The sequence below is a fragment of the Microtus oregoni genome, unplaced genomic scaffold (assembly GCF_018167655.1).
Source record: "Microtus oregoni isolate MIOR12 unplaced genomic scaffold, Mior012 000051F_ref0000332, whole genome shotgun sequence".
Classification (NCBI taxonomy): Eukaryota; Metazoa; Chordata; class Mammalia; order Rodentia; family Cricetidae; genus Microtus; species Microtus oregoni.
The window spans coordinates 2,345,020-2,477,496 of record NW_024543811.1 but is presented as its reverse complement, the minus strand read 5'-3'; positions in this window follow the sequence as shown (position 1 = coordinate 2,477,496).

Sequence of the window (132,477 nt, the reverse complement as noted above, 5' to 3'; positions counted from 1 at the left end):
GTACTCAGGGTGCTGGGTGCTCAGTACTCAGGGTGCTGGGTGCTCAGTGCTCGGGGTGCTGGGTGCTCAGTACTCAGGGTGCTGGGGGCTCAGTACTCAGGGTGCTGGGTGCTCAGTACTCAGGTTGCTCGGTTCTCAGTACTCAGTGTGCTGGGTGCTCATTCTCGGCGTGCTGGCTGCTCATTGCTCGGGGTGCTGGGTGCTCAGTGCTACGGGTGCTGGGTGCTCAGTGCTCGGTGTGCTGGGTGCTCAGTGCTCTGGGCGCTGGGTGCTCAGTGCTCGGGGTGCTCGGTGCTCAGTACTCAGGGTGCTGGGTGCTCAGTGCTCAGGGTGCTCGGTGCTCAGTACTCATGGTGCTGGGTGCTCAGTGCTCGGTGTGCTCGGTGCTCAGTACGTTGGGTGCTCAGTACTCAGGGTGCTGGGTGCTCAGTGCTCAGGGTGATCGGTGCTCAGTACTCAGGGTGCTCAGTACTCAGGGTGCTGCATGCTCAGGGATCGGGGTGCTGGGAGTTCAGTACTCAGGGTGCTGGGTGCTCAGTGCTCGGGGTGCTGGGTGCTGAGTGCTCAGGGTGCTGGGTGCTCTGTACTCGGGGTACTCGGTGCTCAGTACTCAGGGTGCTGGGTGCTCAGTACTCAGGGTGCTGGGTGCTCAGTACTCAGGGTGCTCGCTGCTCAGTACGCAGGGTGCTGTGTGCTCAGTGCTCAGGGTGCTGGGTGCTCAGTACTCAGGGTGCTGGGTACTCAGTGCTCAGGGTGATCGGTGCTCAGTCCTCAGGGTGCTCAGTACTCAGGGTGCTGGGTGCTCAGTGCTCAGGTTGCTCAGTACTAAGGGTGCTGAGTGCTCAGTACTCAGGGTGCTGGGTGCTCAGTGCTCGGGTGCTGGGTGCTCAGTACTCAGGGTGCTGGGTGCTCAGTGCTCAGGGTGCTGGGTACTCAGTACTCAGGGTGCTGGGTGCTCAGTACTCAGGGTGCTCAGTGCTCGGGGTGCTATGTGCTCAGTGCTCGCGGTGCTGGGTGCTCAGTGCTCTGGGTGCTCGGTGCTCAGTACTCAGGGTGCTGGGTGCTCAGTACTCAGGGTGCTCATTGCTCAGGATGCTGGGTGCTCAGTACTCAGGGTGCTGGGTGCTCAGTACTCAGGGTGCTGGGTGCTCAGTGCTCGGGGTGCTGGGTGCTCAGTACTCAGGGTGCTGGGGGCTCAGTACTCAGGGTGCTGGGTGCTCAGTACTCAGGTTGCTCGGTTCTCAGTACTCAGTGTGCTGGGTGCTCATTCTCGGCGTGCTGGCTGCTCATTGCTCGGGGTGCTGGGTGCTCAGTGCTACGGGTGCTGGGTGCTCAGTGCTCGGTGTGCTGGGTGCTCAGTGCTCTGGGCGCTGGGTGCTCAGTGCTCGGGGTGCTCGGTGCTCAGTACTCAGGGTGCTGGGTGCTCAGTGCTCAGGGTGCTCGGTGCTCAGTACTCATGGTGCTGGGTGCTCAGTGCTCGGTGTGCTCGGTGCTCAGTACGTTGGGTGCTCAGTACTCAGGGTGCTGGGTGCTCAGTGCTCAGGGTGATCGGTGCTCAGTACTCAGGGTGCTCAGTACTCAGGGTGCTGCATGCTCAGGGATCGGGGTGCTGGGAGTTCAGTACTCAGGGTGCTGGGTGCTCAGTGCTCGGGGTGCTGGGTGCTGAGTGCTCAGGGTGCTGGGTGCTCTGTACTCGGGGTACTCGGTGCTCAGTACTCAGGGTGCTGGGTGCTCAGTACTCAGGGTGCTGGGTGCTCAGTACTCAGGGTGCTCGCTGCTCAGTACGCAGGGTGCTGTGTGCTCAGTGCTCAGGGTGCTGGGTGCTCAGTACTCAGGGTGCTGGGTACTCAGTGCTCAGGGTGATCGGTGCTCAGTCCTCAGGGTGCTCAGTACTCAGGGTGCTGGGTGCTCAGTGCTCAGGTTGCTCAGTACTAAGGGTGCTGAGTGCTCAGTACTCAGGGTGCTGGGTGCTCAGTGCTCGGGTGCTGGGTGCTCAGTACTCAGGGTGCTGGGTGCTCAGTGCTCAGGGTGCTGGGTACTCAGTACTCAGGGTGCTGGGTGCTCAGTACTCAGGGTGCTCAGTGCTCGGGGAGCTCGGTGCTCAGTACTCAGGGTGCTGGGTGCTCAGTAGTCAGTGCTCGGGGTCCTGGGTGCTCAGCGCTCTGGGTGCTTAGTGCACAGTACTCAGGGTGCTGGCTGCTCAGTATTCAGGGTTCTCAGTGCTCGGGGTGCTGGGTGCTCAGTACTCAGGGTGCTGGGTGCTCATTCTCGGGGTGCTGGGTGCTCAGTGCTCAGGATGCTCGGTGCTCAGTACTTTTGGTGCTGGGTGCTCAGTACTCGGGGTGCTGGGTGCTCATTACTCAATGTGCTGGGTGCTCAGTGCTCGGGGTGCTCGCTGCTCAGTACTCTTGGTGCTGGGTGCTCAGTACTCAGGGTGCTGGGTGCTCAGTGCTCGGGGTTCTCGGTGCTCAGTGCTCAGGATGCTCGGTGCTCAGTACTTTTGGTGCTGGGTGCTCAGTACTCAGGGTGGTGGGAGCTCAGTGCCTGGGGTGCTCGGTGCTCAGTACTCAGGGTGCTGGGTGCTCAGGGCTCAGGATGCTGGGTGCTCAGTACTCAGGGTGCTCAGTACTCAGGACTCAGGGTGCTGGGTGCTCAGTGCTCAGGGTGCTGGGTGCTCAGTGCTCTGGGTGCTGGGTGCTCAGTACTCGGGGTGCTCGGTGCTCAGTACTCAGGGTGCTTGGTGCTCAGTACTCAGGGTGCTGGGTGCTCAGTACTCAGGGTGCTGGGTGCTCAGTACTCAGGGTGCTGGGTGCTCAGTACTCAGGCTGCTGGGTGCTCAGTGCTCAGGGTGCTGTGTGCTCAGTACTCAGGGTGCTATATGCTCAGTACTCAGGGTGCTGGGTGCTCAGTGCTCAGGGTGCTGGGTGCTCAGTGCTCGGGGTGCTCGGTGCTCAGTAGTCAGGGTGCTGGGTGCTCAGTGCTCGGGGTGCTGGGTGCTCAGTTCTCAGGGTGCTGGGTGCTCAGTACTCGGGGTGCTCGGTGCTCAGTACTCAGGGTGCTGGGTGCTCAGTACTCAGGGTGCTCGGTGCTCAGTACTCAGGGTGCTGGGTGCTCAGTGCTCATTTGCTGGGTGCTAAGTTCTCAGGGTGCTGGGTGCTCAGGGCTAGGGGTGCTGGGTGCTCAGTACTCAGGGTGCTCAGTACTCAGGGTGCTGTGTGCTCAGTGCTCAGTGCTCAGGATGCTGGATGCTCATTGCTCAGGGTGCTGGGTGCTCAGTCCTCAGGGTGCTCAGTGCTCAGTCAGGGTGCTCGGTGCTCTGTACTAAGGGTGCTCAGTGCTCAGTACTCAGGTTGCTCAGTGCTCAGTGCTCGGGGTGCTGGGTGCTCAGTACTCAGGGTGCTGGGTGCTCAGTACTCAGGGTGCTGGGTGCTCAGTGCTCAGTACTCAGCGTGCTGGGTGCTCAGTGCTCGGGGTGCTGGGTCCTCAGTGCTCAGGGTGCTGGGTGCTCAGTACTCAGGGTGCTGGGTGCTCAGTGCTCGGGGTGCTGGGTCCTCAGTGCTCAGGGTGCTCAATGCTCAGTGCTCGGGGTGCTGGGTGCTCAGTGCTCGGGGTGCTGGGTGCTCAGTGCTCAGGGTGCTGGTTGCTCAGTACTCAGTGTGCTCAGTACTCAGGGTGCTGGGTGCTCAGAACTCAGGGTGCTGGGTGCTCAGTACTCAGGGTGCTGGGTGCTCAGTACTCAGGGTGCTTGGTGCTCAGTACTCAGGGTGCTGGGTGCTCAGTGCTCAGGGTGCTCGGTGCTCAGTACTCATGGTGCTGGGTGCTCATTCTCGGGGTGCTGGGTGCTCAGTACTCAGGTTGCTCAGTACTCTGGGTGCACGGGGCTCAGTACTCATGGTGCTGAGTGCTCAGTACTCAGGGTGCTCGGTGCTCAGTTCTCAGGGTGCTCGGTGCTCAGTGTTTGGGGTGCTGGGTGCTCAGTACTCAGGGTGCTGGGTGCTCAGTGCTCAGGGTGCTGGGTGCTCAGTACTCAGTGCTCAGGATGCTGGATGCTCATTGCTCAGGGTGCTGGGTGCTCAGTGCTCAGGGTGCTCAGTTCTCAGTGCTCAGTACTCAGGGTGCTGGGTTCTCAGTACTCAGGGTGCTGGGTGCTCAATGCTCGGGGTACCCGGTGCTCAGTGCTCGGGGTGCTCGGTGCTCAGTACTCAGGGTGCTGAGTGCTCAGTGCTCAGGGTGCTGGGTGCTCAGTGCTCAGGGTGCTGGGTGCTCAGTGCTCGGGGAGCTCGGTGCTCAGTACTCAGGGTGCTGGGTGCTCAGTACTCAGGGTGCTCAGTACTCAGTACTCAGGGTGCTGGGTGCTTAGTGCTTGGGGTGCTGGGTGCTCAGTGCTCAGTACTCAGGGTGTTGGGTGCTCAGTGCTCAGGGTGCTGGGTGCTCAGTACTCAGCGTGCTGGGTGCTCAGTACTCAGGGTGCTGGGTGCTCAGTACTCAGTGTGCTGGGTGCTCAGTGCTCGGGGTACCCGGTGCTCAGTGCTCGGGGTGCTCGGTGCTCAGTACTCAGGGTGCTGAGTGCTCATTGCTCAGGGTGCTGGGTGCTCAGTGCTCAGGGTGCTAGGTGCTCAGTGCTCAGCGTGCTTGATGCTCAGTACTCAGGGTGCTGGGTGCTCAGTGCTCAGGGTGCTGGGTGCTCAGTGCCCAAAGTGCTGGGTGCTCAGTACTCAGGGTGCTGGATGCTCAGTACTCAGGGTGCTGGGTGCTCAGTACTCGGGGTGCTGGGTGCTCAGTGCTCAGGGTGCTGGGTGCTCAGTGCTCAGCGTGCTTGATGCTCAGTACTCAGGGTGCTGGGTGCTCAGTGCTTGGGGTGCTAGGTGCTCAGTACTCAGGGTGCTGGGTGCTCAGTGCTCAGGGTTCTGGGTGCTCAGTGCTCAGGGTGCTGGGAGCTCAGTACTCAGTGCTCAGTTTGCTGGGTGCTCAGTGCTCGGGCTGCAGGGTGCTCAGGGCTCAAAGTGCTGGGTGCTCAGTACTCAGGGTGCTGGGTGCACAGTGCTAGGGGTGCTGGGTGCTCAGTGCTCGGGGTCTGGGTGCTCAGTACTCAGGGTGCTGGGTGCTCAGTACTCAGGGTGCTGGGTGCTCAGTGCTCAGTGTGCTGGGTGCTCAGTTCTCTGGGTGCTGGGTGCTCAGTTCTCAGGGTGCTGGGTGCTCAGTGCTCTGGGTGCTGGGTGCTCAGTGATCGGGGTGATGGGTGCTGAGTGCTCAGGGTGCTGGGTGCTCAGTGCTCGGGGTGCTCGGTGCTCAGTGCTCAGGGTCCTGGGTGCTCAGGGCTCGGGGTGCTGGGTGCTCAGTGCTCAGTACTCAGGGTGTTGGGTGCTCAGTGCTCAGGGTGCTGGGTGCTCAGTACTCAGCGTGGTGGGTGCTCAGTACTCAGGGTGCTGGGTGCTCAGTGCTCAGGGTGCTGGGTGCTCAGTGCTCAGGGTGCTGGGTGCTCAGTGCTCGGGGAGCTCGGTGCTCAGTACTCAGGGTGCTGGGTGCTCAGTACTCAGTGCTCGGGGTCCTGGGTGCTCGGTGCTCAGGGTGCTGGGTGCTCAGTACTCAGGGTGCTGGGTGCTCATTCTCGGGGTGCTGGGTGCTCAGTGCTCGGGGTGCTTTGTGCTCAGTGCTCGGGGTGCTGGGGGCTCAGTACTCAGGGTGCTCGGTTCTCAGTACTCAGGGTGCTGGGTGCTCAGTGCTCAGGGTGCTGGGTGCTCAGTGCTCAGGGTGCTGGGTGCTCAGTGCTCGGGGAGCTCGGTGCTCAGTACCCAGGGTGCTGGGTGCTCAGTACTCAGTGCTCGGGGTGCTGGGTGCTCAGTGCTCGGGGTGCTGGGTGGTCAGTGCTCAGTGCTCAGGGTGCTGGGTGCTCAGTGCTCAGTGCTCAGGGTGCTGGGTGTTCAGTACTCAGGGTGCTGGGTGCTCAGTACTCAGGGTGATCTCTTCTCAGTACTCAGGGTGCTGGGTGCTCAGTGCTCGGGGTGCTGGGTGCTCAGTACTCGGGGTGCTCAGTACTCAGGGTGCTGGGTGCTCAGTACTCAGTGTGCTGGGTCCTCAGTGGTCGGGGTGGTCGGTGCTCAGTACTCGGGGTGCTGGGTGCTCATTACTCGGGGTACTGGGTGCTCAGTGCTCAGGGAGATCTGTTCTCAGTACTCAGGGTGCTGGGTGCTCAGTGCTCGGGGTGCTGGGTGCTCAGTACTCGGGGTGCTCAGTACTCAGGGTGCTGGGTGCTCAGTACTCAGGGTGCTGGGTGCTCAGTGCTCAGGGTGCTCGGTGCTCTGTACGTTGGGTGCTCAGTACTCAGGGTGCTGGGTGCTCAGTGCTCAGGGTGCTGGGTGCTCAGTACTCAGGGTGCTCAGTACTCAGTACTCAGTACTCAGGTTGCTCAGTGCTCAGTGCTCGGGGTGCTGGGTGCTCAGTACTCAGGGTGCTGGGTGCTCAGTACTCAGGGTGCTGGGTGCTCAGTGCTCAGTACTCAGCGTGCTGGGTGCTCAGTGCTCGGGGTGCTGGGTCCTCAGTGCTCAGGGTGCTGGGTGCTCAGTACTCAGGGTGCTGGGTGCTCAGTGCTCGGGGTGCTGGGTCCTCAGTGCTCAGGGTGCTCAATGCTCAGTGCTCGGGGTGCTGGGTGCTCAGTGCTCGGGGTGCTGGGTGCTCAGTGCTCAGGGTGCTGGTTGCTCAGTACTCAGTGTGCTCAGTGCTCAGGGTGCTGGGTGCTCAGAACTCAGGGTGCTGGGTGCTCAGTACTCAGGGTGCTGGGTGCTCAGTACTCAGGGTGCTTGGTGCTCAGTACTCAGGGTGCTGGGTGCTCAGTGCTCAGGGTGCTCGGTGCTCAGTACTCATGGGGCTGGGTGCTCATTCTCGGGGTGCTGGGTGCTCAGTACTCAGGTTGCTCAGTACTCTGGGTGCACGGGGCTCAGTACTCATGGTGCTGAGTGCTCAGTACTCAGGGTGCTCGGTGCCCAGTTCTCAGGGTGCTCGGTGCTCAGTGTTTGGGGTGCTGGGTTCTCAGTACTCAGGGTGCTGGGTGCTCAGTGCTCAGGGTGCTGGGTGCTCAGTACTCAGTGCTCAGGATGCTGGATGCTCATTGCTCAGGGTGCTGGGTGCTCAGTGCTCAGGGTGCTCAGTGCTCAGTGCTCAGTACTCAGGGTGCTGGGTGCTCAGTACTCAGGGTGATGGGTGCTCAATGCTCGGGGTACCCGGTGCTCAGTGCTCGGGGTGCTCGGTGCTCAGTACTCAGGGTGCTGAGTGCTCAGTGCTCAGGGTGCTGGGTGCTCAGTGCTCAGGGTGCTGGGTGCTCAGTTCTCGGGGAGCTCGGTGCTCAGTACTCAGGGTGCTGGGTGCTCAGTACTCAGGGTGCTCAGTACTCAGTACTCAGGGTGCTGGGTGCTCAGTGCTTGGGGTGCTGGGTGCTCAGTGCTCAGTACTCAGGGTGTTGGGTGCTCAGTGCTCAGGGTGCTGGGTGCTCAGTACTCAGCGTGCTGGGTGCTCAGTACTCAGGGTGCTGGGTGCTCAGTACTCAGTATGCTGGGTGCTCAGTGCTCGGGGTACCCGGTGCTCAGTGCTCGGGGTGCTCGGTGCTCAGTACTCAGGGTGATGAGTGCTCATTGCTCAGGGTGCTGGGTGCTCAGTGCTCAGGGTGCTAGGTGCTCAGTGCTCAGCGTGCTTGATGCTCAGTACTCAGGGTGCTGGGTGCTCAGTGCTCAGGGTGCTGGGTGCTCAGTGCTCAAAGTGCTGGGTGCTCAGTACTCAGGGTGCTGGGTGCTCAGTACTCAGGGTGCTGGGTGCTCAGTACTCGGGGTGCTGGGTGCTCAGTGCTCAGGGTGCTGGGTGCTCAGTGCTCAGCGTGCTTGATGCTCAGTACTCAGGGTGCTGGGTGCTCAGTGCTTGGGGTGCTGGGTGCTCAGTACTCAGGGTGCTGGGTGCTCAGTGCTCAGGGTTCTGGGTGCTCAGTGCTCAGGGTGCTGGGAGCTCAGTACTCAGTGCTCAGTTTGCTGGGTGCTCAGTGCTCGGGCTGCAGGGTGCTCAGTGCTCAGGGTGCTGGGTGCTCAGTACTCAGGGTGCTGGGTGCACAGTGCTAGGGGTGCTGGGTGCTCAGTGCTCGGGGTATGGGTGCTCAGTATTCAGGGTGCTGGGTGCTCAGTACTCAGGGTGCTGGGTGCTCAGTGCTCAGTGTGCTGGGTGCTCAGTTCTCTGGGTGCTGGGTGCTCAGTTCTCAGGGTGCTGGGTGCTCAGTGCTCTGGGTGCTGGGTGCTCAGTGATCGGGGTGGTGGGTGCTGAGTGCTCAGGGTGCTGGGTGCTCAGTGCTCGGGGTGCTCGGTGCTCAGTGCTCAGGGTCCTGGGTGCTCAGGGCTCGGGGTGCTGGGTGCTCAGTGCTCAGTACTCAGGGTGTTGGGTGCTCAGTGCTCAGGGTGCTGGGTGCTCAGTACTCAGCGTGGTGGGTGCTCAGTACTCAGGGTGCTGGGTGCTCAGTGCTCAGGGTGCTGGGTGCTCAGTGCTCATGGTGCTGGGTGCTCAGTGCTCGGGGAGCTCGGTTCTCAGTACTCAGGGTGCTGGGTGCTCAGTACTCAGTGCTCGGGGTCCTGGGTGCTCGGTGCTCAGGGTGCTGGGTGCTCAGTACTCAGGGTGCTGGGTGCTCATTCTCGGGGTGCTGGGTGCTCATTGCTCGGGGTGCTTTGTGCTCAGTGCTCGGGGTGCTGGGGGCTCAGTACTCAGGGTGCTCGGTTCTCAGTACTCAGGGTGCTGGGTGCTCAGTGCTCAGGGTGCTGGGTGCTCAGTGCTCAGGGTGCTGGGTGCTCAGTGCTCGGGGAGCTCGGTGCTCAGTACTCAGGGTGCTGGGTGCTCAGTACTCAGTGCTCGGGGTGCTGGGTGCTCAGTGCTCGGGGTGCTGGGTGGTCAGTGCTCAGTGCTCAGGGTGCTGGGTGCTCAGTGCTCAGTGCTCAGGGTGCTGGTTGTTCAGTACTCAGGGTGCTGGGTGCTCAGTACTCAGGGTGATCTGTTCTCAGTACTCAGGGTGCTGGGTGCTCAGTGCTCGGGGTGCTGGGTGCTCAGTACTCGGGGTGCTCAGTACTCAGGGTGCTGGGTGCTCAGTACTCAGGGTGCTGGGTGCTCAGTGGTCGGGGTGGTCGGTGCTCAGTACTCGGGGTGCTGGGTGCTCAGTACTCGGGGTGCTGGGTGCTCAGTGCTCAGGGTGATCTGTTCTCAGTACTCAGGGTGCTGGGTGCTCAGTGCTCGGGGTGCTGGGTGCTCAGTACTCGGGGTGCTCAGTACTCAGGGTGCTGGGTGCTCAGTACTCAGGGTGCTGGGTGCTCAGTGGTCGGGGTGGTCGCTGCTCAGTACTCGGGGTGCTGGGTGCTCAGTACTCGGGGTGCTGGGTGCTCAGTGCTCAGGGTGCTGGGTGCTCAGTGCTCGGGGTGCTGGGTGCTCAGTGCTCAGGGTGCTGGCTGCTCAGTGCTCAGGGTGCTGGGTGCTCAATACTCAGGGTGCTAGGTGCTCAGTACTCAGGGTGCTCAGTGCTCAGTACTCAGCGTGCTGGGTGCTCAGTGCTCAGGGTCCTCGGTGCTCAGTACTCAGGGTGCTCAGTGCTCAGTACTCAGCGTGCTTTGTGCTCAGTGCTCAATGTGCTGGGTGCTCAGTACTCAGGGTTGCTGGGTGCTCATTACTCAGGGTGCTGGGTGCTCAGTACTCAGGGTGCTGGGTGCTCAGTGCTCGGGGTGCTCGGTGATCAGTACTCAGGGTGCTGGGTGCTCAGTGCTCAGGGTGCTGGTTACTCAGTACTCAGGGTGCTGGGTGCTCAGTGCTCAGGGTGCTGGGTGCTCAGTGCTCACGGTGCTGGGTGCTCAGTGCTCAGGGTGCTGGGTGCTCAGTCCTCAGGGTGCTGGGTGCTCAGTACTCAGGGTGTTTGGTGCTCAGTACTCAGGGTGCTCAGTGCTCAGTACTCAGGGTGCTGGTTGCTCAGTGCTCGGGGTGCTCGGTGCTCAGTACTCAGGGTGCTTGGTGCTCAGTACTCAGGGTGCTGGGTGCTCAGTACTCAGGGTGCTGGGTTTTCATTATTGGGGTGCTGGGTGCTCAGTACTCAGGGTGCTGGGTGCTCAGTGCTCAGGGTGCTGGGTGCTCAGTACTCAGGGTGCTGGGTGCTCAGTACTCAGGGTGCTCGGTGCTCAGTACTCAGGGTGCTGGGTGCTCAGTGTCCAGGGTGCTGGGTACTCAGTACTCAGGGTGCTGGGTGCTCAGTACTCAGGGTGCTGGGTGCTCAGTGCTCAGGGTGCTGGGTGCTCAGTGCTCAGGGTGCTGGGTGCTCAGTACTCAGGGTGCTGGGTGCTCAGTGCTCAGGGTGATCGGTGCTCAGTACTCAGGGTGCTGGGTGCTCAGTGCTCAGGGTGCTGGGTGCTCAGTGCTCAGGGTGCTGGGTGCTCAGTACTCAGGGTGCTGGTTGCTCAGTGCTCGGGGTGCTGGGTGCTCAGTGCTCAGGGTGATCGGTGCTCAGTACTCAGGGTGCTGGGTGCTCAGTGCTCAGGGTGCTGGGTGCTCAGTCCTCAGGGTGCTCAGTGCTCAGGGTGCTGGGTGCTCAGTGCTCGGGGTGCTGGGTGCTCAGTTCTCGGGGAGCTCGGTGCTCAGTACTCAGGGTGCTGGGTGCTCAGTACTCAGGGTGCTCAGTACTCAGTACTCAGGGTGCTGGGTGCTCAGTGCTTGGGGTGCTGGGTGCTCAGTGCTCAGGGTGCTGGGTGCTCAGTACTCAGCGTGCTGGGTGCTCAGTACTCAGGGTGCTGGGTGCTCAGTACTCAGTATGCTGGGTGCTCAGTGCTCGGGGTACCCGGTGCTCAGTGCTCGGGGTGCTCGGTGCTCAGTACTCAGGGTGCTGAGTGCTCATTGCTCAGGGTGCTGGGTGCTCAGTGCTCAGGGTGCTAGGTGCTCAGTGCTCAGCGTGCTTGATGCTCAGTACTCAGGGTGCTGGGTGCTCAGTGCTCAGGGTGCTGGGTGCTCAGTGCTCAAAGTGCTGGGTGCTCAGTACTCAGGGTGCTGGGTGCTCAGTACTCGGGGTGCTGGGTGCTCAGTGCTCAGGGTGCTGGGTGCTCAGTGCTCAGCGTGCTTGACGCTCAGTACTCAGGGTGCTGGGTGCTCAGTGCTCAGCGTGCTTGACGCTCAGTACTCAGGGTGCTGGGTGCTCAGTGCTTGGGGTGTTGGGTGCTCAGTGCTCAGGGTTCTGGGTGCTCAGTGCTCAGGGTGCTGGGAGCTCAGTACTCAGTGCTCAGTTTGCTGGGTGCTCAGTGCTCGGGCTGCAGGGTGCTCAGTGCTCAGGGTGCTGGGTGCTCAGTACTCAGGGTGCTGGGTGCTCAGTACTCGGGGTGCTGGGTGCTCAGTGCTCAGGGTGCTGGGTGCTCAGTGCTCAGCGTGCTTGATGCTCAGTACTCAGGGTGCTGGGTGCTCAGTGCTTGGGGTGCTAGGTGCTCAGTACTCAGGGTGCTGGGTGCTCAGTGCTCAGGGTTCTGGGTGCTCAGTGCTCAGGGTGCTGGGAGCTCAGTACTCAGTGCTCAGTTTGCTGGGTGCTCAGTGCTCGGGCTGCAGGGTGCTCAGTGCTCAAAGTGCTGGGTGCTCAGTACTCAGGGTGCTGGGTGCACAGTGCTAGGGGTGCTGGGTGCTCAGTGCTCGGGGTCTGGGTGCTCAGTACTCAGGGTGCTGGGTGCTCAGTACTCAGGGTGCTGGGTGCTCAGTGCTCAGTGTGCTGGGTGCTCAGTTCTCTGGGTGCTGGGTGCTCAGTGCTCGGGGAGCTCGGTTCTCAGTACTCAGGGTGCTGGGTGCTCAGTACTCAGTGCTCGGGGTCCTGGGTGCTCGGTGCTCAGGGTGCTGGGTGCTCAGTACTCAGGGTGCTGGGTGCTCATTCTCGGGGTGCTGGGTGCTCAGTGCTCGGGGTGCTTTGTGCTCAGTGCTCGGGGTGCTGGGGGCTCAGTACTCAGGGTGCTCGGTTCTCAGTACTCAGGGTGCTGGGTGCTCAGTGCTCAGGGTGCTGGGTGCTCAGTGCTCAGGGTGCTGGGTGCTCAGTGCTCGGGGAGCTCGGTGCTCAGTACTCAGGGTGCTGGGTGCTCAGTACTCAGTGCTCGGGGTGCTGGGTGCTCAGTGCTCGGGGTGCTGGGTGGTCAGTGCTCAGTGCTCAGGGTGCTGGGTGCTCAGTGCTCAGTGCTCAGGGTGCTGGTTGTTCAGTACTCAGGGTGCTGGGTGCTCAGTACTCAGGGTGATCTGTTCTCAGTACTCAGGGTGCTGGGTGCTCAGTGCTCGGGGTGCTGGGTGCTCAGTACTCGGGGTGCTCAGTACTCAGGGTGCTGGGTGCTCAGTACTCAGGGTGCTGGGTGCTCAGTGGTCGGGGTGGTCGGTGCTCAGTACTCGGGGTGCTGGGTGCTCAGTACTCGGGGTGCTGGGTGCTCAGTGCTCAGGGTGATCTGTTCTCAGTACTCAGGGTGCTGGGTGCTCAGTGCTCGGGGTGCTGGGTGCTCAGTACTCGGGGTGCTCAGTACTCAGGGTGCTGGGTGCTCAGTACTCAGGGTGCTGGGTGCTCAGTGGTCGGGGTGGTCGCTGCTCAGTACTCGGGGTGCTGGGTGCTCAGTACTCGGGGTGCTGGGTGCTCAGTGCTCAGGGTGCTGGGTGCTCAGTGCTCGGGGTGCTGGGTGCTCAGTGCTCAGGGTGCTGGCTGCTCAGTGCTCAGGGTGCTGGGTGCTCAATACTCAGGGTGCTAGGTGCTCAGTACTCAGGGTGCTCAGTGCTCAGTACTCAGCGTGCTGGGTGCTCAGTGCTCAGGGTCCTCGGTGCTCAGTACTCAGGGTGCTCAGTGCTCAGTACTCAGCGTGCTTTGTGCTCAGTGCTCAATGTGCTGGGTGCTCAGTACTCAGGGTTGCTGGGTGCTCATTACTCAGGGTGCTGGGTGCTCAGTACTCAGGGTGCTGGGTGCTCAGTGCTCGGGGTGCTCGGTGATCAGTACTCAGGGTGCTGGGTGCTCAGTGCTCAGGGTGCTGGTTACTCAGTACTCAGGGTGCTGGGTGCTCAGTGCTCAGGGTGCTGGGTGCTCAGTGCTCACGGTGCTGGGTGCTCAGTGCTCAGGGTGCTGGGTGCTCAGTCCTCAGGGTGCTGGGTGCTCAGTACTCAGGGTGTTTGGTGCTCAGTACTCAGGGTGCTCAGTGCTCAGTACTCAGGGTGCTGGTTGCTCAGTGCTCGGGGTGCTTGGTGCTCAGTACTCAGGGTGCTTGGTGCTCAGTACTCAGGGTGCTGGGTGCTCAGTACTCAGGGTGCTGGGTTTTCATTATTGGGGTGCTGGGTGCTCAGTACTCAGGGTGCTGGGTGCTCAGTGCTCAGGGTGCTGGGTGCTCAGTACTCAGGGTGCTGGGTGCTCAGTACTCAGGGTGCTCGGTGCTCAGTACTCAGGGTGCTGGGTGCTCAGTGTCCAGGGTGCTGGGTACTCAGTACTCAGGGTGCTGGGTGCTCAGTACTCAGGGTGCTGGGTGCTCAGTGCTCAGGGTGCTGGGTGCTCAGTGCTCAGGGTGCTGGGTGCTCAGTACTCAGGGTGCTGGGTGCTCAGTGCTCAGGGTGATCGGTGCTCAGTACTCAGGGTGCTGGGTGCTCAGTGCTCAGGGTGCTGGGTGCTCAGTGCTCAGGGTGCTGGGTGCTCAGTACTCAGGGTGCTGGTTGCTCAGTGCTCGGGGTGCTGGGTGCTCAGTGCTCAGGGTGATCGGTGCTCAGTACTCAGGGTGCTGGGTGCTCAGTGCTCAGGGTGCTGGGTGCTCAGTCCTCAGGGTGCTCAGTGCTCAGGGTGCTGGGTGCTCAGTGCTCGGGGTGCTGGGTGCTCAGTTCTCGGGGAGCTCGGTGCTCAGTACTCAGGGTGCTGGGTGCTCAGTACTCAGGGTGCTCAGTACTCAGTACTCAGGGTGCTGGGTGCTCAGTGCTTGGGGTGCTGGGTGCTCAGTGCTCAGGGTGCTGGGTGCTCAGTACTCAGCGTGCTGGGTGCTCAGTACTCAGGGTGCTGGGTGCTCAGTACTCAGTATGCTGGGTGCTCAGTGCTCGGGGTACCCGGTGCTCAGTGCTCGGGGTGCTCGGTGCTCAGTACTCAGGGTGCTGAGTGCTCATTGCTCAGGGTGCTGGGTGCTCAGTGCTCAGGGTGCTAGGTGCTCAGTGCTCAGCGTGCTTGATGCTCAGTACTCAGGGTGCTGGGTGCTCAGTGCTCAGGGTGCTGGGTGCTCAGTGCTCAAAGTGCTGGGTGCTCAGTACTCAGGGTGCTGGGTGCTCAGTACTCGGGGTGCTGGGTGCTCAGTGCTCAGGGTGCTGGGTGCTCAGTGCTCAGCGTGCTTGACGCTCAGTACTCAGGGTGCTGGGTGCTCAGTGCTCAGCGTGCTTGACGCTCAGTACTCAGGGTGCTGGGTGCTCAGTGCTTGGGGTGTTGGGTGCTCAGTGCTCAGGGTTCTGGGTGCTCAGTGCTCAGGGTGCTGGGAGCTCAGTACTCAGTGCTCAGTTTGCTGGGTGCTCAGTGCTCGGGCTGCAGGGTGCTCAGTGCTCAGGGTGCTGGGTGCTCAGTACTCAGGGTGCTGGGTGCTCAGTACTCGGGGTGCTGGGTGCTCAGTGCTCAGGGTGCTGGGTGCTCAGTGCTCAGCGTGCTTGATGCTCAGTACTCAGGGTGCTGGGTGCTCAGTGCTTGGGGTGCTAGGTGCTCAGTACTCAGGGTGCTGGGTGCTCAGTGCTCAGGGTTCTGGGTGCTCAGTGCTCAGGGTGCTGGGAGCTCAGTACTCAGTGCTCAGTTTGCTGGGTGCTCAGTGCTCGGGCTGCAGGGTGCTCAGTGCTCAAAGTGCTGGGTTCTCAGTACTCAGGGTGCTGGGTGCACAGTGCTAGGGGTGCTGGGTGCTCAGTGCTCGGGGTCTGGGTGCTCAGTACTCAGGGTGCTGGGTGCTCAGTACTCAGGGTGCTGGGTGCTCAGTGCTCAGTGTGCTGGGTGCTCAGTTCTCTGGGTGCTGGGTGCTCAGTTCTCAGGGTGCTGGGTGCTCAGTGCTCTGGGTGCTGGGTGCTCAGTGATCGGGGTGATGGGTGCAGAGTGCTCAGGGTGCTGGGTGCTCAGTGCTCGGGGTGCTCGGTGCTCAGTGCTCAGGGTCCTGGGTGCTCAGGGCTCGGGGTGCTGGGTGCTCAGTGCTCAGTACTCAGGGTGTTGGGTGCTCAGTGCTCAGGGTGCTGGGTGCTCAGTACTCAGCGTGGTGGGTGCTCAGTACTCAGGGTGCTGGGTGCTCAGTGCTCAGGGTGCTGGGTGCTCAGTGCTCAGGGTGCTGGGTGCTCAGTGCTCGGGGAGCTCGGTGCTCAGTACTCAGGGTGCTGGGTGCTCAGTACTCAGTGCTCGGGGTCCTGGGTGCTCGGTGCTCAGGGTGCTGGGTGCTCAGTACTCAGGGTGCTGGGTGCTCATTCTCGGGGTGCTGGGTGCTCAGTGCTCGGGCTGCTTTGTGCTCAGTGCTCGGGGTGCTGGGGGCTCAGTACTCAGGGTGCTCGGTTCTCAGTACTCAGGGTGCTGGGTGCTCAGTGCTCAGGGTGCTGGGTGCTCAGTGCTCAGGGTGCTGGGTGCTCAGTGCTCGGGGAGCTCGGTGCTCAGTACCCAGGGTGCTGGGTGCTCAGTACTCAGTGCTCGGGGTGCTGGGTGCTCAGTGCTCGGGGTGCTGGGTGGTCAGTGCTCAGTGCTCAGGGTGCTGGGTGCTCAGTGCTCAGTGCTCAGGGTGCTGGGTGTTCAGTACTCAGGGTGCTGGGTGCTCAGTACTCAGGGTGATCTCTTCTCAGTACTCAGGGTGGTGGGTGCTCAGTGCTCGGGGTGCTGGGTGCTCAGTACTCGGGGTGCTCAGTACTCAGGGTGCTGGGTGCTCAGTACTCAGTGTGCTGGGTGCTCAGTGGTCGGGGTGGTCGGTGCTCAGTACTCGGGGTGCTGGGTGCTCATTACTCGGGGTGCTGGGTGCTCAGTGCTCAGGGTGATCTGTTCTCAGTACTCAGGGTGCTGGGTGCTCAGTGCTCGGGGTGCTGGGTGCTCAGTACTCGGGGTGCTCAGTACTCAGGGTGCTGGGTGCTCAGTACTCAGGGTGCTGGGTGCTCAGTGCTCAGGGTGCTCGGTGCTCTGTACGTTGGGTGCTCAGTACTCAGGGTGCTGGGTGCTCAGTGCTCAGGGTGCTGGGTGCTCAGTACTCAGGGTGCTGGGTGCTCAGTGCTCAGTACTCAGGTTGCTCAGTGCTCAGTGCTCGGGGTGCTGGGTGCTCAGTACTCAGGGTGCTGGGTGCTCAGTACTCAGGGTGCTGGGTGCTCAGTGCTCAGTACTCAGCGTGCTGGGTGCTCAGTGCTCGGGGTGCTGGGTCCTCAGTGCTCAGGGTGCTGGGTGCTCAGTACTCAGGGTGCTGGGTGCTCAGTGCTCGGGGTGCTGGGTCCTCAGTGCTCAGGGTGCTCAATGCTCAGTGCTCGGGGTGCTGGGTGCTCAGTGCTCGGGGTGCTCTGTGCTCAGTGCTCAGGGTGCTGGTTGCTCAGTACTCAGTGTGCTCAGTGCTCAGGGTGCTGGGTGCTCAGAACTTAGGGTGCTGGGTGCTCAGTACTCAGGGTGCTGGGTGCTCAGTACTCAGGGTGCTTGGTGCTCAGTACTCAGGGTGCTGGGTGCTCAGTGCTCAGGGTGCTCGGTGCTCAGTACTCATGGTGCTGGGTGCTCATTCTCGGGGTGCTGGGTGCTCAGTACTCAGGTTGCTCAGTACTCTGGGTGCACGGGGCTCAGTACTCATGGTGCTGAGTGCTCAGTACTCAGGGTGCTCGGTGCCCAGTTCTCAGGGTGCTCGGTGCTCAGTGTTTGGGGTGCTGGGTTCTCAGTACTCAGGGTGCTGGGTGCTCAGTGCTCAGGGTGCTGGGTGCTCAGTACTCAGTGCTCAGGATGCTGGATGCTCATTGCTCAGGGTGCTGGGTGCTCAGTGCTCAGGGTGCTCAGTGCTCAGTGCTCAGTACTCAGGGTGCTGGGTGCTCAGTACTCAGGGTGCTGGGTGCTCAATGCTCGGGGTACCCGGTGCTCAGTGCTCGGGGTGCTCGGTGCTCAGTACTCAGGGTGCTGAGTGCTCAGTGCTCAGGGTGCTGGGTGCTCAGTGCTCAGGGTGCTGGGTGCTCAGTTCTCGGGGAGCTCGGTGCTCAGTACTCAGGGTGCTGGGTGCTCAGTACTCAGGGTGCTCAGTACTCAGTACTCAGGGTGCTGGGTGCTCAGTGCTTGGGGTGCTGGGTGCTCAGTGCTCAGTACTCAGGGTGTTGGGTGCTCAGTGCTCAGGGTGCTGGGTGCTCAGTACTCAGCGTGCTGGGTGCTCAGTACTCAGGGTGCTGGGTGCTCAGTACTCAGTATGCTGGGTGCTCAGTGCTCGGGGTACCCGGTGCTCAGTGCTCGGGGTGCTCGGTGCTCAGTACTCAGGGTGCTGAGTGCTCATTGCTCAGGGTGCTGGGTGCTCAGTGCTCAGGGTGCTAGGTGCTCAGTGCTCAGCGTGCTTGATGCTCAGTACTCAGGGTGCTGGGTGCTCAGTGCTCAGGGTGCTGGGTGCTCAGTGCTCAAAGTGCTGGTTGCTCAGTACTCAGGGTGCTGGGTGCTCAGTACTCAGGGTGCTGGGTGCTCAGTACTCGGGGTGCTGGGTGCTCAGTGCTCAGGGTGCTGGGTGCTCAGTGCTCAGCGTGCTTGATGCTCAGTACTCAGGGTGCTGGGTGCTCAGTGCTTGGGGTGCTGGGTGCTCAGTACTCAGGGTGCTGGGTGCTCAGTGCTCAGGGTTCTGGGTGCTCAGTGCTCAGGGTGCTGGGAGCTCAGTACTCAGTGCTCAGTTTGCTGGGTGCTCAGTGCTCGGGCTGCAGGGTGCTCAGTGCTCAGGGTGCTGGGTGCTCAGTACTCAGGGTGCTGGGTGCACAGTGCTAGGGGTGCTGGGTGCTCAGTGCTCGGGGTCTGGGTGCTCAGTATTCAGGGTGCTGGGTGCTCAGTACTCAGGGTGCTGGGTGCTCAGTGCTCAGTGTGCTGGGTGCTCAGTTCTCTGGGTGCTGGGTGCTCAGTTCTCAGGGTGCTGGGTGCTCAGTGCTCTGGGTGCTGGGTGCTCAGTGATCGGGGTGGTGGGTGCTGAGTGCTCAGGGTGCTGGGTGCTCAGTGCTCGGGGTGCTCGGTGCTCAGTGCTCAGGGTCCTGGGTGCTCAGGGCTCGGGGTGCTGGGTGCTCAGTGCTCAGTACTCAGGGTGTTGTGTGCTCAGTGCTCAGGGTGCTGGGTGCTCAGTACTCAGCGTGGTGGGTGCTCAGTACTCAGGGTGCTGGGTGCTCAGTGCTCAGGGTGCTGGGTGCTCAGTGCTCAGGGTGCTGGGTGCTCAGTGCTCGGGGAGCTCGGTTCTCAGTACTCAGGGTGCTGGGTGCTCAGTACTCAGTGCTCGGGGTCCTGGGTGCTCGGTGCTCAGGGTGCTGGGTGCTCAGTACTCAGGGTGCTGGGTGCTCATTCTCGGGGTGCTGGGTGCTCAGTGCTCGGGGTGCTTTGTGCTCAGTGCTCGGGGTGCTGGGGGCTCAGTACTCAGGGTGCTCGGTTCTCAGTACTCAGGGTGCTGGGTGCTCAGTGCTCAGGGTGCTGGGTGCTCAGTGCTCAGGGTGCTGGGTGCTCAGTGCTCGGGGAGCTCGGTGCTCAGTACTCAGGGTGCTGGGTGCTCAGTACTCAGTGCTCGGGGTGCTGGGTGCTCAGTGCTCGGGGTGCTGGGTGGTCAGTGCTCAGTGCTCAGGGTGCTGGGTGCTCAGTGCTCAGTGCTCAGGGTGCTGGGTGTTCAGTACTCAGGGTGCTGGGTGCTCAGTACTCAGGGTGATCTGTTCTCAGTACTCAGGGTGCTGGGTGCTCAGTGCTCGGGGTGCTGGGTGCTCAGTACTCGGGGTGCTCAGTACTCAGGGTGCTGGGTGCTCAGTACTCAGGGTGCTGGGTGCTCAGTGGTCGGGGTGGTCGGTGCTCAGTACTCGGGGTGCTGGGTGCTCAGTACTCGGGGTGCTGGGTGCTCAGTGCTCAGGGTGATCTGTTCTCAGTACTCAGGGTGCTGGGTGCTCAGTGCTCGGGGTGCTGGGTGCTCAGTACTCGGGGTGCTCAGTACTCAGGGTGCTGGGTGCTCAGTACTCAGGGTGCTGGGTGCTCAGTGGTCGGGGTGGTCGCTGCTCAGTACTCGGGGTGCTGGGTGCTCAGTACTCGGGGTGCTGGGAGCTCAGTGCTCAGGGTGCTGGGTGCTCAGTGCTCGGGGTGCTGGGTGCTCAGTGCTCAGGGTGCTGGCTGCTCAGTGCTCAGGGTGCTGGGTGCTCAATACTCAGGGTGCTAGGTGCTCAGTACTCAGGGTGCTCAGTGCTCAGTACTCAGCGTGCTGGGTGCTCAGTGCTCAGGGTCCTCGGTGCTCAGTACTCAGGGTGCTCAGTGCTCAGTACTCAGCGTGCTTTGTGCTCAGTGCTCAATGTGCTGGGTGCTCAGTACTCAGGGTTGCTGGGTGCTCAGTACTCAGGGTGCTGGGTGCTCAGTACTCAGGGTGCTGGGTGCTCAGTGCTCGGGGTGCTCGGTGATCAGTACTCAGGGTGCTGGGTGCTCAGTGCTCAGGGTGCTGGTTACTCAGTACTCAGGGTGCTGGGTGCTCAGTGCTCAGGGTGCTGGGTGCTCAGTGCTCACGGTGCTGGGTGCTCAGTGCTCAGGGTGCTGGGTGCTCAGTCCTCAGGGTGCTGGGTGCTCAGTACTCAGGGTGTTTGGTGCTCAGTACTCAGGGTGCTCAGTGCTCAGTACTCAGGGTGCTGGTTGCTCAGTGCTCGGGGTGCTCGGTGCTCAGTACTCAGGGTGCTTGGTGCTCAGTACTCAGGGTGCTGGGTGCTCAGTACTCAGGGTGCTGGGTTTTCATTATTGGGGTGCTGAGTGCTCAGTACTCAGGGTGCTGGGTGCTCAGTGCTCAGGGTGCTGGGTGCTCAGTACTCAGGGTGCTGGGTGCTCAGTACTCAGGGTGCTCGGTGCTCAGTACTCAGGGTGCTGGGTGCTCAGTGTCCAGGGTGCTGGGTACTCAGTACTCAGGGTGCTTGGTGCTCAGTACTCAGGGTGCTGGGTGCTCAGTGCTCTGGGTGCTGGGTGCTCAGTGCTCAGGGTGCTGGGTGCTCAGTACTCAGGGTGCTGGGTGCTCAGTGCTCAGGGTGATCGGTGCTCAGTACTCAGGGTGCTGGGTGCTCAGTGCTCAGGGTGCTGGGTGCTCAGTGCTCAGGGTGCTGGGTGCTCAGTACTCAGGGTGCTGGTTGCTCAGTGCTCGGGGTGCTGGGTGCTCAGTGCTCAGGGTGATCGGTGCTCAGTACTCAGGGTGCTGGGTGCTCAGTGCTCAGGGTGCTGGGTGCTCAGTCCTCAGGGTGCTCAGTGCTCAGGGTGCTGGGTGCTCAGTGCTCGGGGTGCACGGTGCTCAGTACTCAGTGTGCTGAGTGCTCAGTACTCAGGGTGCTGGGTGCTCAGTACTCATGGTGCTGGGTGCTCAGTACTCAGGGGGCTGGGTGCTCAGTGCTCAGGGTGCTGGGTGCTCAGTGCTCAGGGTGCTGGGTGCTCAGTGCTCGGGGTGCTGGGTGCTCAGTGCTCGGGGTGCTGGGTGGTCAGTGCTCAGTGCTCAGGGTGCTGGGTGCTCAGTACTCAGGGTGCTGGGTGCTCAGTACTCAGGGTGCCTGGTGCTCAGTTCTCAGGGTGCTGGGTGCTCAGTACTCTGGGTGTTGGGTGCTCAGTACTCAGGGTGCTGGGTGCTCAGTGCTTGGGGTGCTGGGTGCTCAGTGCTCAGGGTGCTGGGTGCTCAGTGCTTAGGGTGCTGGGTGCTCAGTACTCAGGGTGCTGGGTGCTCAGTCCTCAGGGTGCTGGGTGCTCAGTTCTCAGGGTGCTGGGTGCTCAGTACTCTGGGTGTTGGGTGCTCAGTTCTCAGGGTGCTGGGTGCTCAGTGCTCGGGGTGCTGAGTGCTCAGTGCTCAGGGTGCTGTGTGCTCAGTGCTCAGGGTGCTGGGTGCTCAGTACTCAGGGTGCTGGGTGCTCAGTCCTCGGGGTGCTCCGTGCTCAGTGCTCAGGGTGCTGGGTGCTCAGTACTCAGGGTGCTCGGTGCTCAGTACTCAAGGTGCTGGATGCTCAGTGCTCAGGGTGCTGGGTGCTCAGTCCTCGGTGTGCTCCGTGCTCAGTGCTCAGGGTGCTGGGTGCTCAGTACTCAGGGTGCTGGGTGCTCAGTACTCAGGGTTCTGGGTGCCCAGTCCTCGGGGTGCTCCGTGCTCAGTGCTCAGGGTGCTGGGTGCTCAGTACTCAGGGTGCTCGGTGCTCAGTACTCACGGTTTTCAGTGCTCAGGGTGCTGGGTGCTCAGTACTCAGGGTGCTCAGTGCTCAGTATTCGGGGTGCTGGGTGCTCAGTACTCAGGGTGCTCAGTGCTCAGTACTCGGGGTGCTGGGTGCTCAGTGCTCAGTGTTCTCAGTGCTCAGTGCTCGGGGTGCTGGGTGCGCAGTGCTCGGGGCGCTGGGTGCTCAGTGCTCGGGGTGCTGGGTGCTCAGTACTCAGGGTGCTGTGTGCTCAGTGCTCAGTACTCAGCGTGCTGGGTGCTCAGTGCTCAGAGTGTTTGTGCTCAGTACTCAGGGTGCTGGGTGCTCAGTGCTCAGTGCTCAGGGTGCTCAGTGCTCAGGGTGCTCAGTGCTCAGGGTGCTGGGTGCTCAGGGTGCTGGGTGCTCAGTGCTCGGGGTGCTGGGTGCTCAGTGCTCAGTGCTCAGGGTGCTGGGTGCTCAGTGCTCAGTGCTCAGGGTGCTGGGTGTTCAGTACTCAGGGTGCTCTGTGCTCAGTGCTCAGGGTGCTGGGTGCTCAGTACTCAGGGTGCTGGGTGCTCAGTACTCAGGTTGCTCAGTGCTCAGTGCTCAGGGTGCTGGGTGCTCAGTGCTCAGTGCTCAGGGTGCTGGGTGTTCAGTACTCAGGGTGCTCGGTGCTCAGTGCTCAGGGTGCTGGGTGCTCAGTACTCAGGGTGCTGGGTGCTCAGTACTCAGGGTGCTGGGTGCTCAGTACTCTAGTGCTGGGTGCTCAGTACTCAGGGTGCTGGGTGCTCAGTGCTCAGGGTGCTGGGTGCTCAGTCCTCAGGGTGCTGGGTGCTCAGTACTCAGGGTGTTTGGTGCTCAGTACTCAGGGTGCTGGGTGCTCAGTGCTCAGGGTGCTGGGTGCTCAGTACTCAGGGTGCTGGGTGCTCAGTACTCTAGTGCTGGGTGCTCAGTACTCAGGGTGCTTGGTGCTCAGTACTCAGGGTGCTGGGTGCTCAGTACTCAGGGTGCTGGGTTCTCATTATTGGGGTGCTGGGTGCTCAGTACTCAGGGTGCTGGGTGCTCAGTGCTCAGGGTGCTGGGTGCTCAGTACTCAGGGTGCTGGGTGCTCAGTACTCAGGGTGCTCGGTGCTCAGTACTCAGGGTGCTGGGTGCTCAGTGCTCAGGGTGCTGGGTACTCAGTACTCAGGGTGCTGGGTGCTCAGTGCTCAGGGTGCTGGGTGCTCAGTACTCAGGGTGCTGGGTGCTCAGTACTCAGGGTGCTGGGTGCTCAGTGCTCAGGGTGATCGGTGCTCAGTACTCAGGGTGCTCAGTGCTCAGTGCTCAGGGTGCTGGGTGCTCAGTGCTCAGGGTGCTGGGTGCTCAGTACTCAGGGTGCTAGGTGCTCAGTGCTCGGGGTGCTGGGTGCTCAGTGCTCAGGGTGATCGGTGCTCAGTACTCGGGGTGCTGGGTGCTCAGTACTCATTGTGCTGGGTGCTCAGTGGTCGGGGTGGTCGGTGCTCAGTACTCGGGGTGCTGGGTGCTCATTACTCGGGGTGCTGGGTGCTCAGTGCTCAGGGTGATCTGTTCTCAGTACTCAGGGTGCTGGGTGCTCAGTGCTCGGGGTGCTGGGTGCTCAGTACTCGGGGTGCTCAGTACTCAGGGTGCTGGGTGCTCAGTACTCAGGGTGCTGGGTGCTCAGTGCTCAGGGTGCTCGGTGCTCTGTACGTTGGGTGCTCAGTACTCAGGGTGCTGGGTGCTCAGTGCTCAGGGTGCTGGGTGCTCAGTACTCAGGGTGCTGGGTGCTCAGTGCTCAGTACTCAGGTTGCTCAGTGCTCAGTGCTCGGGGTGCTGGGTGCTCAGTACTCAGGGTGCTGGGTGCTCAGTACTCAGGGTGCTGGGTGCTCAGTGCTCAGTACTCAGCGTGCTGGGTGCTCAGTGCTCGGGGTGCTGGGTCCTCAGTGCTCAGGGTGCTGGGTGCTCAGTACTCAGGGTGCTGGGTGCTCAGTGCTCGGGGTGCTGGGTCCTCAGTGCTCAGGGTGCTCAATGCTCAGTGCTCGGGGTGCTGGGTGCTCAGTGCTCGGGGTGCTGGGTGCTCAGTGCTCAGGGTGCTGGTTGCTCAGTACTCAGTGTGCTCAGTGCTCAGGGTGCTGGGTGCTCAGAACTCAGGGTGCTGGGTGCTCAGTACTCAGGGTGCTGGGTTCTCAGTACTCAGGGTGCTTGGTGCTCAGTACTCAGGGTGCTGGGTGCTCAGTGCTCAGGGTGCTCGGTGCTCAGTACTCATGGTGCTGGGTGCTTATTCTCGGGGTGCTGGGTGCTCAGTACTCAGGTTGCTCAGTACTCTGGGTGCACGGGGCTCAGTACTCATGGTGCTGAGTGCTCAGTACTCAGGGTGCTCGGTGCCCAGTTCTCAGGGTGCTCGGTGCTCAGTGTTTGGGGTGCTGGGTTCTCAGTACTCAGGGTGCTGGGTGCTCAGTGCTCAGGGTGCTGGGTGCTCAGTACTCAGTGCTCAGGATGCTGGATGCTCATTGCTCAGGGTGCTGGGTGCTCAGTGCTCAGGGTGCTCAGTGCTCAGTGCTCAGTACTCAGGGTGCTGGGTGCTCAGTACTCAGGGTGCTGGGTGCTCAATGCTCGGGGTACCCGGTGCTCAGTGCTCGGGGTGCTCGGTGCTCAGTACTCAGGGTGCTGAGTGCTCAGTGCTCAGGGTGCTGGGTGCTCAGTGCTCAGGGTGCTGGGTGCTCAGTTCTCGGGGAGCTCGGTGCTCAGTACTCAGGGTGCTGGGTGCTCAGTACTCAGGGTGCTCAGTACTCAGTACTCAGGGTGCTGGGTGCTCAGTGCTTGGGGTGCTGGGTGCTCAGTGCTCAGTACTCAGGGTGTTGGGTGCTCAGTGCTCAGGGTGCTGGGTGCTCAGTACTCAGGGTGCTGGGTGCTCAGTACTCAGTATGCTGGGTGCTCAGTGCTCGGGGTACCCGGTGCTCAGTGCTCGGGGTGCTCGGTGCTCAGTACTCAGGGTGCTGAGTGCTCATTGCTCAGGGTGCTGGGTGCTCAGTGCTCAGGGTGCTAGGTGCTCAGTGCTCAGCGTGCTTGATGCTCAGTACTCAGGGTGCTGGGTGCTCAGTGCTCAGGGTGCTGGGTGCTCAGTGCTCAAAGTGCTGGGTGCTCAGTACTCAGGGTGCTGGGTGCTCAGTACTCAGGGTGCTGGGTGCTCAGTACTCGGGGTGCTGGGTGCTCAGTGCTCAGGGTGCTGGGTGCTCAGTGCTCAGCGTGCTTGACGCTCAGTACTCAGGGTGCTGGGTGCTCAGTGCTTGGGGTGTTGGGTGCTCAGTACTCAGGGTGCTGGGTGCTCAGTGCTCAGGGTTCTGGGTGCTCAGTGCTCAGGGTGCTGGGAGCTCAGTACTCAGTGCTCAGTTTGCTGGGTGCTCAGTGCTCGGGCTGCAGGGTGCTCAGTGCTCAGGGTGCTGGGTGCTCAGTACTCAGGGTGCTGGGTGCACAGTGCTAGGGGTGCTGGGTGCTCAGTGCTCGGGGTCTGGGTGCTCAGTATTCAGGGTGCTGGGTGCTCAGTACTCAGGGTGCTGGGTGCTCAGTGCTCAGTGTGCTGGGTGCTCAGTTCTCTGGGTGCTGGGTGCTCAGTTCTCAGGGTGCTGGGTGCTCAGTGCTCTGGGTGCTGGGTGCTCAGTGATCGGGGTGGTGGGTGCTGAGTGCTCAGGGTGCTGGGTGCTCAGTGCTCGGGGTGCTCGGTGCTCAGTGCTCAGGGTCCTGGGTGCTCAGGGCTCGGGGTGCTGGGTGCTCAGTGCTCAGTACTCAGGGTGTTGGGTGCTCAGTGCTCAGGGTGCTGGGTGCTCAGTACTCAGCGTGGTGGGTGCTCAGTACTCAGGGTGCTGGGTGCTCAGTGCTCAGGGTGCTGGGTGCTCAGTGCTCAGGGTGCTGGGTGCTCAGTGCTCGGGGAGCTCGGTTCTCAGTACTCAGGGTGCTGGGTGCTCAGTACTCAGTGCTCGGGGTCCTGGGTGCTCGGTGCTCAGGGTGCTGGGTGCTCAGTACTCAGGGTGCTGGGTGCTCATTCTCGGGGTGCTGGGTGTTCAGTGCTCGGGGTGCTTTGTGCTCAGTGCTCGGGGTGCTGGGGGCTCAGTACTCAGGGTGCTCGGTTCTCAGTACTCAGGGTGCTGGGTGCTCAGTGCTCAGGGTGCTGGGTGCTCAGTACTCAGGGTGCTGGGTGCTCAGTACTCAGTGCTCAGGGTGCTGGGTGCTCAGTGCTCGGGGTGCTGGGTGGTCAGTGCTCAGTGCTCAGGGTGCTGGGTGCTCAGTGCTCAGTGCTCAGGGTGCTGGGTGTTCAGTACTCAGGGTGCTGGGTGCTCAGTACTCAGGGTGATCTCTTCTCAGTACTCAGGGTGCTGGGTGCTCAGTGCTCGGGGTGCTGGGTGCTCAGTACTCGGGGTGCTCAGTACTCAGGGTGCTGGGTGCTCAGTACTCAGGGTGCTGGGTGCTCAGTGGTCGGGGTGGTCGGTGCTCAGTACTCGGGGTGCTGGGTGCTCAGTACTCGGGGTGCTGGGTGCTCAGTGCTCAGGGTGATCTGTTCTCAGTACTCAGGGTGCTGGGTGCTCAGTGCTCGGGGTGCTGGGTGCTCAGTACTCGGGGTGCTCAGTACTCAGGGTGCTGGATGCTCAGTACTCAGGGTGCTGGGTGCTCAGTGGTCGGGGTGGTCGCTGCTCAGTACTCGGGGTGCTGGGTGCTCAGTACTCGGGGTGCTGGGTGCTCAGTGCTCAGGGTGCTGGGTGCTCAGTGCTCGGGGTGCTGGGTGCTCAGTGCTGAGGGTGCTGGCTGCTCAGTGCTCAGGGTGCTGGGTGCTCAGTACTCAGGGTGCTGGGTGCTCAGTACTCAGGGTGCTGGGTGCTCAGTTCTCAGGGTGCTGGGTGCTCAGTACTCTGGGTGTTGGGTGCTCAGTACTCAGGTTGCTGGGTGCTCAGTGCTTGGGGTGCTGGGTGCTCAGTGCTCAGGGTGCTGGGTGCTCAGTGCTCAGTGCTCAGGGTGCTGGGTGCTCAGTACTCAGGGTGCTGGGTGCTCAGTACTCAGGGTGCTGGCTGCTCAGTTCTCAGGGTGCTGGGTGCTCAGTACTCTGGGTGTTGGGTGCTCAGTACTCAGGGTGCTGGGTGCTCAGTGCTCGGGGTGCTGAGTGCTCAGTGCTCAGGGTGCTGTGTGCTCAGTGCTCAGGGTGCTGGGTGCTCAGTACTCAGGGTGCTGGGTGCTCAGTCCTCGGGGTGCTCCGTGCTCAGTGCTCAGGGTGCTGGGTGCTCAGTACTCAGTGTGCTCGGTGCTCAGTACTCAAGGTGCTGGATGCTCAGTGCTCAGGGTGCTGGGTGCTCAGTCCTCAGGGTGCTCCGTGCTCAGTGCTCAGGGTGCTGGGTGCTCAGTACTCAGGGTGCTCGGTGCTCAGTACTCACGGTTCTCAGTGCTCAGGGTGCTGGGTGCTCAGTACTCAGGGTGCTCAGTGCTCAGTACTCGGGGTGCTGGGTGCTCAGTACTCAGGGTGCTCAGTGCTCAGTACTCGGGGTGCTGGGTGCTCAGTGCTCAGTGTGCTCAGTGCTCAGTGCTCGGGGTGCTGGGTGCTCAGTGCTCGGGGCGCTGGGTGCTCAGTGCTCGGGGTGCTGGGTGCTCAGTACTCAGGGTGCTGTGTGCTCAGTGCTCAGTACTCAGCGTGCTGGGTGCTCAGTGCTCAGTGCTCAGGGTGCTCAGTGCTCAGGGTGCTCAGTGCTCAGGGTGCTGGGTGCTCAGTGCTCGGGGTGTTGGGTGCTCAGTGTTCAGTGCTCAGGGTGCTGGGTGCTCAGTGCTCAGTGCTCAGGGTGCTGGGTGTTCAGTACTCAGGGTGCTCGGTGCTCAGTGCTCAGGGTGCCGGGTGCTCAGTACTCAGGGTGCTGGGTGCTCAGTGCTCGGTGTGCTGGGTGCTCAGTGCTCAGGGTGATCAGTGCTCAGTACTCAGGGTGCTGGGTGCTCAGTACTCAGGGTGCTGGGTGCTCAGTCCTCAGGGTGCTCAGTTCTCAGGGTTCTCGGTGCTCAGTGCTCAGTACGCAGGGTGCTCAGTACTCAGGGTGCTGGGTGCTCAGTGCTCGGTGTGCTGGGTGCTCAGTACTCAGGGTGCTGGGTGCTCAGTACTCTAGTGCTGGGTGCTCAGTACTCAGGGTGCTGGGTGCTCAGTGCTCAGGGTGCTGGGTGCTCAGTCCTCAGGGTGCTGGGTGCTCAGTACTCAGGGTGTTTGGTGCTCAGTACTCAGGGTGCTCAGTGCTCAGTACTCAGGGTGCAGGTTGCTCAGTGCTCGGGGTGCTTGGTGCTCAGTACTCAGGGTGCTTGGTGCTCAGTACTCAGGGTGCTGGGTGCTCAGTACTCAGGGTGCTGGGTTCTCATTATTGGGGTGCTGGGTGCCCAGTACTCAGGGTGCTGGGTGCTCAGTGCTCAGGGTGCTGGGTGCTCAGTACTCAGGGTGCTGGGTGCTCAGTACTCAGGGTGCTCGGTGCTCAGTACTCAGGGTGCTGGGTGCTCAGTGCTCAGGGTGCTGGGTACTCAGTACTCAGGGTGCTGGGTGCTCAGTACTCAGGGTGCTGGGTGCTCAGTGCTCAGGGTGCTGGGTGCTCAGTGCTCAGGGTGCTGGGTGCTCAGTACTCAGGGTGCTGGGTGCTCAGTGCTCAGGGTGATCGGTGCTCAGTACTCAGGGTGCTGGGTGCTCAGTACTCAGGGTGCTGGGTGCTCAGTGCTCGGGGTGCTGGGTGCTCAGTGCTCAGGGTGATCGGTGCTCAGTACTCAGGGTGCTGGGTGCTCAGTGCTCAGGGTGCTGGGTGCTCAGTCCTCAGGGTGCTCAGTGCTCAGGGTGCTGGGTGCTCAGTGCTCGGGGTGCACGGTGCTCAGTACTCAGTGTGCTGAGTGCTCAGTACTCAGGGTGCTGGGTGCTCAGTACTCATGTTGCTGGGTGCTCAGTACTCAGGGGGCTGGGTGCTCAGTGCTCAGGGTGCTGGGAGCTCAGTGCTCACGGTGCTGGGTGCTCAGTACCCTGGGTGCTGGGTGCTCAGTACTCAGGGTGCTGGGTGCTCAGTTCTCAGGGTCCTGGGTGCTCAGTACTCTGGGTGTTGGGTGCTCAGTACTCAGGGTGCTGGGTGCTCAGTGCTTGGGGTGCTGGGTGCTCAGTGCTCAGGGTGCTGGGTGCTCAGTGCTCAGTGCTCAGGGTGCTGGGTGCTCAGTACTCAGGGTGCTGGGTGCTCAGTACTCAGGGTGCTGGGTGCTCAGTTCTCAGGGTGCTGGGTGATCAGTACTCTGGGTGTTGGGTGCTCAGTACTCAGGGTGCTGGGTGCTCAGTGCTCGGGGTGCTGAGTGCTCAGTGCTCAGGGTGCTGTGTGCTCAGTGCTCAGGGTGCTGGGTGCTCAGTCCCCGGGGTGCTCCGTGCTCAGTGCTCAGGGTGCTGGGTGCTCAGTACTCAGGGTGCTGGGTGCTCAGTAGTCACGGTTCTCAGTGCTCAGGGTGCTGGGTGCTCAGTACTCAGGGTGCTCAGTGCTCAGTACTCGGGGTGCTGGGTGCTCAGTACTCAGGGTGCTCAGTGCTCAGTACTCGGGGTGCTGGGTGCTCAGTGCTCAGTGTGCTCAGTGCTCAGTGCTCGGGGTGCTGGGTGCTCAGTACTCAGGGTGCTGTGTGCTCAGTGCTCAGTACTCAGCGTGCTGGGTGCTCAGTGCTCAGTGCTCAGGGTGCTCAGTGCTCAGGGTGCTCAGTGCTCAGGGTGCTGGGTGCTCAGGGTGCTGGGTGCTCAGTGCTCGGGGTGCTGGGTGCTCAGTGCTCAGTGCTCAGGGTGCTGGGTGCTCAGTGCTCAGTGCTCAGGGTGCTGGGTGTTCAGTACTCAGGGTGCTCGGTGCTCAGTGCTCAGGGTGCTGGGTGCTCAGTACTCAGGGTGCTGGGTGCTCAGTGCTCGGTGTGCTGGGTGCTCAGTGCTCAGGGTGATCAGTGCTCAGTACTCAGGGTGCTGGGTGCTCAGTACTCAGGGTGCTGGGTGCTCAGTCCTCAGGGTGCTCAGTTCTCAGGGTGCTCAGTGCTCAGTACTCAGGGTGCTCAGTACTCAGGGTGCTGGGTGCTCAGTGCTCGGGGTGCTGGGTGCTCAGTACTCAGGGTGCTGGGTGCTCAGTACTCGGGGTGCTGGGTGCTCAGTACTCAGGGTGCTGGGTGCTCAGTGCTCGGGGTGCTGGGTGCTCAGTGCTCAGGGTGATCGGTGCTCAGTGCTCAGGGTGCTGGGTGCTCAGTCCTCCGGGTGCTCAGTGCTCAGGGTGCTGGGTGCTCAGTGCTCGCGGTGCTCGGTGCTCAGTACTCAGGGTGCTGAGTGCTCAGTACTCAGGGTGCTGGGTGCTCAGTACTCAGGGTGCTTGGTGCTCAGTACTCAGGGTGCTGGGTGCTCAGTGTTCAGGGTGCTGGGTGCTCAGTGCTCAGCGTGCTGGGTGCTCAGTGCTCGGGGTGCTGGGTGCTCAGGGCTTTGGTGCTGGGTGCTCAGTGCTCAGTGCTCAGGGTGCTGGGTGCTCAGTGCTCAGTGCTCAGGGTGCTGGTTGCTCAGTACTCAGGGTGCTGGGTGCTCAGTACTCAGGGTGCTGGGTTCTCAGTGCTCAGGGTGCTCTGTGCTCAGTACTCAGGGTGCTGGGTGCTCAGTGCTCTGGGTGCTGCGTGCTCAGTGCTCAGGGTGCTGGGTGCTCAGTGCTCAGGGTGCTGGGTGCTCAGTACTCAGGGTGCTGGGTGCTCAGTGCTCGGGGCGCTCGGTGCTCAGTACTCAAGGTGCTGGGTGCTCAGTGCTCAGGGTGCTGGGTACTCAGTCCTCGGGGTGCTCCGTGCTCAGTGATCAGGGTGCTGGGTGCTCAGTACTCAGGGTGCTCGGTGCTCAGTACTCAGGGTTCTCAGTGCTCAGTACTAACGGTGCTGGGTGCTCAGTACTCAGGGTGCTGGGTGCTCAGTGCTCAGGGTGCTGGGTGCTCAGTCCTCAGGGTGCTGGGTGCTCAGTACTCAGGGTGTTTGGTGCTCAGTACTCAGGGTGCTCAGTGCTCAGTACTCAGGGTGCTGGTTGCTCAGTGCTCGGGGTGCTCGGTTCTCAGTACTCAGGGTGCTTGGTGCTCAGTACTCAGGGTGCTGGGTGCTCAGTACTCAGGGTGCTGGGTTCTCATTATTGGCGTGCTGGGTGCTCAGTACTCAGGGTGCTGGGTGCTCAGTGCTCAGGGTGCTGGGTGCTCAGTGCTCAGGGTGCTGGGTGCTCAGTACTCAGGGTGCTGGGTGCTCAGTGCTCAGGGTGCTGGGTGCTCAGTGCTCAGGGTGCTGGGTGCTCAGTACTCACGGTGCTTGGTGCTCAGTGCTCAGGGTGATCGGTGCTCAGTACTCAGGGTGCTGGGTGCTCAGTGCTCAGGGTGCTGGGTGCTCAGTGCTCAGGGTGCTGGGTGCTCAGTACTCAGGGTGCTAGGTGCTCAGTGCTCGGGGTGCTGGGTGCTCAGTGCTCAGGGTGATCGGTGCTCAGTACTCAGGGTGCTGGGTGCTCAGTGCTCAGGGTGCTGGGTGCTCAGTCCTCAGGGTGCTCAGTGCTCAGGGTGCTGGGTGCTCAGTGCTCGGGTTGCACGGTGCTCAGTACTCAGTGTGCTGAGTGCTCAGTAGTCAGGGTGCTGGGTGCTCAGTACTCATGGTGCTGGGTGCTCAGTACTCAGGGGGCTGGGTGCTCAGTGCTCGGGGTGCTGGGTGCTCAGTGCTCAGGGTGCTGGGTGCTCATTGCTCGGGGTGCTGGGTGCTCAGTGCTCGGGGTGCTGGGTGGTCAGTGCTCAGTGCTCAGTGTGCTGGGTGCTCAGTACTCAGGGTGCTGGGTGCTCAGTGCTCGGTGTGCTCGGTGCTCAGTACTCAGTGCTCAGGGTGCTCAGTGCTCAGTGCTCAGGGTGCTGGGTGTTCAGTACTCAGGGTGCTTGGTGCTCAGTACTCGGGGTGCTGGGTGCTCAGTACTCAGGGTGCTGGGTGCTCAGTATTCAGGGTGCTGGGTGCTCAGTACTCGGGTGCTGGGTGCTCAGTACTCAGGGTGCTGGGTGCTCAGTGCTCGGGGTGCTGGGTGCTCAGTACTCAGGGTGCTGCGTGCTCATTACTCAGGGTGCTGGGTGCTCTGTGCTCGGGGTGCTGGGTGCTCAGTGCTCGCAGTGCTGGGTGCTCAGTGCTCGAGGTGCTCGGTGCTCAGTACTCAGGGTGCTGGGTGCTCAGTCCTCTAGGTGCTCAGTACTCAGGGTGCTGTGTGTTCAGTGCTCAGGGTGCTGGGTGCTCAGTACTCAGGGTGCTCGGTGCTTAGTACTCAGGGTGCTGGGTGCTCAGAACTCAGGGTGCTGGGTGCTCAGTGCTCAGGGTGCTAGGTGCTCAGTGCTCAGGGTGCTGGGTGCTCAGTGCTCAGTGTGCTGGGTGCTCAGTGCTCAGGGTGCTGGGTGCTCGGTGCTCTGGGTGCTGGGTGCTTAGTGCTCGGGGTGCCCGGTGCTCAGTACTCAGGGTGCTGGGTGCTCAGTGCTCAGGGTGCTGGGTGCTCAGTACTCAGGGTGCTGGGTGCTCGGTGCTCAGTACGCTGGGTGCTCAGTACTCAGGGTGCTGGGTGCTCAGTACTCAGGGTGCTCGGTGCTCAGTGCTCAGGGTGCTGGGTGCTCAGTGCTCGGGGTGCTGAGTTCTTAGTGCTCTGGTTGCTATGTGCTCAGTACTCAGGGTGCTGGGTGCTCAGTGCTCAGTACTCAGGGTGCTGGGTGCTCAGTGCTCAGGGTGCAGGGTGCTTGGTGCTCGGGGTGCTGGGTGCTTAGTGCTCGGGTTGCTGGGTGCTCAGTACTCAGGGTGCTGGGTGCTCAGTGCTCGGGGTGCTGGGTGCTTAGTGCTCAGTACTCAGGGTGCTCTGTGCTCAGTGCTCAGGGTGCTGTGTTCTCAGTGCTCAGGGTGCTGGGTCCTCAGTGCTCAGGGTGCTGGGTGCTCAGTACTCAGGGTGCTGGGTGCTCAGTACTCAGGGTGCTGGGTGCTCTGTGCTCGGGGTGCTGGGTGCTCAGTGCTCGCGGTGCTGGGTGCTCAGTGCTCAGTTTCCTCGGTGCTCAGTACTCAGGGTGCTGGGTGCTCAGTGCTCGAGGTGCTCAGTACTCAGGGTGCTGTGTGTTCAGTGCTCAGTGTGCTGGGTGCTCAGTACTCAGGGTGCTCGGTGCTTAGTACTCAGACTGCTGGGTGCTCAGTACTCCGGGTGCTGGGTGCTCAGTGCTCGGGGTGCTCGGTGCTCAGTGCACAAGGTGCTGGGTGCTCAGTACTCAGGGTGCTCATTGCTCAGGGTGCTGGGTGCTCAGTACTCAGGGTGCTGGGTGCTCAGTGCTCAGGGGGCTTGGTGCTCAGTACGTTGGGTGCTCAGTACTCAGGGTGCTCGGTGCTCAGTACTCGGGTTGCTGGGTGCTCATTAATCAGGGTGATGGGTGCTCAGTACTCAGGGTGCTCAGTGCTTGGGGTGCAGGGTGCTCAGTACTCAGGGTGCTCTGTGCTTGTGGTGCTGGGTGCTCAGTACTCAGGGTGCTGGGTGCTCAGTGCTCAGGGTGTTGGGTGCTAAGTACTCAGGGTGCTGGGTGCTCAGTACTCAGGGTGCTGGGTGCTCAGTGCTCGGGGTGCTGGGTGCTCAGTGCTCGGGGTGCTGGGTGCTCAGTGCTCGGGGTGCTTGGTGCTCAGTGCTCGGGGTGCTGGGTGCTCAGTGCTCGGGGTGCTTGGTGCTCAGTGCTCGGGGTGCTGGGTGCTCAGTGCTCAAGGTGCTGGATGCTCGGTGCTCGGGGTGCTGGGTGCTTAGTGCTCGGGGTGCCCGGTGCTCAGTACTCGGGGTTCTGGGTGCTCAGTGCTCAGGGTACTCGGTGCTCAGTACGTTGGGTGCTCAGTACTCAGGGAGCTGGGTGCTCAGTGCTCAGGGTGCTGGGTGCTCAGTGCTCAGGGTGCTGGGTGCTCAGTGCTCAGGGTGCTGGGTGCTCAGTGCTCAGGGTGCTGGGTGCTCAGTGCTCAGGGTGCTGGGTGCTCGGTGCTCTGGGTGCTGGGTGCTTAGTGCTCGGGGTGCCCGGTGCTCAGTACTCGGCGTGCTCAGTGCTCAGTACTCAGGGTGGTGGGTGCTCAGTGCTCAGGGTGCTGGGTGCTCAGTACTCAGGGTGCTGGGTGCTCGGTGCTCAGTACGCTGGGTGCTCAGTACTCAGGGTGCTGGGTGCTCAGTACTCAGGATGCTCGGTGCTCAGTACTCAGGGTGCTGGGTGCTCAGTGCTCGGGGTGCTGGGTGCTCAGTACTCAGGGTGCTGGGTGCTCAGTGCTCGGGGTGCTCGGTGCTCAGTACGCTGGGTGCTCAGTACTCAGGGTGCTGGGTGCTCAGTACTCAGGGTGCTGGGTGCTTAGTACTCAGGGTGCTGGGTGCTCAGTGCTCGGGGTGCTGGGTGCTCAGTGCTCAGTACTCAGGGTGCTGGGTGCTCAGTGCTCAGGTTGCTGGGTGCTCGGTGCTCAGTACGCTGGGTGCCCAGTACTCAGGGTGCTGGGTGCTCAGTACTCAGGGTGCTCGGTGCTCAGTACTCAGGGTGCTGGGTGCTCAGTGCTCGGGGTGCTGGGTGCTCAGTACTCAGGGTGCTGGGTGCTCAGTGCTCGGGGTGCTCGGTGCTCAGTACGCTGGGTGCTCAGTATTCAGGGTGCTGGGTGCTCAGTACTCAGGGTGCTGGGTGCTCAGTGCTCAGGGTGCTGGGTGCTCAGTGCTCGGGGTGCTCAGTGCTAAGTACTCAGGGTGCTGGGTGCTCAGTACTCAGGGTGCTGGGTGCTCAATACTCAGAGTGCTGGGTGCTCAGTGCTCGTAGTGCTGGGTGCTCTGTGCTCAGGGTGCTCAGTGCTCAGTACTCAGGGTGCTGCGTGCTCATTACTCAGGGTGCTGGGTGCTCAGTGCTCGGGGTGCTGGGTGCTCAGTACGCAGGGTGCTGGGTGCTCAGTGCTCAGGGTGCTCGGTGCTCAGTACTCATGGTGCTGGGTGCTCATTCTCAGGGTGCTGGGTGCTCAGTACTCAGGTTGCTCAGTACTCTGGGTGCTCGGTGCTCAGTACTCATGGTGCTGGCTGCTCAGTACTCAGGGTGCTTGGTGCTCAGTTCTCAGGGTGCTCGGTGCTCAGTGTTTGGTGTGCTGGGTGCTCAGTACTCAGGGTGCTGGGTGCTCAGTGCTCATGGTGCTCGGTGCTCAGTGCTCTGGGTGCTGGGTGCTCAGTACTCAGTGCTCAGGATGCTGGGTGCTCAGTGCTCAGGGTGCTGGGTGCTCAGTGCTCAGGGAGCTCAGTGCTCAGTGCTCAGTACTTAGGGTGCTGGGTGCTCAGTACTCAGGGTGCTGGGTGCTCAGTGCTCGGGGTGCCCGGTGCTCAGTGCTCGGGGTGCTCGGTGCTCAGTACTCAGGGTGCTGGGTGCTCAGTACTCACGGTGCTGGGTGCTCAGTGCTCGGGGTGCTGGGTGCTCAGTGCTCGGGTTGCTGGGTGCTCAGTGCTCGGGGTGCTGGGTGCTCAGTACTCAGGGTGCTCAGCGCTCAGTACTCAGGGTGCTGGGTGCTCAGTGCTCGGGGTGCTCGTTGCTCAGTACGTTGGGTGCTCAGTGCTCAGGGTGCTGGCTGCTCAGTGCTCAGGGTGCTGGGTGCTCAGTGCTCAGGGTGCTTGATGCTCAGTACTCATGGTGCTGGGTGCTCAGTGCTCAGGGTGCTGGGTGCTCAGTGCTCAGGGTGCTGGGTGCTCAGTACTCAGGGTGCTGGGTGCTCAGTACTCGGGGTGCTGGGTGCTCAGTGCTCAGCGTGCTGGGTGCTCAGTACTCAGGGTGCTCGGTGCTCAGTGCTTGGGGTGCTGGGTGCTCAGTACTCAGGGTGCTGGGTGCTCAGTTCTCAGGGTGCTGCGTGCTCAGTGCTCAGGGTGATGGGTGCTCAGTACTCAGTGCTCAGGATGCTCCGTGCTCAGTGCTCGGGCCGCTGGGTGCTCAGTGCTCAGGGTGCTGGGTGCTCAGTACTCAGGGTGCTGGGTTCTCAGTACTCAGGGTGCTGGGTGCACAGTGCTAGGGGTGCTGGGTGCTCAGTGCTCGGGGTCTGGGTGCTCAGTACTCAGGGTGCTGGGTGCTCAGTACTCAGGGTGCTGGGTGCTCAGTGCTCAGGGTGCTGGGTGCTCAGTGCTCTGGGTGCTGGGTGCTCAGTGCTCAGGGTGCTGGGTGCTGAGTGCTCAGGGTGCTGGGTGCTCAGTGCTCGGGGTGCTGGGTGCTGAGTGCTCAGGGTGCTGGGTGCTCAGTGCTCGGGGTGCTCGGTGCTCAGTACACAGGGTGCTAGGTGCTCAGTGCTCGGGGTGCTGGGTGCTCAGTGCTCAGTACTCAGGGTGCTGGGTGCTCAGTGCTCTGGGTGCTGGGTGCTCAGTACTCAGGGTGCTGGGTGCTCAGTGCTCAGGGTGCTGGGTGCTCAGTGCTCAGGGTGCTGGGTGCTCAGTGATCGGGGTGCTGGGTGCTCAGTACTCAGGGTGCTCAGTGCTCGGGGAGCTCGGTGCTCAGTACTCAGGGTGCTGGGTGCTCAGTACACAGTGCTCGGGGTCCTGGGTGCTCCGTGCTCGGGGTGCTGGGTGCTCAGTGCTCTGGGTGCTTAGTGCTCAGTACTCAGGGTGCTGGGTGCTCAGTACTCAGGGTGCTCAGTGCTCGGGGTGCTGGGTGCTCAGTGCTCAGGGTGATCGGTGCTCAGTACTCAGGATGCTGGGTGCTCAGTACTCAGGGTGCTGGGTGCTCAGTACTCAGGGTGCTGGTTGCTCAGTCCTCAGGGTGCTCAGTGCTCAGGGTGCTGGGTGATCAGTGCTCGGGGTGTTCGGTGCTCAGTACTCAGGGTGCTGAGTGCCCAGTACTCAGGGTGCTGGGTGCTCAGTACTCAGGGTGCTCATTGCTCAGGGTGCTGGGTGCTCAGTACTCAGGGTGCTGGGTGCTCAGTCCTCAGGGTGCTGGGTGCTCAGTACTTTGGGTGCTCAGTACTCAGGGTGCTCGGTGCTCAGTACTCGGGGTGCTGGGTGCTCATTAATCAGGGTGCTGGGTGCTCAGTACTCAGGGTGCTCAGTGCTTGGGGTGCAGGGTGCTCAGTACTCAGGGTGCTCTGTGCTTGGGGTGCTGGGCGCTCAGTACTCAGGGTGCTGGGTGCTCAGTGCTCAGGGTGTTGGGTGCTCAGTGCTCGGGGTGCTGGGTGCTCAGTACTCAGGGTGCTGGGTGCTCAGTGCTCGGGGTGCTGGGTGCTCAGTGCTCGGGGTGCTGGGTGCTCAGTGCTCGGGGTGCTCGGTGCTCAGTGCTCGGGGTGCTGGGTGCTCAGTGCTCAGTACTCAGGGTGCTGGGTGCTCAGTGCTCAGGTTGCTGGGTGCTCGGTGCTCAGTACGCTGGGTGCTCAGTACTCAGGGTGCTGGATGCTCAGTACTCAGGGTGCTCGGTGCTCAGTTCTCAGGGTGCTGGGTGCTCAGTGCTCGGGGTGCTGGGTGCTCAGTACTCAGGGTGCTGGGTGCTCAGTGCTCGGGGTGCTCGGTGCTCAGTACGCTGGGTGCTCAGTATTCAGGGTGCTGGGTGCTCAGTACTCAGGGTGCTGGGTGCTCAGTGCTCAGGGTGCTGGGTGCTCAGTGCTCGGGGTGCTCAGTGCTAAGTACTCAGGGTGCTGGGTGCTCAGTACTCAGGGTGCTGGGTGCTCAGTACTCAGAGTGCTGGGTGCTCAGTGCTCGTAGTGCTGGGTGCTCAGTGCTCAGGGTGCTCAGTGCTCAGTACTCAGGGTGCTGGGTGCTCATTACTCAGGGTGCTGGGTGCTCAGTGCTCGGGGTGCTGGGTGCTCAGTACTCAGGGTGCTGGGTGCTCAGTGCTCAGGGTGCTCGGTGCTCAGTACTCATGTTGCTGGGTGCTCATTCTCAGGGTGCTGGGTGCTCAGTACTCAGGTTGCTCAGTACTCTGGGTGCTCGGTGCTCAGTACTCATGGTGCTGGCTGCTCAGTACTCAGGGTGCTCGGTGCTCAGTTCTCAGGGTGCTCGGTGCTCAGTGTTTGGTGTGCTGGGTGCTCAGTACTCAGGGTGCTGGGTGCTCAGTGCTCATGGTGCTCGGTGCTCAGTGCTCTGGGTGCTGGGTGCTCAGTACTCAGTGCTCAGGATGCTGGGTGCTCAGTGCTCAGGGTGCTGGGTGCTCAGTGCTCAGGGAGCTCAGTGCTCAGTGCTCAGTACTTAGGGTGCTGGGTGCTCAGTACTCAGGGTGTTGGGTGCTCAGTGCTCGGGGTGCCCGGTGCTCAGTGCTCTGGGTGCTCGGTGCTCAGTACTCAGGGTGCTGGGTGCTCAGTACTCACGGTGCTGGGTGCTCAGTGCTCGGGGTGCTGGGTGCTCAGTGCTCGGGGTGCTGGGTGCTCAGTGCTCGGGGTGCTGGGTGCTCAGTACTCAGGGTGCTCAGCGCTCAGTACTCAGGGTGCTGGGTGCTCAGTGCTCGGGGTGCTCGTTGCTCAGTACGTTGGGTGCTCAGTGCTCAGGGTGCTGGGTGCTCAGTGCTCAGGGTGCTTGATGCTCAGTACTCAGGGTGCTGGGTGCTCAGTGCTCAGGGTGCTGGGTGCTCAGTGCTCAGGGTGCTGGGTGCTCAGTGCTCAGGGTGCTGGGTGCTCAGTACTCAGGGTGCTGGGTGCTCAGTACTCGGGGTGCTGGGTGCTCAGTGCTCAGCGTGCTGGGTGCTCAGTACTCAGGGTGCTCGGTGCTCAGTGCTTGGGGTGCTGGGTGCTCAGTACTCAGGGTGCTGGGTGCTCAGTTCTCAGGGTGCTGCGTGCTCAGTGCTCAGGGTGATGGGTGCTCAGTACTCAGTGCTCAGGATGCTGGGTGCTCAGTGCTCGGGCCGCTGGGTGCTCAGTGCTCAGTGTGCTGGGTGCTCAGTACTCAGGGTGCTGGGTTCTCAGTACTCAGGGTGCTGGGTGCACAGTGCTAGGGGTGCTGGGTGCTCAGTGCTCGGGGTCTGGGTGCTCAGTACTCAGGGTGCTGGGTGCTCAGTACTCAGGGTGCTGGGTGCTCAGTGCTCAGGGTGCTGGGTGCTCAGTGCTCTGGGTGCTGGGTGCTCAGTGCTCAGGGTGCTGGGTGCTCAGTGCTCAGGGTGCTGGGTGCTCAGTGCTCAGGGTGCTGGGTGCTGAGTGCTCAGGGTGCTGGGTGCTCAGTGCTCGGGGTGCTCGGTGCTCAGTACACAGGGTGCTAGGTGCTCAGTGCTCGGGGTGCTGGGTGCTCAGTGCTCAGTACTCAGGGTGCTGGGTGCTCAGTGCTCGGGGTGCTGGGTGCTCAGTACTCAGGGTGCTGGGTGCTCAGTGCTCAGGGTGCTGGGTGCTCAGTGCTCAGGGTGCTGGGTGCTCAGTGATCGGGGTGCTGGGTGCTCAGTACTCAGGGTGCTCAGTGCTCGGGGAGCTCGGTGCTCAGTACTCAGGGTGCTGGGTGCTCAGTACTCAGTGCTCGGGGTCCTGGGTGCTCCGTGCTCGGGGTGCTGGGTGCTCAGTGCTCTGGGTGCTTAGTGCTCAGTACTCAGGGTGCTGGGTGCTCAGTACTCAGGGTGCTCAGTGCTCGGGGTGCTGGGTGCTCAGTACTCAGGGTGCTGGGTGCTCAGTACTCAGGGTGCTCAGTGCTCGGGGTACTGGGTGCTCAGTGCTCAGGGTGATCGGTGCTCAGTACTCAGGATGCTGGGTGCTCAGTACTCAGGGTGCTGGGTGCTCAGTACTCAGGGTGCTGGTTGCTCAGTCCTCAGGGTGCTCAGTGCTCAGGGTGCTGGGTGATCAGTGCTCGGGGTGCTCGGTGCTCAGTACTCAGGGTGCTGAGTGCCCAGTACTCAGGGTGCTGGGTGCTCAGTACTCAGGGTGCTCATTGCTCAGGGTGCTGGTTGCTCAGTACTCAGGGTGCTGGGTGCTCAGTGCTCAGGGTGCTCGGTGCTCAGTACGTTGGGTGCTCAGTACTCAGGGTGCTCGGTGCTCAGTACTCGGGGTGCTGGGTGCTCATTAATCAGGGTGCTGGGTGCTCAGTACTCAGGGTGCTCAGTGCTTGGGGTGCAGGGTGCTCAGTACTCAGGGTGCTCTGTGCTTGGGGTGCTGGGTGCTCAGTACTCAGGGTGCTGGGTGCTCAGTGCTCAGGGTGTTGGGTGCTCAGTACTCAGGGTGCTGGGTGCTCAGTACTCAGGGTGCTGGGTGCTCAGTGCTCGGGGTGCTGGGTGCTCAGTGCTCGGGGTGCTGGGTGCTCAGTGCTCGGGGTGCTGGGTGCTCAGTGCTCAGGGTGCTGGGTGCTCAGTGCTCGGGGTGCTGGGTGCTCAGTGCTCGGGGTGCTTGGTGCTCAGTGCTCGGGGTGCTGGGTTCTCAGTGCTCAGTGTGCTGGGTGCTCGGTGCTCGGGGTGCTGGGTGCTTAGTGCTCGGGGTGCCCGGTGCTCAGTACTCGGGGTTCTGGGTGCTCAGTGCTCAGGGTACTCGGTGCTCAGTACGTTGGGTGCTCAGTACTCAGGGTGCTGGGTGCTCAGTGCTCAGGGTGCTAGGTGCTCAGTGCTCAGGGTGCTGGGTGCTCAGTGCTCAGGGTGCTGGGTGCTCAGTGCTCAGGGTGCTGGGTGCTCGGTGCTCTGGGTGCTGGGTGCTTAGTGCTCGGGGTGCCCGGTGCTCAGTACTCGGGGTGCTCAGTGCTCAGTACTCAGGGTGCTGGGTGCTCAGTGCTCAGGGTGCTGGGTGCTCAGTACTCAGGGTGCTGGGTGCTCGGTGCTCAGTACGCAGTGTGCTCAGTACTCAGGGTGCTGGGTGCTCAGTACTCAGGGTGCTCGGTGCTCAGTGCTCAGGGTGCTAGGTGCTCGGTGCTCGGGGTGCTTGGTGCTTAGTGCTCGGGTTGCTGGGTGCTCAGTACTCAGGGTGCTGGGTGCTAAGTGCTCAGAACTCAGGGTGCTGGGTGCTCAGTGCTCAGGGTTCTGGGTGCTCAGTGCTCAGGGTGCTGGGTGCTCGGAGCTCTGGGTGCTGGGTGCTTAGTGCTCGGGTTGCTGGGTGCTCAGTACTCAGGGTGCTGGGTGCTCAGTGCTCGGGGTGCTGGGTGCTCAGTGCTCAGTACTCAGGGTGCTGGGTGCTCAGTGCTCTGGGTGCTGGGTGCTCAGTACTCAGGGTGCTGGGTGCTCAGTGCTCAGGGTGCTGGGTGCTCAGTACTCAGGGTGCTGGGTGCTCAGTGCTCAGGGTGCTGGGTGCTCAGTGCTCAGGGTGCTGGGTGCTCAGTGCTCAGGGTGCTGGGTGCTCGGTGCTCTGGGTGCTGGGTGCTTAGTGCTCGGGGTGCCCGGTGCTCAGTACTCGGCGTGCTCAGTGCTCAGTACTCAGGGTGGTGGGTGCTCAGTGCTCAGGGTGCTGGGTGCTCAGTACTCAGGGTGCTGGGTGCTCGGTGCTCAGTACGCTGGGTGCTCAGTACTCAGGGTGCTGGGTGCTCAGTACTCAGGATGCTCGGTGCTCAGTACTCAGGGTGCTGGGTGCTCAGTGCTCGGGGTGCTGGGTGCTCAGTACTCAGGGTGCTGGGTGCTCAGTGCTCGGGGTGCTCGGTGCTCAGTACGCTGGGTGCTCAGTACTCAGGGTGCTGGGTGCTCAGTACTCAGGGTGCTGGGTGCTTAGTACTCATGGTGCTGGGTGCTCAGTGCTCGGGGTGCTGGGTGCTCAGTGCTCAGTACTCAGGGTGCTGGGTGCTCAGTGCTCAGGTTGCTGGGTGCTCGGTGCTCAGTACGCTGGGTGCCCAGTACTCAGGGTGCTGGGTGCTCAGTACTCAGGGTGCTCGGTGCTCAGTACTCAGGGTGCTGGGTGCTCAGTGCTCGGGGTGCTGGGTGCTCAGTACTCAGGGTGCTGGGTGCTCAGTGCTCGGGGTGCTCGGTGCTCAGTACGCTGGGTGCTCAGTATTCAGGGTGCTGGGTGCTCAGTACTCAGGGTGCTGGGTGCTCAGTGCTCAGGGTGCTGGGTGCTCAGTGCTCGGGGTGCTCAGTGCTAAGTACTCAGGGTGCTGGGTGCTCAGTACTCAGGGTGCTGGGTGCTCAATACTCAGAGTGCTGGGTGCTCAGTGCTCGTAGTGCTGGGTGCTCTGTGCTCAGGGTGCTCAGTGCTCAGTACTCAGGGTGCTGCGTGCTCATTACTCAGGGTGCTGGGTGCTCAGTGCTCGGGGTGCTGGGTGCTCAGTACGCAGGGTGCTGGGTGCTCAGTGCTCAGGGTGCTCGGTGCTCAGTACTCATGGTGCTGGGTGCTCATTCTCAGGGTGCTGGGTGCTCAGTACTCAGGTTGCTCAGTACTCTGGGTGCTCGGTGCTCAGTACTCATGGTGCTGGCTGCTCAGTACTCAGGGTGCTTGGTGCTCAGTTCTCAGGGTGCTCGGTGCTCAGTGTTTGGTGTGCTGGGTGCTCAGTACTCAGGGTGCTGGGTGCTCAGTGCTCATGGTGCTCGGTGCTCAGTGCTCTGGGTGCTGGGTGCTCAGTACTCAGTGCTCAGGATGCTGGGTGCTCAGTGCTCAGGGTGCTGGGTGCTCAGTGCTCAGGGAGCTCAGTGCTCAGTGCTCAGTACTTAGGGTGCTGGGTGCTCAGTACTCAGGGTGCTGGGTGCTCAGTGCTCGGGGTGCCCGGTGCTCAGTGCTCGGGGTGCTCGGTGCTCAGTACTCAGGGTGCTGGGTGCTCAGTACTCACGGTGCTGGGTGCTCAGTGCTCGGGGTGCTGGGTGCTCAGTGCTCGGGTTGCTGGGTGCTCAGTGCTCGGGGTGCTGGGTGCTCAGTACTCAGGGTGCTCAGCGCTCAGTACTCAGGGTGCTGGGTGCTCAGTGCTCGGGGTGCTCGTTGCTCAGTACGTTGGGTGCTCAGTGCTCAGGGTGCTGGCTGCTCAGTGCTCAGGGTGCTGGGTGCTCAGTGCTCAGGGTGCTTGATGCTCAGTACTCAGGGTGCTGGGTGCTCAGTGCTCAGGGTGCTGGGTGCTCAGTGCTCAGGGTGCTGGGTGCTCAGTACTCAGGGTGCTGGGTGCTCAGTACTCGGGGTGCTGGGTGCTCAGTGCTCAGCGTGCTGGGTGCTCAGTACTCAGGGTGCTCGGTGCTCAGTGCTTGGGGTGCTGGGTGCTCAGTACTCAGGGTGCTGGGTGCTCAGTTCTCAGGGTGCTGCGTGCTCAGTGCTCAGGGTGATGGGTGCTCAGTACTCAGTGCTCAGGATGCTCCGTGCTCAGTGCTCGGGCCGCTGGGTGCTCAGTGCTCAGGGTGCTGGGTGCTCAGTACTCAGGGTGCTGGGTTCTCAGTACTCAGGGTGCTGGGTGCACAGTGCTAGGGGTGCTGGGTGCTCAGTGCTCGGGGTCTGGGTGCTCAGTACTCAGGGTGCTGGGTGCTCAGTACTCAGGGTGCTGGGTGCTCAGTGCTCAGGGTGCTGGGTGCTCAGTGCTCTGGGTGCTGGGTGCTCAGTGCTCAGGGTGCTGGGTGCTCAGTGCTCAGGGTGCTGGGTGCTCAGTGCTCGGGGTGCTGGGTGCTGAGTGCTCAGGGTGCTGGGTGCTCAGTGCTCGGGGTGCTCGGTGCTCAGTACACAGGGTGCTAGGTGCTCAGTGCTCGGGGTGCTGGGTGCTCAGTGCTCAGTACTCAGGGTGCTGGGTGCTCAGTGCTCTGGGTGCTGGGTGCTCAGTACTCAGGGTGCTGGGTGCTCAGTGCTCAGGGTGCTGGGTGCTCAGTGCTCAGGGTGCTGGGTGCTCAGTGATCGGGGTGCTGGGTGCTCAGTACTCAGGGTGCTCAGTGCTCGGGGAGCTCGGTGCTCAGTACTCAGGGTGCTGGGTGCTCAGTACACAGTGCTCGGGGTCCTGGGTGCTCCGTGCTCGGGGTGCTGGGTGCTCAGTGCTCTGGGTGCTTAGTGCTCAGTACTCAGGGTGCTGGGTGCTCAGTACTCAGGGTGCTCAGTGCTCGGGGTGCTGGGTGCTCAGTGCTCAGGGTGATCGGTGCTCAGTACTCAGGATGCTGGGTGCTCAGTACTCAGGGTGCTGGGTGCTCAGTACTCAGGGTGCTGGTTGCTCAGTCCTCAGGGTGCTCAGTGCTCAGGGTGCTGGGTGATCAGTGCTCGGGGTGTTCGGTGCTCAGTACTCAGGGTGCTGAGTGCCCAGTACTCAGGGTGCTGGGTGCTCAGTACTCAGGGTGCTCATTGCTCAGGGTGCTGGGTGCTCAGTACTCAGGGTGCTGGGTGCTCAGTCCTCAGGGTGCTGGGTGCTCAGTACGTTGGGTGCTCAGTACTCAGGGTGCTCGGTGCTCAGTACTCGGGGTGCTGGGTGCTCATTAATCAGGGTGCTGGGTGCTCAGTACTCAGGGTGCTCAGTGCTTGGGGTGCAGGGTGCTCAGTACTCAGGGTGCTCTGTGCTTGGGGTGCTGGGCGCTCAGTACTCAGGGTGCTGGGTGCTCAGTGCTCAGGGTGTTGGGTGCTCAGTACTCAGGGTGCTGGGTGCTCAGTACTCAGGGTGCTGGGTGCTCAGTGCTCGGGGTGCTGGGTGCTCAGTGCTCGGGGTGCTGGGTGCTCAGTGCTCGGGGTGCTCGGTGCTCAGTGCTCGGGGTGCTGGGTGCTCAGTGCTCAGTACTCAGGGTGCTGGGTGCTCAGTGCTCAGGTTGCTGGGTGCTCGGTGCTCAGTACGCTGGGTGCTCAGTACTCAGGGTGCTGGATGCTCAGTACTCAGGGTGCTCGGTGCTCAGTTCTCAGGGTGCTGGGTGCTCAGTGCTCGGGGTGCTGGGTGCTCAGTACTCAGGGTGCTGGGTGCTCAGTGCTCGGGGTGCTCGGTGCTCAGTACGCTGGGTGCTCAGTATTCAGGGTGCTGGGTGCTCAGTACTCAGGGTGCTGGGTGCTCAGTGCTCAGGGTGCTGGGTGCTCAGTGCTCGGGGTGCTCAGTGCTAAGTACTCAGGGTGCTGGGTGCTCAGTACTCAGGGTGCTGGGTGCTCAGTACTCAGAGTGCTGGGTGCTCAGTGCTCATAGTGCTGGGTGCTCAGTGCTCAGGGTGCTCGGTGCTCAGTACTCATGTTGCTGGGTGCTCATTCTCAGGGTGCTGGGTGCTCAGTACTCAGGTTGCTCAGTACTCTGGGTGCTCGGTGCTCAGTACTCATGGTGCTGGCTGCTCAGTACTCAGGGTGCTCGGTGCTCAGTTCTCAGGGTGCTCGGTGCTCAGTGTTTGGTGTGCTGGGTGCTCAGTACTCAGGGTGCTGGGTGCTCAGTGCTCATGGTGCTCGGTGCTCAGTGCTCTGGGTGCTGGGTGCTCAGTACTCAGTGCTCAGGATGCTGGGTGCTCAGTGCTCAGGGTGCTGGGTGCTCAGTGCTCAGGGAGCTCAGTGCTCAGTGCTCAGTACTTAGGGTGCTGGGTGCTCAGTACTCAGGGTGTTGGGTGCTCAGTGCTCGGGGTGCCCGGTGCTCAGTGCTCTGGGTGCTCGGTGCTCAGTACTCAGGGTGCTGGGTGCTCAGTACTCACGGTGCTGGGTGCTCAGTGCTCGGGGTGCTGGGTGCTCAGTGCTCGGGGTGCTGGGTGCTCAGTGCTCGGGGTGCTGGGTGCTCAGTACTCAGGGTGCTCAGCGCTCAGTACTCAGGGTGCTGGGTGCTCAGTGCTCGGGGTGCTCGTTGCTCAGTACGTTGGGTGCTCAGTGCTCAGGGTGCTGGGTGCTCAGTGCTCAGGGTGCTTGATGCTCAGTACTCAGGGTGCTGGGTGCTCAGTGCTCAGGGTGCTGGGTGCTCAGTGCTCAGGGTGCTGGGTGCTCAGTGCTCAGGGTGCTGGGTGCTCAGTACTCAGGGTGCTGGGTGCTCAGTACTCGGGGTGCTGGGTGCTCAGTGCTCAGCGTGCTGGGTGCTCAGTACTCAGGGTGCTCGGTGCTCAGTGCTTGGGGTGCTGGGTGCTCAGTACTCAGGGTGCTGGGTGCTCAGTTCTCAGGGTGCTGCGTGCTCAGTGCTCAGGGTGATGGGTGCTCAGTACTCAGTGCTCAGGATGCTGGGTGCTCAGTGCTCGGGCCGCTGGGTGCTCAGTGCTCAGTGTGCTGGGTGCTCAGTACTCAGGGTGCTGGGTTCTCAGTACTCAGGGTGCTGGGTGCACAGTGCTAGGGGTGCTGGGTGCTCAGTGCTCGGGGTCTGGGTGCTCAGTACTCAGGGTGCTGGGTGCTCAGTACTCAGGGTGCTGGGTGCTCAGTGCTCAGGGTGCTGGGTGCTCAGTGCTCTGGGTGCTGGGTGCTCAGTGCTCAGGGTGCTGGGTGCTCAGTGCTCAGGGTGCTGGGTGCTCAGTGCTCAGGGTGCTGGGTGCTGAGTGCTCAGGGTGCTGGGTGCTCAGTGCTCGGGGTGCTCGGTGCTCAGTACACAGGGTGCTAGGTGCTCAGTGCTCGGGGTGCTGGGTGCTCAGTGCTCAGTACTCAGGGTGCTGGGTGCTCAGTGCTCGGGGTGCTGGGTGCTCAGTACTCAGGGTGCTGGGTGCTCAGTGCTCAGGGTGCTGGGTGCTCAGTGCTCAGGGTGCTGGGTGCTCAGTGATCGGGGTGCTGGGTGCTCAGTACTCAGGGTGCTCAGTGCTCGGGGAGCTCGGTGCTCAGTACTCAGGGTGCTGGGTGCTCAGTACTCAGTGCTCGGGGTCCTGGGTGCTCCGTGCTCGGGGTGCTGGGTGCTCAGTGCTCTGGGTGCTTAGTGCTCAGTACTCAGGGTGCTGGGTGCTCAGTACTCAGGGTGCTCAGTGCTCGGGGTGCTGGGTGCTCAGTACTCAGGGTGCTGGGTGCTCAGTACTCAGGGTGCTCAGTGCTCGGGGTGCTGGGTGCTCAGTGCTCAGGGTGATCGGTGCTCAGTACTCAGGATGCTGGGTGCTCAGTACTCAGGGTGCTGGGTGCTCAGTACTCAGGGTGCTGGGTGCTCAGTGCTCGGGGTGCTGGGTGCTCAGTACTCAGGGTGCTGGGTGCTCAGTGCTCAGGGTGCTGGTTGCTCAGTCCTCAGCGTGCTCAGTGCTCAGGGTGCTGGTTGCTCAGTCCTCAGGGTGCTCAGTGCTCAGGGTGCTGGGTGATCAGTGCTCGGGGTGTTCGGTGCTCAGTACTCAGGGTGCTGAGTGCCCAGTACTCAGGGTGCTGGGTGCTCAGTACGTTGGGTGCTCAGTACTCAGGGTGCTCGGTGCTCAGTACTCGGGGTGCTGGGTGCTCATTAATCAGGGTGCTGGGTGCTCAGTACTCAGGGTGCTCAGTGCTTGGGGTGCAGGGTGCTCAGTACTCAGGGTGCTCTGTGCTTGGGGTGCTGGGCGCTCAGTACTCAGGGTGCTGGGTGCTCAGTGCTCAGGGTGTTGGGTGCTCAGTACTCAGGGTGCTGGGTGCTCAGTACTCAGGGTGCTGGGTGCTCAGTGCTCGGGGTGCTGGGTGCTCAGTGCTCGGGGTGCTGGGTGCTCAGTGCTCGGGGTGCTCGGTGCTCAGTGCTTGGGGTGCTGGGTGCTCAGTGCTCAGTACTCAGGGTGCTGGGTGCTCAGTGCTCAGGTTGCTGGGTGCTCGGTGCTCAGTACGCTGGGTGCTCAGTACTCAGGGTGCTGGATGCTCAGTACTCAGGGTGCTCGGTGCTCAGTTCTCAGGGTGCTGGGTGCTCAGTGCTCGGGGTGCTGGGTGCTCAGTACTCAGGGTGCTGGGTGCTCAGTGCTCGGGGTGCTCGGTGCTCAGTACGCTGGGTGCTCAGTATTCAGGGTGCTGGGTGCTCAGTACTCAGGGTGCTGGGTGCTCAGTGCTCAGGGTGCTGGGTGCTCAGTGCTCGGGGTGCTCAGTGCTAAGTACTCAGGGTGCTGGGTGCTCAGTACTCAGGGTGCTGGGTGCTCAGTACTCAGAGTGCTGGGTGCTCAGTGCTCGTAGTGCTGGGTGCTCAGTGCTCAGGGTGCTCAGTGCTCAGTACTCAGGGTGCTGGGTGCTCATTACTCAGGGTGCTGGGTGCTCAGTGCTCGGGGTGCTGGGTGCTCAGTACTCAGGGTGCTGGGTGCTCAGTGCTCAGGGTGCTCGGTGCTCAGTACTCATGTTGCTGGGTGCTCATTCTCAGGGTGCTGGGTGCTCAGTACTCAGGTTGCTCAGTACTCTGGGTGCTCGGTGCTCAGTACTCATGGTGCTGGCTGCTCAGTACTCAGGGTGCTCGGTGCTCAGTTCTCAGGGTGCTCGGTGCTCAGTGTTTGGTGTGCTGGGTGCTCAGTACTCAGGGTGCTGGGTGCTCAGTGCTCATGGTGCTCGGTGCTCAGTGCTCTGGGTGCTGGGTGCTCAGTACTCAGTGCTCAGGATGCTGGGTGCTCAGTGCTCAGGGTGCTGGGTGCTCAGTGCTCAGGGAGCTCAGTGCTCAGTGCTCAGTACTTAGGGTGCTGGGTGCTCAGTACTCAGGGTGTTGGGTGCTCAGTGCTCGGGGTGCCCGGTGCTCAGTGCTCTGGGTGCTCGGTGCTCAGTACTCAGGGTGCTGGGTGCTCAGTACTCACGGTGCTGGGTGCTCAGTGCTCGGGGTGCTGGGTGCTCAGTGCTCGGGGTGCTGGGTGCTCAGTGCTCGGGGTGCTGGGTGCTCAGTACTCAGGGTGCTCAGCGCTCAGTACTCAGGGTGCTGGGTGCTCAGTGCTCGGGGTGCTCGTTGCTCAGTACGTTGGGTGCTCAGTGCTCAGGGTGCTGGGTGCTCAGTGCTCAGGGTGCTTGATGCTCAGTACTCAGGGTGCTGGGTGCTCAGTGCTCAGGGTGCTGGGTGCTCAGTGCTCAGGGTGCTGGGTGCTCAGTGCTCAGGGTGCTGGGTGCTCAGTACTCAGGGTGCTGGGTGCTCAGTACTCGGGGTGCTGGGTGCTCAGTGCTCAGCGTGCTGGGTGCTCAGTACTCAGGGTGCTCGGTGCTCAGTGCTTGGGGTGCTGGGTGCTCAGTACTCAGGGTGCTGGGTGCTCAGTTCTCAGGGTGCTGCGTGCTCAGTGCTCAGGGTGATGGGTGCTCAGTACTCAGTGCTCAGGATGCTGGGTGCTCAGTGCTCGGGCCGCTGGGTGCTCAGTGCTCAGTGTGCTGGGTGCTCAGTACTCAGGGTGCTGGGTTCTCAGTACTCAGGGTGCTGGGTGCACAGTGCTAGGGGTGCTGGGTGCTCAGTGCTCGGGGTCTGGGTGCTCAGTACTCAGGGTGCTGGGTGCTCAGTACTCAGGGTGCTGGGTGCTCAGTGCTCAGGGTGCTGGGTGCTCAGTGCTCTGGGTGCTGGGTGCTCAGTGCTCAGGGTGCTGGGTGCTCAGTGCTCAGGGTGCTGGGTGCTCAGTGCTCAGGGTGCTGGGTGCTGAGTGCTCAGGGTGCTGGGTGCTCAGTGCTCGGGGTGCTCGGTGCTCAGTACACAGGGTGCTAGGTGCTCAGTGCTCGGGGTGCTGGGTGCTCAGTGCTCAGTACTCAGGGTGCTGGGTGCTCAGTGCTCGGGGTGCTGGGTGCTCAGTACTCAGGGTGCTGGGTGCTCAGTGCTCAGGGTGCTGGGTGCTCAGTGCTCAGGGTGCTGGGTGCTCAGTGATCGGGGTGCTGGGTGCTCAGTACTCAGGGTGCTCAGTGCTCGGGGAGCTCGGTGCTCAGTACTCAGGGTGCTGGGTGCTCAGTACTCAGTGCTCGGGGTCCTGGGTGCTCCGTGCTCGGGGTGCTGGGTGCTCAGTGCTCTGGGTGCTTAGTGCTCAGTACTCAGGGTGCTGGGTGCTCAGTACTCAGGGTGCTCAGTGCTCGGGGTGCTGGGTGCTCAGTACTCAGGGTGCTGGGTGCTCAGTACTCAGGGTGCTCAGTGCTCGGGGTGCTGGGTGCTCAGTGCTCAGGGTGATCGGTGCTCAGTACTCAGGATGCTGGGTGCTCAGTACTCAGGGTGCTGGGTGCTCAGTACTCAGGGTGCTGGTTGCTCAGTCCTCAGGGTGCTCAGTGCTCAGGGTGCTGGGTGATCAGTGCTCGGGGTGCTCGGTGCTCAGTACTCAGGGTGCTGAGTGCCCAGTACTCAGGGTGCTGGGTGCTCAGTACTCAGGGTGCTCATTGCTCAGGGTGCTGGTTGCTCAGTACTCAGGGTGCTGGGTGCTCAGTGCTCAGGGTGCTCGGTGCTCAGTACGTTGGGTGCTCAGTACTCAGGGTGCTCGGTGCTCAGTACTCGGGGTGCTGGGTGCTCATTAATCAGGGTGCTGGGTGCTCAGTACTCAGGGTGCTCAGTGCTTGGGGTGCAGGGTGCTCAGTACTCAGGGTGCTCTGTGCTTGGGGTGCTGGGTGCTCAGTACTCAGGGTGCTGGGTGCTCAGTGCTCAGGGTGTTGGGTGCTCAGTACTCAGGGTGCTGGGTGCTCAGTACTCAGGGTGCTGGGTGCTCAGTGCTCGGGGTGCTGGGTGCTCAGTGCTCGGGGTGCTGGGTGCTCAGTGCTCGGGGTGCTGGGTGCTCAGTGCTCAGGGTGCTGGGTGCTCAGTGCTCGGGGTGCTGGGTGCTCAGTGCTCGGGGTGCTTGGTGCTCAGTGCTCGGGGTGCTGGGTTCTCAGTGCTCAGTGTGCTGGGTGCTCGGTGCTCGGGGTGCTGGGTGCTTAGTGCTCGGGGTGCCCGGTGCTCAGTACTCGGGGTTCTGGGTGCTCAGTGCTCAGGGTACTCGGTGCTCAGTACGTTGGGTGCTCAGTACTCAGGGTGCTGGGTGCTCAGTGCTCAGGGTGCTAGGTGCTCAGTACTCAGGGTGCTGGGTGCTCAGTACTCAGGGTGCTCGGTGCTCAGTGCTCAGGGTGCTGGGTGCTCAGTGCTCAGGGTGCTGGGTGCTCAGTGATCGGGGTGCTGGGTGCTCAGTACTCAGGGTGCTCAGTGCTCGGGGAGCTCGGTGCTCAGTACTCAGGGTGCTGGGTGCTCAGTACTCAGTGCTCGGGGTCCTGGGTGCTCCATGCTCGGGGTGCTGGGTGCTCAGTGCTCTGGGTGCTTAGTGCTCAGTACTCAGGGTGCTGGGTGCTCAGTACTCAGGGTGCTCAGTGCTCGGGGTGCTGGGTGCTCAGTGCTCAGGGTGATCGGTGCTCAGTACTCAGGATGCTGGGTGCTCAGTACTCAGGGTGCTGGGTGCTCAGTACTCAGGGTGCTGGTTGCTCAGTCCTCAGGGTGCTCAGTGCTCAGGGTGCTGGGTGATCAGTGCTCGGGGTGTTCGGTGCTCAGTACTCAGGGTGCTGAGTGCCCAGTACTCAGGGTGCTGGGTGCTCAGTACTCAGGGTGCTCATTGCTCAGGGTGCTGGGTGCTCAGTACTCAGGGTGCTGGGTGCTCAGTGCTCAGGGTGCTCGGTTCTCAGTACGTTGGGTGCTCAGTACTCAGGGTGCTCGGTGCTCAGTACTCGGGGTGCTGGGTGCTCATTAATCAGGGTGCTGGGTGCTCAGTACTCAGGGTGCTCAGTGCTTGGGGTGCAGGGTGCTCAGTACTCAGGGTGCTCTGTGCTTGGGGTGCTGGGCGCTCAGTACTCAGGGTGCTGGGTGCTCAGTGCTCAGGGTGTTGGGTGCTCAGTACTCAGGGTGCTGGGTGCTCAGTACTCAGGGTGCTGGGTGCTCAGTGCTCGGGGTGCTGGGTGCTCAGTGCTCGGGGTGCTGGGTGCTCAGTGCTCGGGGTGCTCGGTGCTCAGTGCTCGGGGTGCTGGGTGCTCAGTGCTCAGTACTCAGGGTGCTGGGTGCTCAGTGCTCAGGTTGCTGGGTGCTCGGTGCTCAGTACGCTGGGTGCTCAGTACTCAGGGTGCTGGATGCTCAGTACTCAGGGTGCTCGGTGCTCAGTACTCAGGGTGCTGGGTGCTCAGTGCTCGGGGTGCTGGGTGCTCAGTACTCAGGGTGCTGGGTGCTCAGTGCTCAGGGTGCTCGGTGCTCAGTACGCTGGGTGCTCAGTATTCAGGGTGCTGGGTGCTCAGTACTCAGGGTGCTGGGTGCTCAGTGCTCAGGGTGCTGGGTGCTCAGTGCTCGGGGTGCTCAGTGCTAAGTACTCAGGGTGCTGGGTGCTCAGTACTCAGGGTGCTGGGTGCTCAGTACTCAGAGTGCTGGGTGCTCAGTGCTCGTAGTGCTGGGTGCTCAGTGCTCAGGGTGCTCAGTGCTCAGTACTCAGGGTGCTGGGTGCTCATTACTCAGGGTGCTGTGTGCTCAGTGCTCGGGGTGCTGGGTGCTCAGTACTCAGGATGCTGGGTGCTCAGTGCTCAGGGTGCTCGGTGCTCAGTACTCATGTTGCTGGGTGCTCATTCTCAGGGTGCTGGGTGCTCAGTACTCAGGTTGCTCAGTACTCTGGGTGCTCGGTGCTCAGTACTCATGGTGCTGGCTGCTCAGTACTCAGGGTGCTCGGTGCTCAGTTCTCAGGGTGCTCGGTGCTCAGTGTTTGGTGTGCTGGGTGCTCAGTACTCAGGGTGCTGGGTGCTCAGTTCTCATGGTGCTCGGTGCTCAGTGCTCTGGGTGCTGGGTGCTCAGTACTCAGTGCTCAGGATGCTGGGTGCTCAGTGCTCAGGGTGCTGGGTGCTCAGTGCTCAGGGAGCTCAGTGCTCAGTGCTCAGTACTTAGGGTGCTGGGTGCTCAGTACTCAGGGTGTTGGGTGCTCAGTGCTCGGGGTGCCCGGTGCTCAGTGCTCGGGGTGCTCGGTGCTCAGTACTCAGGGTGCTGGGTGTTCAGTACTCACGGTGCTGGGTGCTCAGTGCTCGGGGTGCTGGGTGCTCAGTGCTCGGGGTGCTGGGTGCTCAGTGCTCGGGGTGCTGGGTGCTCAGTACTCGGGGTGCTCGTTGCTCAGTACGTTGGGTGCTCAGTGCTCAGGGTGCTGGGTGCTCAGTGCTCAGGGTGCTTGATGCTCAGTACTCAGGGTGCTGGGTGCTCAGTGCTCAGGGTGCTGGGTGCTCAGTGCTCAGGGTGCTGGGTGCTCAGTGCTCAGGGTGCTGGGTGCTCAGTACTCAGGGTGCTGGGTGCTCAGTACTCGGGGTGCTGGGTGCTCAGTGCTCAGCGTGCTGGGTGCTCAGTACTCAGGGTGCTCGGTGCTCAGTGCTTGGGGTGCTGGGTGCTCAGTACTCAGGGTGCTGGGTGCTCAGTTCTCAGGGTGCTGCGTGCTCAGTGCTCAGGGTGATGGGTGCTCAGTACTCAGTGCTCAGGATGCTGGGTGCTCAGTGCTCGGGCCGCTGGGTGCTCAGTGCTCAGGGTGCTGGGTGCTCAGTACTCAGGGTGCTGGGTTCTCAGTACTCAGGGTGCTGGGTGCACAGTGCTAGGGGTGCTGGGTGCTCAGTGCTCGGGGTCTGGGTGCTCAGTACTCAGGGTGCTGGGTGCTCAGTACTCAGGGTGCTGGGTGCTCAGTGCTCAGGGTGCTGGGTGCTCAGTGCTCTGGGTGCTGGGTGCTCAGTGCTCAGGGTGCTGGGTGCTCAGTGCTCAGGGTGCTGGGTGATCAGTGCTCAGGGTGCTGGGTGCTGAGTGCTCAGGGTGCTGGGTGCTCAGTGCTCGGGGTGCTCGGTGCTCAGTACACAGGGTGCTAGGTGCTCAGTGCTCGGGGTGCTGGGTGCTCAGTGCTCAGTACTCAGGGTGCTGGGTGCTCAGTGCTCGGGGTGCTGGGTGCTCAGTACTCAGGGTGCTGGGTGCTCAGTGCTCAGGGTGCTGGGTGCTCAGTGCTCAGGGTGCTGGGTGCTCAGTGCTCAGGGTGCTGGGTGCTCAGTGCTCGGGGAGCTCGGTGCTCAGTACTCAGGGTGCTGGGTGCTCAGTACTCAGTGCTCGGGGTCCTGGGTGCTCCGTGCTCGGGGTGCTGGGTGCTCAGTGCTCTGGGTGCTTAGTGCTCACTACTCAGGGTGCTGGGTGCTCAGTACTCAGGGTGCTCAGTGCTCGGGGTGCTGGGTGCTCAGTACTCAGGGTGCTGGGTGCTCAGTACTCAGGGTGCTCAGTGCTCGGGGTGCTGGGTGCTCAGTGCTCAGGGTGATCGGTGCTCAGTACTCAGGATGCTGGGTGCTCAGTACTCAGGGTGCTGGGTGCTCAGTACTCAGGGTGCTGGTTGCTCAGTCCTCAGGGTGCTCAGTGCTCAGGGTGCTGGGTGATCAGTGCTCGGGGTGCTCGGTGCTCAGTACTCAGGGTGCTGAGTGCCCAGTACTCAGGGTGCTGGGTGCTCAGTACTCAGGGTGCTCATTGCTCAGGGTGCTGGTTGCTCAGTACTCAGGGTGCTGGGTGCTCAGTGCTCAGGGTGCTCGGTGCTCAGTACGTTGGGTGCTCAGTACTCAGGGTGCTCGGTGCTCAGTACTCGGGGTGCTGGGTGCTCATTAATCAGGGTGCTGGGTGCTCAGTACTCAGGGTGCTCAGTGCTTGGGGTGCAGGGTGCTCAGTACTCAGGGTGCTCTGTGCTTGGGGTGCTGGGTGCTCAGTACTCAGGGTGCTGGGTGCTCAGTGCTCAGGGTGTTGGGTGCTCAGTACTCAGGGTGCTGGGTGCTCAGTACTCAGGGTGCTGGGTGCTCAGTGCTCGGGGTGCTGGGTGCTCAGTGCTCGGGGTGCTGGGTGCTCAGTACTCGGGGTTCTGGGTGCTCAGTGCTCAGGGTACTCGGTGCTCAGTACGTGGGGTGCTCAGTACTCAGGGTGCTGGGTGCTCAGTGCTCAGGGTGCTAGGTGCTCAGTGCTCAGGGTGCTGGGTGCTCAGTGCTCAGGGTGCTGGGTGCTCAGTGCTCAGGGTGCTGGGTGCTCGGTGCTCTGGGTGCTGGGTGCTTAGTGCTCGGGGTGCCCGGTGCTCAGTACTCGGGGTGCTCAGTGCTCAGTACTCAGGGTGCTTCGTGCTCAGTGCTCAGGGTGCTGGGTGCTCAGTACTCAGGGTGCTGGGTGCTCGGTGCTCGGGGTGCTTGGTGCTTAGTGCTCGGGTTGCTGGGTGCTCAGTACTCAGGGTGCTGGGTGCTAAGTGCTCAGTACTCAGGGTGCTGGGTGCTCAGTGCTCAGGGTTCTGGGTGCTCAGTGCTCAGGGTGCTGGGTGCTCGGAGCTCTGGGTGCTGGGTGCTTAGTGCTCGGGTTGCTGGGTGCTCAGTACTCAGGGTGCTGGGTGCTCAGTACTCAGGGTGCTGGGTGCTCAGTGCTCAGGGTGCTGGGTGCTCGGTGCTCGGGGTGCAGGGTGCTTAGTGCTCGGGTTGCTGGGTGCTCAGTACTCAGGGTGCTGGGTGCTCAGTGCTCGGGGTGCTCGGTGCTCAGTGCTCAGTACTCAGGGTGCTGTGTGCTCAGTGCTCAGGGTGCTGTGTGTTCAGTTCTCAGGGTGCTGGGTGCTCAGTACTCAGGGTGCTGGGTGCTCAGTACTCAGGGTGCTGGGTGCTCAGTGCTCAGGGTGCTGGGTGCTCGGTGCTCGGGGTGCTGGGTGTTTAGTGCTCGGGTTGCTGGGTGCTCAGTACTCAGGGTGCTGGGTGCTCAGTGCTCGGGGTGCTGGGTGCTCAGTGCTCAGTACTCAGGGTGCTGGGTGCTCAGTGCTCAGGGTGCTGTGTGCTCAGTGCTCAGGGTGCTGGGTACTCAGTGCTCAGGGTGCTGGGTGCTCAGTACTCAGGGTGCTGGGTGCTCAGTACTCAGGGTGCTGGGTGCTCTGTGCTCGGGGTGCTGGGTGCTCAGTGCTCGCGGTGCTGGGTGCTCAGTGCTCAGGGTGCTCGGTGCTCAGTACTCAGGGTGCTGGGTGCTCAGTGCTCGAGGTGCTCAGTACTCAGGGTGCTGTGTGTTCAGTGCTCAGTGTGCTGGGTGCTCAGTACTCAGGGTGCTCGGTGCTTAGTACTCAGGGTGCTGGGTGCTCAGTACTCCGGGTGCTGGGAGCTCAGTGCTCGGGGTTCTCGGTGCTCAGTGCTCAAGGTGCTGGGTGCTCAGTACTCAGCGTGCTCATTGCTCAGGGTGCTGGGTGCTCAGTACTCAGGGTGCTGGGTGCTCAGTGCTCAGGGTGCTCAGTTCTCAGTACGTTGGGTGCTCAGTACTCAGGGTGCTTGGTGCTCAGTACTCGGGGTGCTGGGTGCTCATTAATCAGGGTGATGGGTGCTCAGTAATCAGGGTGCTCAGTGCTTGGGGTTCAGGGTGCTCAGTACTCAGGGTGTTCTGTGCTTGGGGTGCTGGGTGCTCAGTACTCAGGGTGCTGGGTACTCAGTGCTCAGGGTGTTGGGTGCTCAGTACTCAGGGTGCTGGGTGCTCAGTACTCAGGGTGCTGGGTGCTCAGTGATCGGGGTGTTGGGTGCTCAGTGCTCGGGGTGCTGGGTGCTCAGTGCTCGGGGTGCTGGGTGCTCAGTGCTCGGGGTTCTGGGTGCTCAGTGCCCAGGGTGCTGGGTGATCAGTGCTCGGGGTGCTGGGTGCTCAGTGCTCAGGGTGCTGGGTGCTCGGTGCTCGGGGTGCTGGGTGCTTAGTGCTCGTGGTGCCTCGGTGCTCAGTACTCGGGGTTCTGGGTGCTCAGTGCTCAGGGTACTCGGTGCTCAGTACGTTGGGTGTTCAGTACTCAGGGTGCTGGGTGCTCAGTGCTCAGGGTGATGGGTGCTCAGTGCTCAGGGTGCTGGGTGCTCAGTGCTCAGGGTGCTGGGTGCTCAGTGCTCAGGGTGCTGGGTGCTCAGTGCTCAGGGTGCTGGGTGCTCGGTGCTCTGGGTGCTGGGTGCTTAGTGCTCGGGGTGCTCGGTGCTCAGTACTCGGGGTGCTCAGTGCTCAGTACTCAGGGTGGTGGGTGCTCAGTGCTCAGGGTGCTGGGTGCTCAGTACTCAGGGTGCTGGGTGCTCGGTTCTCAGTACGCTGGGTTCTCAGTACTCAGGGTGCTGGGTGCTCAGTACTCAGGGTGCTCGGTGCTCAGTACTCAGGGTGCTGGGTGCTCAGTGCTCGGGGTGCTGGGTGCTCAGTACTCAGGGTGCTGGGTGCTCAGTGCTCGGGGTGCTCGGTGCTCAGTACGCTGGGTGCTCAGTACTCAGGGTGCTGGGTGCTCAGTACTCAGGGTGCTGGGTGCTTATTACTCAGGGTGCTGGGTGCTCAGTGCTCCGGGTGCTGGGTGCTCAGTGCTCAGTACTCAGGGTGCTGGGTGCTCAGTGCTCAGGTTGCTGGGTGCTTAGTACTCAGGGTGCTGGGTGCTCAGTGCTCCGGGTGCTGGGTGCTCAGTGCTCAGTACTCAGGGTGCTGGGTGCTCGGTGCTCGGGGTGCTGGGTGCTTAGTGCTCGGGGTGCTGTGTGCTCAGTACTCAGGGTGCTGGGTGGTCAGTACTCACGGTGCTGGGTGCTCAGTACTCGGGGTGCTGGGTGCTCACTACTCAGGGTGCTGGGTGCTCAGTACTCAGGGTGCTGGGTGCTCAGTGCTCGGGGTGCTCGGTGCTCAGTACTCAGGGTGCTCATTACTCAGGGTGCTCAGTACTCAGGGTGCTGGGTGCTCAGTACTCAGGGTGCTCAGTACTCAGGGTGCTGGGTGCTCAGTGCTCGGGGTGCTGGGTGCTCAGTACCCAGGGTGCTCAGTACTCAGGGTGCTGGGTGCTCAGTGCTCGGGGTGCTGGGTGCTCAGTGCTCAGGGTGATCGGTGCTCAGTACTCAGGATGCTCTGTGCTCAGTACTCAGGGTGCTGGGTGCTCAGTACACAGGGTGCTGGTTGCTCAGTCCTCAGGGTGCTCAGTGCTCAGGGTGCTGGGTGCTCAGTGCTCGGGGTGCTCGGTGCTCAGTACTCAGGGTGCTGGGTGCTCAGTACTCAGGGTGCTGGGTGCTCAGTACTCAGGGTGCTGGGTGCTCAGTGCTCGTAGTGCTGGGTGCTCAGTGCTCAGTACTCAGGGTGCTGGGTGCTCATTACTCAGGGTGCTGGGTGCTCAGTGCTCGGGGTGCTGGGTGCTCAGTACTCAGGGTGCTGGGTGCTAAGTGCTCGGGGTGCTGGGTGCTCAGTGCTCAGTACTCAGGGTGCTGGGTGCTCAGTACACAGGGTGCTGGGTGCTCAGTGCTCGGGGTGCTGGGTGCTCAGTGCTCGGGGTGCTGGGTGCTCAGTACTCAGGGTGCTGGGTGCTCAGTGCTCAGGGTGTTGGGTGCTCAGTACTCAGGGTGCTGGGTGCTCAGTACTCAGGGTGCTGGGTGCTCAGTGCTCGGGGTGCTGGGTGCTCAGTGCTCGGGGTGCTGGGTGCTCAGTGCTCGGGGTGCTGGGTGCTCAGTGCTCAGGGTGCTGGGTGCTCAGTGCTCGGGGTGCTGGGTGCTCAGTGCTCGGGATGCTTGGTGCTCAGTGCTCGGGGTGCTGGGTTCTCAGTGCTCCGTGTGCTGGGTGCTCGGTGCTCGGGGTGCTGGGTGCTTAGTGCTCGGGGTGCCCGGTGCTCAGTACTCGGGGTTCTGGGTGCTCAGTGCTCAGGGTACTCGGTGCTCAGTACGTTGGGTGCTCAGTACTCAGGGTGCTGGGTGCTCAGTGCTCAGGGTGCTAGGTGCTCAGTGCTCAGGGTGCTGGGTGCTCAGTGCTCAGGGTGCTGGGTGCTCAGTGCTCAGGGTGATGGGTGCTCGGTGCTCTGGGTGCTGGGTGCTTAGTGCTCGGGGTGCCCGGTGCTCAGTACTCGGGGTGCTCAGTGCTCAGTACTCAGGTTGCTGGGTGCTCAGTGCTCAGGGTGCTGGGTGCTCAGTACTCAGGGTGCTGGGTGCTCGGTGCTCAGTACGCAGTGTGCTCAGTACTCAGGGTGCTGGGTGCTCAGTACTCAGGGTGCTCGGTGCTCAGTGCTCAGGGTGCTAGGTGCTCGGTGCTCGGGGTGCTGGGTGCTTAGTGCTCGGGTTGCTGGGTGCTCAGTACTCAGGGTGCTGGGTGCTAAGTGCTCAGTACTCAGAGTGCTGGGTGCTCAGTGCTCAGGGTTCTGGGTGCTCAGTGCTCAGGGTGCTGGGTGCTCGGAGCTCGGGGTGCTGGGTGCTTAGTGCTCGGGTTGCTGGGTGCTCAGTACTCAGGGTGCTGGGTGCTCAGTACTCAGGGTGCTGGGTGCTCAGTGCTCAGGGTGCTGGGTTCTCGGTGCTCGGGGTACAGGGTGCTTAGTGCTCGGGTTGCTGGGTGCTCAGTACTCAGGGTGCTGGGTGCTCAGTGCTCGCCGTGCTGGTTGCTCAGTGCTCAGTTCTCAGGGTGCTGTGTGCTCAGTGCTCAGGGTGCTGTGTGTTCAGTTCTCAGGGTGCTGGGTGCTCAGTACTCAGGGTGCTGGGTGCTCAGTACTCAGGGTGCTGGGTGCTCAGTGCTCAGTGTGCTGGGTGCTCGGTGCTCGGGGTGCTGGGTGTTTATTGCTCGGGTTGCTGGGTGCTCAGTACTCAGGGTGCTGGGTGCTCAGTGCTCGGGGTGCTGGGTGCTCAGTGCTCAGTACTCAGGGTGCTGGGTGCTCAGTGCTCAGGGTGCTGTGTGCTCAGTGCTCAGGGTGCTGGGTACTCAGTGCTCAGGGTGCTGGGTGCTCAGTACTCAGGGTGCTGGGTGCTCAGTACTCAGGGTGCTGGGTGCTCTGTGCTCGGGGTGCTGGGTGCTCAGTGCTCGCGGTGCTGGGTGCTCAGTGCTCAGGGTGCTCGGTGCTCAGTACTCAGGGTGCTGGGTGCTCAGTGCTCGAGGTGCTCAGTACTCAGGGTGCTGTGTGTTCAGTGCTCAGTGTGCTGGGTGCTCAGTACTCAGGGTGCTCGGTGCTTAGTACTCAGGGTGCTGGGTGCTCAGTACTCCGGGTGCTGGGAGCTCAGTGCTCGGGGTTCTCGGTGCTCAGTGCTCAAGGTGCTGGGTGCTCAGTACTCAGCGTGCTCATTGCTCAGGGTGCTGGGTGCTCAGTACTCAGGGTGCTGGGTGCTCAGTGCTCAGGGTGCTCGGTGCTCAGTACGTTGGGTGCTCAGTACTCAGGGTGCTTGGTGCTCAGTACTCGGGGTGCTGGGTGCTCATTAATCAGGGTGATGTGTGCTCAGTGCTTGGGGTTCAGGGTGCTCAGTACTCAGGGTGTTCTGTGCTTGGGGTGCTGGGTGCTCAGTACTCAGGGTGCTGGGTACTCAGTGCTCAGGGTGTTGGGTGCTCAGTACTCAGGGTGCTGGGTGCTCAGTACTCAGGGTGCTGGGTGCTCAGTGCTCGGGGTGTTGGGTGCTCAGTGCTCGGGGTGCTGGGTGCTCAGTGCTCGGGGTTCTGGGTGCTCAGTGCTCGGGGTTCTGGGTGCTCAGTGCCCAGGGTGCTGGGTGATCAGTGCTCGGGGTGCTGGGTGCTCAGTGCTCAGGGTGCTGGGTGCTCGTTGCTCGGGGTGCTGGTTGCTTAGTGCTCGTGGTGCCCGGTGCTCAGTACTCGGGGTTCTGGGTGCTCAGTGCTCAGGGTACTCGGTGCTCAGTACGTTGGGTGCTCAGTACTCAGGGTGCTGGGTGCTCAGTGCTCAGGGTGCTGGATGCTCAGTGCTCAGGGTGCTGGGTGCTCAGTGCTCAGGGTGCTGGGTGCTCAGTGCTCAGGGTGCTGGGTGCTCAGTGCTCAGGGTGCTGGGTGCTCGGTGCTCTGGGTGCTGGGTGCTTAGTGCTCGGGGTGCTCGGTGCTCAGTACTCGGGGTGCTCAGTGCTCAGTACTCAGGGTGGTGGGTGCTCAGTGCTCAGGGTGCTGGGTGCTCAGTACTCAGGGTTCTGGGTGCTCGGTTCTCAGTACGCTGGGTTCTCAGTACTCAGGGTGCTGGGTGCTCAGTACTCAGGGTGCTCGGTGCTCAGTACTCAGGGTGCTGGGTGCTCAGTGCTCGGGGTGCTGGGTGCTCAGTACTCAGGGTGCTGGGTGCTCAGTGCTCGGGGTGCTCGGTGCTCAGTACGCTGGGTGCTCAGTACTCAGGGTGCTGGGTGCTCAGTACTCAGGGTGCTGGGTGCTTAGTACTCAGGGTGCTGGGTGCTCAGTGCTCCGGGTGCTGGGTGCTCAGTGCTCAGTACTCAGGGTGCTGGGTGCTCAGTGCTGAGGTTGCTGGGTGCTCAGTGCTCAGGGTGCTTCGTGCTCGGTGCTCGGTGCTCGGGGTGCTGGGTGCTTAGTGCTCGGGGTGCTGGGTGCTCAGTACTCAGGGTGCTGGGTGGTCAGTACTCACGGTGCTGGGTGCTCAGTACTCGGGGTGCTGGGTGCTCACTACTCAGGGTGCTGGGTGCTCAGTACTCAGGGTGCTGGGTGCTCAGTGCTCGGGGTGCTCGGTGCTCAGTACTCAGGGTGCTCATTACTCAGGGTGCTCAGTACTCAGGGTGCTGGGTGCTCAGTACTCAGGGTGCTCAGTACTCAGGGTGCTGGGTGCTGAGTGCTCGGGGTGCTGGGTGCTCAGTACCCAGGGTGCTCAGTACTCAGGGTGCTGGGTGCTCAGTACTCAGGGTGCTCGGTGCTCAGTACTCAGGGTGCTGGGTGCTCAGTGCTCGGGGTGCTGGGTGCTCAGTACTCAGGGTGCTGGGTGCTCAGTGCTCGGGGTGCTCGGTGCTCAGTACGCTGGGTGCTCAGTACTCAGGGTGCTGGGTGCTCAGTACTCAGGGTGCTGGGTGCTTAGTACTCAGGGTGCTGGGTGCTCAGTGCTCCGGGTGCTGGGTGCTCAGTGCTCAGTACTCAGGGTGCTGGGTGCTCAGTGCTCAGGTTGCTGGGTGCTCAGTGCTCAGGGTGCTTCGTGCTCGGTGCTCGGTGCTCGGGGTGCTGGGTGCTTAGTGCTCGGGGTGCTGGGTGCTCAGTACTCAGGGTGCTGGGTGGTCAGTACTCACGGTGCTGGGTGCTCAGTACTCGGGGTGCTGGGTGCTCACTACTCAGGGTGCTGGGTGCTCAGTACTCAGGGTGCTGGGTGCTCAGTGCTCGGGGTGCTCGGTGCTCAGTACTCAGGGTGCTCATTACTCAGGGTGCTCAGTACTCAGGGTGCTGGGTGCTCAGTACTCAGGGTGCTCAGTACTCAGGGTGCTGGGTGCTCAGTGCTCGGGGTGCTGGGTGCTCAGTACCCAGGGTGCTCAGTACTCAGGGTGCTGGGTGCTCAGTGCTCGGGGTGCTGGGTGCTCAGTGCTCAGGGTGATCGGTGCTCAGTACTCAGGATGCTGGGTGCTCAGTACTCAGGGTGCTGGGTGCTCAGTACACAGGGTGCTGGTTGCTCAGTCCTCAGGGTGCTCAGTGCTCAGGGTGCTGGGTGCTCAGTGCTCGGGGTGCTCGGTGCTCAGTACTCAGGGTGCTGGGTGCTCAGTACTCAGGGTGCTGGGTGCTCATTACTCAGGGTGCTGGGTGCTCAGTGCTCGTAGTGCTGGGTGCTCAGTGCTCAGTACTCAGGGTGCTGGGTGCTCATTACTCAGGGTGCTGGGTGCTCAGTGCTCGGGGTGCTGGGTGCTCAGTACTCAGGTTGCTGGGTGCTCAGTGCTCGGGGTGCTGGGTGCTCAGTGCTCAGTACTCAGGGTGCTGGGTGCTCAGTACACAGGGTGCTGGGTGCTCAGTGCTCGGGGTGCTGGGTGCTCAGTGCTCGGGGTGCTGGGTGCTCAGTACTCAGGGTGCTGGGTGCTCAGTGCTCAGGGTGTTGGGTGCTCAGTACTCAGGGTGCTGGGTGCTCAGTACTCAGGGTGCTGGGTGCTCAGTGCTCGGGTTGCTGGGTGCTCAGTGCTCGGGGTGCTGGGTGCTCAGTGCTCGGGGTGCTGGGTGCTCAGTGCTCAGGGTGCTGGGTGCTCAGTGCTCGGGGTGCTGGGTGCTCAGTGCTCGGGGTGCTTGGTGCTCAGTGCTCGGGGTGCTGGGTTCTCAGTGCTCAGTGTGCTGGGTGCTCGGTGCTCGGGGTGCTGGGTGCTTAGTGCTCGGGGTGCCCGGTGCTCAGTACTCGGGGTTCTGGGTGCTCAGTGCTCAGGGTACTCGGTGCTCAGTACGTTGGGTGCTCAGTACTCAGGGTGCTGGGTGCTCAGTGCTCAGGGTGCTAGGTGCTCAGTGCTCAGGGTGCTGGGTGCTCAGTGCTCAGGGTGCTGGGTGCTCAGTGCTCAGGGTGCTGGGTGCTCGGTGCTCTGGGTGCTGGGTGCTTAGTGCTCGGGGTGCCCGGTGCTCAGTACTCGGGGTGCTCAGTGCTCAGTACTCAGGGTGCTGGGTGCTCAGTGCTCAGGGTGCTGGGTGCTCAGTACTCAGGGTGCTGGGTGCTCGGTGCTCAGTACGCAGTGTGCTCAGTACTCAGGGTGCTGGGTGCTCAGTACTCAGGGTGCTGGGTACTCAGTGCTCAGGGTGCTGGGTGCTCAGTACTCAGGGTGCTGGGTGCTCAGTACTCAGGGTGCTGGGTGCTCTGTGCTCGGGGTGCTGGGTGCTCAGTGCTCGCGGTGCTGGGTGCTCAGTGCTCAGGGTGCTCGGTGCTCAGTACTCAGGGTGCTGGGTGCTCAGTGCTCGAGGTGCTCAGTACTCAGGGTGCTGTGTGTTCAGTGCTCAGTGTGCTGGGTGCTCAGTACTCAGGGTGCTCGGTGCTTAGTACTCAGGGTGCTGGGTGCTCAGTACTCCGGGTGCTGGGTGCTCAGTGCTCGGGGTTATCGGTGCTCAGTGTTCAAGGTGCTGGGTGCTCAGTATTCAGCGTGCTCATTGCTCAGGGTGCTGGGTGCTCAGTACTCAGGGTGCTGGGTGCTCAGTGCTCAGGGTGCTCGGTGCTCAGTACGTTGGGTGCTCAGTACTCAGGGTGCTTGGTGCTCAGTACTCGGGGTGCTGGGTGCTCATTAATCAGGGTGATGGGTGCTCAGTAATCAGGGTGCTCAGTGCTTGGGGTTCAGGGTGCTCAGTACTCAGGGTGTTCTGTGCTTGGGGTGCTGGGTGCTCAGTACTCAGGGTGCTGGGTGCTCAGTGCTCAGGGTGTTGAGTGCTCAGTACTCAGGGTGCTGGGTGCTCAGTACTCAGGGTGCTGGGTGCTCAGTGCTCGGGGTGTTGGGTGCTCAGTGCTCGGGGTGCTGGGTGCTCAGTGCTCGGGGTGCTGGGTGCTCAGTGCTCGGGGTTCTGGGTGCTCAGTGCCCAGGGTGCTGGGTGATCAGTGCTCGGGGTGCTGGGTGCTCAGTGCTCAGGGTGCTGGGTGCTCGGTGCTCGGGGTGCTGGGTGCTTAGTGCTCGTGGTGCCCGGTGCTCAGTACTCGGGGTTCTGGGTGCTCAGTGCTCAGGGTACTCGGTGCTCAGTACGTTGGGTGCTCAGTACTCAGGGTGCTGGGTGCTCAGTGCTCAGGGTGCTGGGTGCTCAGTGCTCAGGGTGCTGGGTGCTCAGTGCTCAGGGTGCTGGGTGCTCAGTGCTCAGGGTGCTGGGTGCTCAGTGCTCAGGGTGCTGGGTGCTCGGTGCTCTGGGTGCTGGGTGCTTAGTGCTCGGGGTGCTCGGTGCTCAGTACTCGGGGTGCTCAGTGCTCAGTACTCAGGGTGGTGGGTGCTCAGTGCTCAGGGTGCTGGGTGCTCAGTACTCAGGTTGCTGGGTGCTCGGTTCTCAGGGTGCTGGGTGCTCAGTGCTCGGGGTGCTCGGTGCTCAGTACTCTGGGTGCTCAGTACTCAGGGTGCTGGGTGCTCAGTACTCAGGGTGCTGGGTGCTTAGTACTCAGTGTGCTGGCTGCTCAGTGCTCCGGGTGCTGGGTGCTCAGTGCTCAGTACTCAGGGTGCTGGGTGCTCAGTGCTCAGGTTGCTGGGTGCTCAGTGCTCAGGGTGCTTCGTGCTCGGTGCTCGGTGCTCGGGGTGCTGGGTGCTTAGTGCTCGGGGTGCTGGGTGCTCAGTACTCAGGGTGCTGGGTGGTCAGTACTCACGGTGCTGGGTGCTCAGTACTCGGGGTGCTGGGTGCTCACTACTCAGGGTGCTGGGTGCTCAGTACTCAGGGTGCTGGGTGCTCAGTGCTCGGGGTGCTCGGTGCTCAGTACTCAGGGTGCTCATTACTCAGGGTGCTCAGTACTCAGGGTGCTGGGTGCTCAGTACTCAGGGTGCTCAGTACTCAGGGTGCTGGGTGCTCAGTGCTCGGGGTGCTGGGTGCTCAGTACCCAGGGTGCTCAGTACTCAGGGTGCTGGGTGCTCAGTGCTCGGGGTGCTGGGTGCTCAGTGCTCAGGGTGATCGGTGCTCAGTACTCAGGATGCTGGGTGCTCAGTACTCAGGGTGCTGGGTGCTCAGTACACAGGGTGCTGGTTGCTCAGTCCTCAGGGTGCTCAGTGCTCAGGGTGCTGGGTGCTCAGTGCTCGGGGTGCTCGGTGCTCAGTACTCAGGGTGCTGGGTGCTCAGTACTCAGGGTGCTGGGTGCTCAGTACTCAGGGTGCTGGGTGCTCAGTGCTCGTAGTGCTGGGTGCTCAGTGCTCAGTACTCAGGGTGCTGGGTGCTCATTACTCAGGGTGCTGGGTGCTCAGTGCTCGGGGTGCTGGGTGCTCAGTACTCAGGGTGCTGGGTGCTCAGTGCTCAGGGTGCTCGGTGCTCAGTACTCATGGTGCTGGGTGGTCATTCTCAGGGTGCTGGGTGCTCAGTACTCAGGTTGCTCAGTACACTGGGTGCTCGGTGCTCAGTACTCATGGTGCTGGCTGCTCAGTACTAAGGGTGCTCGGTGCTCAGTTCTCAGGGTGCTCGGTGCACAGTGTTTGGGGTGCTGGGTGCTCAGTACTCAGGGTGCTGAGTGCTCAGTGCTCAGGGTGCTCGGTGCTCAGTGCTCTGGGTGCTGGGTGCTCAGTACTCAGTGCTCAGGATGCTGGGTGCTCAGTGCTCAGGGTGCTGGGTGCTCAGTGCTCAGGGAGCTCAGTGCTCAGTACTTAGGGTGCTGGGTGCTCAGTACTCAGGGTGCTGGGTGCTCAGTGCTCGGGGTGCCCGGTGCTCAGTGCTCGGGGTGCTCGGTGCTCAGTACTCAGGGTGCTGGGTGCTCAGTACTCACGGTGCTGGGTGCTCAGTGCTCGGGGTGCTGGGTGCTCAGTGCTCGGGGTGCTGGGTGCTCAGTGCTCAGGGTGCTGGGTGCTCAGTATTCAGGGTGCTGGGTGCTCAGTGCTTGGGGTGCTGGGTGCTCAGTACTCAGGGTGCTGGGTGCTCAGTACTCAGGGTGCTCGGTGCTCAGTGCTTGGTGTGCTGGGTGCTCAGTACTCAGGGTGCTGGGTGCTCAGTGCTCAGGGTGCTGCGTGCTCAGTGCTCAGGGTGCTGGGTGCTCAGTACTCAGTGCTCAGGATGCTGGGTGCTCAGTGCTCGGGCTGCTGGGTGCTCAGTGCTCAGGGTGCTGGGTGCTCAGTACTCAGGGTGCTGGGTGCTCAGTTCTCAGGGTGCTGGGTGCTCAGTGCTCTGGGTGCTGGGTGCTCAGTGCTCGGGGTTCTCGGTGCTCAGTGCTCAAGGTGCTGGGTGCTCAGTACTCAGGGTGCTCATTGCTCAGGGTGCTGGGTGCTCAGTACTCAGGGTGCTGGGTGCTCAGTGCTCAGGGTGATGGGTGCTCAGTACTCAGGGTGCTCAGTGCTTGGGGTGCAGGGTGCTCAGTACTCAGGGTGCTCTGTGCTTGCTGTGCTGGGTGCTCAGTACTCAGGGTGCTGGGTGCTCAGTACTCAGGGTGCTGGGTGCTCAGTGCTCGGGGTGCTGGGTGCTCAGTGCTCGGGGTGCTGGGTGCTCAGTGCTCGGGGTGCTGGGTGCTCAGTGCTCGGGGTTCTGGGTGCTCAGTGCCCGGGGTGCTGGGTGCTCAGTGCTCGGGGTGCTGGGTGCTCAGTGCTCAGGGTGCTGGGTGCTCGGTGCTCGGGGTGCTGGGTGCTTAGTGCTCGGGGTGCCCGGTGCTCAGTACTCGGGGTGCTCAGTGCTCAGTACTCAGGGTGCTGGGTGCTCAGTGCTCAGGGTGCTGGGTGCTCAGTACTCAGGGTGCTGGGTGCTCGGTGCTCAGTACGCAGTGTGCTCAGTACTCAGGGTGCTGGGTGCTCAGTACTCAGGGTGCTCGGTGCTCAGTGCTCAGGGTGCTAGGTGCTCGGTGCTCGGGGTGCTGGGTGCTTAGTGCTCGGGTTGCTGGGTGCTCAGTACTCAGGGTGCTGGGTGCTAAGTGCTCAGTACTCAGGGTGCTGGGTGCTCAGTGCTCAGGGTTCTGGGTGCTCAGTGCTCAGGGTGCTGGGTGCTCGGAGTTCGGGGTGCTGGGTGCTTAGTGCTCGGGTTGCTGGGTGCTCAGTACTCAGGGTGCTGGGTGCTCAGTACTCAGGGTGCTGGGTGCTCAGTGCTCAGGGTGCTGGGTGCTCGGTGCTCAGGGTGCAGGGTGCTTAGTGCTCGGGTTGCTGGGTGCTCAGTACTCATGGTGCTGGGTGCTCAGTGCTCGGGGTGCTGGGTGCTCAGTGCTCAGTACTCAGGGTGCTGTGTGCTCAGTGCTCAGGGTGCTGTGTGTTCAGTTCTCAGGGTGCTGGGTGCTCAGTACTCAGGGTGCTGGGTGCTCAGTACTCAGGGTGCTGGGTGCTCAGTGCTCAGGGTGCTGGGTGCTCGGTGTTCGGGGTGCTGGGTGTTTAGTGCTCGGGTTGCTGGGTGCTCAGTACTCAGGGTGCTGGGTACTCAGTGCTCAGGGTGCTGGGTGCTCAGTACTCAGGGTGCTGGTTGCTCAGTACTCAGGGTGCTGGGTGCTCTGTGCTCGGGGTGCTGGGTGCTCAGTGCTCGCGGTGCTGGGTGCTCAGTGCTCAGGGTGCTCGGTGCTCAGTACTCAGGGTGCTGGGTGCTCAGTGCTCGAGGTGCTCAGTACTCAGGGTGCTGTGTGTTCAGTGCTCAGTGTGCTGGGTGCTCAGTACTCAGGGTGCTCGGTGCTTAGTACTCAGGGTGCTGGGTGCTCAGTACTCCGGGTGCTGGGTGCTCAGTGCTCGGGGTTATCGGTGCTCAGTGTTCAAGGTGCTGGGTGCTCAGTATTCAGCGTGCTCATTGCTCAGGGTGCTGGGTGCTCAGTACTCAGGGTGCTGGGTGCTCAGTGTTCAGGGTGCTCGGTGCTCAGTACGTTGGGTGCTCAGTACTCAGGGTGCTTGGTGCTCAGTACTCGGGGTGCTGGGTGCTCATTAATCAGGGTGATGGGTGCTCAGTAATCAGGGTGCTCAGTGCTTGGGGTTCAGGGTGCTCAGTACTCAGGGTGTTCTGTGCTTGGGGTGCTGGGTGCTCAGTACTCAGGGTGCTGGGTGCTCAGTGCTCAGGGTGTTGGGTGCTCAGTACTCAGGGTGCTGGGTGCTCAGTACTCAGGGTGCTGGGTGCTCAGTGCTCGGGGTGTTGGGTGCTCAGTGCTCGGGGTGCTGGGTGCTCAGTGCTCAGGGTGCTGGGTGCTCAGTGCTCGGGGTTCTGGGTGCTCAGTGCCCAGGGTGCTGGGTGATCAGTGCTCGGGGTGCTGGGTGCTCAGTGCTCAGGGTGCTGGGTGCTCGGTGCTCGGGGTGCTGGGTGCTTAGTGCTCGTGGTGCCCGGTGCTCAGTACTCGGGGTTCTGGGTGCTCAGTGCTCAGGGTACTCGGTGCTCAGTACGTTGGGTGCTCAGTACTCAGGGTGCTGGGTGCTCAGTGCTCAGGGTGCTGGGTGCTCAGTACTCAGGGTGCTGGGTGCTCAGTGCTCAGGGTGCTGGGTGCTCAGTGCTCAGGGTGCTGGGTGCTCAGTGCTCAGGGTGCTGGGTGCTCGGTGCTCTGGGTGCTGGGTGCTTAGTGCTCGGGGTGCTCGGTGCTCAGTACTCGGGGTGCTCAGTGCTCAGTACTCAGGGTGGTGGGTGCTCAGTGCTCAGGGTGCTGGGTGCTCAGTACTCAGGTTGCTGGGTGCTCGGTTCTCAGGGTGCTGGGTGCTCAGTGCTCGGGGTGCTCGGTGCTCAGTACTCTGGGTGCTCAGTACTCAGGGTGCTGGGTGCTCAGTACTCAGGGTGCTGGGTGCTTAGTACTCAGTGTGCTGTCTGCTCAGTGCTCCGGGTGCTGGGTGCTCAGTGCTCAGTACTCAGGGTGCTGGGTGCTCAGTGCTCAGGTTGCTGGGTGCTCAGTGCTCAGGGTGCTTCGTGCTCGGTGCTCGGTGCTCGGGGTGCTGGGTGCTTAGTGCTCGGGGTGCTGGGTGCTCAGTACTCAGGGTGCTGGGTGGTCAGTACTCACGGTGCTGGGTGCTCAGTACTCGGGGTGCTGGGTGCTCACTACTCAGGGTGCTGGGTGCTCAGTACTCAGGGTGCTGGGTGCTCAGTGCTCGGGGTGCTCGGTGCTCAGTACTCAGGGTGCTCATTACTCAGGGTGCTCAGTACTCAGGGTGCTGGGTGCTCAGTACTCAGGGTGCTCAGTACTCAGGGTGCTGGGTGCTCAGTGCTCGGGGTGCTGGGTGCTCAGTACCCAGGGTGCTCAGTACTCAGGGTGCTGGGTGCTCAGTGCTCGGGGTGCTGGGTGCTCAGTGCTCAGGGTGATCGGTGCTCAGTACTCAGGATGCTGGGTGCTCAGTACTCAGGGTGCTGGGTGCTCAGTACACAGGGTGCTGGTTGCTCAGTCCTCAGGGTGCTCAGTGCTCAGGGTGCTGGGTGCTCAGTGCTCGGGGTGCTCGGTGATCAGTACTCAGGGTGCTGGGTGCTCAGTACTCAGGGTGCTGGGTGCTCAGTACTCAGGGTGCTGGGTGCTCAGTGCTCGTAGTGCTGGGTGCTCAGTGCTCAGTACTCAGGGTGCTGGGTGCTCATTACTCAGGGTGCTGGGTGCTCAGTGCTTAGAGTGCTGGGTGCTCAGTACTCAGGGTGCTGGGTGGTCATTCTCAGGGTGCTGGGTGCTCAGTACTCAGGTTGCTCAGTACACTGGGTGCTCGGTGCTCAGTACTCATGGTGCTGGCTGCTCAGTACTAAGGGTGCTCGGTGCTCAGTTCTCAGGGTGCTCGGTGCACAGTGTTTGGGGTGCTGGGTGCTCAGTACTCAGGGTGCTGAGTGCTCAGTGCTCAGGGTGCTCGGTGCTCAGTGCTCTGGGTGCTGGGTGCTCAGTACTCAGTGCTCAGGATGCTGGGTGCTCAGTGCTCAGGGTGCTGGGTGCTCAGTGCTCAGGGAGCTCAGTGCTCAGTACTAAGGGTGCTGGGTGCTCAGTACTCAGGGTGCTGGGTGCTCAGTGCTCGGGGTGCCCGGTGCTCAGTGCTCGGGGTGCTCGGTGCTCAGTACTCAGGGTGCTGGGTGCTCAGTACTCACGGTGCTGGGTGCTCAGTGCTCGGGGTGCTGGGTGCTCAGTGCTCGGGGTGCTGGGTGCTCAGTGCTCAGGGTGCTGGGTGCTCAGTATTCAGGGTGCTGGGTGCTCAGTGCTTGGGGTGCTGGGTGCTCAGTACTCAGGGTGCTGGGTGCTCAGTACTCAGGGTGCTCGGTGCTCAGTGCTTGGTGTGCTGGGTGCTCAGTACTCAGGGTGCTGGGTGCTCAGTGCTCAGGGTGCTGCGTGCTCAGTGCTCAGGGTGCTGGGTGCTCAGTACTCAGTGCTCAGGATGCTGGGTGCTCAGTGCTCGGGCTGCTGGGTGCTCAGTGCTCAGGGTGCTGGGTGCTCAGTACTCAGGGTGCTGGGTGCTCAGTTCTCAGGGTGCTGGGTGCTCAGTGCTCTGGGTGCTGGGTGCTCAGTGCTCGGGGTTCTCGGTGCTCAGTGCTCAAGGTGCTGGGTGCTCAGTACTCAGGGTGCTCATTGCTCAGGGTGCTGGGTGCTCAGTACTCAGGGTGCTGGGTGCTCAGTGCTCAGGGTGATGGGTGCTCAGTACTCAGGGTGCTCAGTGCTTGGGGTGCAGGGTGCTCAGTACTCAGGGTGCTCTGTGCTTGCTGTGCTGGGTGCTCAGTACTCAGGGTGCTGGGTGCTCAGTACTCAGGTTGCTGGGTGCTCAGTGCTCGGGGTGCTGGGTGCTCAGTGCTCGGGGTGCTGGGTGCTCAGTGCTCGGGGTGCTGGGTGCTCAGTGCTCGGGGTTCTGGGTGCTCAGTGCCCGGGGTGCTGGGTGCTCAGTGCTCGGGGTGCTGGGTGCTCAGTGCTCAGGGTGCTGGGTGCTCGGTGCTCGGGGTGCTGGGTGCTTAGTGCTCGGGGTGCCCGGTGCTCAGTACTCCGGGTTCTGGGTGCTCAGTGCTCAGGGTACTCGGTGCTCAGTACGTTGGGTGCTCAGTACTCAGGGTGCTGGGTGCTCAGTGCTCAGGGTGCTGGGTGCTCAGTGCTCGGGGTGCTGGGTGCTCAGTGCTCAGTACTCAGGGTGCTGGGTGCTCAGTGCTCAGGTTGCTGGGTGCTCAGTGCTCAGGGTGCTTCGTGCTCGGTGCTCGGTGCTCGGGGTGCTGGGTGCTTAGTGCTCGGGGTGCTGGGTGCTCAGTACTCAGAGTGCTGGGTGGTCAGTACTCACGGTGCTGGGTGCTCAGTACTCGGGGTGCTGGGTGCTCACTACTCAGGTTGCTGGGTGCTCATTACTCAGGGTGCTCAGTACTCAGGGTGCTGGGTGCTCAGTACTCAGGGTGCTCAGTACTCAGGGTGCTGGGTGCTCAGTGCTCGGGGTGCTGGGTGCTCAGTACTCAGGGTGCTCAGTACTCTGGGTGCTGGGTGCTCAGTGCTCGGGGTGCTGGGTGCTCAGTGCTCAGGGTGATCGGTGCTCAGTACTCAGGATGCTGGGTGCTCAGTACTCAGGGTGCTGGGTGCTCAGTACTCAGGGTGCTGGTTGCACAGTCCTCAGGGTGCTCAGTGCTCAGGGTGCTGGGTGCTTAGTGCTCAGGGTGCTCGGTGCTCAGTACTCAGGGTGCTGGGTGCTCAGTACTCAGGGTGCTGGGTGCTCAGTACTCAGGGTGCTGGGTGCTCAGTGCTCGTAGTGCTGGGTGCTCAGTGCTCAGGGTGCTCAGTGCTCAGTACTCAGGGTGCTGGGTGCTCATTACTCAGGGTGCTGGGTGCTCAGTGCTCGGGGTGCTGGGTGCTCAGTACTCAGGGTGCTGGGTGCTCAGTGCTCAGGGTGCTCGGTGCTCAGTACTCATGGTGCTGGGTGCTCATTCTCAGGGTGCTGAGTGCTCAGTACTCAGGTTGCTCAGTACTCTGGGTGCTCGGTGCTCAGTACTCATGGTGCTGGCTGCTCAGTGCTAAGGGTGCTCGGTGCTCAGTTCTCAGGGTGCTCGGTGCTCAGTGTTTGGGGTGCTGGGTGCTCAGTAATCAGGGTGCTGAGTGCTCAGTGCTCAGGGTGCTCGGTGCTCAGTGCTCTGGGTGCTGGGTGCTCAGTACTCAGTGCTCAGGATGCTGGGTGCTCAGTGCTCAGGGTGCTTGGTGCTCAGTGCTCAGGGAGCTCAGTGCTCAGTACTTAGGGTGCTGGGTGCTCAGTACTCAGGGTGCTGGGTGCTCAGTGCTCGGGGTGCCCTGTGCTCAGTGCTCGGTGTGCACAGTGCTCAGTACTCAGGGTGCTGGGTGCTCAGTATTCACGGTGCTGGGTGCTCAGTGCTCGGGGTGCTGGGTGCTCAGTGCTCGGGGTGCTGGGTGCTCAGTACTCAGGGTGCTGGGTGCTCAGTGCTCAGGGTGCTGGGTGCTCAGTACTCAGGGTGCTGGGTGCTCAGTGCTCGGGGTGCCCTGTGCTCAGTGCTCGGTGTGCTCGGTGCTCAGTACTCAGGGTGCTCAGCGCTCAGTACTCAGGGTGCTGGGTGATCAGTGCTCAGGGTGCTCGTTGCTCAGTACGTTGGGTGCTCAGTGCTCAGGGTGCTGGCTGCTCAGTGCTCAGGGTGCTGGGTGCTCAGTGCTCAGGGTGCTTGATGCTCAGTACTCAGGGTGCTGGGTGCTCAGTGCTCAGGGTGCTGGGTGGTCAGTGCTCGGGGTGCTGGTTGCTCAGTGCTCAGGGTGCTGGGTGCTCAGTACTCAGGGTGCTGGGTGCTCAGTACTCGCGGTGCTGGGTGCTCAGTGCTCAGCGTGCTGGGTGCTCAGTACTCAGGGTGCTCGGTGCTCAGTGCTTGGGGTGCCGGGTGCTCAGTACTCAGGGTGCTGGGTGCTCAGTGCTCAGGGTGCTGCGTGCTCAGTGCTCAGGGTGCTGGGTGCTCAGTACTCAGTGCTCAGGATGCTGGGTGCACAGTGCTCGGGCTGCTTGGTGCTCAGTGCTCAGGGTGCTGGGTGCTCAGTACTCAGGGTGCTCAGTGCTCGGGGAGCTCGTTGCTCAGTACTCAGGGTGCTGGGTGCTCAGTACTCAGTGATCGGGGTCCTGGGTGCTCCGTGCTCGGGGTGCTGGGTGCTCAGTGCTCTGGGTGCTTAGTGTTCAGTACTCAGGGTACTGGGTGCTCAGTACTCAGGGTGCTCAGTGCTCGGGGTGCTGGGTGCTCAGTACTCAGGGTGCTGGGTGCTCAGTACTCAGGGTGCTCAGTGCTCAGGGTGCTGGGTGATCACTGCTCGGGGTGCTCGGTGCTCAGTACTCAGGGTGCTGAGTGCTCAGTACTCAGGGTGCTGGGTGCTCAGTACTCAGGGTGCTGGGTGATCAGTGCTCGGGGTGCTGGGTGCTCAGTGCTCAGGGTGCTCAGTGCTCAGTACTCAGGGTGCTCAGTGCTCAGTACTCAGGGTGCTGGGTGCTCAGTGCTCAGGGTGCTGGGTGCTCAGTACTCAGGGTGCTGGGTGCTCGGTGCTCAGTACGCTGGGTGCTCAGTACTCAGGGTGCTGGGTGCTCAGTACTCACGGTGCTGTGTGCTCAGTGCTCGGGGTGCTGGGTGCTCAGTACTCAGGGTGCTGGGTGCTCAGTGCTCGGGGTGCTCGGTGCTCAGTACGCTGGGTGCTCAGTACTCAGGGTGCTGGGTGCTCAGTACTCAGGGTGCTGGGTGCTTAGTACTCAGGCTGCTGGGTGCTCAGTGCTCAGGGTGCTGGGTGCTCAGTGCTCAGTACTCAGGGTGCTGGGTGCTCAGTGCTCAGGGTGCTGGGTGCTTGGTGCTCGGGGTGCTGGGTGCTTAGTGCTCGGGGTGCTGGGTGCTCAGTACTCAGGGTGCTGGTTGGTCAGTACTCACGATGCTGGGTGCTCAGTACTCGGGGTGCTGGGTGCTCACTACTCAGTGTGCTGGGTGCTCAGTACTCAGGGTGCTCGGTGCTCAGTGCTTGGGGTGCTGGGTGCTCAGTACTCAGGGTGCTGGGTGCTCAGTGCTCAGGGTGCTGCGTTCTCAGTGCTCAGGGTGCTGTGTGATCAGTACTCAGTGCTCAGGATGCTGGGTGCTCAGTGCTCGGGCTGCTGGGTGCTCAGTGCTCAGGGTGCTGGGTGCTCAGTACTCAGGGTGCTGGGTGCTCAGTGCTCAGGGTGCTCGGTGCTCAGTACGTTGGGTGCTCAGTACTCAGGGTGCTCGGTGCTCAGTACTCGGGGTGCTGGGTGCTCATTAATCAGGGTGCTGGGTGCTCAGTACTCAGGGTGCTCATTGCTCAGGGTGCTGGGTGCTCAGTACTCAGGGTGCTGGGTGCTCCGTACTCAGGGTGCTCTGTGCTTGCTGTGCTGAGTGCTCAGTGCTCGGGGTTCTCGGTGCTCAGTGCTCAAGGTGCTGGGTGCTCAGTACTCAGGGTGCTCATTGCTCAGGGTGCTGGGTGCTCAGTACTCAGGGTGCTGGGTGCTCAGTGCTCAGGGTGATGGGTGCTCAGTACTCAGGGTGCTCAGTGCTTGGGGTGCAGGGTGCTCAGTACTCAGGGTGCTCTGTGCTTGCTGTGCTGGGTGCTCAGTACTCAGGGTGCTGGGTGCTCAGTACTCAGGGTGCTGGGTGCTCAGTGCTCGGGGTGCTGGGTGCTCAGTGCTCGGGGTGCTGGGTGCTCAGTGCTCGGGGTGCTGGGTGCTCAGTGCTCGGGGTTCTGGGTGCTCAGTGCCCGGGGTGCTGGGTGCTCAGTGCTCGGGGTGCTGGGTGCTCAGTGCTCAGGGTGCTGGGTGCTCGGTGCTCGGGGTGCTGGGTGCTTAGTGCTCGGGGTGCCCGGTGCTCAGTACTCCGGGTTCTGGGTACTCAGTGCTCAGGGTACTCGGTGCTTAGTACGTTGGGTGCTCAGTACTCAGGGTGCTGGGTGCTCAGTGCTCAGGGTGCTGGGTGCTCAGTGCTCGGGGTGCTGGGTGCTCAGTGCTCAGTACTCAGGGTGCTGGGTGCTCAGTGCTCAGGTTGCTGGGTGCTCAGTGCTCAGGGTGCTTCGTGCTCGGTGCTCGGTGCTCGGGGTGCTGGGTGCTTAGTGCTCGGGGTGCTGGGTGCTCAGTACTCAGGGTGCTGGTTGGTCAGTACTCACGGTGCTGGGTGCTCAGTACTCGGGGTGCTGGGTGCTCACTACTCAGGGTGCTGGGTGCTCAGTACTCAGCGTGCTGGGTGCTCAGTGCTCGGGGTGCTCGGTGCTCAGTACTCAGGGTGCTCATTACTCAGGGTGCTCAGTACTCAGGGTGCTGGGTGCTCAGTACTCAGGGTGCTCAGTACTCAGGGTGCTGGGTGCTCAGTGCTCGGGGTGCTGGGTGCTCAGTACTCAGGGTGCTCAGTACTCTGGGTGCTGGGTGCTCAGTGCTCGGGGTGCTGGGTGCTCAGTGCTCAGGGTGATCGGTGCTCAGTACTCAGGATGCTGGGTGCTCAGTACTCAGGGTGCTGGGTGCTCAGTACTCAGGGTGCTGGTTGCACAGTCCTCAGGGTGCTCAGTGCTCAGGGTGCTGGGTGCTCAGTGCTCAGGGTGCTCGGTGCTCAGTACTCAGGGTGCTGGGTGCTCAGTACTCAGGGTGCTGGGTGCTCAGTACTCAGGGTGCTGGGTGCTCAGTGCTCGTAGTGCTGGGTGCTCAGTGCTCAGGGTGCTCAGTGCTCAGTACTCAGGGTGCTGGGTGCTCATTACTCAGGGTGCTGGGTGCTCAGTGCTCGGGGTGCTGGGTGCTCAGTACTCAGGGTGCTGGGTGCTCAGTGCTCAGGGTGCTCGGTGCTCAGTACTCATGGTGCTGGGTGCTCATTCTCAGGGTGCTGAGTGCTCAGTACTCAGGTTGCTCAGTACTCTGGGTGCTCGGTGCTCAGTACTCATGGTGCTGGCTGCTCAGTGCTAAGGGTGCTCGGTGCTCAGTTCTCAGGGTGCTCGGTGCTCAGTGTTTGGGGTGCTGGGTGCTCAGTACTCAGGGTGCTGAGTGCTCAGTGCTCAGGGTGCTCGGTGCTCAGTGCTCTGGGTGCTGGGTGCTCAGTACTCAGTGCTCAGGATGCTGGGTGCTCAGTGCTCAGGGTGCTTGGTGCTCAGTGCTCAGGGAGCTCAGTGCTCAGTACTTAGGGTGCTGGGTGCTCAGTACTCAGGGTGCTGGGTGCTCAGTGCTCGGGGTGCCCTGTGCTCAGTGCTCGGTGTGCTCAGTGCTCAGTACTCAGGGTGCTGGGTGCTCAGTATTCACGGTGCTGGGTGCTCAGTGCTCGGGGTGCTGGGTGCTCAGTGCTCGGTGTGCTGGGTGCTCAGTACTCAGGGTGCTGGGTGCTCAGTGCTCAGGGTGCTGGGTGCTCAGTACTCAGGGTGCTGGGTGCTCAGTGCTCGGGGTGCCCTGTGCTCAGTGCTCGGTGTGCTAGGTGCTCAGTACTCAGGGTGCTCAGCGCTCAGTACTCAGGGTGCTGGGTGATCAGTGCTCAGGGTGCTCGTTGCTCAGTACGTTGGGTGCTCAGTGCTCAGGGTGCTGGCTGCTCAGTGCTCAGGGTGCTGGGTGCTCAGTGCTCAGGGTGCTTGATGCTCAGTACTCAGGGTGCTGGGTGCTCAGTGCTCAGGGTGCTGGGTGGTCAGTGCTCGGGGTGCTGGTTGCTCAGTGCTCAGGGTGCTGGGTGCTCAGTACTCAGGGTGCTGGGTGCTCAGTACTCGCGGTGCTGGGTGCTCAGTGCTCAGCGTGCTGGGTGCTCAGTACTCAGGGTGCTCGGTGCTCAGTGCTTGGGGTGCCGGGTGCTCAGTACTCAGGGTGCTGGGTGCTCAGTGCTCAGGGTGCTGCGTGCTCAGTGCTCAGGGTGCTGGGTGCTCAGTACTCAGTGCTCAGGATGCTGGGTGCACAGTGCTCGGGCTGCTTGGTGCTCAGTGCTCAGGGTGCTGGGTGCTCAGTACTCAGGGTGCTCAGTGCTCGGGGAGCTCGGTGCTCAGTACTCAGGGTGCTGGGTGCTCAGTACTCAGTGATCGGGGTCCTGGGTGCTCCGTGCTCGGGGTGCTGGGTGCTCAGTGCTCTGGGTGCTTAGTGTTCAGTACTCAGGGTACTGGGTGCTCAGTACTCAGGGTGCTCAGTGCTCGGGGTGCTGGGTGCTCAGTACTCAGGGTGCTGGGTGCTCAGTACTCAGGGTGCTCAGTGCTCAGGGTGCTGGGTGATCACTGCTCGGGGTGCTCGGTGCTCAGTACTCAGGGTGCTGAGTGCTCAGTACTCAGGGTGCTGGGTGCTCAGTACTCAGGGTGCTGGGTGATCAGTGCTCGGGGTGCTGGGTGCTCAGTGCTCAGGGTGCTCAGTGCTCAGTACTCAGGGTGCTCAGTGCTCAGTACTCAGGGTGCTGGGTGCTCAGTGCTCAGGGTGCTGGGTGCTCAGTACTCAGGGTGCTGGGTGCTCGGTGCTCAGTACGCTGGGTACTCAGTACTCAGGGTGCTGGGTGCTCAGTACTCACGGTGCTGTGTGCTCAGTGCTCGGGGTGCTGGGTGCTCAGTACTCAGGGTGCTGGGTGCTCAGTGCTCGGGGTGCTCGGTGCTCAGTACGCTGGGTGCTCAGTACTCAGGGTGCTGGGTGCTCAGTACTCAGGGTGCTGGGTGCTTAGTACTCAGGCTGCTGGGTGCTCAGTGCTCAGGGTGCTGGGTGCTCAGTGCTCAGTACTCAGGGTGCTGGGTGCTCAGTGCTCAGGGTGCTGGGTGCTTGGTGCTCGGGGTGCTGGGTGCTTAGTGCTCGGGGTGCTGGGTGCTCAGTACTCAGGGTGCTGGTTGGTCAGTACTCACGATGCTGGGTGCTCAGTACTCGGGGTGCTGGGTGCTCACTACTCAGTGTGCTGGGTGCTCAGTACTCAGGGTGCTCGGTGCTCAGTGCTTGGGGTGCTGGGTGCTCAGTACTCAGGGTGCTGGGTGCTCAGTGCTCAGGGTGCTGCGTTCTCAGTGCTCAGGGTGCTGTGTGATCAGTACTCAGTGCTCAGGATGCTGGGTGCTCAGTGCTCGGGCTGCTGGGTGCTCAGTGCTCAGGGTGCTGGGTGCTCAGTACTCAGGGTGCTGGGTGCTCAGTGCTCAGGGTGCTCGGTGCTCAGTACGTTGGGTGCTCAGTACTCAGGGTGCTCGGTGCTCAGTACTCGGGGTGCTGGGTGCTCATTAATCAGGGTGCTGGGTGCTCAGTACTCAGGGTGCTCAGTGCTTGGGGTGCACGGTGCTCAGTACTCAGGGTGCTCTGTGCTTGGGGTGCTGGGCGCTCAGTACTCAGGGTGCTGGGTCCTCAGTGCTCAGGGTGTTGGGTGCTCAGTACTCAGGGTGCTGGGTGCTCAGTACTCAGGGTGCTGGGTGCTCAGTGCTCGGGGTGCTGGGTGCTCAGTGCTCGGGTTGCTGGGTGCTCAGTGCTCGGGGTGCTCGGTGCTCAGTGCTCGGGGTGCTGGGTGCTCAGTGCTCAGTACTCAGGGTGCTGGGTGCTCAGTGCTCAGGTTGCTGGGTGCTCGGTGCTCAGTACGCTGGGTTCTCAGTACTCAGGGTGCTGGATGCTCAGTACTCAGGGTGCTCGGTGCTCAGTACTCAGGGTGCTGGGTGCTCAGTGCTCGGGGTGCTGGGTGCTCAGTACTCAGGGTGCTGGGTGCTCAGTGCTCAGGGTGCTGGGTGCTCAGTGCTCGGGGTGCTCAGTGCTAAGTACTCAGGGTGCTGGGTGCTCAGTACTCAGGGTGCTGGGTGCTCAGTACTCAGAGTGCTGGGTGCTCAGTGCTCGTAGTGCTGGGTGCTCAGTGCTCAGGGTGCTCAGTGCTCAGTTCTCAGGGTGCTGGGTGCTCATTACTCAGGGTGCTGGGTGCTCAGTGCTCGGGGTGCTGGGTGCTCAGTACTCAGGGTGCTGGGTGCTCAGTGCTCAGGGTGCTCGGTGCTCAGTACTCATGTTGCTGGGTGCTCATTCTCAGGGTGCTGGGTGCTCAGTACTCAGGTTGCTCAGTACTCTGGGTGCTCGGTGCTCAGTACTCATGGTGCTGGCTGCTCAGTACTCAGGGTGCTCGGTGCTCAGTTCTCAGGGTGCTCGGTGCTCAGTGTTTGGTGTGTTGGGTGCTCAGTACTCAGGGTGCTGGGTGCTCAGTGCTCATGGTGCTCGGTGCTCAGTGCTCTGGGTGCTGGGTGCTCAGTACTCAGTGCTCAGGTTGCTGGGTGCTCAGTGCTCAGGGTGCTGGGTGCTCAGTGCTCAGGGAGCTCAGTGCTAAGTGCTCAGTACTTAGGGTGCTGGGTGCTCAGTACTCAGGGTGTTGGGTGCTCAGTGCTCGGGGTGCCCGGTGCTCAGTGCTCGGGGTGCTCGGTGCTCAGTACTCAGGGTGCTGGGTGCTCAGTACTCACGGTGCTGGGTGCTCAGTGCTCGGGGTGCTGGGTGCTCAGTGCTCGGGGTGCTGGGTGCTCAGTGCTCGGGGTGCTGGGTGCTCAGTACTCAGGGTGCTCAGCGCTCAGTACTCAGGGTGCTGGGTGCTCAGTGCTCAGGGTGCTCGTTGCTCAGTACGTTGGGTGCTCAGTGCTCAGGGTCCTGGCTGCTCAGTGCTCAGGGTGCTGGGTGCTCAGTGCTCAGGGTGCTTGATGCTCAGTACTCAGGGTGCTGGGTGCTCAGTGCTCAGGGTGCTGGGTGCTCAGTGCTCAGGGTGCTGGGTGCTCAGTGCTCAGGGTGCTGGGTGCTCAGTGCTCAGGGTGCTTGATGCTCAGTACTCAGGGTGCTGGGTGCTCAGTGCTCGGTGTGCTCAGTGCTCAGTACTCAGGGTGCTGGGTGCTCAGTATTCACGGTGCTGGGTGCTCAGTGCTCGGGGTGCTGGGTGCTCAGTGCTCGGTGTGCTGGGTGCTCAGTACTCAGGGTGCTGGGTGCTCAGTGCTCAGGGTGCTGGGTGCTCAGTACTCAGGGTGCTGGGTGCTCAGTGCTCGGGGTGCCCTGTGCTCAGTGCTCGGTGTGCTCGGTGCTCAGTACTCAGGGTGCTCAGCGCTCAGTACTCAGGGTGCTGGGTGATCAGTGCTCAGGGTGCTCGTTGCTCAGTACGTTGGGTGCTCAGTGCTCAGGGTGCTGGCTGATCAGTGCTCAGGGTGCTGGGTGCTCAGTGCTCAGGGTGCTTGATGCTCAGTACTCAGGGTGCTGGGTGCTCAGTGCTCAGGGTGCTGGGTGGTCAGTGCTCGGGGTGCTGGTTGCTCAGTGCTCAGGGTGCTGGGTGCTCAGTACTCAGGGTGCTGGGTGCTCAGTACTCGCGGTGCTGGGTGCTCAGTGCTCAGCGTGCTGGGTGCTCAGTACTCAGGGTGCTCGGTGCTCAGTGCTTGGGGTGCCGGGTGCTCAGTACTCAGGGTGCTGGGTGCTCAGTGCTCAGGGTGCTGCGTGCTCAGTGCTCAGGGTGCTGGGTGCTCAGTACTCAGTGCTCAGGATGCTGGGTGCACAGTGCTCGGGCTGCTTGGTGCTCAGTGCTCAGGGTGCTGGGTGCTCAGTACTCAGGGTGCTCAGTGCTCGGGGAGCTCGGTGCTCAGTACTCAGGGTGCTGGGTGCTCAGTACTCAGTGATCGGGGTCCTGGGTGCTCCGTGCTCGGGGTGCTGGGTGCTCAGTGCTCTGGGTGCTTAGTGTTCAGTACTCAGGGTACTGGGTGCTCAGTACTCAGGGTGCTCAGTGCTCGGGGTGCTGGGTGCTCAGTACTCAGGGTGCTGGGTGCTCAGTACTCAGGGTGCTCAGTGCTCAGGGTGCTGGGTGATCACTGCTCGGGGTGCTCGGTGCTCAGTACTCAGGGTGCTGAGTGCTCAGTACTCAGGGTGCTGGGTGCTCAGTACTCAGGGTGCTGGGTGATCAGTGCTCGGGGTGCTGGGTGCTCAGTGCTCAGGGTGCTCAGTGCTCAGTACTCAGGGTGCTCAGTGCTCAGTACTCAGGGTGCTGGGTGCTCAGTGCTCAGGGTGCTGGGTGCTCAGTACTCAGGGTGCTGGGTGCTCGGTGCTCAGTACGCTGGGTGCTCAGTACTCAGGGTGCTGGGTGCTCAGTACTCACGGTGCTGTGTGCTCAGTGCTCGGGGTGCTGGGTGCTCAGTACTCAGGGTGCTGGGTGCTCAGTGCTCGGGGTGCTCGGTGCTCAGTACGCTGGGTGCTCAGTACTCAGGGTGCTGGGTGCTCAGTACTCAGGGTGCTGGGTGCTTAGTACTCAGGCTGCTGGGTGCTCAGTGCTCAGGGTGCTGGGTGCTCAGTGCTCAGTACTCAGGGTGCTGGGTGCTCAGTGCTCAGGGTGCTGGGTGCTTGGTGCTCGGGGTGCTGGGTGCTTAGTGCTCGGGGTGCTGGGTGCTCAGTACTCAGGGTGCTGGTTGGTCAGTACTCACGATGCTGGGTGCTCAGTACTCGGGGTGCTGGGTGCTCACTACTCAGTGTGCTGGGTGCTCAGTACTCAGGGTGCTCGGTGCTCAGTGCTTGGGGTGCTGGGTGCTCAGTACTCAGGGTGCTGGGTGCTCAGTGCTCAGGGTGCTGCGTTCTCAGTGCTCAGGGTGCTGTGTGATCAGTACTCAGTGCTCAGGATGCTGGGTGCTCAGTGCTCGGGCTGCTGGGTGCTCAGTGCTCAGGGTGCTGGGTGCTCAGTACTCAGGGTGCTGGGTGCTCAGTGCTCAGGGTGCTCGGTGCTCAGTACGTTGGGTGCTCAGTACTCAGGGTGCTCGGTGCTCAGTACTCGGGGTGCTGGGTGCTCATTAATCAGGGTGCTGGGTGCTCAGTACTCAGGGTGCTCATTGCTCAGGGTGCTGGGTGCTCAGTACTCAGGGTGCTGGGTGCTCAGTGCTCAGGTGAAGTAATAGGGGTGGAGGGGCTGCATTCCCAGCACCCCAGCCGCCTGCCCGGCTAGCTTATGCCCCAAAATAATTACACAGACACTGTATTCTTTTAAGCACTGCTTGGCCCTTTAGCTCTAGCACTTACAGGCTAATTCTCACATTCTGATCAACCCATCTCTAATAATCTGTGAGCACCGGTCTTACCGGGAAAGGTTCAGCATGTCTAACCTGGTGGCTTGCTTCATGGCGTGTGTCTGCCCAGGAGCCGGGAGCATGGCGTCTCTCTCTGAGGCGTCTGCTCCCGAGAGAGCTGTGGAGTCTCTGCGCTCACTTCCTCTTCCTCCCAGCATTTTGTTCTGTTTACTCCTCCCACCTATCCTCTAACCAATAAAATGGGCCAGGGCAGTGCCTTTATTAGCCAATGACCTTCCTCCATCATTTCCCCTTTTTCGGTTTAAACAAAAAAAAGGCTTTAACATAGCAAAATTACATATAACAAAACAGTTATCAAGTAAAAGTTACAATAATCTTTATCATAACTAAGGAAAACTATAACTATAACTAACAATTCTTAACTCCATCAAAGACTCCAGAAAGATATATTACCTAAGTAAACAAGAACTAAGAAACTTCAAACTCTAGAAATGACAAAGACATCTCGCTGCCTGGACAGTCACCCAAAGTTCTTTTGTACCGTTGGGGCATCCATCTTCAGCCTTCAGGCCCATGGTATCCAGCAGACATTTCCATAAAGCAGGAAAATTCAAAGTCAGTTCAGTCACTATCTGTTGTGTCCTGCAGAATGTCTCGCAGACTCTTTCATGAATCAGGAACCCCGAAAGATCATCTCACCTTAGGCAAGTTCAGTAGTCCTCTCTCTGCGGGTTCTCTGTGTCCAGTTTATGCAATAGTCCAGGCAAGAGCAGTTTCTTGCCCAAATGGCTATCAAACTCCATAAGGTGCCTCTTTGATGCCCATTTTCCTCTTGAAGTAGATTGGTGCTGCCAGGAGCAGAGTGTCTCATTGTCATGAAAAGTCCTCAGTTATTAAAACATTAAATGTCCTATTCTGTAATCTTTGAAAGACATGAAGAATGTCTATCTAAAATATATCTCTATATATCTAGAAAATCTAACTAACATGACTACAAGCTTTACTATTATCAATGATTATCCATTAACAACCTATATTTCTTAATTATACAGTACATATTTAAATGAACTACACAATCACAATACCTTAATCAAAATCAGAAACACTTATACATATAACAAAATTGACCTTAAATCTCTATCAATAAAGCAAAATCTATACTAATGCAAATTATTCATATCTATATCATATCCCCCTTTAAATGTAAAAGAACGTTTATAAACCATATTTGGGAACATGGGCGCAGTTTTTTCTCTCCAAACTGCTTCCTGCTGAATGGGGGCGTCGTTAATTAGGTCTTTCATGGTATAACCTGTGTGCTAGTTTCTTCTCAGTTGGCAGTTGAGCAAAGCAATTTTCTGAAGGTGTTCACACCAACCCTTCAGGAGGGCGTGGTCCATCATACCAAATCGGAATAGAAGAAATGAACAGCGTCTCATCCTCTGTGAAAACAAAATAAGAAACTCCTTTCCAAAGTATCATATCCTTAGATCCAAATTCATAATATCTATGTTGGATTAGTTCAGCAGTATTTATAAATAAATATCTTTTAGCATCTGTTTCTCCTTCCTCAGCATTTAAACAATTCAAAGAGAGCATAATAGCATATAGTATCAAGATTCTCTGTGTATTTTCCATCTTTGTTCGTTTTATTTTAACCTCTATTTTGTTTATTTTTACTTTTAACTTTTTGCTTTTTGAGATAGGTTCTCTGTATTTTGACCTGAAGTAACTCTGTAGACCAGGCTGTCCTTGAACTCTCAGAGATCTGCCTGTCTCTGCCTCCCAGGCATTGGGATTAAAGGTGTAAGCTACTACACCTTGAACTCACAGAGATCTGTTTGCCTCTGCCTTCTAGGCACTAGGATTAAAGGCGTGTGCTACCACACACAACAACTCTCTTCCTTTTTTTGTTTTTTACTTTAAGAACTTCAACTTTTAGTCTGCATATATTTTTAACACACTTTAAACCATTCACAAATTTTCTCTGTCTTTGAATCTCTCTTTACTGTATATCTCTCTTTTTCTGACCACATGAATCTTTAATTTACCAAGCTATCTCAGTAGGACTAAAGGCGTGGCTTTGCCAGCTAGATCCAGTCCATTCCTTAGCTTTCCAGCCTCATGGCTGAGGTACTGGCTGTAGTCATGTTTACTGCCACAACTGTATGGCATTTCAAGGTTCCTGCCAGCAAGTGAGTTACAACAGACAACACTCAAGTCCTCTCTCGGTAGCCGGCCCTCCTGCCTCAAACAGTCAGAGTTTGCCCTGGCAGGACGGCCCAGAAAGCCGGCATTTTTAAATGGCGCAGCTTTTTTCCTGTTATGGCTGAAAACCGAAAAGCATGTGTTCAGCTTTTGGTCAACACCGTTTAAGTGTTTCGTGGCAGGACCTCTTAATGAGCTGCAGGCTTTGCAGCTAAAGCTGAGTCAGGAAGCCTCTCTTAGATGAGGTGCTTGCTTGCCTCTAGCAAGCAGAGTAGAACCGAGAAATTGCTGCTACCAAGAAACCAGGCACAATGCTTTCATTTTGTTCTAGAATTACTTCCCAAGCTGTCTCGGGCTTTATGTGGAAGTAGTTGTCCACGTGGGCGCCATATGAAGTAATAGGGGTGGAGGGGCTGCATTCCCAGCACCCCAGCCGCCTGCCCGGCTAGCTTATGCCCCAAAATAATTACACAGACACTGTATTCTTTTAAGCACTGCTTGGCCCTTTAGCTCTAGCACTTACAGGCTAATTCTCACATTCTGATCAACCCATCTCTAATAATCTGTGAGCACCGGTCTTACCGGGAAAGGTTCAGCATGTCTAACCTGGTGGCTTGCTTCATGGCGTGTGTCTGCCCAGGAGCCGGGAGCATGGCGTCTCTCTCTGAGGCGTCTGCTCCCGAGAGAGCTGTGGAGTCTCTGCGCTCACTTCCTCTTCCTCCCAGCATTTTGTTCTGTTTACTCCTCCCACCTATCCTCTAACCAATAAAATGGGCCAGGGCAGTGCCTTTATTAGCCAATGACCTTCCTCCATCACTCAGGGTGCTCGGTGCTCAGTACGTTGGGTGCTCAGTACTCAGGGTGCTCGGTGCTCAGTACTCGGGGTGCTGGGTGCTCATTAATCAGGGTGCTGGGTGCTCAGTACTCAGGGTGCTCAGTGCTTGGGGTGCACGGTGCTCAGTACTCAGGGTGCTCTGTGCTTGGGGTGCTGGGCGCTCAGTACTCAGGGTGCTGGGTCCTCAGTGCTCAGGGTGTTGGGTGCTCAGTACTCAGGGTGCTGGGTGCTCAGTACTCAGGGTGCTGGGTGCTCAGTGCTCGGGGTGCTGGGTGCTCAGTGCTCGGGGTGCTGGGTGCTCAGTGCTCGGGGTGCTCGGTGCTCAGTGCTCGGGGTGCTGGGTGCTCAGTGCTCAGTACTCAGGGTGCTGGGTGCTCAGTGCTCAGGTTGCTGGGTGCTCGGTGCTCAGTACGCTGGGTTCTCAGTACTCAGGGTGCTGGATGCTCAGTACTCAGGGTGCTCGGTGCTCAGTACTCAGGGTGCTGGGTGCTCAGTGCTCGGGGTGCTGGGTGCTCAGTACTCAGGGTGCTGGGTGCTCAGTGCTCAGGGTGCTGGGTGCTCAGTGCTCGGGGTGCTCAGTGCTAAGTACTCAGGGTGCTGGGTGCTCAGTACTCAGGGTGCTGGGTGCTCAGTGCTCATGGTGCTCGGTGCTCAGTGCTCTGGGTGCTGGGTGCTCAGTACTCAGTGCTCAGGTTGCTGGGTGCTCAGTGCTCAGGGTGCTGGGTGCTCAGTGCTCAGGGAGCTCAGTGCTAAGTGCTCAGTACTTAGGGTGCTGGGTGCTCAGTACTCAGGGTGTTGGGTGCTCAGTGCTCGGGGTGCCCGGTGCTCAGTGCTCGGGGTGCTCGGTGCTCAGTACTCAGGGTGCTGGGTGCTCAGTACTCACGGTGCTGGGTGCTCAGTGCTCGGGGTGCTGGGTGCTCAGTGCTCGGGGTGCTGGGTGCTCAGTGCTCGGGGTGCTGGGTGCTCAGTACTCAGGGTGCTCAGCGCTCAGTACTCAGGGTGCTGGGTGCTCAGTGCTCAGGGTGCTCGTTGCTCAGTACGTTGGGTGCTCAGTGCTCAGGGTCCTGGCTGCTCAGTGCTCAGGGTGCTGGGTGCTCAGTGCTCAGGGTGCTTGATGCTCAGTACTCAGGGTGCTGGGTGCTCAGTGCTCAGGGTGCTGGGTGCTCAGTGCTCAGGGTGCTGGGTGCTCAGTGCTCAGGGTGCTGGGTGCTCAGTACTCAGGGTGCTGGGTGCTCAGTACTCGGGGTGCTGGGTGCTCAGTGCTCAGCGTGCTGGGTGCTCAGTACTCAGGGTGCTCGGTGCTCAGTGCTTGGGGTGCTGGGTGCTCAGTACTCAGGGTGCTGGGTGCTCAGTTCTCAGGGTGCTGCGTGCTCAGTGCTCAGGGTGATGGGTGCTCAGTACTCAGTGCTCAGGATGCTGGGTGCTCAGTGCTCAGGCCGCTGGGTGCTCAGTGCTCAGGGTGCTGGGTGCTCAGTACTCAGGGTGCTGGGTTCTCAGTACTCAGGGTGCTGGGTGCACAGTGCTAGGGGTGCTGGGTGCTCAGTGCTCGGGGTCTGGGTGCTCAGTACTCAGGGTGCTGGGTGCTCAGTACTCAGGGTGCTGGGTGCTCAGTGCTCAGGGTGCTGGGTGCTCAGTGCTCTGGGTGCTGGGTGCTCAGTGCTCAGGGTGCTGGGTGCTCAGTGCTCAGGGTGCTGGGTGCTCAGGGCTCGGGGTGCTGGGTGCTGAGTGCTCAGGGTGCTGGGTGCTCAGTGCTCGGGGTGCTCGGTGCTCAGTACACAGGGTGCTAGGTGCTCAGTGCTCGGGGTGCTGGGTGCTCAGTGCTCAGTAGTCAGGGTGCTGGGTGCTCAGTGCTCGGGGTGCTGGGTGCTCAGTACTCAGGGTGCTGGGTGCTCAGTGCTCAGGGTGCTGGGTGCTCAGTGCTCAGGGTGCTGGGTGCTCAGTGATCGGGGTGCTGGGTGCTCAGTACTCAGGGTGCTCAGTGCTCGGGGAGCTCGGTGCTCAGTACTCAGGGTGCTGGGTGCTCAGTACTCAGTGCTCGGGGTCCTGGGTGCTCCGTGCTCGGGGTGCTGGGTGCTCAGTGCTCTGGGTGCTTAGTGCTCAGTACTCAGGGTGCTGGGTGCTCAGTACTCAGGGTGCTCAGTGCTCGGGGTGCTGGGTGCTCAGTACTCAGGGTGCTGGGTGCTCAGTACTCAGGGTGCTCAGTGCTCGGGGTGCTGGGTGCTCAGTGCTCAGGGTGATCGGTGCTCAGTACTCAGGATGCTGGGTGCTCAGTACTCAGGGTGCTGGGTGCTCAGTAATCAGGGTGCTGGTTGCTCAGTCCTCAGGGTGCTCAGTGCTCAGGGTGCTGGGTGATCAGTGCTCGGGGTGCTCGGTGCTCAGTACTCAGGGTGCTGAGTGCCCAGTACTCAGGGTGCTGGGTGCTCAGTACTCAGGGTGCTCATTGCTCAGGGTGCTGGGTGCTCAGTACTCAGGGTGCTGGGTGCTCAGTGCTCAGGGTGCTCGGTGCTCAGTACGTTGGGTGCTCAGTACTCAGGGTGCTCGGTGCTCAGTACTCGGGGTGCTGGGTGCTCATTAATCAGGGTGCTGGGTGCTCAGTACTCAGGGTGCTCAGTGCTTGGGGTGCAGGGTGCTCAGTACTCAGGGTGCTCTGTGCTTGGGGTGCTGGGTGCTCAGTACTCAGGGTGCTGGGTGCTCAGTGCTCAGGGTGTTGGGTGCTCAGTACTCAGGGTGCTGGGTGCTCAGTACTCAGGGTGCTGGGTGCTCAGTGCTCGGGGTGCTGGGTGCTCAGTGCTCGTTGTGCTGGGTGCTCAGTGCTCAGGGTGCTGGGTGCTCAGTGCTCAGGGTGCTGGGTGCTCAGTGCTCGGGGTGCTGGGTGCTCAGTGCTCGGGGTGCTTGGTGCTCAGTGCTCGGGGTGCTGGGTTCTCAGTGCTCGGTGTGCTGGGTGCTCGGTGCTCGGGGTGCTGGGTGCTTAGTGCTCGGGGTGCCCGGTGCTCAGTACTCGGGGTTCTGGGTGCTCAGTGCTCAGGGTACTCGGTGCTCAGTACGTTGGGTGCTCAGTACTCAGGGTGCTGGGTGCTCAGTGCTCAGGGTGCTAGGTGCTCAGTGCTCAGGGTGCTGGGTGCTCAGTGCTCAGGGTGCTGGGTGCTCAGTGCTCAGGGTGCTGGGTGCTCGGTGCTCTGGGTGCTGGGTGCTTAGTGCTCGGGGTGCCCGGTGCTCAGTACTCGGGGTGCTCAGTGCTCAGTACTCAGGGTGCTGGCTGCTCAGTGCTCAGGGTGCTGGGTGCTCAGTACTCAGGGTGCTGGGTGCTCGGTGCTCAGTACGCAGTGTGCTCAGTACTCAGGGTGCTGGGTGCTCAGTACTCAGGGTGCTCGGTGCTCAGTGCTCAGGGTGCTAGGTGCTCGGTGCTCGGGGTGCTGGGTGCTTAGTGCTCGGGTTGCTGGGTGCTCAGTACTCAGGGTGCTGGGTGCTAAGTGCTCAGTACTCAGGGTGCTGGGTGCTCAGTGCTCAGGGTTCTGGGTGCTCAGTGCTCAGGGTGCTGGGTGCTCGGAGCTCGGGGTGCTGGGTGCTTAGTGCTCGGGTTGCTGGGTGCTCAGTACTCAGGGTGCTGGGTGCTCAGTACTCAGGGTGCTGGGTGCTCAGTGCTCAGGGTGCTGGGTGCTCGGTGCTCGGGGTGCAGGGTGCTTAGTGCTCGGGTTGCTGGGTGCACAGTACTCAGGGTGCTGGGTGCTCAGTGCTCGGGGTGCTGGGTGCTCAGTGCTCAGTACTCAGGGTGCTGTGTGCTCAGTGCTCAGGGTGCTGTGTGTTCAGTTCTCAGGGTGCTGGGTGCTCAGTACTCAGGGTGCTGGGTGCTCAGTGCTCAGGGTGCTGGGTGCTCGGTGCTCGGGGTGCTGGGTGTTTAGTGCTCGGGTTGCTGGGTGCTCAGTACTCAGGGTGCTGGGTGCTCAGTGCTCGGGGTGCTTAGTGTTCAGTACTCAGGGTACTGGGTGCTCAGTACTCAGGGTGCTCAGTGCTCGGGGTGCTGGGTGCTCAGTACTCAGGGTGCTGGGTGCTCAGTACTCAGGGTGCTCAGTGCTCAGGGTGCTGGGTGATCACTGCTCGGGGTGCTCGGTGCTCAGTACTCAGGGTGCTGAGTGCTCAGTACTCAGGGTGCTGGGTGCTCAGTACTCAGGGTGCTGGGTGATCAGTGCTCGGGGTGCTGGGTGCTCAGTGCTCAGGGTGCTCAGTGCTCAGTACTCAGGGTGCTCAGTGCTCAGTACTCAGGGTGCTGGGTGCTCAGTGCTCAGGGTGCTGGGTGCTCAGTACTCAGGGTGCTGGGTGCTCGGTGCTCAGTACGCTGGGTGCTCAGTACTCAGGGTGCTGGGTGCTCAGTACTCAGGGTGCTGGGTGCTCAGTGCTCAGGTTGCTGGGTGCTCGGTGCTCAGTACGCTGGGTTCTCAGTACTCAGGGTGCTGGATGCTCAGTACTCAGGGTGCTCGGTGCTCAGTACTCAGGGTGCTGGGTGCTCAGTGCTCGGGGTGCTGGGTGCTCAGTACTCAGGGTGCTGGGTGCTCAGTGCTCAGGGTGCTGGGTGCTCAGTGCTCGGGGTGCTCAGTGCTAAGTACTCAGGGTGCTGGGTGCTCAGTACTCAGGGTGCTGGGTGCTCAGTACTCAGAGTGCTGGGTGCTCAGTGCTCGTAGTGCTGGGTGCTCAGTGCTCAGGGTGCTCAGTGCTCAGTACTCAGGGTGCTGGGTGCTCATTACTCAGGGTGCTGGGTGCTCAGTGCTCGGGGTGCTGGGTGCTCAGTACTCAGGGTGCTGGGTGCTCAGTGCTCAGGGTGCTCGGTGCTCAGTACTCATGTTGCTGGGTGCTCATTCTCAGGGTGCTGGGTGCTCAGTACTCAGGTTGCTCAGTACTCTGGGTGCTCGGTGCTCAGTACTCATGGTGCTGGCTGCTCAGTACTCAGGGTGCTCGGTGCTCAGTTCTCAGGGTGCTCGGTGCTCAGTGTTTGGTGTGCTGGGTGCTCAGTACTCAGGGTGCTGGGTGCTCAGTGCTCATGGTGCTCGGTGCTCAGTGCTCTGGGTGCTGGGTGCTCAGTACTCAGTGCTCAGGTTGCTGGGTGCTCAGTGCTCAGGGTGCTGGGTGCTCAGTGCTCAGGGAGCTCAGTGCTCAGTGCTCAGTACTTAGGGTGCTGGGTGCTCAGTACTCAGGGTGTTGGGTGCTCAGTGCTCGGGGTGCCCGGTGCTCAGTGCTCGGGGTGCTCGGTGCTCAGTACTCAGGGTGCTGGGTGCTCAGTACTCACGGTGCTGGGTGCTCAGTGCTCGGGGTGCTGGGTGCTCAGTGCTCGGGGTGCTGGGTGCTCAGTGCTCGGGGTGCTGGGTGCTCAGTACTCAGGGTGCTCAGCGCTCAGTACTCAGGGTGCTGGGTGCTCAGTGCTCGGGGTGCTCGTTGCTCAGTACGTTGGGTGCTCAGTGCTCAGGGTGCTGGCTGCTCAGTGCTCAGGGTGCTGGGTGCTCAGTGCTCAGGGTGCTTGATGCTCAGTACTCAGGGTGCTGGGTGCTCAGTGCTCAGGGTGCTGGGTGCTCAGTGCTCAGGGTGCTGGGTGCTCAGTGCTCAGGGTGCTGGGTGCTCAGTACTCAGGGTGCTGGGTGCTCAGTACTCGGGGTGCTGGGTGCTCAGTGCTCAGCGTGCTGGGTGCTCAGTACTCAGGGTGCTCGGTGCTCAGTGCTTGGGGTGCTGGGTGCTCAGTACTCAGGGTGCTGGGTGCTCAGTTCTCAGGGTGCTGCGTGCTCAGTGCTCAGGGTGATGGGTGCTCAGTACTCAGTGCTCAGGATGCTGGGTGCTCAGTGCTCGGGCCGCTGGGTGCTCAGTGCTCAGGGTGCTGGGTGCTCAGTACTCAGGGTGCTGGGTTCTCAGTACTCAGGGTGCTGGGTGCACAGTGCTAGGGGTGCTGGGTGCTCAGTGCTCGGGGTCTGGGTGCTCAGTACTCAGGGTGCTGGGTGCTCAGTACTCAGGGTGCTGGGTGCTCAGTGCTCAGGGTGCTGGGTGCTCAGTGCTCTGGGTGCTGGGTGCTCAGTGCTCAGGGTGCTGGGTGCTCAGTGCTCAGGGTGCTGGGTGCTCAGTGCTCGGGGTGCTGGGTGCTGAGTGCTCAGGGTGCTGGGTGCTCAGTGCTCAGGGTGCTCGGTGCTCAGTACACAGGGTGCTAGGTGCTCAGTGCTCGGGGTGCTGGGTGCTCAGTGCTCAGTACTCAGGGTGCTGGGTGCTCAGTGCTCGGGGTGCTGGGTGCTCAGTACTCAGGGTGCTGGGTGCTCAGTGCTCAGGGTGCTGGGTGCTCAGTGCTCAGGGTGCTGGGTGCTCAGTGATCGGGGTGCTGGGTGCTCAGTACTCAGGGTGCTCAGTGCTCGGGGAGCTCGGTGCTCAGTACTCAGGGTGCTGGGTGCTCAGTACTCAGTGCTCGGGGTCCTGGGTGCTCCGTGCTCGGGGTGCTGGGTGCTCAGTGCTCTGGGTGCTTAGTGCTCAGTACTCAGGGTGCTGGGTGCTCAGTACTCAGGGTGCTCAGTGCTCGGGGTGCTGGGTGCTCAGTACTCAGGGTGCTGGGTGCTCAGTACTCAGGGTGCTCAGTGCTCGGGGTGCTGGGTGCTCAGTGCTCAGGGTGATCGGTGCTCAGTACTCAGGATGCTGGGTGCTCAGTACTCAGGGTGCTGGGTGCTCAGTACTCAGGGTGCTGGTTGCTCAGTCCTCAGGGTGCTCAGTGCTCAGGGTGCTGGGTGATCAGTGCTCGGGGTGCTCGGTGCTCAGTACTCAGGGTGCTGAGTGCCCAGTACTCAGGGTGCTGGGTGCTCAGTACTCAGGGTGCTCATTGCTCAGGGTGCTGGGTGCTCAGTACTCAGGGTGCTGGGTGCTCAGTGCTCAGGGTGCTCGGTGCTCAGTACGTTGGGTGCTCAGTACTCAGGGTGCTCGGTGCTCAGTACTCGGGGTGCTGGGTGCTCATTAATCAGGGTGCTGGGTGCTCAGTACTCAGGGTGCTCAGTGCTTGGGGTGCAGGGTGCTCAGTACTCAGGGTGCTCTGTGCTTGGGGTGCTGGGTGCTCAGTACTCAGGGTGCTGGGTGCTCAGTGCTCAGGGTGTTGGGTGCTCAGTACTCAGGGTGCTGGGTGCTCAGTACTCAGGGTGCTGGGTGCTCAGTGCTCGGGGTGCTGGGTGCTCAGTGCTCGGGGTGCTGGGTGCTCAGTGCTCGGGGTGCTGGGTGCTCAGTGCTCAGGGTGCTGTGTGCTCAGTGCTCGGGGTGCTGGGTGCTCAGTGCTCGGGGTGCTTGGTGCTCAGTGCTCGGGGTGCTGGGTTCTCAGTGCTCGGTGTGCTGGGTGCTCGGTGCTCGGGGTGCTGGGTGCTTAGTGCTCGGGGTGCCCGGTGCTCAGTACTCGGGGTTCTGGGTGCTCAGTGCTCAGGGTACTCGGTGCTCAGTACGTTGGGTGCTCAGTACTCAGGGTGCTGGGTGCTCAGTGCTCTGGGTGCTAGGTGCTCAGTGCTCAGGGTGCTGGGTGCTCAGTGCTCAGGGTGCTGGGTGCTCAGTGCTCAGGGTGCTGGGTGCTCGGTGCTCTGGGTGCTGGGTGCTTAGTGCTCGGGGTGCCCGGTGCTCAGTACTCGGGGTGCTCAGTGCTCAGTACTCAGGGTGCTGGGTGCTCAGTGCTCAGGGTGCTGGGTGCTCAGTACTCAGGGTGCTGGGTTCTCGGTGCTCAGTACGCAGTGTGCTCAGTACTCAGGGTGCTGGGTGCTCAGTACTCAGGGTGCTCGGTGCTCAGTGCTCAGGGTGCTAGGTGCTCGGTGCTCGGGGTGCTGGGTGCTTAGTGCTCGGGTTGCTGGGTGCTCAGTACTCAGGGTGCTGGGTGCTAAGTGCTCAGTACTCAGGGTGCTGGGTGCTCAGTGCTCAGGGTTCTGGGTGCTCAGTGCTCAGGGTGCTGGGTGCTCGGAGCTCGGGGTGCTGGGTGCTTAGTGCTCGGGTTGCTGGGTGCTCAGTACTCAGGGTGCTGGGTGCTCAGTACTCAGGGTGCTGGGTGCTCAGTGCTCAGGGTGCTGGGTGCTCGGTGCTCGGGGTGCAGGGTGCTTAGTGCTCGGGTTGCTGGGTGCTCAGTACTCAGGGTGCTGGGTGCTCAGTGCTCGGGGTGCTGGGTGCTCAGTGCTCAGTACTCAGGGTGCTGTGTGCTCAGTGCTCAGGGTGCTGTGTGTTCAGTTCTCAGGGTGCTGGGTGCTCAGTACTCAGGGTGCTGGGTGCTCAGTACTCAGGGTGCTGGGTGCTCAGTGCTCAGGGTGCTGGGTGCTCGGTGCTCGGGGTGCTGGGTGTTTAGTGCTCGGGTTGCTGGGTGCTCAGTACTCAGGGTGCTGGGTGCTCAGTGCTCGGGGTGCTGGGTGCTCAGTGCTCAGTACTCAGGGTGCTGGGTGCTCAGTGCTCAGGGTGCTGTGTGCTCAGTGCTCAGGGTGCTGGGTACTCAGTGCTCAGGGTGCTGGGTGCTCAGTACTCAGGGTGCTGGGTGCTCAGTACTCAGGGTGCTGGGTGCTCTGTGCTCGGGGTGCTGGGTGCTCATTGCTCGCGGTGCTGGGTGCTCAGTGCTCAGGGTGCTCGGTGCTCAGTACTCAGGGTGCTGGGTGCTCAGTGCTCGAGGTGCTCAGTACTCAGGGTGCTGTGTGTTCAGTGCTCAGTGTGCTGGGTGCTCAGTACTCAGGGTGCTCGGTGCTTAGTACTCAGGGTGCTGGGTGCTCAGTACTCCGGGTGCTGGGTGCTCAGTGCTCGGGGTTCTCGGTGCTCAGTTCTGAAGGTGCTGGGTGCTCAGTACTCAGCGTGCTCATTGCTCAGGGTGCTGGGTGCTCAGTACTCAGGGTGCTGGGTGCTCAGTGCTCAGGGTGCTCGGTGCTCAGTACGTTGGGTGCTCAGTACTCAGGGTGCTTGGTGCTCAGTACTCGGGGTGCTGGGTGCTCATTAATCAGGGTGATGGGTGCTCAGTAATCAGGGTGCTCAGTGCTTGGGGTTCAGGGTGCTCAGTACTCAGGGTGTTCTGTGCTTGGGGTGCTGGGTGCTCAGTTCTCAGGGTGCTGGGTGCTCAGTGCTCAGGGTGTTGGGTGCTCAGTACTCAGGGTGCTGGGTGCTCAGTACTCAGGGTGCTGGGTGCTCAGTGCTCGGGGTGTTGGGTGCTCAGTGCTCGGGGTGCTGGGTGCTCAGTGCTCGGGGTGCTGGGTGCTCAGTGCTCGGGGTTCTGGGTGCTCAGTGCCCAGGGTGCTGGGTGATCAGTGCTCGGGGTGCTGGGTGCTCAGTGCTCATGGTGCTGGGTGCTCGGTGCTCGGGGTGCTGGGTGCTTAGTGCTCGTGGTGCCCGGTGCTCAGTACTCGGGGTTCTGGGTGCTCAGTGCTCAGGGTACTCGGTGCTCAGTACGTTGGGTGCTCAGTACTCAGGGTGCTGGGTGCTCAGTGCTCAGGGTGCTGGGTGCTCAGTGCTCAGGGTGCTGGGTGCTCAGTGCTCAGGGTGCTGGGTGCTCAGTGCTCAGGGTGCTGGGTGCTCAGTGCTCAGGGTGCTGGGTGCTCGGTGCTCTGGGTGCTGGGTGCTTAGTGCTCGGGGTGCTCGGTGCTCAGTACTCGGGGTGCTCAGTGCTCAGTACTCAGGGTGGTGGGTGCTCAGTGCTCAGGGTGCTGGGTGCTCAGTACTCAGGGTGCTGGGTGCTCGGTTCTCAGTACGCTGGGTTCTCAGTACTCAGGGTGCTGGGTGCTCAGTACTCAGGGTGCTCGGTGCTCAGTACTCAGGGTGCTGGGTGCTCAGTGCTCGGGGTGCTGGGTGCTCAGTACTCAGGGTGCTGGGTGCTCAGTGCTCGGGGTGCTCGGTGCTCAGTACGCTGGGTGCTCAGTACTCAGGGTGCTGGGTGCTCAGTACTCAGGGTGCTGGGTGCTTAGTATTCAGGGTGCTGGGTGCTCAGTGCTCCGGGTGCTGGGTGCTCAGTGCTCAGTACTCAGGGTGCTGGGTGCTCAGTGCTCAGGTTGCTGGGTGCTCAGTGCTCAGGGTGCTTCGTGCTCGGTGCTCGGTGCTCGGGGTGCTGGGTGCTTAGTGCTCGGGGTGCTGGGTGCTCAGTACTCAGGGTGCTGGGTGGTCAGTACTCACGGTGCTGGGTGCTCAGTACTCGGGGTGCTGGGTGCTCACTACTCAGGGTGCTGGGTGCTCAGTACTCAGGGTGCTGGGTGCTCAGTGCTCGGGGTGCTCGGTGCTCAGTACTCAGGGTGCTCATTACTCAGGGTGCTCAGTACTCAGGGTGCTGGGTGCTCAGTACTCAGGGTGCTCAGTACTCAGGGTGCTGGGTGCTCAGTGCTCGGGGTGCTGGGTGCTCAGTACCCAGGGTGCTCAGTACTCAGGGTGCTGGGTGCTCAGTGCTCGGGGTGCTGGGTGCTCAGTGCACAGGGTGATCGGTGCTCAGTACTCAGGATGCTGGGTGCTCAGTACTCAGGGTGCTGGGTGCTCAGTACACAGGGTGCTGGTTGCTCAGTCCTCAGGGTGCTCAGTGCTCAGGGTGCTGGGTGCTCAGTGCTCGGGGTGCTCGGTGCTCAGTACTCAGGGTGCTGGGTGCTCAGTACTCAGGGTGCTGGGTGCTCAGTACTCAGGGTGCTGGGTGCTCAGTGCTCGTAGTGCTGGGTGCTCAGTGCTCAGTACTCAGGGTGCTGGGTGCTCATTACTCAGGGTGCTGGGTGCTCAGTGCTTGGGGTGCTGGGTGCTCAGTACTAAGGGTGCTGTGTGCTCAGTGCTCAGGGTGCTCGGTGCTCAGTACTCATGGTGTTGGGTGCTCATTCTCAGGGTGCTGGGTGCTCAGTACTCAGGTTGCTCAGTACACTGGGTGCTCGGTGCTCAGTACTCATGGTGCTGGCTGCTCAGTACTAAGGGTGCTCGGTGCTCAGTTCTCAGGGTGCTCGGTGCTCAGTGTTTGGGGTGCTGGGTGCTCAGTACTCAGGGTGCTGAGTGCTCAGTGCTCAGGGTGCTCGGTGCTCAGTGCTCTGGGTGCTGGGTGCTCAGTACTCAGTGCTCAGGATGCTGGGTGCTCAGTGCTCAGGGTGCTGGGTGCTCAGTGCTCAGGGAGCTCAGTGCTCAGTACTTAGGGTGCTGGGTGCTCAGTACTCAGGGTGCTGGGTGCTCAGTGCTCGGGGTGCCCGGTGCTCAGTGCTCGGGGTGCTGGGCGCTCAGTGCTCGGCGTGCTGGGTGCTCAGTGCTCAGGGTGCTGGGTGCTCAGTATTCAGGGTGCTGGGTGCTCAGTGCTTGGGGTGCTGGGTGCTCAGTACTCAGGGTGCTGGGTGCTCAGTACTCAGGGTGCTCGGTGCTCAGTGCTTGGGGTGCTGGGTGCTCAGTACTCAGGGTGCTGGGTGCTCAGTGCTCAGGGTGCTGCGTGCTCAGTGCTCAGGGTGCTGGGTGCTCAGTACTCAGTGCTCAGGATGCTGGGTGCTCAGTGCTCGGGCTGCTGGGTGCTCAGTGCTCAGGGTGCTGGGTGCTCAGTACTCAGGGTGCTGGGTGCTCAGTTCTCAGGGTGCTGGGTGCTCAGTGCTCTGGGTGCTGGGTGCTCAGTGCTCGGGGTTCTCGGTGCTCAGTGCTCAAGGTGCTGGGTGCTCAGTACTCAGGGTGCTCATTGCTCAGGGTGCTGGGTGCTCAGTACTCAGGGTGCTGGGTGCTCAGTGCTCAGGGTGATGGGTGCTCAGTACTCAGGGTGCTCAGTGCTTGGGGTGCAGGGTGCTCAGTACTCAGGGTGCTCTGTGCTTGCTGTGCTGGGTGCTCAGTACTCAGGGTGCTGGGTGCTCAGTACTCAGGGTGCTTGGTGCTCAGTGCTCGGGGTGCTGGGTGCTCAGTGCTCGGGGTGCTGGGTGCACAGTGCTCGGGGTGCTGGGTGCTCAGTGCTCGGGGTTCTGGGTGCTCAGTGCCCGGGGTGCTGGGTGCTCAGTGCTCGGGGTGCTGGGTGCTCAGTGCTCGGGATGCTTGGTGCTCAGTGCTCGGGGTGCTGGGTGCTCAGTGCTCAGGGTGCTGGGTGCTCGGTGCTCGGGGTGCTGGGTGCTTAGTGCTCGGGGTGCCCGGTGCTCAGTACTCCGGGTTCTGGGTGCTCAGTGCTCAGGGTACTCGGTGCTCAGTACGTTGGGTGCTCAGTACTCAGGGTGCTGGGTGCTCAGTGCTCAGGTTGCTGGGTGCTCAGTGCTCAGGGTGCTGGGTGCTCAGTGCTCAGGGTGCTGGGTGCTCAGTGCTCAGGGTGCTTGGTGCTCAGTGCTCAGGGTGCTGGGTGCTCGGTGCTCTGGGTGCTGGGTGCTTAGTGCTCGGGGTGCCCGGTGCTCAGTACTCGGGGTGCTCAGTGCTCAGTACTCAGGGTGGTGGGTGCTCAGTGCTCAGGGTGCTGGGTGCTCAGTACTCAGGGTGCTGGGTGCTCGGTTCTCAGTACGCTGGGTGCTCAGTACTCAGGGTGCTGGGTGCTCAGTACTCAGGGTGCTCGGTGCTCAGTACTCAGGGTGCTGGGTGCTCAGTGCTCGGGGTGCTGGGTGCTCAGTACTCAGGGTGCTGGGTGCTCAGTGCTCGGGGTGCTCGGTGCTCAGTACGCTCTGTGCTCAGTACTCAGGGTGCTGGGTGCTCAGTACTCAGGGTGCTGGGTGCTTAGTACTCAGGGTGCTGGGTGCTCAGTGCTCGGGGTGCTGGGTGCTCAGTGCTCAGTACTCAGGGTGCTGGGTGCTCAGTGCTCAGGTTGCTGGGTGCTCAGTGCTCAGGGTGCTTCGTGCTCGGTGCTCGGTGCTCGGGGTGCTGGGTGCTTAGTGCTCGGGGTGCTGGGTGCTCAGTACTCAGGGTGCTGGGTGGTCAGTACTCACGGTGCTGGGTGCTCAGTACTCGGGGTGCTGGGTGCTCACTACTCAGTGTGCTGGGTGCTCAGTACTCAGGGTGCTGGGTGCTCAGTGCTCGGGGTGCTCGGTGCTCAGTACTCAGGGTGCTCATTACTCAGGGTGCTCAGTACTCAGGGTGCTGGGTGCTCAGTACTCAGGGTGCTCAGTACTCAGGGTGCTGGGTGCTCAGTGCTCGGGGTGCTGGGTGCTCAGTACTCAGGGTGCTCAATACTCTGGGTGCTGGGTGCTCAGTGCTCGGGGTGCTGGGTGCTCAGTGCTCAGGGTGATCGGTGCTCAGTACTCAGGATGCTGGGTGCTCAGTACTCAGGGTGCTGGGTGCTCAGTACTCAGGGTGCTGGTTGCTCAGTCCTCAGGGTGCTCAGTGCTCAGGGTGCTGGGTGCTCAGTGCTCAGGGTGCTCGGTGCTCAGTACTCAGGGTGCTGGGTGCTCAGTACTCAGGGTGCTGGGTGCTCAGTACTCAGGGTGCTGGGTGCTCAGTGCTCGTAGTGCTGGGTGCTCAGTGCTCAGGGTGCTCAGTGCTCAGTACTCAGGGTGCTGGGTGCTCATTACTCAGGGTGCTGGGTGCTCAGTGCTCGGGGTGCTGGGTGCTCAGTACTCAGGGTGCTGGGTGCTCAGTGCTCAGGGTGCTCGGTGCTCAGTACTCATGGTGCTGGGTGCTCATTCTCAGGGTGCTGGGTGCTCAGTACTCAGGTTGCTCAGTACTCTGGGTGCTCGGTGCTCAGTACTCATGGTGCTGGCTGCTCAGTGCTAAGGGTGCTCGGTGCTCAGTTCTCAGGGTGCTCGGTGCTCAGTGTTTGGGGTGCTGGGTGCTCAGTACTCAGGGTGCTGAGTGCTCAGTGCTCAGGGTGCTCGGTGCTCAGTGCTCTGGGTGCTGGGTGCTCAGTACTCAGTGCTCAGGATGCTGGGTGCTCAGTGCTCAGGGTGCTTGGTGCTCAGTGCTCGGCGTGCCCTGTGCTCAGTGCTCGGTGTGCTCGGTGCTCAGTACTCAGGGTGCTGGGTGCTCAGTACTCAGGGTGCTGGGTGCTCAGTGCTCGGGGTGCCCTGTGCTCAGTGCTCGGTGTGCTCGGTGCTCAGTACTCAGGGTGCTGGGTGCTCAGTACTCACGGTGCTGGGTGCTCAGTGCTCGGGGTGCTGGGTGCTCAGTGCTCGGGGTGCTGGGTGCTCAGTACTCAGGGTGCTGGGTGCTCAGTGCTCAGGGTGCTGGGTGCTCAGTACGCAGGGTGCTGGGTGCTCAGTGCTCGGGGTGCCCTGTGCTCAGTGCTCGGTGTGCTCGGTGCTCAGTACTCAGGGTGCTCAGCGCTCAGTACTCAGGGTGCTGGGTGATCAGTGCTCGGGGTGCTCGTTGCTCAGTACGTTGGGTGCTCAGTGCTCAGGGTGCTGGCTGCTCAGTGCTCAGGGTGCTGGGTGCTCAGTGCTCAGGGTGCTTGATGCTCAGTACTCAGGGTGCTGGGTGCTCAGTGCTCAGGGTGCTGGGTGGTCAGTGCTCAGGGTGCTGGGTGCTCAGTACTCAGGGTGCTGGGTGCTCAGTACTCAGGGTGCTCGGTGCTCAGTGCTTGGGGTGCCGGGTGCTCAGTACTCAGGGTGCTGGGTGCTCAGTGCTCAGGGTGCTGCGTGCTCAGTGCTCAGGGTGCTGGGTGCTCAGTACTCAGTGCTCAGGATGCTGGGTGCACAGTGCTCGGGCTGCTGGGTGCTCAGTGCTCAGGGTGCTGGGTGCTCAGTACTCAGGGTGCTGGGTGCTCAGTGCTCAGGGTGCTGGGTGCTCAGTGCTCTGGGTGCTGGGTGCTCAGTGCTCAGGGTGCTGGGTGCTCAGTGCTCAGTGTGCTGGGTGCTCAGTGCTCGGGTTGCTGGGTGCTGAGTGCTCAGGGTGCTGGGTGCTCAGTGCTCGGGGTGCTCGGTGCTCAGTACGCAGGGTGCTGGGTGCTCAGTGCTCGGGGTGCTGGGTGCTCAGTGCTCAGTACTCAGGGTGGTGGGTGCTCAGTGCTCGGGGTGCTGGGTGCTCAGTACTCAGCGTGCTGGGTGCTCAGTACTCAGGGTGCTCAGTGCTCGGGGAGCTCGGTGCTCAGTACTCAGGGTGCTGGGTGCTCAGTACTCAGTGATCGGGGTCCTGGGTGCTCCGTGCTCGGGGTGCTGGGTGCTCAGTGCTCTGGGTGCTTAGTGCTCAGTACTCAGGGTACTGGGTGCTCAGTACTCAGGGTGCTCAGTGCTCGGGGTGCTGGGTGCTCATTACTCAGGGTGCTGGGTGCTCAGTACTCAGGGTGCTCAGTGCTCAGGGTGCTGGGTGATCACTGCTCGGGGTGCTCGGTGCTCAGTACTCAGGGTGCTGAGTGCTCAGTACTCAGGGTGCTGGGTGCTCAGTACTCAGGGTGCTGGGTGATAAGTGCTCGGGTTGCTGGGTGCTCAGTGCTCAGGTGCTCAGTGCTCAGTACTCAGGGTGCTCAGTGCTCAGTACTCAGGGTGCTGGGTGCTCAGTGCTCAGGGTGCTGGGTGCTCAGTACTCAGGGTGCTGGGTGCTCGGTGCTCAGTACGCTGGGTGCTCAGTACTCAGGGTGCTGGGTGCTCAGTACTCACGGTGCTGTGTGCTCAGTGCTCGGGGTGCTGGGTGCTCAGTACTCAGGGTGCTGGGTGCTCAGTGCTCGGGGTGCTCGGTGCTCAGTACGCTGGGTGCTCAGTACTCAGGGTGCTGGGTGCTCAGTACTCAGGGTGCTGGGTGCTTAGTACTCAGGCTGCTGGGTGCTCAGTGCTCAGGGTGCTGGGTGCTCAGTGCTCAGTACTCAGGGTGCTGGGTGCTCAGTGCTCAGGGTGCTGGGTGCTTGGTGCTCGGGGTGCTGGGTGCTTAGTGCTCGGGGTGCTGGGTGCTCAGTACTCAGGGTGCTGGGTGGTCAGTACTCACGATGCTGGGTGCTCAGTACTCGGGGTGCTGGGTGCTCACTACTCAGTGTGCTGGGTGCTCAGTACTCAGGGTGCTCGGTGCTCAGTGCTTGGGGTGCTGGGTGCTCAGTACTCAGGGTGCTGGGTGCTCAGTGCTCAGGGTGCTGCGTTCTCAGTGCTCAGGGTGCTGGGTGATCAGTACTCAGTGCTCAGGATGCTGGGTGCTCAGTGCTCGGGCTGCTGGGTGCTCAGTGCTCAGGGTGCTGGGTGCTCAGTACTCAGGGTGCTGGGTTCTCCGTACTCAGGGTGCTGGGTGCACAGTGCTAGGGGTGCTGGGTGCTCAGTGCTCGGGGTCTGGGTGCTCAGTACTCAGGGTGCTGGGTGCTCAGTGCTCGGGGTGCTGGGTGCTGAGTGCTCAGGGTGCTGGGTGCTCAGTGCTCGGGGTGCTCGGGGTGCTCGGTGCTCAGTACACAGGGTGCTGGGTGCTCAGTGCTCGGGGTGCTGGGTGCTCAGTGCTCAGTACTCAGGGTGCTGGGTGCTCAGTGCTCGGGGTGCTGGGTGCTCAGTGCTCAGGGTGCTGGGTGCTCAGTGCTCAGGGTGCTGGGTGCTCAGTGCTCGGGGTGCTCGGGGTGCTCGGTGCTCAGTACGCTGGGTGCTCAGTACTCAGGGTGCTGGGTGCTCAGTACTCAGGGTGCTGGGTGCTTAGTACTCAGGGTGCTGGGTGCTTAGTACTCAGGGTGCTTGGTGCTCAGTGCTCAGGGTGCTGGGTGCTCAGTGCTCAGTGCTCAGGGTGCTGGGTGCTTAGTGCTCGGGGTGCTGGGTGCTCAGTACTCAGGGTGCTGGGTGGTCAGTACTCACGGTGCTGGGTGCTCAGTACTCGGGGTGCTGGGTGCTCACTACTCAGGGTGCTGGGTGCTCAGTACTCAGGGTGCTGGGTGCTCAGTGCTCGGGGTGCTCGGTGCTCAGTACGCAGGGTGCTGGGTGCTCAGTGCTCGGGGTGCTGGGTGCTCAGTGCTCAGTACTCAGGGTGGTGGGTGCTCAGTGCTCGGGGTGCTGGGTGCTCAGTACTCAGCGTGCTGGGTGCTCAGTACTCAGGGTGCTCAGTGCTCGGGGAGCTCGGTGCTCAGTACTCAGGGTGCTGGGTGCTCAGTACTCAGTGATCGGGGTCCTGGGTGCTCCGTGCTCGGGGTGCTGGGTGCTCAGTGCTCTGGGTGCTTAGTGCTCAGTACTCAGGGTACTGGGTGCTCAGTACTCAGGGTGCTCAGTGCTCGGGGTGCTGGGTGCTCATTACTCAGGGTGCTGGGTGCTCAGTACTCAGGGTGCTCAGTGCTCAGTGATCGGGGTCCTGGGTGCTCCGTGCTCGGGGTGCTGGGTGCTCAGTGCTCTGGGTGCTTAGTGCTCAGTACTCAGGGTACTGGGTGCTCAGTACTCAGGGTGCTCAGTGCTAGGGGTGCTGGGTGCTCAGTGCTCGGGGTCTGGGTGCTCAGTGCTCAGGGTGCTGGGTGCTCAGTACTCAGGGTGCTGGGTGCTCAGTGCTCAGGGTGCTCAGTGCTCAGTTATCAGGGTGCTCAGTGATCAGTACTAAGGGTGCTGAGTGCTCAGTGCTCAGGGTGCTGGGTGCTCAGTACTCAGGGTGCTGGGTGCTCGGTGCTCAGTACGCTGGGTGCTCAGTACTCAGGGTGCTGGGTGATCAGTACTCAGGGTGCTCGGTGCTCAGTACTCAGCGTGCTGGGTGCTCAGTGCTCAGGGTGCTGGGTGCTCAGTGCTCAGGATGCTGGGTGCTCAGTGCTCAGGGTGCTGGGTGCTCAGTACTCAGGGTGCTGGGTGCTCAGTACTCGTGGTGCTCGGTGCTCAGTACTCAGGGTGCTGGGTGCTCAGTCCTCCGGGTGCTCAGTGCTCAGGGTGCTGGGTGCTCAGTACTCAGGGTGCTGGGTGCTCAGTACTCGGGGTGCTGGGTGCTCAGTGCTCAGGGTGATCGGTGCTCAGTGCTCAGGGTGCTGGGTGCTCAGTCCTCCGGGTGCTCAGTGCTCAGGGTGCTGGGTGCTCAGTACTCAGGGTGCTGGGTGCTCAGTACTCGGGGTGCTGGGTGCTCAGTGCTCAGGGTGCTGGGTGCTCAGTGCTCGGGGTTCTGGGTGCTCAGTGCTCAGGGTGATCGGTGCTCAGTGCTCAGTGTGCTGGGTGCTCAGTCCTCCGGGTGCTCAGTGCTCAGGGTGCTGGGTGCTCAGTACTCAGGGTGCTGGGTGCTCAGTACTCGGGGTGCTGGGTGCTCAGTGCTCAGGGTGCTGGGTGCTCAGTACTCTGGGTGTTGGGTGCTCAGTACTCAGGGTGCTGGGTGCTCCGTGCTCGGGGTGCTGGCTGCTCAGTGCTCAGGGTGCTGTGTGCTCAGTGCTCAGGGTGCTGGGTGCTCAGTACTCAGGGTGCTGGGTGCTTAGTGCTCGGGGTGCTCGGTGCTCAGTACTCAAGGTGCTGTGTGCTCAGTGCTCAGGGTGCTGGGTGCTCAGTCCTCGGGGTGCTCCGTGCTCAGGGTGCTGGGTGCTCAGTGCTCAGGATGCTGGGTGCTCAGTGCTCGGGGTGCTGGGTGCTGAGTGCTCAGGGTGCTGGGTGCTCAGTGCTCGGGGTGCTCGGTGCTCAGTGCTCAGGGTCCCGGGTGCTCAGTACTCAGGGTGCTGGGTGCTTAGTACTCAGGGTGCTCAGTGCTCAGTACACAGGGTGCTGGGTGCTCAGTGCTCGGGGTGCTGGGTGCTCAGTACTCAGCGTGCTGTGCGCTCAGTACTCAGGGTGCTGGGTGCTCAGTGCTCAGGGTGCTGGGTGCTCAGTGCTCAGGGTGCTGGGTGCTCCGTGCTCGGGGTGCTGGGTTCTCAGTGCTCTGGGTGCTTAGTGCTCAGTACTCAGGGTGCTGGGTGCTCAGTACTCATGGTGCTGGGTGCTCATTCTCAGGGTGCTAGGGGCTCAGTACCCAAGGTGCTGGGTGCTCAGTACTCAGGGTGCTCAGTTCTCAGTACTCAGGGTGCTGGGTGCTCATTCTCGGGGTGGTGGGTGCTCAGTGCTCGGGGTGCTGGGTGCTCTGTACTCAGGGTGCTGGTGGCTCAGTACTCAGGGTGCTGGGTGCTCAGTACTCAGGGTGTTCTGTTCTCAGTACTCAGGTTGCTGGGTGCTCAGTGCTCGGGGTGCTGGGTGCTCAGTACTCGGGGTGCTCAGTGCTCAGTACTCAGGGTTCTGGGTGCTCAGTACTCAGGGTGCTGGGTGCTCAGTGCTCGAGGTGCTCGGTGCTCAGTACTCGGGGTGCTGGGTGCTCAGTACTCGGGGTGCTGGGTGCTCAGTGCTCAGTGTGCTGGGTGCTCAGTGCTCGGGGTGCTGGGTGCTCAGTGCTGAGGGTGGTGCTGGGTGCTCAGTACTCAGGGTGCTGGGTGCTCAGTGCTCAGGGTGCTGGGTGCTCAGTACTAAGGGTGCTGGGTGCTCAGTACTCATGGTGCTCGGTGCTCAGTACTCAGGGTGCTGGGTGCTCAGTGCTCAGGGTGCTGGGTACTCAGTAATCAGGGTGCTGGGTGCTCAGTACTCAGGGTGCTGGGTGCTCAGTGCTCAGGGTGCTGGGTGCTCAGTGCTCAGGGTGCTGGGTGCTCAGTACTCAGGGTTCTGGGTGCTCAGTGCTCAGGGTGATCGGTGCTCAGTACTCAGGGTGCTCAGTACTCAGCGTGCTGGGTGCTCAGTGCTCAGGGTGCTGGGTGCTCAGTACTCGGGCTGCTTTGTGCTCTGTACTCAGGGTGCTGGGTTCTCAGTGCACGGGGTCCTGGGTGCTCAGTGCTCAGGGTGATCGGTGCTCAGTACTCAGGGTCCTGGGTGCTCAGTGCTCAGGGTGCTGGGTGCTCAGTACTCTGGGTGTTGGGTGCTCAGTACTCAGGGTGCTGGGTGCTCCGTGCTCGGGGTGCTGGCTGCTCAGTGCTCAGGGTGCTGGGTGCTCAGTGCTCAGGGTGCTGGGTGCTCAGTACTCAGGGTGCTGGGTGCTTAGTGCTCGGGGTGCTCGGTGCTCAGTACTCAAGGTGCTGGGTGCTCAGTGCTCAGGGTGCTGGGTGCTCAGTGCTCAGGGTGCTGGGTGCTCAGTGCTCGGGGTGCTGGGTGCTGAGTGCTCAGGGTGCTGGGTGCTCAGTGCTCGGGGTGCTCGGTGCTCAGTGCTCAGGGTCCCGGGTGCTCAGTACTCAGGGTGCTGGGTGCTTAGTACTCAGGGTGCTCAGTGCTCAGTACACAGGGTGCTGGGTGCTCAGTGCTCGGGGTGCTGGGTGCTCAGTACTCAGCGTGCTGGGTGGTCAGTACTCAGGGTGCTGGGTGCTCAGTGCTCAGGGTGCTGGGTGCTCAGTGCTCAGGGTGCTGGGTGCTCCGTGCTCGGGGTGCTCAGTTCTCAGTACTCAGGGTGCTGGGTGCTCATTCTCGGGGTGGTGGGTGCTCAGTGCTCGGGGTGCTGGGTGCTCAGTACTCAGGGTGCTGGGGGCTCAGTACTCAGGGTGCTGGGTGCTCAGTACTCAGGGTGCTGGGGGCTCAGTACTCAGGGTGCTGGGTGCTCATTACTCAGGGTGCTCAGTTCTCAGTACTCAGGGTGCTGGGTGCTCATTCTCGGGGTGGTGGGTGCTCAGTGCTCGGGGTGCTGGGTGCTCAGTACTCAGGGTGCTGGGGGCTCAGTACTCAGGGTGCTGGGTGCTCAGTACTCAGGGTGTTCTGTTCTCAGTACTCAGGTTGCTGGGTGCTCAGTGCTCGGGGTGCTGGGTGCTCAGTACTCGGGGTGCTCAGTGCTCTGTTCTCTGGGTGCTGGGTGCTCAGTACTCAGGGTGCTGGGTGCTCAGTGCTCGAGGTGCTCTGTGCTCAGTACTCGGGGTGCTGGGTGCTCAGTACTCGGGGTGCTGGGTGCTCAGTGCTCAGGGTGCTGGGTGCTCAGTGCTTGGGGTGCTGGGTGCTCAGTGCTGAGGGTGGTGCTGGGTGCTCAGTACTCAGGGTGCTGGGTGCTCAGTGCTCAGGGTGCTGGGTGCTCAGTACTAAGGGTGCTGGGTGCTCAGTACTCATGGTGCTCGGTGCTCAGTACTCAGGGTGCTGGGTGCTCAGTGCTCAGGGTGCTGGGTACTCAGTAATCAGGGTGCTGGGTGCTCAGTACTCAGGGTGCTGGGTGCTCAGTGCTCAGGGTGCTGGGTGCTCAGTGCTCAGGGTGCTGGGTGCTCAGTACTCAGGGTGCTGGGTGCTCAGTGCTCAGGGTGATCGGTGCTCAGTACTCAGGGTGCTCAGTACTCAGCGTGCTGGGTGCTCAGTGCTCAGGGTGCTGGGTGCTCAGTACTCGGGGTGCTGGGTGCTCTGTACTCAGGGTGCTGGGTTCTCAGTGCTCGGGGTCCTGGGTGCTCAGTGCTCAGGGTGATCGGTGCTCAGTACTCAGGGTGCTGGGTGCTCAGTGCTCGGGGAGCTGGGTGCTCAGTACTCTGCGTGCTGGGTGCTCAATACTCAGGGTGCTGGGTGCTCAGTGCTCAGGGTGCTGGGTGCTCAGTGCTCAGGGTGCTGGGAGCTCAGTGATCGGGGTGCTGGGTGCTCAGTACTCGGGGTGCTCAGTGCTCGGGGAGCTCGGTGCTCAGTACTCAGGGTGCTGGGTGCTCAGTTCTCAGTGCTCGGGGTCCTGGGTGCTCCGTGCCCGGGGTGCTGGGTGCTCAGTGCTCTGGGTGCTTAGTGCTCAGTACTCAGGGTGCTGGGTGCTCAGTACTCATGGTGCTGGGTGCTCATTCTCAGGGTGCTGGGTGCTCAGTACTCAGGGTGCTGGGTGCTCAGTACTCAGGGTGCTGGGTGCTCAGTGCTCGGGGTGCTCGGTGCTCAGTACTCGGGGTGCTTGGTGCTCAGTTCTCGGGGTGCTGGGTGCTCAGTGCTCAGGGTGCTGGGTGCTCAGTGCTCGGGGTGCTGGGTGCTCAGTGCTGAGGGTGGTGCTGGGTGCTCAGTACTCAGGGTGCTGGGTGCTCAGTGCTCAGGGTGCTGGGTGCTCAGTACTAAGGGTGCTGGGTGCTCAGTACTCAGGGTGCTCGGTGCTCAGTACTCAGGGTGCTGGGTGCTCAGTGCTCAGGCTGGTGGGTACTCAGTAATCAGGGTGCTGGGTGCTCAGTACTCAGGGTGCTGGGTGCTCAGTGCTCATGGTGCTGGGTGCTCAGTGCTCAGGGTGCTGGGTGCTCAGTACTCAGGGTGCTGGGTGCTCAGTGCTCAGGGTGATCGGTGCTCAGTGCTCAGGGTGCTGGGTGCTCAGTACTCAGGGTGCTGGGTGCTCAGTACTCGTGGTGCTCGGTGCTCAGTACTCAGGGTGCTGGGTGCTAAGTGCTCAGTGCTCAGGGTGCTCAGTGCTCAGGGTGCTCAGTGCTCAGGGTGCTGGGTGCTCAGGGTGCTGGTTGCTCAGTGCTCGGGGTGCTGGTTGCTCAGTGCTCAGGGTGCTGGGTGCTCAGTGCTCAGTGCTCAGGGTGCTGGGTGTTCAGTACTCAGGGTGCTTGGTGCTCAGTGCTCAGGGTGCTGGGTGCTCAGTACTCAGGGTGCTGGGTGCTCAGTGCTCGGGGTGCTGGGTGCTCAGTGATCAGGGTGATCTGTGCACAGTACTCAGGGTGCTGGGTGCTCAGTGCTCAGGGTGCTGGGTGCTCAGTCCTCAGGGTGCTCAGTACTCAGGGTGCTCGGTGCTCAGTGCTCAGTACTCAGGGTGCTCAGTACTCAGGGTGCTGGGTGCTCAGTGCTCGGGGTGCTGGGTGCTCAGTACTCAGGGTGCTGGGTGCTCAGTACTCGTGGTGCTCGGTGCTCAGTACACAGGGTGCTGGGTGCTCAGTCCTCCGGGTGCTCAGTGCTCAGGGTGCTGGGTGCTCAGTACTCAGGGTGCTGGGTGCTCAGTACTCGGGGTGCTGGGTGCTCAGTGCTCAGGGTGATCGGTGCTCAGTGCTCAGGGTGCTGGGTGCTCAGTCCTCCGGGTGCTCAGTGCTCAGGGTGCTGGGTGCTCAGTACTCAGGGTGCTGGGTGCTCAGTACTCGGGGTGCTGGGTGCTCAGTGCTCAGGGTGCTGGGTGCTCAGTGCTCGGGGTTCTGGGTGCTCAGTGCTCAGGGTGATCGGTGCTCAGTGCTCAGTGTGCTGGGTGCTCAGTCCTCCGGGTGCTCAGTGCTCAGGGTGCTGGGTGCTCAGTACTCAGGGTGCTGGGTGCTCAGTACTCGGGGTGCTGGGTGCTCAGTGCTCAGGGTGCTGGGTGCTCAGTACTCTGGGTGTTGGGTGCTCAGTACTCAGGGTGCTGGGTGCTCCGTGCTCGGGGTGCTGGCTGCTCAGTGCTCAGGGTGCTGTGTGCTCAGTGCTCAGGGTGCTGGGTGCTCAGTACTCAGGGTGCTGGGTGCTTAGTGCTCGGGGTGCTCGGTGCTCAGTACTCAAGGTGCTGTGTGCTCAGTGCTCAGGGTGCTGGGTGCTCAGTCCTCGGGGTGCTCCGTGCTCAGGGTGCTGGGTGCTCAGTGCTCAGGGTGCTGGGTGCTCAGTGCTCGGGGTGCTGGGTGCTGAGTGCTCAGGGTGCTGGGTGCTCAGTGCTCGGGGTGCTCGGTGCTCAGTGCTCAGGGTCCCGGGTGCTCAGTACTCAGGGTGCTGGGTGCTTAGTACTCAGGGTGCTCAGTGCTCAGTACACAGGGTGCTGGGTGCTCAGTGCTCGGGGTGCTGGGTGCTCAGTACTCAGCGTGCTGTGCGCTCAGTACTCAGGGTGCTGGGTGCTCAGTGCTCAGGGTGCTGGGTGCTCAGTGCTCAGGGTGCTGGGTGCTCCGTGCTCGGGGTGCTGGGTTCTCAGTGCTCTGGGTCCTTAGTGCTCAGTACTCAGGGTGCTGGGTGCTCAGTACTCATGGTGCTGGGTGCTCATTCTCAGGGTGCTAGGGGCTCAGTACCCAAGGTGCTGGGTGCTCAGTACTCAGGGTGCTCAGTTCTCAGTACTCAGGGTGCTGGGTGCTCATTCTCGGGGTGGTGGGTGCTCAGTGCTCGGGGTGCTGGGTGCTCTGTACTCAGGGTGCTGGTGGCTCAGTACTCAGGGTGCTGGGTGCTCAGTACTCAGGGTGTTCTGTTCTCAGTACTCAGGTTGCTGGGTGCTCAGTGCTCGGGGTGCTGGGTGCTCAGTACTCGGGGTGCTCAGTGCTCAGTACTCAGGGTTCTGGGTGCTCAGTACTCAGGGTGCTGGGTGCTCAGTGCTCGAGGTGCTCGGTGCTCAGTACTCGGGGTGCTGGGTGCTCTGTACTCGGGGTGCTGGGTGCTCAGTGCTCAGGGTGCTGGGTGCTCAGTGCTCGGGGTGCTGGGTGCTCAGTGCTGAGGGTGGTGCTGGGTGCTCAGTACTCAGGGTGCTGGGTGCTCAGAGCTCAGGGTGCTGGGTGCTCAGTACTAAGGGTGCTGGGTGCTCAGTACTCATGGTGCTGGGTGCTCAGTACTCAGGGTGCTGGGTGCTCAGTGCTCAGGGTGCTGGGTGCTCAGTGCTCAGGGTGCTGGGTGCTCAGTACTCAGGGTGCTGGGTGCTCAGTGCTCAGGGTGATCGGTGCTCAGTACTCAGGGTGCTCAGTACTCAGCGTGCTGGGTGCTCAGTGCTCAGGGTGCTGGGTGCTCAGTACTCGGGCTGCTTTGTGCTCTGTACTCAGGGTGCTGGGTGCTCCGTGCTCGGGGTGCTGGCTGCTCAGTGCTCAGGGTGCTGGGTGCTCAGTGCTCAGGGTGCTGGGTGCTCAGTACTCAGGGTGCTGGGTGCTTAGTGCTCGGGGTGCTCGGTGCTCAGTACTCAAGGTGCTGGGTGCTCAGTGCTCAGGGTGCTGGGTGCTCAGTCCTCGGGGTGCTCCGTGCTCAGGGTGCTGGGTGCTCAGTGCTCAGGGTGCTGGGTGCTCAGTGCTCGGGGTGCTGGGTGCTGAGTGCTCAGGGTGCTGGGTGCTCAGTGCTCGGGGTGCTCGGTGCTCAGTGCTCAGGGTCCCGGGTGCTCAGTACTCAGGGTGCTGGGTGCTTAGTACTCAGGGTGCTCAGTGCTCAGTACACAGGGTGCTGGGTGCTCAGTGCTCGGGGTGCTGGGTGCTCAGTACTCAGCGTGCTGGGTGGTCAGTACTCAGGGTGCTGGGTGCTCAGTGCTCAGGGTGCTGGGTGCTCAGTGCTCAGGGTGCTGGGTGCTCCGTGCTCGGGGTGCTGGGTTCTCAGTGCTCTGGGTGCTTAGTGCTCAGTACTCAGGGTGCTGGGTGCTCAGTACTCATGGTGCTGGGTGCTCATTCTCAGGGTGCTAGGGGCTCAGTACCCAAGGTGCTGGGTGCTCATTACTCAGGGTGCTCAGTTCTCAGTACTCAGGGTGCTGGGTGCTCATTCTCGGGGTGGTGGGTGCTCAGTGCTCGGGGTGCTGGGTGCTCAGTACTCAGGGTGCTGGGGGCTCAGTACTCAGGGTGCTGGGTGCTCAGTACTCAGGGTGTTCTGTTCTCAGTACTCAGGTTGCTGGGTGCTCAGTGCTCGGGGTGCTGGGTGCTCAGTACTCGGGGTGCTCAGTGCTCAGTACTCAGGGTGCTGGGTGCTCAGTACTCGGGGTGCTGGGTGCTCAGTGCTCAGGGTGCTGGGTGCTCAGTGCTTGGGGTGCTGGGTGCTCAGTGCTGAGGGTGGTGCTGGGTGCTCAGTACTCAGGGTGCTGGGTGCTCAGTGCTCAGGGTGCTGGGTGCTCAGTACTAAGGGTGCTGGGTGCTCAGTACTCATGGTGCTCGGTGCTCAGTACTCAGGGTGCTGGGTGCTCAGTGCTCAGGGTGCTGGGTACTCAGTAATCAGGGTGCTGGGTGCTCAGTACTCAGGGTGCTGGGTGCTCAGTGCTCAGGGTGCTGGGTGCTCAGTGCTCAGGGTGCTGGGTGCTCAGTACTCAGGGTGCTGGGTGCTCAGTGCTCAGGGTGATCGGTGCTCAGTACTCAGGGTGCTCAGTACTCAGCGTGCTGGGTGCTCAGTGCTCAGGGTGCTGGGTGCTCAGTACTCGGGGTGCTGGGTGCTCTGTACTCAGGGTGCTGGGTTCTCAGTGCTCGGGGTCCTGGGTGCTCAGTGCTCAGGGTGATCGGTGCTCAGTACTCAGGGTGCTGGGTGCTCAGTGCTCGGGGTGCTGGGTGCTCAGTACTCTGCGTGCTGGGTGCTCAGTACTCAGGGTGCTGGGTGCTCAGTGCTCAGGGTGCTGGGTGCTCAGTGCTCAGGGTGCTGGGAGCTCAGTGATCGGGGTGCTGGGTGCTCAGTACTCGGTGTGCTCAGTGCTCGGGGAGCTCGGTGCTCAGTACTCAGGGTGCTGGGTGCTCAGTTCTCAGTGCTCGGGGTCCTGGGTGCTCCGTGCCCGGGGTGCTGGGTGCTCAGTGCTCTGGGTGCTTAGTGCTCAGTACTCAGGGTGCTGGGTGCTCAGTACTCGGGGTGCTGGGTGCTCAGTACTCGGGGTGCTCGGTTCTCAGTACTCAGGGTGCTGGGTGCTCAGTGCTCGGGGTGCTGGGTGCTCAGTGCTCAGGGTGCTGGGTGCTCAGTGCTCGGGGTGTTCGGTGCTCAGTACTCGGGGTGCTGGGTGCTCAGTACTCGGGGTGCTGGGTGCTCAGTGCTCAGGGTGCTGGGTTCTCAGTGCTCGGGATGCTGGGTGCTCAGTGCTGAGGGTGGTGCTGGGTGCTCAGTACTAAGGGTGCTGGGTGCTCAGTGCTCAGGGTGCTGGGTGCACAGTGATCAGGGTGATCTGTGCACAGTACTCAGGGTGCTGGGTGCTCAGTGCTCAGGGTGCTGGGTGCTCAGTCCTCAGGGTGCTCAGTACTCAGGGTGCTCGGTGCTCAGTGCTCAGTACTCAGGGTGCTCAGTACTCAGGGTGCTGGGTGCTCAGTGCTCGGGGTGCTGGGTGCTCAGTACTCAGGGTGCTGGGTGCTCAGTACTCGTGGTGCTCGGTGCTCAGTACAAAGGGTGCTGGGTGCTCAGTCCTCCGGGTGCTCAGTGCTCAGGGTGCTGGGTGCTCAGTACTCAGGGTGCTGGGTGCTCAGTACTCGGGGTGCTGGGTGCTCAGTGCTCAGGGTGATCGGTGCTCAGTGCTCAGGGTGCTGGGTGCTCAGTCCTCCGGGTGCTCAGTGCTCAGGGTGCTGGGTGCTCAGTACTCAGGGTGCTGGGTGCTCAGTACTCGGGGTGCTGGGTGCTCAGTGCTCAGGGTGCTGGGTGCTCAGTGCTCGGGGTTCTGGGTGCTCAGTGCTCAGGGTGATCGGTGCTCAGTGCTCAGTGTGCTGGGTGCTCAGTCCTCCGGGTGCTCAGTGCTCAGGGTGCTGGGTGCTCAGTACTCAGGGTGCTGGGTGCTCAGTACTCGGGGTGCTGGGTGCTCAGTGCTCAGGGTGCTGGGTGCTCAGTACTCTGGGTGTTGGGTGCTCAGTACTCAGGGTGCTGGGTGCTCCGTGCTCGGGGTGCTGGCTGCTCAGTGCTCAGGGTGCTGTGTGCTCAGTGCTCAGGGTGCTGGGTGCTCAGTACTCAGGGTGCTGGGTGCTTAGTGCTCGGGGTGCTCGGTGCTCAGTACTCAAGGTGCTGTGTGCTCAGTGCTCAGGGTGCTGGGTGCTCAGTCCTCGGGGTGCTCCGTGCTCAGGGTGCTGGGTGCTCAGTGCTCAGGGTGCTGGGTGCTCAGTGCTCGGGGTGCTGGGTGCTGAGTGCTCAGGGTGCTGGGTGCTCAGTGCTCGGGGTGCTCGGTGCTCAGTGCTCAGGGTCCCGGGTGCTCAGTACTCAGGGTGCTGGGTGCTTAGTACTCAGGGTGCTCAGTGCTCAGTACACAGGGTGCTGGGTGCTCAGTGCTCGGGGTGCTGGGTGCTCAGTACTCAGCGTGCTGTGCTCTCAGTACTCAGGGTGCTGGGTGCTCAGTGCTCAGGGTGCTGGGTGCTCAGTGCTCAGGTTGCTGGGTGCTCCGTGCTCGGGGTGCTGGGTTCTCAGTGCTCTGGGTGCTTAGTGCTCAGTACTCAGGGTGCTGGGTGCTCAGTACTCATGGTGCTGGGTGCTCATTCTCAGGGTGCTAGGGGCTCAGTACCCAAGGTGCTGGGTGCTCAGTACTCAGGGTGCTCAGTTCTCAGTACTCATGGTGCTGGGTGCTCATTCTCGGGGTGGTGGGTGCTCAGTGCTCGGGGTGCTGGGTGCTCTGTACTCAGGGTGCTGGTGGCTCAGTACTCAGGGTACTGGGTGCTCAGTACTCAGGGTGTTCTGTTCTCAGTACTCAGGTTGCTGGGTGCTCAGTGCTCGGGGTGCTGGGTGCTCAGTACTCGGGGTGCTCAGTGCTCAGTACTCAGGGTTCTGGGTGCTCAGTACTCAGGGTGCTGGGTGCTCAGTGCTCGAGGTGCTCGGTGCTCAGTACTCGGGGTGCTGGGTGCTCAGTACTCGGGGTGCTGGGTGCTCAGTGCTCAGGGTGCTGGGTGCTCAGTGCTCGGGGTGCTGGGTGCTCAGTGCTGAGGGTGGTGCTGGGTGCTCAGTACTCAGGGTGCTGGGTGCTCAGTGCTCAGGGTGCTGGGTGCTCAGTACTAAGGGTGCTGGGTGCTCAGTACTCATGGTGCTCGGTGCTCAGTACTCAGGGTGCTGGGTGCTCAGTGCTCAGGGTGCTGGGTACTCAGTAATCAGGGTGCTGGGTGCTCAGTACTCAGGGTGCTGGGTGCTCAGTGCTCAGGGTGCTGGGTGCTCAGTGCTCAGGGTGCTGGGTGCTCAGTACTCAGGGTGCTGGGTGCTCAGTGCTCAGGGTGATCGGTGCTCAGTACTCAGGGTGCTCAGTACTCAGCGTGCTGGGTGCTCAGTGCTCAGGGTGCTGGGTGCTCAGTACTCGGGCTGCTTTGTGCTCTGTACTCAGGGTGCTGGGTTCTCAGTGCACGGGGTCCTGGGTGCTCAGTGCTCAGGGTGATCGGTGCTCAGTACTCAGGGTCCTGGGTGCTCAGTGCTCAGGGTGCTGGGTGCTCAGTACTCTGGGTGTTGGGTGCTCAGTACTCAGGGTGCTGGGTGCTCCGTGCTCGGGGTGCTGGCTGCTCAGTGCTCAGGGTGCTGGGTGCTCAGTGCTCAGGGTGCTGGGTGCTCAGTACTGAGGGTGCTGGGTGCTCAGTGCTCAGGGTGCTGGGTGCTCAGTCCTCGGGGTGCTCCGTGCTCAGGGTGCTGGGTGCTCAGTGCTCAGGGTGCTGGGTGCTCAGTGCTCGGGGTGCTGGGTGCTGAGTGCTCAGGGTGCTGGGTGCTCAGTGCTCGGGGTGCTCGGTGCTCAGTGCTCAGGGTCCCGGGTGCTCAGTACTCAGGGTGCTGGGTGCTTAGTACTCAGGGTGCTCAGTGCTCAGTACACAGGGTGCTGGGTGCTCAGTGCTCTGGGTGCTGGGTGCTCAGTACTCAGCGTGCTGGGTGGTCAGTACTCAGGGTGCTGGGTGCTCAGTGCTCAGGGTGCTGGGTGCTCAGTGCTCAGGGTGCTGGGTGCTCCGTGCTCGGGGTGCTGGGTTCTCAGTGCTCTGGGTGCTTAGTGCTCAGTACTCAGGGTGCTGGGTACTCAGTACTCATGGTGCTGGGTGCTCATTCTCAGGGTGCTAGGGGCTCAGTACCCAAGGTGCTGGGTGCTCATTACTCAGGGTGCTCAGTTCTCAGTACTCAGGGTGCTGGGTGCTCATTCTCGGGGTGGTGGGTGCTCAGTGCTCGGGGTGCTGGGTGCTAAGTACTCAGGGTGCTGGGGGCTCAGTACTCAGGGTGCTGGGTGCTCAGTACTCAGGGTGTTCTGTTCTCAGTACTCAGGTTGCTGGGTGCTCAGTGCTCGGGGTGCTGGGTGCTCAGTACTCGGGGTGCTCAGTGCTCAGTACTCAGGGTGCTGGGTGCTCAGTACTCGGGGTGCTGGGTGCTCAGTGCTCAGGGTGCTGGGTGCTCAGTGCTTGGGGTGCTGGGTGCTCAGTGCTGAGGGTGGTGTTGGTTCTCAGTACTCAGGGTGCTGGGTGCTCAGTGCTCAGGGTGCTGGGTGCTCAGTACTAAGGGTGCTGGGTGCTCAGTACTCATGGTGCTCGGTGCTCAGTACTCAGGGTGCTGGGTGCTCAGTGCTCAGGGTGCTGGGTACTCAGTAATCAGGGTGCTGGGTGCTCAGTACTCAGGGTGCTGGGTGCTCAGTGCTCAGGGTGCTGGGTGCTCAGTGCTCAGGGTGCTGGGTGCTCAGTACTCAGGGTGCTGGGTGCTCAGTGCTCAGGGTGATCGGTGCTCAGTACTCAGGGTGCTCAGTACTCAGCGTGCTGGGTGCTCAGTGCTCAGGGTGCTGGGTGCTCAGTACTCGGGGTGCTGGGTGCTCTGTACTCAGGGTGCTGGGTTCTCAGTGCTCGGGGTCCTGGGTGCTCAGTGCTCAGGGTGATCGGTGCTCAGTACTCAGGGTGCTGGGTGCTCAGTGCTCGGGGTGCTGGGTGCTCAGTACTCTGCGTGCTGGGTGCTCAGTACTCAGGGTGCTGGGTGCTCAGTGCTCAGGGTGCTGGGTGCTCAGTGCTCAGGGTGCTGGGAGCTCAGTGATCGGGGTGCTGGGTGCTCAGTACTCGGGGTGCTCAGTGCTCGGGGAGCTCGGTGCTCAGTACTCAGGGTGCTGGGTGCTCAGTTCTCAGTGCTCGGGGTCCTGGGTGCTCCGTGCCCGGGGTGCTGGGTGCTCAGTGCTCTGGGTGCTTAGTGCTCAGTACTCAGGGTGCTGGGTGCTCAGTACTCATGGTGCTGGGTGCTCATTCTCAGGGTGCTAGGGGCTCAGTACTCAGGGTGCTTGGTGCTCAGTACTCAGGGTGCTCGGTTCTCAGTACTCAGGGTGCTGGGTGCTCAGTGCTCGGGGTGCTGGGTGCTCAGTGCTCAGGGTGCTGGGTGCTCAGTGCTCGGGGTGTTCGGTGCTCAGTACTCGGGGTGCTGGGTGCTCAGTACTCGGGGTGCTGGGTGCTCAGTGCTCAGGGTGCTGGGTTCTCAGTGCTCGGGGTGCTGGGTGCTCAGTGCTGAGGGTGGTGCTGGGTGCTCAGTACTCAGGGTGCTGGGTGCTCAGTGCTCAGGGTGCTGGGTGCTCAGTACTAAGTGTGCTGAGTGCTCAGTACTCAGGGTGCTGGGTGCTCAGTACTCGGGGTGCTCAGTGCTCATGGTGATCGGTGCTCAGTACTCAGGGTGCTGGGTGCTCAGTACTCAGGGTGCTGGGTGCTCAGTGCTCATGGTGATCGGTGCTCAGTACTCATTGTGCTGGGTGCTCAGTGCTCGGGGTGCTGGGTGCTCAGTACTCGGGGTGCTGGGTGCTCAGTGCTCAGGGTGCTGGGTGCTCAGTGCTCGGGGTGCTGGGTGCTCAATGCTCAGGGTGATCGGTGCTCAGTGCTCAGGGTGCTGGGTGCTCAGTCCCCCGGGTGCTCAGTGCTCAGGGTGCTGGGTGCTCAGTACTCAGGGTGCTGGGTGCTCAGTACTCAGGGTGCTGGGTGCTCCGTGCTCGGGGTGCTGGGTGCTCAGTGCTCAGGGTGCTGGGTGCTCAGTACTCTGGGTGTTGGGTGCTCAGTACTCAGGGTGCTGGGTGCTCCGTGCTCGGGGTGCTGGCTGCTCAGTGCTCAGGGTGCTGGGTGCTCAGTGCTCAGGGTGCTGGGTGCTCAGTGCTCAGGGTGCTGGGTGCTCAGTCCTCGGGGTGCTCCGTGCTCAGGTTGCTGGGTGCTCAGTGCTCAGGGTGCTGGGTGCTCAGTGCTCGGGGTGCTGGGTGCTGAGTGCTCAGGGTGCTGGGTGCTCAGTGCTCGGGGTGCTGGGTGCTCAGTGCTCGGGGTGCTCGGTGCTCAGTACTCGGGGTGCTGGGTGCTCAGTGCTCAGGGTGCTGGGTGCTCAGTGGTCGGGGTGCTGGGTGCTCAGTGCTGAGGGTGGTGCTGGGTGCTCAGTACTCAGGGTGCTGGGTGCTCAGTGCTCAGGGTGCTGGGTGCTCAGTACTAAGTGTGCTGAGTGCTCAGTACTCAGGGTGCTGGGTGCTCAGTACTCGGGGTGCTCAGTGCTCATGGTGATCGGTGCTCAGTACTCAGGGTGCTGGGTGCTCAGTACTCAGGGTGCTGGGTGCTCAGTGCTCATGGTGATCGGTGCTCAGTACTCAGGGTGCTGGGTGCTCAGTGCTCGGGGTGCTGGGTGCTCAGTACTCGGGGTGCTGGGTGCTCAGTGCTCAGGGTGCTGGGTGCTCAGTGCTCGGGGTGCTGGGTGCTCAATGCTCAGGGTGATCGGTGCTCAGTGCTCAGGGTGCTGGGTGCTCAGTCCTCCGGGTGCTCAGTGCTCAGGGTGCTGGGTGCTCAGTACTCAGGGTGCTGGGTGCTCAGTACTCAGGGTGCTGTGTGCTCCGTGCTCGGGGTGCTGGGTGCTCAGTACTCATGGTGCTGGGTGCTCATTCTCAGGGTGCTAGGGGCTCAGTACCCAAGGTGCTGGGTGCTCATTACTCAGGGTGCTCAGTTCTCAGTACTCAGGGTGCTGGGTGCTCATTCTCGGGGTGGTGGGTGCTCAGTGCTCGGGGTTGTGGGTGCTCAGTACTCAGGGTGCTGGGGGCTCAGTACTCAGGGTGCTGGGTGCTCAGTACTCAGGGTGTTCTGTTCTCAGTACTCAGGTTGCTGGGTGCTCAGTGCTCGGGGTGCTGGGTGCTCAGTACTCGGGGTGCTCAGTGCTCAGTACTCAGGGTGCTGGGTGCTCAGTACTCGGGGTGCTGGGTGCTCAGTGCTCAGGGTGCTGGGTGCTCAGTGCTCGGGGTGCTGGGTGCTCAGTGCTGAGGGTGGTGCTGGGTGCTCAGTACTCAGGGTGCTGGGTGCTCAGTGCTCAGGGTGCTGGGTGCTCAGTACTAAGGGTGCTGGGTGCTCAGTACTCATGGTGCTCGGTGCTCAGTACTCAGGGTGCTGGGTGCTCAGTGCTCAGGGTGCTGGGTACTCAGTAATCAGGGTGCTGGGTGCTCAGTACTCAGGGTGCTGGGTGCTCAGTGCTCAGGGTGCTGGGTGCTCAGTGCTCAGGGTGCTGGGTGCTCAGTACTCAGGGTGCTGGGTGCTCAGTGCTCAGGGTGATCGGTGCTCAGTACTCAGGGTGCTCAGTACTCAGCGTGCTGGGTGCTCAGTGCTCAGGGTGCTGGGTGCTCAGTACTCGGGGTGCTGGGTGCTCTGTACTCAGGGTGCTGGGTTCTCAGTGCTCGGGGTCCTGGGTGCTCAGTGCTCAGGGTGATCGGTGCTCAGTACTCAGGGTGCTGGGTGCTCAGTGCTCGGGGTGCTGGGTGCTCAGTACTCTGCGTGCTGGGTGCTCAGTACTCAGGGTGCTGGGTGCTCAGTGCTCAGGGTGCTGGGTGCTCAGTGCTCAGGGTGCTGGGAGCTCAGTGATCGGGGTGCTGGGTGCTCAGTACTCGGGGTGCTCAGTGCTCGGGGAGCTCGGTGCTCAGTACTCAGGGTGCTGGGTGCTCAGTTCTCAGTGCTCGGGGTCCTGGGTGCTCCGTGCCCGGGGTGCTGGGTGCTCAGTGCTCTGGGTGCTTAGTGCTCAGTACTCAGGGTGCTGGGTGCTCAGTACTCATGGTGCTGGGTGCTCATTCTCAGGGTGCTAGGGGCTCAGTACTCAGGGTGCTTGGTGCTCAGTACTCAGGGTGCTCGGTTCTCAGTACTCAGGGTGCTGGGTGCTCAGTGCTCGGGGTGCTGGGTGCTCAGTGCTCAGGGTGCTGGGTGCTCAGTGCTCGGGGTGTTCGGTGCTCAGTACTCGGGGTGCTGGGTGCTCAGTACTCGGGGTGCTGGGTGCTCAGTGCTCAGGGTGCTGGGTTCTCAGTGCTCGGGGTGCTGGGTGCTCAGTGCTGAGGGTGGTGCTGGGTGCTCAGTACTCAGGGTGCTGGGTGCTCAGTGCTCAGGGTGCTGGGTGCTCAGTACTAAGTGTGCTGAGTGCTCAGTACTCAGGGTGCTGGGTGCTCAGTACTCGGGGTGCTCAGTGCTCATGGTGATCGGTGCTCAGTACTCAGGGTGCTGGGTGCTCAGTACTCAGGGTGCTGGGTGCTCAGTGCTCATGGTGATCGGTGCTCAGTACTCAGGGTGCTGGGTGCTCAGTGCTCGGGGTGCTGGGTGCTCAGTACTCGGGGTGCTGGGTGCTCAGTGCTCAGGGTGCTGGGTGCTCAGTGCTCGGGGTGCTGGGTGCTCAATGCTCAGGGTGATCGGTGCTCAGTGCTCAGGGTGCTGGGTGCTCAGTCCCCCGGGTGCTCAGTGCTCAGGGTGCTGGGTGCTCAGTACTCAGGGTGCTGGGTGCTCAGTACTCAGGGTGCTGGGTGCTCCGTGCTCGGGGTGCTGGGTGCTCAGTGCTCAGGGTGCTGGGTGCTCAGTACTCTGGGTGTTGGGTGCTCAGTACTCAGGGTGCTGGGTGCTCCGTGCTCGGGGTGCTGGCTGCTCAGTGCTCAGGGTGCTGGGTGCTCAGTGCTCAGGGTGCTGGGTGCTCAGTGCTCGGGGTGCTGGGTGCTGAGTGCTCAGGGTGCTGGGTGCTCAGTGCTCGGGGTGCTGGGTGCTCAGTGCTCGGGGTGCTCGGTGCTCAGTACTCGGGGTGCTGGGTGCTCAGTGCTCAGGGTGCTGGGTGCTCAGTGCTCGGGGTGCTGGCTGCTCAGTGCTGAGGGTGGTGCTGGGTGCTCAGTACTCAGGGTGCTGGGTGCTCAGTGCTCAGGGTGCTGGGTGCTCAGTACTCATGGTGCTCGGTGCTCAGTACTCAGGGTGCTGGGTGCTCAGTGCTCAGGGTGCTGGGTACTCAGTAATCAGGGTGCTGGGTGCTCAGTACTCAGGGTGCTGGGTGCTCAGTGCTCAGGGTGCTGGGTGCTCAGTGCTCAGGGTGCTGGGTGCTCAGTACTCAGGGTGCTGGGTGCTCAGTGCTCAGGGTGATCGGTGCTCAGTACTCAGGGTGCTCAGTACTCAGCGTGCTGGGTGCTCAGTGCTCAGGGTGCTGGGTGCTCAGTACTCGGGGTGCTGGGTGCTCTGTACTCAGGGTGCTGGGTTCTCAGTGCTCGGGGTCCTGGGTGCTCAGTGCTCAGGGTGATCGGTGCTCAGTACTCAGGGTGCTGGGTGCTCAGTGCTCGGGGTGCTGGGTGCTCAGTACTCTGCGTGCTGGGTGCTCAGTACTCAGGGTGCTGGGTGCTCAGTGCTCAGGGTGCTGGGTGCTCAGTGCTCAGGGTGCTGGGAGCTCAGTGATCGGGGTGCTGGGTGCTCAGTACTCGGGGTGCTCAGTGCTCGGGGAGCTCGGTGCTCAGTACTCAGGGTGCTGGGTGCTCAGTTCTCAGTGCTCGGGGTCCTGGGTGCTCCGTGCCCGGGGTGCTGTGTGCTCAGTGCTCTGGGTGCTTAGTGCTCAGTACTCAGGGTGCTGGGTGCTCAGTACTCATGGTGCTGGGTGCTCATTCTCAGGGTGCTAGGGGCTCAGTACTCAGGGTGCTTGGTGCTCAGTACTCAGGGTGCTCGGTTCTCAGTACTCAGGGTGCTGGGTGCTCAGTGCTCGGGGTGCTGGGTGCTCAGTGCTCAGGGTGCTGGGTGCTCAGTGCTCGGGGTGTTCGGTGCTCAGTACTCGGGGTGCTGGGTGCTCAGTACTCGGGGTGCTGGGTGCTCAGTGCTCAGGGTGCTGGGTTCTCAGTGCTCGGGGTGCTGGGTGCTCAGTGCTGAGGGTGGTGCTGGGTGCTCAGTACTCAGGGTGCTGGGTGCTCAGTGCTCAGGGTGCTGGGTGCTCAGTACTAAGTGTGCTGAGTGCTCAGTACTCAGGGTGCTGGGTGCTCAGTACTCGGGGTGCTCAGTGCTCATGGTGATCGGTGCTCAGTACTCAGGGTGCTGGGTGCTCAGTACTCAGGGTGCTGGGTGCTCAGTGCTCATGGTGATCGGTGCTCAGTACTCAGGGTGCTGGGTGCTCAGTGCTCGGGGTGCTGGGTGCTCAGTACTCGGGGTGCTGGGTGCTCAGTGCTCAGGGTGCTGGGTGCTCAGTGCTCGGGGTGCTGGGTGCTCAATGCTCAGGGTGATCGGTGCTCAGTGCTCAGGGTGCTGGGTGCTCAGTCCCCCGGGTGCTCAGTGCTCAGGGTGCTGGGTGCTCAGTACTCAGGGTGCTGGGTGCTCAGTACTCAGGGTGCTGGGTGCTCCGTGCTCGGGGTGCTGGGTGCTCAGTGCTCAGGGTGCTGGGTGCTCAGTACTCTGGGTGTTGGGTGCTCAGTACTCAGGGTGCTGGGTGCTCCGTGCTCGGGGTGCTGGCTGCTCATTGCTCAGGGTGCTGGGTGCTCAGTGCTCAGGGTGCTGGGTGCTCAGTGCTCGGGGTGCTGGGTGCTGAGTGCTCAGGGTGCTGGGTGCTCAGTGCTCGGGGTGCTGGGTGCTCAGTGCTCGGGGTGCTCGGTGCTCAGTACTCGGGGTGCTGGGTGCTCAGTGCTCAGGGTGCTGGGTGCTCAGTGCTCGGGGTGCTGGGTGCTCAGTGCTGAGGGTGGTGCTGGGTGCTCAGTACTCAGGGTGCTGGGTGCTCAGTGCTCAGGGTGCTGGGTGCTCAGTACTAAGTGTGCTGAGTGCTCAGTACTCAGGGTGCTGGGTGCTCAGTACTCGGGGTGCTCAGTGCTCATGGTGATCGGTGCTCAGTACTCAGGGTGCTGGGTGCTCAGTACTCAGGGTGCTGGGTGCTCAGTGCTCATGGTGATCGGTGCTCAGTACTCAGGGTGCTGGGTGCTCAGTGCTCGGGGTGCTGGGTGCTCAGTACTCGGGGTGCTGGGTGCTCAGTGCTCAGGGTGCTGGGTGCTCAGTGCTCGGGGTGCTGGGTGCTCAATGCTCAGGGTGATCGGTGCTCAGTGCTCAGGGTGCTGGGTGCTCAGTCCTCCGGGTGCTCAGTGCTCAGGGTGCTGGGTGCTCAGTACTCAGGGTGCTGGGTGCTCAGTACTCAGGGTGCTGTGTGCTCCGTGCTCGGGGTGCTGGGTGCTCAGTGCTCAGGGTGCTGGGTGCTCAGTACTCTGGGTGTTGGGTGCTCAGTACTCAGGGTGCTGGGTGCTCCGTGCTCGGGGTGCTGGCTGCTCAGTGCTCAGGGTGCTGGGTGCTCAGTGCTCAGGGTGCTGGGTGCTCAGTCCTCGGGGTGCTCCGTGCTCAGGGTGCTGGGTGCTCAGTGCTCGGGGTGCTGGGTGCTGAGTGCTCAGGGTGCTGGGTGCTCAGTGCTCGGGGTGCTCCGTGCTCAGGGTCCTGGGTGCTCAGTACTCAGGGTGCTGGGTGCTTAGTACTCAGGGTGCTCAGTGCTCAGTACACAGGTTGCTGGGTGCTCAGTGCTCGGGGTGCTGGGTGCTCAGTGCTCAGTACTCAGGGTGCTGGGTGCTCAGTACTCAGGGTGCTGGGTGCTCAGTGCTCAGGGTGCTGGGTGCTCAGTGCTCAGGGTGCTGGGTGCTCAGTGATCGGGGTGCTGGGTGCTCAGTACTCAGGGTGCTCAGTGCTCGGGGTGCTGGGTGCTCAGTACTCAGCGTGCTGGGTGCTCAGTACTCAGGGTGCTGGGTGCTCAGTGCTCAGGGTGCTGGGTGCTCAGTGCTCAGGGTGCTGGGTGCTCAGTGATCGGGGTGCTGGGTGCTCAGTACTCAGGGTGCTCAGTGCTCGGGGAGCTCGGTGCTCAGTACTCAGGGTGCTGGGTGCTCAGTTCTCAGTGCTCGGGGTCCTGGGTGCTCCGTGCTCGGGGTGCTGGGTTCTCAGTGCTCTGGGTGCTTAGTGCTCAGTACTCAGGGTGCTGGTTGCTCAGTACTCATGGTGCTGGGTGCTCATTCTCAGGGTGCTAGGGGCTCAGTACTCAGGGTGCTGGGTGCTCAGTACTCAGGGTGCTCGGTTCTCAGTACTCAGGGTGCTGGGTGCTCATTCTCGGGGTGCTGGGTGCTCAGTGCTCGGGGTGCTGGGTGCTCAGTACTCAGCGTGCTGGGGGCTAAGTACTCAGGGTGCTGGGTGCTCAGTACTCAGGGTGATCTCTTCTCAGTACTCAGGTTGCTAGGTGCTCAGTGCTCGGGGTGCTGGGTGCTCAGTACTCGGGGTGCTCAGTGCTCAGTACTCAGGGTGCTGGGTGCTCAGTACTCAGGGTGCTGGGTGCTCAGTGCTCGAGGTGCTCGGTGCTCAGTACTCGGGGTGCTGGGTGCTCAGTACTCGGGGTGCTGGGTGCTCAGTGCTCAGGGTGCTGGTTGCTCAGTGCTCGGGGTGCTGGGTGCTCAGTGCTGAGGGTGGTGCTGGGTGCTCAGTACTCAGTGTGCTGGGTGCTCAGTGCTCAGGGTGCTGGGTGCTCAGTACTAAGGGTGCTGGGTGCTCAGTACTCAGGGTGCTCGGTGCTCAGTACTCAGGGTGCTGGGTGCTCAGTGCTCAGGGTGCTGGTTACTCAGTAATCAGGGTGCTGGGTGCTCAGTACTCAGGGTGCTGGTTGCTCAGTGCTCAGGGTGCTGGGTGCTCAGTGCTCAGGGTGCTGGGTGCTCAGTACTCAGGGTGCTGGGTGCTCAGTGCTCAGGGTGATCGATGCTCTGTACTCAGGGTGCTCAGTACTCAGGGTGCTGGGTGCTCAGTGCTCAGGGTGCTGTGTGCTCAGTACTCGGGGTGCTGGGTGCTCTGTACTCAGGGTGCTGGGTGCTCAGTGCTCGGGGTCCTGGGTGCTCAGTGCTCAGGGTGATCGGTGCTCAGTACTCAGGGTGCTGGGTGCTCAGTGCTCGGGGTGCTGGGTGCTCAGTACTCAGCGTGCTGGGTGCTCAGTACTCAGGGTGCTGGGTGCTCAGTGCTCAGGGTGCTGGGTGCTCAGTGCTCAGGGTGCTGGGTGCTCAGTGATCGGGGTGCTGGGTGCTCAGTACTCAGGGTGCTCAGTGCTCGGGGAGCTCGGTGCTCAGTACTCAGGGTGCTGGGTGCTCAGTTCTCAGTGCTCGGGGTCCTGGGTGCTCCGTGCTCGGGGTGCTGGGTGCTCAGTGCTCTGGGTGCTTAGTGCTCAGTACTCAGGGTGCTGGGTGCTCAGTACTCATGGTGCTGGGTGCTCATTCTCAGGGTGCTAGGGGCTCAGTACTCAGGGTGCTTGGTGCTCAGTACTCAGGGTGCTCGGTTCTCAGTACTCAGGGTGCTGGGTGCTCAGTGCTCGGGGTGCTCGGTGCTCAGTACTCGGGGTGCTGGGTGCTCAGTACTCGGGGTGCTGGGTGCTCAGTGCTCAGGGTGCTGGGTTCTCAGTGCTCGGGGTGCTGGGTGCTCAGTGCTGAGGGTGGTGCTGGGTGCTCAGTACTCAGGGTGCTGGGTGCTCAGTGCTCAGGGTGCTGGGTGCTCAGTACTAAGTGTGCTGAGTGCTCAGTACTCAGGGTGCTGGGTGCTCAGTACTCGGGGTGCTCAGTGCTCATGGTGATCGGTGCTCAGTACTCAGGGTGCTGGGTGCTCAGTACTCAGGGTGCTGGGTGCTCAGTGCTCATGGTGATCGGTGCTCAGTACTCAGGGTGCTGGGTGCTCAGTGCTCGGGGTGCTGGGTGCTCAGTACTCGGGGTGCTGGGTGCTCAGTGCTCAGGGTGCTGGGTGCTCAGTGCTCGGGGTGCTGGGTGCTCAATGCTCAGGGTGATCGGTGCTCAGTGCTCAGGGTGCTGGGTGCTCAGTCCCCCGGGTGCTCAGTGCTCAGGGTGCTGGGTGCTCAGTACTCAGGGTGCTGGGTGCTCAGTACTCAGGGTGCTGGGTGCTCCGTGCTCGGGGTGCTGGGTGCTCAGTGCTCAGGGTGCTGGGTGCTCAGTACTCTGGGTGTTGGGTGCTCAGTACTCAGGGTGCTGGGTGCTCCGTGCTCGGGGTGCTGGCTGCTCATTGCTCAGGGTGCTGGGTGCTCAGTGCTCAGGGTGCTGGGTGCTCAGTGCTCGGGGTGCTGGGTGCTGAGTGCTCAGGGTGCTGGGTGCTCAGTGCTCGGGGTGCTGGGTGCTCAGTGCTCGGGGTGCTCGGTGCTCAGTACTCGGGGTGCTGGGTGCTCAGTGCTCAGGGTGCTGGGTGCTCAGTGCTCGGGGTGCTGGGTGCTCAGTGCTGAGGGTGGTGCTGGGTGCTCAGTACTCAGGGTGCTGGGTGCTCAGTGCTCAGGGTGCTGGGTGCTCAGTACTAAGTGTGCTGAGTGCTCAGTACTCAGGGTGCTGGGTGCTCAGTACTCGGGGTGCTCAGTGCTCATGGTGATCGGTGCTCAGTACTCAGGGTGCTGGGTGCTCAGTACTCAGGGTGCTGGGTGCTCAGTGCTCATGGTGATCGGTGCTCAGTACTCAGGGTGCTGGGTGCTCAGTGCTCGGGGTGCTGGGTGCTCAGTACTCGGGGTGCTGGGTGCTCAGTGCTCAGGGTGCTGGGTGCTCAGTGCTCGGGGTGCTGGGTGCTCAATGCTCAGGGTGATCGGTGCTCAGTGCTCAGGGTGCTGGGTGCTCAGTCCTCCGGGTGCTCAGTGCTCAGGGTGCTGGGTGCTCAGTACTCAGGGTGCTGGGTGCTCAGTACTCAGGGTGCTGTGTGCTCCGTGCTCGGGGTGCTGGGTGCTCAGTGCTCAGGGTGCTGGGTGCTCAGTACTCTGGGTGTTGGGTGCTCAGTACTCAGGGTGCTGGGTGCTCCGTGCTCGGGGTGCTGGCTGCTCAGTGCTCAGGGTGCTGGGTGCTCAGTGCTCAGGGTGCTGGGTGCTCAGTCCTCGGGGTGCTCCGTGCTCAGGGTGCTGGGTGCTCAGTGCTCGGGGTGCTGGGTGCTGAGTGCTCAGGGTGCTGGGTGCTCAGTGCTCGGGGTGCTCCGTGCTCAGGGTCCTGGGTGCTCAGTACTCAGGGTGCTGGGTGCTTAGTACTCAGGGTGCTCAGTGCTCAGTACACAGGTTGCTGGGTGCTCAGTGCTCGGGGTGCTGGGTGCTCAGTGCTCAGTACTCAGGGTGCTGGGTGCTCAGTACTCAGGGTGCTGGGTGCTCAGTGCTCAGGGTGCTGGGTGCTCAGTGCTCAGGGTGCTGGGTGCTCAGTGATCGGGGTGCTGGGTGCTCAGTACTCAGGGTGCTCAGTGCTCGGGGTGCTGGGTGCTCAGTACTCAGCGTGCTGGGTGCTCAGTACTCAGGGTGCTGGGTGCTCAGTGCTCAGGGTGCTGGGTGCTCAGTGCTCAGGGTGCTGGGTGCTCAGTGATCGGGGTGCTGGGTGCTCAGTACTCAGGGTGCTCAGTGCTCGGGGAGCTCGGTGCTCAGTACTCAGGGTGCTGGGTGCTCAGTTCTCAGTGCTCGGGGTCCTGGGTGCTCCGTGCTCGGGGTGCTGGGTTCTCAGTGCTCTGGGTGCTTAGTGCTCAGTACTCAGGGTGCTGGTTGCTCAGTACTCATGGTGCTGGGTGCTCATTCTCAGGGTGCTAGGGGCTCAGTACTCAGGGTGCTGGGTGCTCAGTACTCAGGGTGCTCGGTTCTCAGTACTCAGGGTGCTGGGTGCTCATTCTCGGGGTGCTGGGTGCTCAGTGCTCGGGGTGCTGGGTGCTCAGTACTCAGCGTGCTGGGGGCTAAGTACTCAGGGTGCTGGGTGCTCAGTACTCAGGGTGATCTCTTCTCAGTACTCAGGTTGCTAGGTGCTCAGTGCTCGGGGTGCTGGGTGCTCAGTACTCGGGGTGCTCAGTGCTCAGTACTCAGGGTGCTGGGTGCTCAGTACTCAGGGTGCTGGGTGCTCAGTGCTCGAGGTGCTCGGTGCTCAGTACTCGGGGTGCTGGGTGCTCAGTACTCGGGGTGCTGGGTGCTCAGTGCTCAGGGTGCTGGTTGCTCAGTGCTCGGGGTGCTGGGTGCTCAGTGCTGAGGGTGGTGCTGGGTGCTCAGTACTCAGGGTGCTGGGTGCTCAGTGCTCAGGGTGCTGGGTGCTCAGTACTAAGGGTGCTGGGTGCTCAGTACTCAGGGTGCTCGGTGCTCAGTACTCAGGGTGCTGGGTGCTCAGTGCTCAGGGTGCTGGTTACTCAGTAATCAGGGTGCTGGGTGCTCAGTACTCAGGGTGCTGGTTGCTCAGTGCTCAGGGTGCTGGGTGCTCAGTGCTCAGGGTGCTGGGTGCTCAGTACTCAGGGTGCTGGGTGCTCAGTGCTCAGGGTGATCGATGCTCTGTACTCAGGGTGCTCAGTACTCAGGGTGCTGGGTGCTCAGTGCTCAGGGTGCTGTGTGCTCAGTACTCGGGGTGCTGGGTGCTCTGTACTCAGGGTGCTGGGTGCTCAGTGCTCGGGGTCCTGGGTGCTCAGTGCTCAGGGTGATCGGTGCTCAGTACTCAGGGTGCTGGGTGCTCAGTGCTCGGGGTGCTGGGTGCTCAGTACTCAGCGTGCTGGGTGCTCAGTACTCAGGGTGCTGGGTGCTCAGTGCTCAGGGTGCTGGGTGCTCAGTGCTCAGGGTGCTGGGTGCTCAGTGATCGGGGTGCTGGGTGCTCAGTACTCAGGGTGCTCAGTGCTCGGGGAGCTCGGTGCTCAGTACTCAGGGTGCTGGGTGCTCAGTTCTCAGTGCTCGGGGTCCTGGGTGCTCCGTGCTCGGGGTGCTGGGTGCTCAGTGCTCTGGGTGCTTATTGCTCAGTACTCAGGGTGCTGGGTGCTCAGTACTCATGGTGCTGGGTGCTCATTCTCAGGGTGCTAGGGGCTCAGTACTCAGGGTGCTTGGTGCTCAGTACTCAGGGTGCTCGGTTCTCAGTACTCAGGGTGCTGGGTGCTCAGTGCTCGGGGTGCTCGGTGCTCAGTACTCGGGGTGCTGGGTGCTCAGTACTCGGGGTGCTGGGTGCTCAGTGCTCAGGGTGCTGGGTTCTCAGTGCTCGGGGTGCTGGGTGCTCAGTGCTGAGGGTGGTGCTGGGTGCTCAGTACTCAGGGTGCTGGGTGCTCAGTGCTCAGGGTGCTGGGTGCTCAGTACTAAGTGTGCTGAGTGCTCAGTACTCAGGGTGCTGGGTGCTCAGTACTCGGGGTGCTCAGTGCTCATGGTGATCGGTGCTCAGTACTCAGGGTGCTGGGTGCTCAGTACTCAGGGTGCTGGGTGCTCAGTGCTCATGGTGATCGGTGCTCAGTACTCAGGGTGCTGGGTGCTCAGTGCTCGGGGTGCTGGGTGCTCAGTACTCGGGGTGCTGGGTGCTCAGTGCTCAGGGTGCTGGGTGCTCAGTGCTCGGGGTGCTGGGTGCTCAATGCTCAGGGTGATCGGTGCTCAGTGCTCAGGGTGCTGGGTGCTCAGTCCCCCGGGTGCTCAGTGCTCAGGGTGCTGGGTGCTCAGTACTCAGGGTGCTGGGTGCTCAGTACTCAGGGTGCTGGGTGCTCCGTGCTCGGGGTGCTGGGTGCTCAGTGCTCAGGGTGCTGGGTGCTCAGTACTCTGGGTGTTGGGTGCTCAGTACTCAGGGTCCTGGGTGCTCCGTGCTCGGGGTGCTGGCTGCTCAGTGCTCAGGGTGCTGGGTGCTCAGTGCTCAGGGTGCTGGGTGCTCAGTGCTCAGGGTGCTGGGTGCTCAGTGCTCGGGGTGCTGGGTGCTGAGTGCTCAGGGTGCTGGGTGCTCAGTGCTCCGGGTGCTGGGTGCTCAGTGCTCGGGGTGCTCGGTGCTCAGTACTCTGGGTGCTGGGTGCTCAGTGCTCAGGGTGCTGGGTGCTCAGTGCTCGGGGTGCTGGGTGCTCAGTGCTGAGGGTGGTGCTGGGTGCTCAGTACTCAGGGTGCTGGGTGCTCAGTGCTCAGGGTGCTGGGTGCTCAGTACTAAGTGTGCTGAGTGCTCAGTACTCAGGGTGCTGGGTGCTCAGTACTCGGGGTGCTCAGTGCTCATGGTGATCGGTGCTCAGTACTCAGGGTGCTGGGTGCTCAGTACTCAGGGTGCTGGGTGCTCAGTGCTCATGGTGATCGGTGCTCAGTACTCAGGGTGCTGGGTGCTCAGTGCTCGGGGTGCTGGGTGCTCAGTACTCGGGGTGCTGGGTGCTCAGTGCTCAGGGTGCTGGGTGCTCAGTGCTCGGGGTGCTGGGTGCTCAATGCTCAGGGTGATCGGTGCTCAGTGCTCAGGGTGCTGGGTGCTCAGTCCTCCGGGTGCTCAGTGCTCAGGGTGCTGGGTGCTCAGTACTCAGGGTGCTGGGTGCTCAGTACTCAGGGTGCTGTGTGCTCCGTGCTCGGGGTGCTGGGTGCTCAGTGCTCAGGGTGCTGGGTGCTCAGTACTCTGGGTGTTGAGTGCTCAGTACTCAGGGTGCTGGGTGCTCCGTGCTCGGGGTGCTGGCTGCTCAGTGCTCAGGGTGCTGGGTGCTCAGTGCTCAGGGTGCTGGGTGCTCAGTGCTCAGGGTGCTGGGTGCTCAGTCCTCGGGGTGCTCCGTGCTCAGGTTGCTGGGTGCTCAGTGCTCAGGGTGCTGGGTGCTCAGTGCTCGGGGTGCTGGGTGCTGAGTGCTCAGGGTGCTGGGTGCTCAGTGCTCGGGGTGCTCCGTGCTCAGGGTCCTGGGTGCTCAGTACTCAGGGTGCTGGGTGCTTAGTACTCAGGGTGCTCAGTGCTCAGTACACAGGGTGCTGGGTGCTCAGTGCTCGGGGTGCTGGGTGCTCAGTGCTCAGTACTCAGGGTGCTGGGTGCTCAGTACTCAGGGTGCTGGGTGCTCAGTGCTCAGGGTGCTGGGTGCTCAGTGCTCAGGGTGCTGGGTGCTCAGTGATCGGGGTGCTGGGTGCTCAGTACTCAGGGTGCTCAGTGCTCGGGGAGCTCGGTGCTCAGTACTCAGGGTGCTGGGTGCTCAGTTCTCAGTGCTCGGGGTCCTGGGTGCTCCGTGCTCGGGGTGCTGGGTTCTCAGTGCTCTGGGTGCTTAGTGCTCAGTACTCAGGGTGCTGGTTGCTCAGTACTCACGGTGCTGGGTGCTCATTCTCAGGGTGCTAGGGGCTCAGTACTCAGGGTGCTGGGTGCTCAGTACTCAGGGTGCTCGGTTCTCAGTACTCAGGGTGCTGGGTGCTCATTGTCGGGGTGCTGGGTGCTCAGTGCTCGGGGTGCTGGGTGCTCAGTACTCAGCGTGCTGGGGGCTCAGTACTCAGGGTGCTGGGTGCTCAGTACTCAGGGTGATCTCTTCTCAGTACTCAGGTTGCTAGGTGCTCAGTGCTCGGGGTGCTGGGTGCTCAGTACTCGGGGTGCTCAGTGCTCAGTACTCAGGGTGCTGGGTGCTCAGTACTCAGGGTGCTGGGTGCTCAGTGCTCGAGGTGCTCGGTGCTCAGTACTCGGGGTGCTGGGTGCTCAGTACTCGGGGTGCTGGGTGCTCAGTGCTCAGGGTGCTGGTTGCTCAGTGCTCGGGGTGCTGGGTGCTCAGTGCTGAGGGTGGTGCTGGGTGCTCAGTACTCAGGGTGCTGGGTGCTCAGTGCTCAGGGTGCTGGGTGCACAGTACTAAGGGTGCTGGGTGCTCAGTACTCAGGGTGCTCGGTGCTCAGTACTCAGGGTGCTGGGTGCTCAGTGCTCAGGGTGCTGGTTACTCAGTAATCAGGGTGCTGGGTGCTCAGTACTCAGGGTGCTGGTTGCTCAGTGCTCAGGGTGCTGGGTGCTCAGTGCTCAGGGTGCTGGGTGCTCAGTACTCAGGGTGCTGGGTGCTCAGTGCTCAGGGTGATCGATGCTCTGTACTCAGGGTGCTCAGTACTCAGGGTGCTGGGTGCTCAGTGCTCAGGGTGCTGTGTGCTCAGTACTCGGGGTTCTGGGTGCTCTGTACTCAGGGTGCTGGGTGCTCAGTGCTCGGGGTCCTGGGTGCTCAGTGCTCAGGGTGATCGGTGCTCAGTACTCAGGGTGCTGGGTGCTCAGTGCTCGGGGTGCTGGGTGCTCAGTACTCAGCGTGCTGGGTGCTCAGTACTCAGGGTGCTGGGTGCTCAGTGCTCAGGGTGCTGGGTGCTCAGTGCTCAGGGTGCTGGGTGCTCAGTGATCGGGGTGCTGGGTGCTCAGTACTCAGGGTGCTCAGTGCTCGGGGAGCTCGGTGCTCAGTACTCAGGGTGCTGGGTGCTCAGTTCTCAGTGCTCGGGGTCCTGGGTGCTCCGTGCTCGGGGTGCTGGGTGCTCAGTGCTCTGGGTGCTTAGTGCTCAGTATTCAGGGTGCTGGGTGCTCAGTACTCATGGTGCTGGGTGCTCATTCTCAGGGTGCTAGGGGCTCAGTACTCAGGGTGCTTGGTGCTCAGTACTCAGGGTGCTCGGTTCTCAGTACTCAGGGTGCTGGGTGCTCAGTGCTCGGGATGCTGGGTGCTCAGTGCTCAGGGTGCTGGGTGCTCAGTGCTCGGGGTGCTCGGTGCTCAGTACTCGGGGTGCTGGGTGCTCAGTACTCGGGGTGCTGGGTGGTCAGTGCTCAGGGTGCTGGGTGCTCAGTGCTCGGGGTGCTAGGTGCTCAGTGCTGAGGGCGCTGGGTGCTCAGTGCTCAGGGTGATCGGTGCTCAGTGCTCAGGGTGCTGGGTGCTCAGTGCTCGGGGTGCTGGGTGCTCAGTGCTCAGGGTGATCGGTGCTCAGTGCTCAGGGTGCTGGATGCTCAGTCCTCCGGGTGCTCAGTGCTCAGGGTGCTGGGTGCTCAGTACTCAGGGTGCTGGGTGCTCAGTACTCGGGGTGCTGGGTGCTCAGTGCACTCAGGGTGCTCAGTGCTCAGTACTCGGGGTGCTGGGTGCTCAGTGCTCAGGGTGCTCAGTGCTCAGTGCTCGGGGTGCTGCGTGCTCAGTGCTCAGGGTGCTGGGTGCTCAGTGCTCAGGGTGCTGGGTGCTCAGTGCTCAGCGATCAGGGTGCTGGTTGCTCAGTACTCAGGGTGCTGAGTGCTCAGTACTCAGGGTGCTGGGTGCTCAGTACTCAGGGTGCTGGGTGCTCAGTACTCAGTGTGCTGGGTGCTCAGTGTTCAGGGTGCTGGGTGCTCAGTGCTCAGGGTGCTGGGTGCTCAGTGCTCAGGGTGCTGGGTGCTCAGTACTCAGGGTGCTGGGTGCTCAGTGCTCGGGGCGCTCGGTGCTCAGTACTCAAGGTGCTGGGTGCTCAGTGCTCAGGGTGCTGGGTATTCAGTCCTCGGGGTGCTCCGTGCTCAGTGATCAGGGTGCTGGATGCTCAGTACTCAGGGTGCTCGGTGCTCAGTACTCAGGGTTCTCAGTGCTCAGTACTCAGGGTGTTGGGTGCTCAGTGCTCGGGGTGCTGGGTGCTCAGTACTCAGGTTGCTGGGTGCTCAGTGCTCAGGGTGCTCTGTGCTCAGTACTCAGGGTGCTGGGTGCTCAGTGCTCGGGGTGCTGGGTGCTCAGTGCTCAGGGTGCTGTGTGCTCAGTGCTCAGGGTGCTGGGTGCTCAGTGCTCAGGGTGCTGGGTGCTCAGTACTCAGGGTGCTGGGTGCTCAGTGCTCAGGGTGCTGGGTGCTCAGTACTCAGGGTGCTGGGTGCTCAGTGCACGGGGCACTCGGTGCTCAGTACTCAAGGTGCTGGGTGCTCAGTGCTCAGGGTGCTGGGTACTCAGTCCTCGGGGTGCTCCGTGCTCAGTGATCAGGGTGCTGGATGCTCAGTACTCAGGGTGCTCGGTGCTCAGTACTCAGGGTTCTCAGTGCTCAGTACTCAGGGTGTTGGGTGCTCAGTGCTCATGGTGCAGGGTGCTCAGTACTCAGGGTGCTCAGTGCTCAGTACTCGGGGTGCTTGGTGCTCAGTACTCAGGGTGCTCAGTGCTCAGTACTCGGGGTGCTGGGTGCTCAGTGCTCAGGGTGCTCAGTGCTCAGTGCTCGGGGTGCTGGGTGCTCAGTGCTCGGGGCGCTGGGTGCTCAGTGCTCGGGGTCCTGGGTGCTCAGTACTCGGGGTGCTGGGTGCTCAGTGCTCAGGGTGCTCAGTACTCAGTACTCAGTGCTCAGGGTGCTCAGTGCTCAGTGCTCAGGGTGCTGGGTGTTCAGTACTCAGGGTGCTGGGTGCTCAGTAATCACGGTGCTGGGTGCTCAGTGCTCAGGGTGCTCGGTGCTCAGTACTCTGGGTGTTGGGTGCTCAATATTCATGGTGCTGGGTGCTCCGTGCTCGGGGTGCTGGGTGCTCAGTGCTCAGGGTGCTGGGTGCTCAGTGCTCAGGGTGCTGGGTGCTCAGTACTCAGGGTGCTGGGTGCTTAGTGCTCGAGGTGCTCGGTGCTCAGAACTCAAGGTGCTGGGTGCTCAGTGCTCAGGGTGCTGGGTGCTCAGTGCTCAGTGTGCTCAGTGCTCAGTGCTCGGGTGCTGGGTTCTCAGTGCGCGGGGCGCTGGGTGCTCAGTGCTCGGGGTGCTGGGTGCTCAGTACTCAGGGTGCTGTGTGCTTAGTGCTCAGTACTCAGCGTGCAGGGTGCTCAGTGCTCAGAGTGTTGGGTGCTCAGTACTCAGGGTGCTGGGTGCTCAGTGCTCAGTGCTCAGGGTGCTCAGTGCTCAGGGTGCTGGGTGCTCAGTGCTCGGGGTGCTGGGTGCTCAGTGCTCAGGGTGATCGGTGCTCAGTGCTCAGGGGGCTTTGTGCTCAGTCCTCCGGGTGCTCAGTGCTCAGGGTGCTGGGTGCTCAGTGCTCGGGGTGCTCGGTGCTCAGTACTCAGGGTGCTGAGTGCTCAGTACTTAGGGTGCTGGGTTCTCAGTACTCAGGGTGCTGGGTGCTCAGTGCTCGGGGTGCTGGGTGCTCAGGGCTGTGGTGCTGGGTGCTCAGTACTCAGTGCTCAGGGTGCTGGGTGCTCAGTGCTCAGTGCTCAGGGTGTTGGTTGCTCAGTACTCAGGGTGCTGGGTGCACAGTACTCAGGGTGCTGGGTGCTCAGTGCTCAGGGTGCTCTGTGCTCAGTACTCAGGGTGCTGGGTGCTCAGTGCTCGGGGTGCTGCGTGCTCAGTGCTCAGGGTGCTGGGTGCTCAGTGCTCAGGGTGCTGGGTGCTCAGTGCTCAGTGCTCAGGGTGCTGGTTGCTCAGTACTCAGGGTGCTGGGTGCTCAGTACTCAGGTTGCTGGGTGCTCAGTGCTCAGGGTGCTCTTTGCTCAGTACTCAGGGTGCTGGTTGCTCAGTGCTCGGGGTGCTGCGTGCTCAGTGC